Here is a 112,284-nt window from a genome sequence, read left to right as displayed (position 1 = left end):
GTAAAGAAGAGCTAAGTATATCACAAAATCACAAAATATATCTGGTTGGAAGAGACCTACAAGATCATCCAGTCCAACCTTTGACCCAGCACTGAGGGGTCAACACTAAACTACGTCCCTTAGTGCCAGGTCCACACACTGCTTATACACCTCCAGCGATGGTGACTCCACCACTTCCCTGGGCAGACCATTCCAATGTTTGATAACCCTTTCAGTGAAGAAGTATTTCTTAATATCCTAAACCTCTCCTGGTGCTGCTTGTAACCATTTTCTCTAGCCTTGTCACTTGAAATCAAGGAGAAGAAGCTGGCCCCTTCCTCCCTCCAACCTCCTTTCAGGTAGTTGTAGATGTAGTATAGATATATTAGAGCCTGTTTGTGCAGGTGTGGGATAGAGTGTCTCACAAGTGATAAGCAAATGTTATGGCTTATTAAGGAGGAGTGAAATAATTGTGTGTGACCTGACACATGAAATTCAGGGAGCATGGAATCCATACATCCAGCCAGCTGGCCCCCCACTCAGCTGTAATACTTTCCTGTTATTGCTGCTGCTCTACTAGAATATTGTACTGCTAGACTGCTAGAATAGTGTACTACTAGAATACTGTATTACTAGAATTCTGTACTACTAGAATAGGTGGTGTTGCTTTCTTCATTCCTGGAACAACATGCATGTACCATGTGGAGCGAGCACAAGAGTAAATAAGCTGAACTTCCCCTGCCCTTCAGAGAATTGGTAGGACCTGGGGTGAATAATAAGTAGCCCAGAAAATACAGGTGATTTATCAAAGTAAAAGGACTACACAGACAAGTACTCTCATTTTACACAAAGAAAATAAAATACCTAGACACTCTAATCCTTCTCTTCCCAGTCACCCACCAGACTGAGGGGGTTTTTTGGAGATGTTTTATGATGAAGAAGTGGAAGATCTTGAGAGCCTGGAGCAGCCTGGACTTTGAAAACTGATGAAGGACTAATGTGTGTGCTGTTGGGAGTAACTAGCTTTGAGGAATCATCTTGGATTGATGTTGATGTATTTGTCATGTTCATTTGACTGCATATTTGTTTTGCAGATAGGAAGAAGCTAGTTTGAAAGAAACAAGTCATGATGACCAGTGGAAGCTATTCTGCAGCTGTTTTCAGCTGCTTTCTGGAGTAAATCATGAGCATTGCTGAGTTGCTGTCTTTCACCCAGTCCTCCAGTGGCAGCAGTATCTCCATAAGTCCCTACCTATAATATATTTTATTTTGTTCCATTTTAGTGTTCTTCCTTTTAGATTCTCCTTGAGCTCTTAGCTACCCTTAGCTAAGAATCACACATCTGTAATGTTCCCTTCCTTCATTTTGCTCGCACTATCTCACAGCTTTTGTAACCACCTATCGATTCTCTCTACGTTATGAGCCAAGGTTATGTGGCTAGGCCATATAGGATTACATCCTTGGGATGGGCAGCTGAACTTCTGGGTGTTGACAGAGGTAACCAAGAGAAGGCTGAAAAAAATGCATTGGATAGGAGGTTACAAGATGCATTAGCTCTGTCTGGATCCAAGCTCAGATGGTGCTAAGTGAGTACTGGTTGCAGAGATGCTGGGAATAGTATGGCTTTCAGTATGGGGACAATATGGTTTCTTTCAGCAGTGCATCATATTACCCTTTTAGAAAACAATCTTAAATTCAAACAAATTAATAGAAATCTTTGTGTAAATGTCAGACAGTGCCTGTTACAAACTGACTTACAATATTTCACTGCTTCTCTTATGGCAGTGTGTCAATTTCTTCCCAATAATACACTCGCAGCTGGGGTATAATAGGGGCTTTACTGGTTTCCAATGGGCAGTGAGCAGAGTTACAACATGGTTACTGGCCCACTTTTGTCTGAAACAAACAACCTTCTCTCTCCTCCCCTGCAGACAATAAGATTGTTAGATCCAAGACCAAATTAATGCTGTTGTGAACAGCTGCAAATCTGCTGATGTCAGCAGAGCTGTAACCACTTAGTAAAATATTGAGTCCAGCTCCCGGTGTTTGGGGTTTTTTTGATGAATTTCAGTGGAATGATTGTATTCAATCTATCTGAAATGCTCCTGAGTTTTTCTTTAGATTGATGTGTTTTTCCCTGTCCTGTGTAGTACTGAAGCACTCTGTCAAGCAGTTGCTTTTCTGATATAAGTGATTTTTGCACCTTACAAAGCAGATTAGAGTCTGCGTGGGTGAACTAGCCACATCATGGAAATGTATGAGATTGCAAAAGGAGATATAAAGCTTTGTATCTCAAAGGCCAAATAAACATAATATCCTACAATGGAGTAGAGAGCTGTAGGCCAGCTTAGGAGTAGTCACTGCTGATTCCAAGGATTATTTTGTTTTTCTCCTGAGAAGAATGGAAACTCTAAATTGGAATTGAGAAGGTGGTGGGAGGGCAAAATGATCTCCAGTGCCTTTAGCACCACCTTCCACACCGAAGCTGCTGTGCCCAAAGCACGGTGGAGCAGGTTGCTTGACTTTCTGGCACAAGAAATTGCTTCCAATAGTTGTGTCTGCATTAGGTTAGATTGTGCTGACCCTATTCCCTGATCAGGGCAGCTGAATAGGACTTGCATTCCAGTTCATCCCCTTTGAGTTGTGCCTGTCTCAGGAGTTTGCATTCTTTGTGTTGAAATGGTGGATCAGTAAATGGGATCTTTCGGGGGGGTGGGGGGGGGCGGGAAGGAAAGAAAGGGGGAAAAAAGTATTGCTTCTTTAATTTAGTCAAAACAAATTTCTGTCTGGACCTTTGTATAAGTAAGAAATTCTTACAGTGGAAGAAAGTTCACCCTTCCAATATTCATTTAAATTATACAATAAAGTATTTACAGATTACTGAGGTGGGCTCTCTAGGGCTGACATGAGCATAATATATCAGCAGTCAGCATCTACTGATTTGTGCAGAGTGATGTTCAGGCAGCGTGAACACAGCGTGATTGATTCAAGCATTGTGAATGACAGTGGTTTGGGATGCTTACAATGGGCAGCTCACAGAAATGAGGAGATGTAACAAAATTTGTAGCACTGAGATGCAACAATCTGATGAAGGATACATGTCTGAATCATCAAGGGAAAACTCTACTTACAGGATGAATTCTGAGTGTCCTCTCTTCATCTTGCTTAGCCTGAGGCTGTGGAAGAGCAAAGAATAGGTAATTGTTCCCACACAAGAACAGACAAGTCTACATTGAAAAGATTATGAGTGAAACTAGCAGCATTCAGGGACATTTCATTCAGTGTCCAAGGAGAAAAAAACTTTAGCCTGAGACCTTGAAGATCAAAAGGAGTTATAACACTTATAAAACCTTTTGAGAAGACACAGGAGGGGAAGAACACCTTTCAGAAGCTCCCTGTGGAGACAAACTGACAGACACAAAAGGAGAGAGATTGTGAAGGGAATTTAAGTACATCAGCCTTCCTAGACAGCAGGATGGCAAGCCTAACAGTTGTATGTGTAGACAGTTACACCATGTTAGAGAGATCTTAATGCAAGTAACAGATAACAGGATTTAAGCTGGCCATTCCTTACCTCTGTCATTGATACTAGAAAGAATGGAAGTACAGTCAGAGAATGCCAGATTGGAAGGGACCCCAAGGATCATCTGGTCCAGACTTTCTAGGTGATAGTGTAGTTTAAATGAGATGGCCCAGAATCCTGTCAAGCTGAGTCTTCAACCAGACCTATGTAGGGGAAACCACTACTTCTCCTGGGAGAGCATTCCAATGTCTAACTGTTATCACGGTGAAACATTTTCTTCTTCTTGGAATCTCCCCAGCAGTATCTTGTACCCCTTGCCCCTTGTCTTTTCCATATGACTCCTTGTAAAAAGAGAGTTTCCATTGTCCTGGTAGCCACTCTTTATGTACTGGTATGTGCTAATAAGGTCTCTGCTAAGCCTTTCTTCTCAAGTCTGAACAAACCCAGTTCTCTCAGCCTTTCTTCAAAAGGCAGTTCTTCCAGTCTTTTGTACAACAGAGGCCAAAACTGCATCAGTACTCTAGGTGCAGTCTGCCAAGTGCTGAGTGGGGCAATGACTTCTTTACCTCTCCTGGTAATGCCCTTGTTAGTAGCATTAGTAGCATTTAGCACCATCTCTGTGGGTGATGACTGTCAAAGAAAAGGCATTAGTGTTCCTAAAAGTATGATTTAATGTACTGTTGGCTAGGTGGAATTGCTTGAAGGAGCCCTGTGGAAAATCCTTTTGAAGCACCTTTTTTTCTTTTTAACAGACATGCATTATTTACTGTGAACATGGTGGTTTCTCTCAGCCATGGGACTAGTACCTTTCAGCACATTTCTAGGCTGCCAAGCACTGACAGCACGTTTCTAGTCAGCGGGCCCTAACACCTTGGGCAGTGCTTTTAGCATCAGTCATCTGCTGCCCTGTAACTTTGCCAATCCTCTTCCGAGTTTTAGACAGCCTTGAAATCAGGACAAGTGTGCTCAGAAAGTCTGACAAAGCACACATCAGGCTTCCTATCTATTCACAGACTGAGCAACTGCTTAGCACATCATACATTTTGCTCTTCCTTGCTGGCCTCCCAGGCACAGACTTTCCTTCTTTCCAGTTTGTCCTGCATTATCTCCCACTGCTGTCAGCAGCATGAGCTGCTTTTCCAGTGTGAATCCTTCAGTGAATCTTTTCCTGTTGCCAAGTTTAACATCCAAGGCTTTGCTGTCAAGGCTGCCTGTGATACCCATACTAGTCTTACTTCCTCTCCACTTGATTTCTACTGCATTTCTCTCATCACTGATGACAACTGCAACAATCCCTTCACATTATTCTTCTGTCCTTAACCTCTCTTCATTATTTCAGTGAATTTCTTTCATGTGGCAAAATTTCCTGACTTTGTATATTGTGATTTTCCTGAAGAATTTGTTAATTTTGGAGCACCTGCTCATTTGTTATTGTTTTGCTTCCTGCATGAGATAGAAAGGGAGGCAAACAACCTTCTTTTGTTAAATTAAAGCCTTTTTGGGTTGGGGTTCTTTTGTTGGTTGGTTGGATTTGTGTGTGGGGGGGAGGGGTGGGGGTTGTGGTTTGTTTTTTGTTTGCTGTTTTCTTTTGTTTTGTTTTTCCTGGTGACTCTGATTTTGTGCAGCGCTAGTTTGGTTTGGGTTTGTGGCAAAATCTGTCCCAGTGTGCACTTCTTTCATGGGAAATTCTTCTGTAAACTTACTCAGAAGCAACAGCCAGGATCTGCTCACATCCGACCCATCCCAGACACAGGCTGAAGCTGCAGATATCCCCTGCTAGCACACAACATTTGCCCCACATTGCTATTCTATGCTCCTCTCCATTGAAATGAACAGAACAGCAACAACAGATAGATTGGTCCTTAGGCTGGGAGGAGGCTACCAAGTTGTGGCAGGAAGAGACCTCAGAGATCATCCAGTCCAACCCTTGACCCAGTACTGAGGGGTCAACACTAAACCATGTCACTAAATGCCAGGTCCACATAGCACTTGAACACCTCCAAGGACAGTGACTCAACCACTGCCCTGGGCGGACCATTCCAATGTTTGATAACCCTTTCACTGAAGAAATATTTCCTAATACTCAGCTTAAACCTCCCTTGGCTCAGCTTGTGGCCATTTCCTCTAGTCCTGTCACTTGCCATCAAGGAGAAGAGGCTGCCCTCTCCTTGCTCCAACCTTGCTTTGGGTAGTGGTAGAGAGTGATGAGGTCTCCCCTCAGCCTATTCCAGACTGAACAATCCCAGCTTCATCAGGTGCTCCTCATAGGTTATGTGTTCCAGGCCCTTCATGAGCCTCATTACCATTCTCTGGGCATGTCCCAGCACCTCAATGTCCTTCCTGTAGCAAGGGGCCCAGAACTGCACACAATATGTGAGCTGTGACCTCACCAGTGCTGAGTACAGGGGGATGATCACCTCCTGGTTGCTGCTAGCCTCAGTGTTTCTGATGCAAGCCAGGATGTTATTGGCTTTCTTGGCCACACTGGCACACTGCTGACTCTCTTCAGTCATCTGTCAACCAATATCCCCAAATCCCTCTTCAAGTTGCAGCTTTCCAATCACATGTCCCCAAGTCTGCAGCTACCATGGGGTTGTTGTGACCCAGGTGGAGGACCTGATACTTAGCTTCATTGAACAATTAGCCTTACAATTAGCCTCGGCCTATCTCAAATGGTTGAAGACTCCAGTTTCATTTGAACAAATAGCAGAAACTCATTTCCAGCAAAAGAAGTTAGATCTGATGCTTCAGTAAACATATTCATTATCAATTCTTCTTTTCAGTTGTTGTGAAGATCTATTTATATTTCTGAATACAAAGAGAAAATGTAGCAAGAAGAGATACTTTTTTTTTTTTCCATGTAAAAGTATGGTATAGTGGAGAAAAAAATCTCACATGTAAAGCACTTCATGTCTTTGTTTTCAATTTCTACTGTTTTTCAAATCTAATGTCTAGCATCTTGCTTGTGTTAACAAATCTATGTTTCAGATTTTCATATGCTTGGAGTGCCACAGTAGTACACATTCTTCTGTAAAGTGAATAAAGTGAGTAAAGTGAATACTTGCTTGTATTTTTCAAAAGATATTTCACAGGCTTATTTCATCTTCATGCAATCATTTAAAATTATCTCTCCAGGCCATTCATGAGGTTTGCACAATTTCTTCTAATCCTTTTACATTGTATGTCTCTTGATGGGGTTGCAAACTGAAGTGTCTAGAACACTGACATTGTTTTGTTGCTTTCAATGCTGTAGTAGTTCTCAGTGTGTGGATTTGAACCAACTCTGCTGATGTTAGAAGCTTCATTTAACACATAGGCAGAGAACTCTGTGTTCAACCATATCCCCTCCAGTAGATGTCATCATGACAATTGAGAATACTGCTGGGGATACTGGTGATGAGGCCTCCTGTGCCAAGGGAGGAGAAGAGCTTTGCTGTAGTAGACTTTGTCAAAACAAGGTAGTTCTGTTAATGCATAGCATTTATAGAGAGCTTTTAATTTCTATAATGCTTTGAAAAAACATGGCAACTATTAAAACACAGTTCCAGTCAGGTCAAACAGGACTGTGGTCCATGGCAGTGGTGTCTATAATCTCTGAAAGTGGCCATAAATGCAGATGTATATGGGCAAACATGCACGTGCAACACTCAACTTGTCAACTGCTGTCACATCTACTAAAGAAACTGAAAAACATCCTGAGAATATTGTCTGACTTTTGTTAAATAGCTGATCTGGTCATGAAGTCCTGCCTTAGAAAAGACACCATCAGACATCTTTTCCCACCTTGGGAGTCCCAACAGTTTTGACATAATATGTGGTATGGATCTAGTGTGTGCCGTCCCCTCTCATTTCAGCCAGCGCTACAGCTGTGGTGTTCATGACAGAATGATCATATGCAAGATGTCACCAGAGCACAAGCTGAGCCAAGCGAAGCAAGAAAGCTACTGAGCTGAAATGTGACTTTGTAAAAATCATCAGGGTGCAGCTACATCAAATAATAACTCCATAATTTGAATGTTCTCTTTTGTCTAGATAATAGCCCTATGAATAATAAGGTTTTCTTCTTTGAAATGTCAGGCTTTGGAGAAGCACATAGCAAGAAAGCAGAGCACTAACGGCCTGAATAACTTAAGAGTCTGCTTCTCCTTCTTGGTTCATTCTTCAAGGCTGAGGGAAGTCTCTGTGATCAACATCACAAATCTGAGGGAAATGATTAGACCAAATTTGTGACCACCCATAAAAAAAAAAAAAGAGGAAAGCAAGTCTTGCTGGCAAGGTTTTTTTCATTGTTCACATTTTTATATAAAAAAGGACAGTGGATGGAATTTTGTCCTTGACCAAGTGGAAAGGCTCTCTGCTGGCAGGAAAACAAAATATTTAATCAAAACAAAGCAGCAGATGCTCTTCACAGATCAAGAACAGGCATTTGTCTGGCTGTTCTGAGGAAGCAAAACACTCTCAGATAAAACATCAGAAAAGCTCCCTAAAAGTCTAAAATAAAATAAATGGGGTAATGAGAGTGGTACAAAGAATGCATTTGCTTTAAAAAGAAGTAATCATCTTATTTGGGAACTGCCAACTTAGTATAGAACTGCAGGGAAAGCACAGGTCTTTATCCTCAGGATATTTAGAGTGTTTTATTTTTGAAGTTAATAATGAAAACAGAGTGAAAAAGATCCCATAGCAACATTTTAAGCACTGGGAAGATGTAGTTATCAACTATAAAAGCAGGAGACAAATTTAGTTGTAATCTACTAGAAAAGGTAACAAAGGTAACTACCAGCATCGTGTTCGCTTTGGATTTTGCTTCGAACACGTGAGGGGTTTGTAACACATATATGCCTATTTAATAATACTTATGTTCCCATTAACAGTGTTCCCATACTTATTCTCAAAGCATTTCATAACATTGTAATTTAGCACCCTGAGTTTCACTTAAGTCTTAAAATATTCAGTCTGTAACCCATTACTTTGAGAGGAGAAACTAAGCATGGCTGATAAAAGCCCAGAGATAAAAGACCAGAAAATAATCATGAAGAGATATAGCTCAGTTGTCTGCATCTGTCTTAAAGCAGGGTCAAATATATCTAAACTGTTCTTAAAAAAATGAGCTGATATAATTCCACATTTTTTCCCCAGTGATTTGCTCCAGTTGCAACGCTATCTGTACAGTTAGAGCAGGGCTTCCTCATGCTGACCCTCTGTTCCCCTTGCAGCTTAGCCCTGTAATTTATCACCTTACCTGTTTCAAAATAAACATCATCCATTCCAAGGGTCATGAAACTTAATGATGTAGCTGGAGCCTTAACTTTTCCTGGGGAAGCTGCTTGAAACGTGGAATCTTCAGACAAGAACTAGTTCTTGTACCCTGGAAGGGCTACAGCTGGCAGGAAGGTGGGTCCATGGCAGTTGTGTTGGGCCAGACCAAAGTGTTGTTGCTGTACAGACACACTTATGCTGCTTTTTAGGGCTGCTTCCACCAGTTCTGTATGCAACCAACCAAAGTACACGTACTAAGGGCTTACTAAGAGAGGCCGAGTGTTAGGGTGCCCAAGCACCCTGGGCTAGAAGACACACGCACTTTGTAGACTTGGGTCTAGCACCCTGACTTTTGGGGCTAATGTGATTACATCAGAAGAGAGAGCTTCATTTATTTTTTTTAAGTGTATGCATGTGCTTCTAGCTCTTGTGATTCAAAGGAAAAGCTGACAAGTGTGACCCAAGGCTAAGCAGTAATGAAATGTCAGCTGGTGGCTCTGAGCCCAGCTGCACCCTGTGTTCATCACATAACCACAGGCGGAGGGAGGAAGCGGTGAGCACAGCTGGGTCGACCTCATGTATGCTGAGCACCAGCTGGGCTGCAGAGCAGCTCTGCCCTGGTCCTGGATGCTGCCCCAGGGGGAGTGGGACAAGGCTTGGTTTGCTCACTGGGAGATAAATCATGACTGTAAGCATCTCCTGAAAAGAAGATGCAAGACTTGAGCTGATTGAGGTCTCTGACAGCCTTTGTTAAAAACCGTTAATATTCTGTAGTCCAGCAGCAAGGCCATAAACACACACATGCAAAATACGGTCAACATATCCAGGCATGTGTAGGCCAGGAAAGGAATTTTCTGTAGGAATAATAATTTTTGAGCATCTGCAGAACCACAGAAATACAAAAAATCCTTGCAGTGCCTTGAATAATTTTTTTCCTCATCTTTCTCCCTTTTACTTTCACGCCATGCCCACCAGCCCTTCCTGCTCCTCCTTGTTTACACAGTGTGAAGGAGTCCCAGTGAGGCATCACAAACACATGTGGTTAGGGAGAGGAAATGCAGCTCAGCTGTGATAATTAAAAGAGCTGTGATACTTTAACTGAACTGCTAATACCAATGTAGGGATATTGCATAAAAGGCCTAGTGGCTAGGAGTGTTTCTTTTGCTACTTGATTGAGGGGGGAGGACTGTAGTGCTGCAGGGGGACTGTGTGGCTGGACTCATAGGAGATACTCTGCTATGGTAGATCCTTGCCATCTCCTACCAGCTTTCCCCTCTCAAGAACAGCCTTTCCTGCTTTCATTTCTATTGTGGTGCCTGGTTGTAGTTCTTAAGAGAACACACAGAGAACCTTTTCCCCTTCCTTACCTCAATGGCTTGTTTCTAGGATTCTGGACAACATGGGCTTTGATGTAATCTTTTTGTCTTTCTACTCAAACAATTAATCTTGTAAACTGCTGCACTTACAAACCTACATATGTGCTTTTAACCTCTGCTTTTGAAGTGCGAGGAAGAAAAAGTAATGGCTTTCCTAGCTCCTGTGTAGTAAGGATAGTTTATGTATTATTCATGATTATTATAATTTGATTGCCATGTTTTTAAGTCTTTGCCTTACATTAGTGGTACAGTAAGAAGAAGCTTTATCTGTTATTAAATCCTCATACTAGCTTCTCCTTAAAATTTAATCAAAATCTAGAGCTATTACATTTTATTTGCTAGTGTTGTAAGCTTTATCCCACGGTGCAAAATCCTAACCTGGCACATATTGTTTAGAGAACTGGCCTTCCACAGCAAGCCAGACTTGGTTTTAGATTTGAATGATGTGAATTTAAACTTTTGGAAAGCTTTCAAATAACAGAATAAATGAACCTGTTTTTTTTTTATCTTCTTTCTTTTTTAGAATAGAATAAACCAGGTTGGAAGAGACCTTCAAGATCATCGTGTCCAACCCATCATCCAACACCATCTAATCAACTAAACCAGGCAACCAAGCACCCCATCAAGTCTCCTCCTAAACACCTCCAGTGATGAAAAACTGTTGCCCACAAGAACCCAGCCCCTGAGGAATCTGCTTGGAGATGGTCAGCACAGGGATGAGGACCAGCATCCAGTGAGGAACAGGGCATAAGAGGCAGACTCCTGCTTCAACCCCACCCCAGCTCCTGCCTGCAGCCTCCTAAAGGATGAAGCCTTCGCCTGAACAGGGGCTTGAACCCTGGACCCTCAGATTAAAAGTCTGATGCTCTCCCAACTGAGCTATCCAGGCTCATAAATGAAGTTCAATAGAATAGTAATTTAATTTAATAATAATTTAAATTAATAATAATTAAATACCTTTAATTTATTTCCATTGTAGTCTTTTTGTGATAAACATTTCTTTGCAATATTAGCAGATCAAGGCATTGTAGCATTACATTGCAAATTTTGCCAAGTAAGACTAAATAAGGAGACCTAAGGAGAGTTCCAGGTTGCCAGGAGAACTCCAGGTCAGTAAAAAGCATAAGAAAAAAAAGCTATTTTTAACTAACTCATAGATCCTGAAAGGGATTTTATTTAATGTTTAATTTTTTTTAACATTTTGAAGTTCTATTGAAAGGACTGAATTCCACCAACTGACCCACATAGTCGTTATAGAGGCCTTCATTCTTGATCATTTTCCTTTAAAGTGCTTTATGATAATGTGAGAAATCTGAGCCTGTGAGATCTTCAGCGTTTCAGACTCAAACAGATGTTAGTGATTTTTCCCCTTTCCTGGAAAATCTGTTAAAGAACTTTCTGCTAGAGCAGTTTGCTGTCAAAATATGGATTTGATAAAATGTAACTTCCTGTAGGAAGGTACCAGTTCGATTTATGTTTTCAAGAGGAAGCTATCTAAATATTTCATTTATGGTTGAAACTAGAATATTAAGAGGAAAACTGCAAGTCAAAACTAAACGACCGACACTGTCAAAATATTTTGTCAGTCGTTGCAGAGCTCCCAAAATACAAGGATTGCAGAATTTGTGTTTTTGCAGAAAGTGCTGACCTCTTTCTCTTTGAAAGGAACTTTTAGAATATCTGGGGTTTATTCCTAGGTCAGCATGATTTTTGTACTTTTCTTGTTTTTTTCCCCACTGACATTTTACATGCTTTGCTTACTTGAAACTCTTTCATGGAGGATGTCGGACCAGGAGTCTCCAGAGCCCTCTGCGTTTGAAACAAAGCTCTTGGAACTCTGCTGACTTGAACCACTTGACACTTCCTTGTAGTCCCAATTAGCAGAGCTATCAAAGGCTCTGTAGGAGAGCAATGTGAATTCTGGGCAACTTTGAAAATGTTAGCTGAATTTCTAATTGAGACTACAGCCCGCTCTTAATTCTGCAGCAAGCGTTACTCCATCCCAACTGAAACAGAAGGGCAGCTCCACAATGGTGCTGCTGTGTGTCTAGCAGCGTGTGCAGTTGTTATGGTCACAACCAGCCTGGCCGAGGCTGGCACTGGGACAGAGGACCAACAAAATGTCACTGCTGGAGTTCTGTTTCTCCCCCTGAACAGTGCCCTTCTTGGTGTCTTACAGGCTACAGATTTGCTGTGAGATCAGATGACTGGAAATAACTGCTATTTTTTTCCCAGGGTCCAGATGTACTGTCTTTTAAAAATGGACTGCGTTCAACTGAGCTTTAAGAACGTGGTCATATGACAGAGATTACATATGACACAGAGTTATGTATTTATCAAGGATTTCTATTTTTAAAGAAGCTTACAACTCCTGTATAGTCTGCAATCTAAATACAACAACTTATCATTAAAAGGTGCCAGACAAAAATAATGAAGGAGGCAGAACTGTAGGTTGCAGATTATGTTCCTGAGCAATGAGAATGTTTTATGAAATCCGAAGGAAAAGTTCTCCCTGGAAATACTGTTTCTGAAACAACACTGAGCAGCCCTGAGTGCTGGGAGAATGGAACAAAAGGTCTGATTCTTTGTAGCCCTCTTTTTAGAGAACAATGTGAAATGGAATGCTAATGGCAAAAAAACTGCCATAAACACAAGGCTAAAAGCGAGTAAATGATGTGCACATCTATGCATAGAAATATAAACACAGTAACAAGAATGTGTTGCATATTGTTTTGTGCATTGAGAATGTAAAGGCTGATGTGGTAAGAATGCCTGAAACAATAAAAGAATTTAGGAGTTACTGACACCTGTGGAAGTAATATAAAGTGAACTATTTTCTTTCGATAATGTGACCTTAGATTGCAAGAACTATTACTGAATGTCATATGTGGCTTGTGAAGAATTTGCATGCCTTTCCTTTGTGCATGACTCATTACTTTTACTAATCATACTAGTCATAACACATCAATAGCAGTAAAATTAATAACTAACAGCAGTATGATCTCAGTGTATTTTTTTGCACTTATCGGGGTCGCTTAGTGCACCATCTGTGACACAAGCCATATCAGTACCCAGCCCTGGGTCTGAGGGTGCAGAACAAACTCCTCCTGCACTGCTGTACTTTCCTTCCAGGAACAGAATGCCAGGTTGGATGGGACCCCAAGGATCATCAGGTGCAACCTTTTGCTCCTATTGCTTGTTCTTTGGTGTATGCTGCTCTCAGCTGCAGGAATGAAGAGTAAACCAGTTCAGGGAATAAAACTGTGTTTTAAAAAACTTGGGGTTTTTTTCTACTTAGTTCTCTTTAAACCAAATTAATTTGGTATTTTGTGTAACTGTTGGGTCACCAAACACAGAAAGGTCTTGGGAACCAGGTACAAGCAGCAGGTGGTAAAGACTATGATAGGAGTTGGCACTGTTGTTGGTATAAATAGTGGTGGAAATGCAGAGAAATTTGGATAAAGAGCTTAAAACACCCCACCCCAAATGATTAAGTATTCTGGCTGTGATTCAGATGTGGGTTTTTTCTAAGGCAGAAATTTATTATTGCACTCAAAGTTCCATTTGATTGTTCCTAAGATGATGGCATTTAATTGTCTCTCTTAGTAAAATAATAAAGCTCTTTACACATTCACAGGAACCAATATTATCTGTCTTTTCAGGAAAACAGGCCTGATTTATCCAGTGCTATACAAATGAATGTAGACCATGGTACAGTGGGAGTAATCTAAAGACAAATGGCTTAGTAAGAAAGACATATTCCAACAGCAGTTTTTATGCATTATGATTTATGAAAGATCCTTGAAAATAATGCATACATTTTATTTTCAATAAATGATATACTAGATGCCTATGGAAATCAATGGTGCAATAACACCAGTCTAGATACATCTTAGACAGAAAGATCCTGGCATCACCAGGACATCCAGGAAATCTTGAGGAAATGCATTGAATTTGCCATTTTCTCACATTCCAGGGATACCAATAACCTTTTTTGTGTGTGAAGACATTATCTACCTGTACAGAGTAAGACTAGTGAGGCTTGGTTTTTAAATGAGTAATTGCATGGGACAATGCTTTGTGACAGTAAGTGTTGGTGGAGCTAATTTGGGCTCTGTCGTTACATGGTATTTGACCAAATCACAACTGCTTTGCTTTGGTTTCACCACAGCAATTAGATTAATGATTAATTAAGTCTTTATTAATCCTGAAGATTACCATATGCATGTGCTTCTGAGGATTAAAATTTAAGCCTCAAAGCATACTGGCAAAGAAACTCTGGTTGTAACAAAAATGACAACTGAACTTTTAATTAAAAGTAGCTAATTATTCTATAATCAATAATATTTTATACTCTTCAGAGCAATCAAAGGATGAGGTCATTAGAAAAACCTATTTGAAAAAACAACAACCCACAACAAAAAACAACCAACAAACCTTGTAATTTAAAAAAAGGCCTTAGAGTGCTATGGAATGAGACCTGCCCACAACTGCTCCACTTTGGGAAGGCTGGTAAGAATCTGGCATCTAATAATAAAGGCACGCCTGACAAAAACTAAGAGGTATTCATTTACGAGGGGTTCTCAATGAGGTGCCTGGACACATCCCTCGTGGAGCTGTCAGCCATTGTGATGGTCTTTTTCGTTAGGGCTGAGGAAGTTGCGGACTTTGTTTTGCGGTCTACATTAGCCAGCCTCTCGGCAGCTCCACTTGCATGTCGGAGGGATAGCAGCCGGAGGGATGCGTTCGGCCGGGTTAAAACATGCCTCTGATGCCGACTGCCTCGAACCCATCCCAAGCGCTGCCGCTGCGGTTTCTGTTCTGTGGGACAGCTCCCACCAGCGCTCGCACGGCGCTTCCGAGCGCGGGTGCTTCCTCTGCCCCACAGGGAGCATCTCTCCACGGGGCACGACCTCGGGCTCCGCCTCAGCTTCCCCTGCGACGGAGCTGGCTGCTGCCCGGCTCTGGATCACGTTCCCGGTTCAGCCCCGGCGAGGAAACAATGACTCGCGTTCCCCGCGGGGCTGCCGCCGCCTTTCACGCTTCCGGGCCTACAGCGGTGCCTGCCTTGCGGGGCGCCCCCACAGACTGTCGGCCCCCGCCCGCCCAGCCCCTCCGCCACCCGCCCGCGGAGCGGGGCAACACCGCCCATTGGGGGAGAGGAGGGCGCGGGCACCCGCACGGTCCGCTCTGCCACCCTATTGGGTGACGTGACCGCGCTTAACGCTTTCATTGGCTGCAGCCACTGCCAGGCAGCGCTGGGGCCGGGCGGTGTCAGCTCGCCGTTGCCCGCCCTCGCCGCTGTCGCTCCTGGCGGGCGAGTAAGTCCACGAGCTGCGGTGGTAGCCGAGGCGCCTCCGGGCGGGAGGGGTGAGTTTGAGCAGAAGCTACTTCCGCGGAGCCAACTTTTCGTGTACGGGGCTGGGGCAGCGCTCTGTTGCCGGCGGGACGGTTTGCGGTCGTTGGGCAACTATCGACTGACTGAAAGGAGCTCCTCTAGCTCCGAGCCCCGAGCTCTCCCATCTCGCCCCGGGGCAACCGTCGGTGCTCGGCTGGAGCTACTGTTACCCTTAACGGCGCAGGGAGGGAGCGGGCGGGCGGTGGAGTTGCTGTCGCTGGGCGAGGAGAAGGGGCTGGTACCCAGGGGCGGTGGAGGGGCAAGGCGGGGGGGCGTGACGGGTTCAGCGGGCCTCACTCTTGTATTGGCAGGGGGAGCCTTTCTGTGTCCCCCGGGGCGGGGCGGGGTGAGCGAGGCCCAGGGGCGGTGCTCGGGGGACCGACTTCAAGCCTCCCCGTGTCTCGCAGATCGCTCCGGAGCGCTGCTGGCATCCCGGCCGCGTCTGGCCGCCTTCTGGGCTCCTCCCGCGCCCAGTCTGTCGCTCAGCTCCCGGGCGGAGATCACGGGGGGGTGGAGGGGGGAAGCGGCGGCCTCGCTGGGGCAGCTGGGGGCTGGCGGGGCAGCGGTTACTTGTGTCGCCTGGAGCTGGGAGTGCAGGCAGCCGGCTGCGGGCGAGACAAAGAAGCTGCTCCCGCTGGTCTCCCCGGAGCAAGGAGCAGGCGGCGTTGTGCCCGGCTGGAGACCTCCCGCGCCTGGTGCCGGGCGCGTCTGCCGGCTCGTGGAAAGATGCGGGTCGTTGTTTAGTAGCGTGCTATGAAATAACTGCATTCGCGCCCCTATCTTCTCTGTGTTTATTTTCTTGATGCGCTTAGTTCGGTGTCCGCGGCAGGGATGCGAAAGGTGGCAGCAACAGTTACGTTTGCTGAGAGTTTGCGGTTGAGGTTCCCAAGTAGGAAGTGCCGCAGACTAGCAGGCTTCGCTATTTAACTTAAGGCACGTTAAACTGAAGGAACTTTACTTGTCCTTTCTGTTTTCAAGGTAATGGTAAAAGCAGAGATAGAGCCTGTGGACTTCTCTTGTTCCCTGTATTCCCGAAAGCTATCACATTTGTTTCCCGTCCGATTGAGTTCTAACTGTCCTGAAAAGCTCCTGAAGTAAATTCACAAGGAAGAGAGTTCTGTCCTCGAGGATTAAGTCACGTTAGCATTGATCTTCCGTGATTTTTACTATACGTCACTAGTATGTGGGAGGAGGACTATAGAAGCCCATGAAAGTTTCTGTCAAGTGATTTCTGTTAGGATTTTTAGTTGCCAATACAGATTCGGTGATTAGATATTTTCTTTTCAGAGGCAACTTGAGCAAATGATAAGGCAAAGAAGCAAGAAGTCGTCTTGCATGCCGAAGTGTAGGGTGACATTGGTGATGGTTCCTCATTGCACCTAAAGGGCTTTGCTGCATTTTTTTCTTCCAGTAATGCAGCTGGATGCTATAGCATCTTTAGAAGTTTGTGCTTCTTTTGTCTCCTGCACCCTCCAACAAGTTCTTTTATGTTGTGAAAAGTAATTAGTGTTGTAAAGCTTGGTCAAATTAACCTGCAATCTATATTACTTTCATCAGTGAAATACTTTTGGTACTTTGAAGCTGAGTTTTAGATCCATCTAGCACTGTTCTTGGATGCATCTTTTCCTCCAGGATAAGACGACAACATTCAAACATTGCTTCTGAATTGTGAAACTCAACTGCTTCTCTTCTGTGATAATTTCTTGTGAGTCAAGGTGCTTTTAGCAGGTCTTGTGCCAGAGGGGTTGACAATTTTGAGGAAGTTCAGCATTGATTGGGATGCTTTATTAACTAGCAATTCACTTCCTTTCAGTGTTGAGATGTTTAAAAGGTACAGGTTAAATTTATTCAGAATGCTTCTTACAAGGAAAAAGGCTTTCACAGGCAGAATCATGCTGACGACCTGCCATAATCTCCTGAATGGAAGGGTTTTCTTTCACTTGAGAGAGTCCATAGTAGACATGTTCACAGGCATAGCTGGGTAGTGAAGTCACTGGGGTTCTAATTTTGCAAGAACTTGCATGGCAAACAAGCATGTGCGTGAGATATTCGAAGGCTAGGTTCTACAAATGGTATGTGTCATCTATATTTTACTTAGCACAATGGGTCTGGCTCCAAGCTGGGAGGAGAGTCTGTTCACTGATGCATGTTACGACTACATCAAACCTAATAGTAAGTTGCTGAGTGAAAGTCTAGTTCTTAGTACATGTTAGTATAAACCCCCAATTATCCTGACCCTTCTCTGTTCATGTCAGGAAATAGACTTTCATTAAATCCTGTCTTCTCTCTTAACCTGTCACTGACCTGAACACATGCAAGGTGAAAATCACCCCGTTCACTTCTGTGGACTTGTATTGTTAGGTACCAAACTTTGGCTAGTGTCTGCCTACTTTAACTAGAAAACAAGTGTGCATTTTCTGGCAATATGACACTGGCTTCTTTCAGGTTGTGTGAAAGATACATAGTTTGAGAAATCTGCCTGATTTGTAAGAGACAAGTCAATTCCCAGGCTTTGCTTTGGAACTAAGAGCCTGTGGAGTACTCTGTACTGGAGGTTTTCAAGTGAAACTGACATGAGGCTTAAATGTTGATGTCGATGAGAATATGAAAATGCAGTAGCACTTGAGCGCTTAACATGGGCACTCTGCACACATACAAAGCCTATATCAGGAACAGCTTAGACTTCAATCCCTTCAGTGGATCACCTGGTCAGGCTTTATTCCCCAGCCTTCACTTAGGCAAATACGCTCTCTGCTTAACCTGGCATGTTTCCTCTCTCAGAAGTGCAGCATTGGGTACAAAGCTGATACTTGAGTCTGCCATAGCGTTTGTGTGGGTAGTTTTGCTAGCATAAATGGAGATTACACGTATGAATCACTGCACTTGTCTATTTACAATGTTCCCAGTTACCAAGCAGTCTTGCAGGAGCAATGTGCATGAGGTTTAAGCAGGAGATGCTATCGTGCTGCATAGGAGATGAGATGCCTGATGATGTGACCTTCAATGTGTCTGTGCTCTGTCATCTTTGAAGCGGGGAGGACTGGAGTTTGAATCTCTTGTGCTTTAGAAAAACTGAAGATTGCAAATTTGTATTGATCTCCTGAGGTGTAGTAGCTTGTTGACTGGAGTGACTGTGTAATCCTTACAACTTCTTCTATAGCATTATGAAAATACAATCTGTGCCTAAGCCCTGTGTTTTATATGCAGCATTTTTCACACTTGTGATTTGCACTTGATAGGATGCACTTGAAAGTCTTTGTTGTTTTACTGCAATCTGATAGTTTTTCTGCTCAACCAAATGACAACTTCTGATTAATGATGTTCTGTTTAATTATGCAAGTATATTAAAAAAAAACCCCTCACATCTTAATTAGGATTGTAGGCATGATATATTTTTCTTTAACTACATAGTTTCCTTTCCAGAAAAATTGATCTTTTTGGCAGTTTGCTGTCCTCAGTTGCCAGAATTGAAAGGGTGGCATATTGGATGGATATTTGGAAGTGGAGAATGTGTTGCAATTAAAGTGTTGGGGTTTTTTTATTTACTTTTAAATAAAAAAATTATTATTAGCATCAGTTAAATATGAACTTTAAGATGAGGCTGCATGAGGCTCTGGCCAGCCTGATCTAATGTGAGGTGTCCTTGCCCATGGCAGGAGGGTTGGAACTGGATGATCCTTGTGGTCCCTTCCAACCCTGACTGGTTCTGTGATTCTAACTTAAACTGCTTTAATTTGTGTGAAATATTTCTGGAAAGAATTTTGGAAGGCAATAGCAAAGCCGTGTCAGGATAAGGACTAAAGCTGTGTCAGGTCAGTGTTGGAATACAAAGCACTAAAACCTGAAACTGTTTTCCATGAGTAGCAACAGCATATTGCTGCAAGGCTAGGCTTAACGTTTCTAGGCTGCCCAAGCTCTTTGTGCCATTAAAATGTCATATTAGTTCCTACCTCAACCAGAAACTTCCTTATGCTCTGTAAATGTGTAAGTGTACACACACTTTTAAGATGACGTACTTCTGCATGCTCTCAAGATTTCCTTTATAAATAAATGACACTTAAATTATTTGAAGACATTGGTGAAATTTAATTAATTAATCTTTCTTTCCCTGTAAAACTGAGGGGTGAAATGCCCCTGCATGTGTTCTTATTGTAAGTCATTAGATTTCTGTCAGAATTTGTGCTGGGACTTTGTTAGCATGAAAATTCAAATACTCCTGGATTAGGGGTGGAGGGGGAAGCCCAAACCACCATCTGAAAAGTCCAGCAAGTATAATAGTTTCCAATTTGTGGCACATCTAGAATAACGCAGGATATGAAGTGCTCTCTTGTACTTCTGGTGAAACTGCTGTGAAGCCTTTGTCCTAATTAGGGCCATGTTCAAGAGCTGCAGAACAAAAATAGAATGTTGGCTTAGTCTGTGAGGGGCACTGTTGTTTACAGCGATGCCTTCAGACAAATCCCCACACGCCACTTACATGTTTTGGTAACAACGTGGAAAGATTGTGAATGAAAGCAGCGTAACTTACAGCCCAAGTGAGTACTGAAATTGTCTGGATGTGACCCTTTCTTGTCCTTGCGGTGTCAGAAATAGGAGGATGTTGGTGTATTTGTTGCAGTGTGAATTGAGGGCTCTGTTTGTAAGGCTTCTGTAGGTTCAATAAACAGTTGTTCTAGGACTATTGTTTTATTAGAACAGGAATAAATGAAACGTGGAATTTGCACAGATAGTTAATCATCATCGTGCTTTTGTGTGGAGAATGCCTTGAACAGTGAAGGTGTGCATGAAAACATCTCTGACTTTATTTTAAAGGGCCAGCATTGCTGAAGAATCATCTGATTGTTGAGAAGACTGGTGGAAAGTGGTTATCTCTCCAAAACAGATGTGTGTTGTGCATTCTTTCATCTCTAACTTCTGATGGTATGAAATGCTGTGTAGCAATCAAAGCATAACAGAGAAATTTGGGTAAAAGCAGTACTGGCTGAGCAGTAAAACATGCCTGTTTTGCAGATGCAAAAGTCACTAAGTATTTATATTCCCTCCTGATTGGCATAAGAGCTCTCATTCTAAACTTAGTGACAGAAACTGTATGTTTTGGGCACTTCTGATAGCTGTTGCAGACAGCTCTCTTGGGCAGGACATAAGCTATACTTTACATTTTGTTGCTTTTTTTTTCTTTTCTTTTTTGTTCTTTTTAATTTGAGAGCTAACCTTTAATTAAAAATAGCATAGTACACTCTGAAACTGCACTGTATACTAATTAACTCACTTCAGTGCTTAAAGCCATGCTGTCTCCTAAGGTTTCCTGCTGTTTGCACTGGATAAATATTTATGCTCCAGCAAGGCATTAACTTCAACCTGATGAATAGTGCTTACAAGTTTAATATTTTTCTTAATACTAAACAGTGTGATTCAGTACTGGTACTACAGTTAATTGCAATTCTTCCTTAGAAAGAGGGGAAAGAAGCTATTGCACTTAAAATATGCGATAGAGCGTTGGGTAATAATGAGGCTGTCTTGTACAGAAGCTAGGGCTAGATGATAAAAAGTTGTTCAGGAGTGTCTGGCTAATGACAGGGCTGCACTGTATCATTGTGGTTGGTTTTCAGGAACCAGAATCCTGTTGTCAAATGTAAAGGCAATTGTTTTGTGTGTTTGTTTTTAATCCCACAGTATTTGCTCTATTAAAGGAAATGACTGGGGTATGTGTAAAAGCAGTAAGCTGACTTAAAAAAATCTTAAACTGTATGCAAGAGGTTTCTAATACCAGCCACATCTCTGAAAATTGGGATGCTGTGAATATTTTCAGCTTATCATCGAAGAGGTGCTGGGTATGCTATAGTGACAGCTGTGTCTGAGGAAGCAGGCTGTAGGAACTTCATGTACCAAAATGAACACTTCTCTTCCTCAGCGTTACTGACTGGCTGAGGGAAATTGTGATACTCTTCCAGAGTTCAGGTAGGCTTCAAAATCAAATGACAAGCTGCCCAGGCGGCCAGGAAGGCCAATGGCATCCTGGCCTGCATTAGGAATAGTGTGGCCAGCAGGAGCAGGGAGGTCATTGTGCCCCTGTACTCTGCATTGGTTAGGCCACACCTTGAGTCCTGTGTCCGGTTCTGGGCCCCTCAGTTTAGGAAGGACATCGAGACACTTGAATGTGTCCAGAGAAGGGCAACAAGGCTGGGGAGAGGCCTTGAGCACAGCCCTATGAGGAGAGGCTGAGGGAGCTGGGATTGTTCAGCCTGGAGAAGAGGAGGCTCAGGGGTGACCTCATTGCTCTGTACAACTACCTGAAAGGTGGTTGTAGCCAGGAAGGGGTTGGTCTCTTCTCCCAGGCAACCAGCACCAGAACAAGGGGACACAGTCTCAAGCTGTGCCAGGGGAAGTTTAGGCTTGAGGTGAGGAGAAAGTTCTTCACTGAGCGAGTCATTCGTCATTGGAATGGGCTGCCCACGGAGGTGGTGGAGTCGCCGTCCCTGGAGGTGTTCAAGGGGAGATTGGACGTGGCACTTGGTGCCATGGTCTAGCCATGAGGTCTGTGGTGACAGGTTGGATTTGATGATCTTTGAGGTCCCTTCCAACCTTGGTGATACTGTGATACAACCTCATGTATTCTTTTGCTATGCTTATGAATACAATTTTTTGAAAGCACAGGGAATTGGTACTTAGTGCTAAAGCAATTTTGTTTTTTCTTTTAGTAACTTTGCACTGGATTTTGTCAGTGAGATTCTGAGTATTCTACAGTTTGTAGTTAGTAGCACATTTAGCTGCACGAATTACTGTCTGCTCGGTTAAAATGATACCTTTCTTACTGATTTGCTTTAGGTTGTGCCAAAACACCTGCTTCAAGTGCTGTGGACATGCTGCTGCTTTTACACAGAGCTCTTAGGCTCAATAAATTGAGGTCTTTCTGCTGGCATCTCTCATGCTTCTAATTATATTGACTCCCTGTGTCAGATCTAGAAAGGCTAATAGGCTCCTGCATTGTATTTTTTTCCCCTGCTTTGCACTAAATTCCCAGTGCAGCAGCTGGAGGAGCGGGTGAGAGGCTTTCAACAGTAATTCTGCACATCCATTTACATGTGCATCCTGCAGCTTTACCAGTGCTGCCACAGTGTTTACCAATTCCAGCCTGTCTTGAGAGAATGTGATTTACATTTTATTGTTAAACTGAGGGGGGAAAAAAATAATCAAGTTTCATTCCTCCCCTCCCTGTTTTGTAAGCAGCATTTTGTGTCAGTACAGTAAATGGCATATCTTTTCACCACAGTGGTGGTGTGATGAGACACTGCACATCAGACAGTCACATTTGTCCTGTTACTCAGTGACACACAACAAAGGGAACATCTGCTTTGTGGAATTCTTAATGACACTGCTACAAGTATCAGGATTCTGTTGTTTCAGCTAGAATTGGTCGTAGATTTGGTGAGAGAGCAGCCCCGTGGAGAAGGACCTGGGAGTCCTGTTGGAGAAGTAGTTATCCATGGGACAGCAATGTGCCCTTGTGGCCAAGAAGGCCAGTGGGATCCTGGGTGCATTAAGAAGAGGGTGTCCAGCAGATCGAGGGAGGTTCTCCTCCCCCTCTACTCTGCCCTGGTGAGACCCCACCTGGGATATTGCATCCAGTTCTGGGCTCCCCAGTTCAGGAGGGACGTGGATCTACTTGAGAGAGTCCTACAGACAGAGGGCTGCTAGGATGATTAAGGGACTGGAGCTGAAAGACCTGGGGCTGTTTAGTCTGGAGAGGAGAAGACTGAGAAGGGACCTAATAAATGTATAGAAATGTGAGGGCTGAGAGTCAAGAAGGGATGGACAGCTTCTGCTCATGTGTGCCCTGAGATAGGACAAGGAGCAATGGATGTAAACTACAGCACGGGAAGTTCCACCTCAGCATGAGAAAGAACTTCTTTACTGTAAGGGTCACAGAGCACTGGAACAGGCTCCCCAGCGAGGTTGTGGAGTCTCCTCTGGAGACTTTCAAGACCTGTCTGGATGCGTTCCTGTGTGACCTGTACTAGATGCTATGGTTCTGCTCTGGCAGGGGGGTTGGACCTGAAGATCTCCAGAGGTCCCTTCCAACCCCTAATATCCTGTGATGCTGTGAATTTTCAGTGCTGTGTGAAAATACATCAGAGCTACTCTTCTGGCACTTCAGCATCACATTAGAGATTGGCTGAGTAGATTCGCAGTCTGCTACTTTTAATTTTTGCTGCCTTAGTACCTTCTGTTTGGTGTATGTATTATCAATATTGTTCTTTTAGTCTTGGCTAGCATTTAAGAGTGCCTGAAGCACGTGCATTTGCACAGGTTACCAAGAGCTCTTGTTAGAGTGTGATGGTTATTTGTGCAGTGCTGTTTCGTGCCAAATAGTTGTAACTGGCAAGCTGTGGCTCTACAGGTAAAACTGATAAATTTTTTTCCACCTGAAACTTAACATAATCAGAGATCTCTAAACTGTGCAGTTCCTTTGAATACATAATGAGTGTGTTCATTCATGCCTTAACAAAGTAATGAAAATCTTTTGTTTAAAATACCAGTGACAGAGGAATAGTGTCTCCTAATTCTGGGAAAGAAATGGACATAGTTCATCCGTGTTGACAGAGTTGCAGCAATCCAGTGAAGCAGGGGGAAAGACTAAGTCACTTAACCATTTACAACTACTTTTCAGTGTGGTACAATAAAAGTCTTGTTTGAATTCAGTAGCAGCAGTAGAATGTAGATACACTGGATGCCAAGGGAAGAAGGAACACCTGAAAGGAGGTCTCTGCTTGTGCAGTAAACAGGAACCGACAAAAACTTGAATAGCAGTTAATTGAATTGTGATGGATCATTTTAATTCCCTAACTTAACAGGGAGCAATCATCAACCATTCAAAGCAGACTAAATGCTAAGGTTGTTTCCAGTATTGGTGTGCCCATCCTCTGAAAAATGCACCTTTGGTTTTTGTTTGCTTTGTTCTGTTTGTTTTATTCTACAGTCAAAATGAGCTAATAAAACATATCAGGGGACTGTCATAAAGCTCTCTGCTATGAATTCTGGGGTGTATGTCTAACAGCAAAGTTCCTGCTTTCCTCTTGTCTTTGGGGAGATGGTAGAATGGTGTACTGGAGATGATGATACATTGGTAGAGTTAGGGTGATGGGATGTATCATAGCACTCCTTTAAAATAAATGCTCTGGAGTAAAAGTACAGTTAACCCCGTTGCAGTCATACTTGATAATTTATGAGGTTATTACTACACTATTGTAGTTCTACCCTGGGTAAGCACCATATAATGGTTGTTCTTGTGGTGTACTAAGTTTTTCAAAGGCTGCTTCTGGGAAGTCCAGAGCATTGACCTCTGCAGGATTTATGCCAAAAGCATGGTTTGTTCTCACTTCAAATACAGCCTGTTGAACTTCCTCAGCTGCAAGTGAAAGGATAGTTCATATTTGTAGGTACCTGAAATCGTATAAATGCTTATTGAGTAACTCCTGTTAAAGGTATATACTGTGTAAGCACTGAAGTTTGTGGAGGCCAGGAACTAGATGTCACAGCATTACTGCCAAAATAATGCTCTGTGCTCTTGAAAAGACCATTGATTCAAGACATTTATGCAGCACTGAAATGAGAGCTGCAGTGTGTTTTGTCTAGGTAGTTTGTTCTATTTCACTGTTTTGAATTTGTCTTTGGGTGTCAGGGAAACTTCCTGACTTCATAGGGATGTAGCATAGGTTAGGCTTAGGGAAAGTAGGGTGCATGAGAACGTTAAGCTTATTTTGGGGCTCTGTAGAGAATGTTTCTTGTAAGTGCTTATTTCTGTGATGAATGCTAGTGTTGGTGTATTGCAGATGATAGGAAAGCTAATCCTTGAGGATACAATGCAAATGATAAAGCTTGAAAGAGAGTAGGGCTTCTGCAAGCTGAAGAATGGGATGTAACTGGAGTAACAAACTTCCTAGTTCCACCTCAACATGAGGAGAAAGTTCTTTACTGTGAGGGTGACAGTGCACTGCAGTGGGCTGCCCAGAGAGGTTGTGGAGTGTCCTTTCTCCAGAGACTTTCAAGACCTGTCTGGGAATGTTCCCCTATGGCTTGCCCTGGGTGATCCTGCTTCGCAGGGGATTGGGCTTGATCTCTGGCGGTCCTTTCCGACCCCTACTGTTCTACAGTTCTAAGTTCACTTAAGAGATAGCCAGTTTTGACTGACTGTGGTTATCTTTGTGGCAGTTGTACTTACCACGTGCATTTGTGCAGAAGGCAGCAAGGAAGAAATAGAAAGGTAGGATGAAAAAAGAAATTGTAATTGAACTGTAGAACTTAATTCATCTTAATCCACTTTGGCACTGTATTGCTAGGGCTGCTTTTGTACTGCTTTAACAATAGAAATCTGGCTTACTACGACTTGTGTAAATTCAGGTGAATATATCACTGTGTAATCTGCTATCTCTTGGTGAGTTGTTTAGCTGGCATGAGTCATTTAGCTGTCTTGAAAGAGGTATTTCCTTGCTGATAAAGGGCAGGTTAGTTGCATACAAAAGGTGGCCCGTAGTTGTTTGCTAATCTTAAATTGAGCAAATGTTATCCCCAGGAGTCAAAGGTCAAAATGAAAACCTTCAAAAGGTTAGAAGGATCCCACCTCCTGCTTAAGACTTTTTAGAAATCTCTTCTCATCGGTCTTTTGGGTCATGTGTGCCCACATGACTGTTTGCCAGCAGTGTAAATGGCATTATTATCTCAACTGTAGGTGGAGGGGGTGTGTGCCTGTTGGGCTTTTTCCAACTTACCGAATTGAAACATTCTAGAAGGCTGAGTTACAGTTAGATATGCCAAGTATTTGTGTGTAGGTTTCTGGGCTGCAAAGCACCAGTGTTCTGTAGTGCTGGATGCTTTGCACAAGAAATAACTGTTTATGACAGTCATTTAGAGTTTCTCTGTGGCCCAGTTAATGTCTGCTGGCTTTCTTTAAAATAACTACTTTGTTTTCCTTATTTGTGGTCTTCAGGAGGAATTTTTTTCATTGGTCATTATGTATCACTCTGTCATATTCCAAGTGTAAACTGTTCGTGAGTGCATAAGGTCAGGAGAACTTACTTATATCTCTGTAATGGAAAAGTCTATTGCACCCTGACCCTTCAAGGCTCTAAAGTGTAAGCTGAAAATGAGATGGTTGCTTCTAGCACTGATGGGAGGGGTGGGTGGGGGAAGCAGCAGAACTGAAATACCCAATTCAAATTTGCTGCAGTTTCAGTTCCTAGAGCTCAGTAACCTTCAGAAACCACTGGGAGCAAAGATGTTCAAACCAGTTACCTTTGTGGAGAAAACAGCAGTAATGACCACACTGAATCAGAGTTTCACAGTATAACTAAGGTTGGAAGAGACCCCAAGGATCATCAAGTCCAACCTGTCCCAACAGACCTCACAACTAGATCATGGCACCAAGTGCCACGTCCAATCTCCCCTTGAACACCTCCAGGGATGGCGACTCCACCACCTCCCTGGGCAGCCCATTTCTGAAACCTTGTCTAACGGTGGCTGTTAACAGAGGCCTCTAAAAGGAACTGATAGGGGCAGGTGGAAGAGTGTTCTCAGGGAGCAACTTCTGACTTCAGCTTTCTGAACTGGAAGGAGTACTTTTATATTTAACAGCTGTGGGTGGATTCTTCCATGAATGTTGCCCTGTCCATTTGTGTAAAGTTCATGTCCTTGAGACTCGGCCCATGCTTCCTTTGCGTTGCTTTTAGGAAGTCCTTCTGTTTGTTTTGAGCCTGTCACCTATGGTTTCAAGTAGTGCCTGTTAGAAGCACTGAATTTTTGTTTGTTTTGGGTTTTGGTTGGAAGGCACTGAACAGCCATCTCTTGTAATTTCAGGAATTTGCTTGAGCCTGAGTCAGTGATGCTTGGTGCTCCGTAACCATCTTGTTGACATGTCTGATTTTACACTGAAGATAGCAATTACCAAAGAATATTTGGTACTGAGTCTTTTGAGCAGCGCTGTGTTATGTATCTGAAAAGAGCATGTGACTGTTTCAGCCTGAGCACAGTGAGGGGATGTTTCCCAAACTTGCACTAAGAAACCAGCAAGAAGTCAGACCTGTTCTTTGTCAGAGTGGTTTTTAGAGTCCACAGCAGCATTGGTTTCTTGTCTCAAGAGACTTTGAATGATTTGCTAGCGCTTACTGCATCTACATATTCACTATGTCACTAGAATGTTATGCATGAACATCAGGAGAGTACATTGGCAATTTATTCAAGAATACAACTGCCTTCAGTTTACCAAGGATTTGTCTCTGAAACAGGCTGGGAGAGAAGGGGTTTGACAATGTGAATTTTAAGTGTAAACTATAGGCTTTAAGTAATCTTGAAATATGATGTACAGCTGGTTTAATTTTTTTAAATCCTATTTATACCACTTCAAAGGGCAAGAGAACCCAAATCTTGTTTTCATACACTTAAGTCTCTGCTTCTCTATACAAGCCAGTTTAGCATATGAGATTAATGTGTACCAAGGACTCAGTCTCTTATGGGTGTGGTACCTCCTAACAGAATGCTCTTAAGTTTACTTTGTTCCTCTTCTGGGATGAGTTGACAGATTTGGCTGAAGGTTCTGCTCCATTTTCCCCTGAGGCTTAAAGAAAAAAATCTTAGCAAATAGTACAACTTCTAAGCAGATACTTTTCAGATTGGGTAAGGATGCTGTATGTGCTTTCCCTTCTATTCCAGCAATTCCCAGAGGATGGGACTTGAGCAGTTTTTGGCTCTTGGTTTTGTTTTTTCCAACTCTATGACTTCCACTGGCAAATTCCTAATACTGTGGTTCCAGAAGGTCAGTTCTGCAGAACTGGAATTCATTCTCCATCCAATCCCAGCCTCCTTGTGCGTAATCCACATTTAATTTACACACGTGTACTCTGGATAAATTCTACAGAAGCTGGGTAGCTTTAAAGGATTGAAAAGCCCCATGTTACCAGAATTTCCTTTTAAAGAACAACCTGTGCACATGTTGTCTGTGATTCCATTCAGAACTATGATTTGTTATTATTGTATTGAATGCTTGAGTGACAGGTGTGAAAAGCTGAAACCATTTAAGCAGATGAATCCATTGGTAATTTTGCCAGAGAATACGTTTTAATTCATCTTGGCACCTTCAGCACTAGCTCATAGCAACTTTTTTCTTCCACCTCTATTAAAAATGTTAAGTTTGGTAAGTTCCTGATCCATTTGTGCAGAAATGGACAAAGGAGTGGTCTTTGTAGAAGTCTCTTCCAAACAGGACTCAGTGGTGTCAGATAAACTTGCTTGGTGTCTTCTTCCCGTTGTACTACTCATCTTGAAACAAAGCAAAAATTGGTATCTCCCATGTAAGGAGAGTTACATCACAGTATTAGAACAGAGCAGGATCAATTTACAGCTCTCAGGCTGCTTATTTCTTGGGAACAGATCCAGTCTTACCTCAAGTTATGTCAAAATGGATTGCAGGCTTTGACTGGAATGTTAAGTTAAACTTGCTCTCTTCTTGTTGATAGTAGAGCTCAAGTTGCATATGTCCTAGGGTTCCAGTGTCAGAGATAGGATGGGTTGTATGGCTTTGTGCATAAACCATAACACATGCCTACTTTAAACAGATGTTCTACAAGGAAAGCTCAGTTGGTAATTATTCTTTAGAATATGTCATGTTTCTTGCTGCTAATCTAAGCTGAGGGCCTTGTTGAAAACACTCCAGAGTGCTTTTAACTCGCAAGGCATGAGCACACAGATTAATTTGCCATGTGTGAACTGGGCTGCAGTAGCTATGTGTAATTTTATCATGTGGCAAATGTGAAGTAATATGATAGGACCAGCAGTGAAAGTGTCACCTAAAGTTGCTTTACTTCATTTATGATATAGGCTAAGAATATATGTGTCTAATAAAAGTTCAACAGAGATGTATCTCAGTACATTAGAGGTTGGAAGGGACCTCAAGAGATCATTGAGTCCAACCCTGCTGCCAAAGCAGGGTCAGTTAGGGTACTCCACATAGGAATGCATCCAGGTGGGTTTTGAAAGTCTCCAGAGAAGGAAATTCCACAACCTCTCTGGGCAGCCTGTTCCAGTGCCCTATCACTCTCACTGTAAAGAAGTTTCTTGTCATGCTGAGGTGAAATCTTCTGTGTTCAAGCTTGTACCTGTTGTTCCTTGTCTTATTGTTGCACACCACCAAAAAGAGCCTGGCCGCCTCCACTTGACACACATGCCTCAGATATTTATAGACATTGATGAGATTCCCCTCTCAGTGTTCTCTTCTCAAGACTAAATAGCCCCAGGGATCTCAGTCTCTCTTCACAGGGGAGATGCTCAAGTCCCCTAATCATCCTTGTGGCGCTCTGTTGGATTCTCTTCAGCAGGTCTCTCTCTCTTGAACTGGGGAGCCCAACACTGGATGCAGTAACTGGTGAAACCTGACTCTTACTGAGATCCCCATCAATACTTTTTTGAATATTTGAGATGCCTCCTTCTTTCCTGAAACTGTCTTCCACGAGGAAATCCAATTGACTCGGGCTCATAACCTCTTGGAGTGAGGAGCATAGGGACATTCAAAAGTGTCTTGTCAGTTTTAGTCAAAGTACTGTTTGATTTGTGAGGACAAAGGCAATTTGGTTTTAAAGATATTCTCAAACTCCAGGTAAAAAAGTTCAGTGCTTGCTGTATTCCTTGAATTTTCACTACAGTTTTGATATTTATAGAGTACATTCTCAACATAATTTTGCAGCTCTTTCTGAAGTAGCATGTATTCACTTTATCCACTTTGTTGCTGTAGTTCTGTAGTGGCTGGGGCATCTAATGCTTACAGTGGCCTATATCTTGCAGTTGAATCCACTCAAAGAGAGCTGTAATTAAAGCATGGGTTTTTTTTAATCCTTTAGGGCTTATTTTTTTTCTGTAAAAGCTTAACAGATGCTATAAATTAGGCCTTACTTTGGCCTACTTTGTGTTGAAAATTCTTTTTTAGAGTTGCTTTCTATGGGCTGCAGAAAACATTGCTAGCTGATTTTTTTTTTTTTAATCCTTCCCTTAAGACTGTCTTGGATGTACCAGCTCCTAGAGTACACCACTGCAGTCCAACTTACCTGCTATTTAACTAGCACAGAATGTGACAGTCCTCAGCAGAACAGCAGGTTGTCTGCTTGTTTTGATAGCTCACACCCCCCTGGTGTGTGGAATGGAGGCTTTTTCCAATCTAAGGAGACATCAGTGTAACAGATAATCTTTATCTCCAGGGGAAATAATTACAAAGTTAGGCATCTTACTTGTGACACTCAAATGTGTATTGTCGTGGATGGGCATGTCCTTTTGCTGTGCATTTCTCCTCACAACCACACCCCATGTATTGAAAGCTTTTGGTCACTTTCTCTTTAAGTAAAGCTGTACTTGAGTATTTATACTTCCCCTTGCTTTGGAGGGTTATAGTGAGCTCTCACTATTATCCTATCTGGCTCTTCTCCCATTAGGCTTCTTAAGATTCTCTGGATATGTTCCATTGCAGTCTGGATTACAGAACAAAATATTTGTGTTATACAAGGCAATTCTTCCTTTCCCCTCTTTTCCTTGTCATGCATCAACAAGCTGATACTGGGTGTCAGTACTTCATAACTGATTTTAAACTGACAAAGCAAAACGTGATGGGATGTCTCACATGACTGAGCATTTTGCCAAGTAACTGTTGTATTTTGTCTTCAGATGAGCATTTAATTCTGTTTGAAATCCATGGTCACAATTTGGATAGCTAACATGTACTGTTGAATGGTTTACCTGGGCCTAGGGTCTCTCCCACAGCATGCTCATGTAATAGTTTAGTATCTTGATGGTATGTTGCTCTTTTGTTCAAAATCAGCCACTCCAAAGGACAGTTGTTTTTCTTTTCTCAAAGGGCAAGAAAAACAATCTTCCAAAGCCACTCAGCATCTTCTGTGTTCAAGTCTTACTTAAAGATTGTGCAGGCTGTTGCATGGAGGGTCCATCTTAGGCTGCATGCTGAGGCAGCAGGCTTCTTGTCTGCAGTTGCCATGGTAGGGGAGGATTGAAAGGTTTTCCATTAGTCTTTATTGACCTTTTCCAAGTTAGGAATAGCAGTTGACTAGGAAAAACTGAGAGAGTCATATCTCTTCAGTAAATCTGTACAGTTTTCTCTCAAGTTCTGTAAGCTGAAAAATAAATTGAAATGAAGAATGTAATATTTTCTGTTTTCAAAATGCCATTTCTGCAAATTTTTGATTATTGAGCTGCCCACACAGTTCATATTTGGAATTTACTAAGCTGCTGAATGTGAAGACTCCCATGCTTATACTCCCAGCAGCTTCTGTAAATGAAGTAGACTAAAAATTCAAACTAATGCCAGCATGTGGAATGTGAACAAGTGAAAACATAGTAAGATTTAAAAAAATATTCACAGGGACTTAACCTTTCCATCATTCACAAACTGTGTTTGCTTACACTTTCAGGCTGAAGGTTTTAGAACAGATGTTGGAAGATGTTAGCTGTGGATACTGGGATTGTGGAGGAGTGGTTATCGGAGTTCAAGGTAATATAATCTCAGATATCTACCTAGTAGTGTCTGAATCGGTGCTCCAGCAGCACCCAAGAGTGCTTTGATTGTTGCTTAAGGTGAAGAAGAGTAACAACCTTGGGTTTTGCTGAGATAATATCATATATGCACATAGCTGCTTCCCCCTGCCCCGTCCTCTTTGGGGTTACATACTTCCTGATACAGAGCAGTGAAAATGTGTGTAACAGATGAATGGTCTGGTTGATTTGAGAACAGACTAGACTTAAGACTGCTGCTAGTCTGCTTAGATGTACTAGGAATGTATTTTCCCATCTGTATAACGGAGTGTGGTCTCCTTTGAAGGACTGCAGATAAGTACTGTAAGAGCTGGGAACAGTAAATTTAAATGTATGGCTTGTAAAGAGCTGTTAAAAAGAGAGGATTTTTACTGTCTTTAGTACTGGCAGAAAGTCTTTGTAGTGTTAGAGAAGTGCTGCTCGGATAAACTGGAATTTGTGTTCTTTCAGAGCGATACTTTATCCTGTAATGATGTTCACTAGCTGTGTACATCGAATCTTTAGAAAACTTACTGAAGCATGCAACTCTTGGGTTTTTTATCTTTTCCCCATCCTCATTATCTTTTATATGAAACTGTCTGCAAAATGATAAAATACATTGTGTCTTCTAGCAATTTGGTTGTCCTGAGAACACAAGTGATTTCTACAGGAAGGATATTTTGGTGAAACAAACTTTAGTTTATAGTAAACTCTGATAAATAGCAACTTGTAATTGAGTGTTATTCTTGAAGCAGTTGTATTTCAGTGATTAAAAACTAGTGGGTTTTTTTTGTTGTTGTTGTTACAATATTTTCATTTCAGACGCTGCCAGAATCCTCCATATCCAGCTATGCCACAAGCTTGAAAGACAAGAATGCTTTGATTTCATCTCTTTACAAAGTAATTCAGGACCCACACAGTGAAGTGAGTATTTTTGATCTCTCCCACAAAATGACAACAGGAACAGAATACAGCAAGACCTTGTGTGCTACTTAACTATGTCTGAATAACAGAACCGCACTAAGAGCCTCAGTCAAAATGTTTGTTGTTGATGAAACGTTCCCATGGCAGTAATTCATGAACGTGTAGATCACGCCTGTGGGCTTCAGGATTTGGGTATAGAATTCAGCAATTTGTTAAGGAATGGAAAAGATGTTTGACAGAATTCTTTCTGTACTTCAGTATGACTTGAATGTGAAGCTATAGCTATCAGAAGCATGTCTGTTACAACCCAAAAGAACAATGTTAGATAGGTTTGCAGTTCTTTTAAGTTGCTGCTTAGGTTTTAGGTCTTGTGTTACTGTTTTCAATGTATACATTAATATGGGATAATGTACCTTTGCTGAAATGATGGAGAGGGGGGAAACAAAACATTTGGAGGGAATTGGACAGGTTTGCTCTCTACCTGTTTGAAGAACGGCTCCATACCCCATGACTGCACTTGTTTTCAAGTGTCCCAGTGAATTCAGAATGTGCCAAGCTAGTTTTAGTTGTGTCTTGTTAACTGTTTTGTCTCATGTGCTACCATCCAGCAAACCTCTGTGCATTATTTCAAAATAGCTGTAAGTCCTCCATTCCTTTCCTGAAAAGAACCTGTCCAAAATTGGAGATGATGGCAGTAATGGTCAGAGGTCAAAGTGCTTTAAATATATATATATATATATATATACATTTTTAGTGAGAATACTGGTAAAGAAACTCCCAGATTGTCCAGCAAAAGAGAAGTGTAATTTTACTTTGCTGCTCAGAAAGGCATTCTGAGTCATTCCCAACTACTGAGTCAAGCCTGTCTGGGCTTCAGAATTTGTGTCAACATGTAAATTAATCTGATGAGTCTCCCTGCTGATAACCAAAATGATACTGTTGTGTGTTCTTTAATTTCTTACTTCTTAACGGCTTCACTAGGTTTCTTGGGGATCCTAGCAGAGGCTGGTCAATGCCCTGCAAATTGTGCTCAAAAAAGGTTTGGAATGATTCAATGGCAAGGGATCAAAGATTTTCTTGTTAAGGAGATTTTTTTGAGTCAAAAGAGAGAGCCAGTGGTGACATGGAGTGTTGTGCTGCCTTGGGAGAACAGCTTTGACATCTTTATTCGGGCTATTTTCTGAGTATCTTTCACCTTATGGAAGGGAGGGCTACTTGGAGCTTTCCACAAGCAATTCTTTCAGCTTGTTGTTTTTGTTTGGTTGGGTTGGGTTATTTTGAGATCTATTTAGTTGTGTTGTGCAATGACAACTTGCTTTGCAGTCTGTCCTTTGTCTCATTTGTGTAATGCAAAGGGGAAGGATTAATGCATGAACACTACAAATACTGCTGAGATTAAAAGCAGACAAACAAGTCCATCTGTATCCCTTTTGAATTTATGTACTTCTAATAATTATCTGTACCTTGAAATTGTGATTAGTCTTGTTTTGGGGGATGGATGTATTCCTGTATTTGAAAAGTAGCCATGTATTTGTACCTGTGACTGCATTTTCCTGCTGGTTCACACTTGGTTTTCATGTTTTATTTTGGTTTTATTTGTTTGCTTTTCCAAAACTATTTATAATTGATTTGTGTGATCAATGAAGTACTACTACTTTGCTGTAGCAAAGAAAGACTCTCAAGTTACTTTTGAGGTTCCTGGGCCACTGATAAGAGTAGGCCACTGGTACTCAACACGAGGAGACTCTTCTCTAGATGTAAAGATTGGAAGAACTTTTAATTAACTCCGGAGTCCCAACAGTAAAAATCAAAAATTAAAACATTTCTGAGGTTTGTTTCTTCAGAAGTTCAAGGTTTTTTGCTTTCTACCAAAACAACTGTAGCTGTCCTTTTAGATAGCAGCCGTGCAGGCATTCGCATTAGGAAAGTGTTTGGAGTCTCTTAATACATTTGGATGAAGCTTAAAAGGAAGAGAGATGAAATTGGACAGTCTTCTGTTCCAACATTTTTTTACTTTTTTCCATTGCAATGTCTTTTGGAGCTGTTCTGGTGTAAACCAGCCACAATCATTAGTGTGCTTTGATATTAGGTTGCAGCATGTGGTGGCATTTTGAGGAAGAAAATCCGGTTTTGTACTGATTATGCATCCCAATGTGCTGATGGAAAGCTGTCTCAGGGGAGATAACAACGTGATCCTGGATACCTGTTGTAGCTGTTTGTGTGCCTTTTAAAGTTCAAGCACATCACTGTGCACTGCTGCTTCATGAAAGGGAGCATCCAAATTGTAATTTGAAGCTGGAAAGCACTTGTGCTGGCAAACTTTTCTAGAAGTGTCTTTGATTTTTTGCTCTCAAAACTTGTTGACTGGTTTGGCTTGGCATGATTCTTTAGCCTTTGATGTAGATTTTCCAGAGATGGTATTTCCAAGGAGAAGAGAGATCTGCCAGAAGCTAAAAGTTCCTGATCAGATTGCCCCAATCTGTTCTCTTTTTATAAAGAACCAAAACCTGCTAAGATCATTCTAAGATCCTTTGCACTCGGAAGTAACTTTGGGTGGTAAGAAACGTTGACTCAACTCTTTGTAGTTGATAGAAGCAGCTTAGAAAGACAAGCAGGTTTGTGGTTCTGTTTTTTTCCCTAGTACGATGTTCTGGTGATATTGCCTCCTGTGCTGCAATATAAAGGAAGGAACATAGAGAAGAATGGATTTCTCACCATTTTTTTCTATGGAGCAATCATTCAAAACAGAAGGTGTGATCTAGACAGGCAGCAGGAGAACTGAGTGTTGCAATTAAAATAAAATGTGATCTGCATATTGCTACCAGTACAGCACAGGTCGATACTCCAGGTTCAAGGATTTTCAGAGAGGTGTTGTGTAAGTCATACTTTGCTGTCTGAACTCAAGTGCAGTGGCAGTTCTAATGATGATGGCATTTTGTCTCAGTGCACTCTGTAAAATACTCTGAAATGCATGGCTGGCTTGAATGTCATCATTTTCATGTTGAAGCTTTGGAGGTTTTGTTCAGGAATACATAGAATTATCATAGAATAGCTTAGGTTGGAAGTGACCTCAGGGATCAGCTACTCCAACCTTCCTGCCTTGGGCAGGGTTGCCTCTCAACTAGACTCGGCTGCTCAAGGCCTCATCCAACTGGCCTTGAACACCCCCACAGGGGAAGCATCCACAACCTCCCTGGGCAGCCTGTTCCAGAGACTCACCACCCTTGTACTGAAGAACTTCTTCCTAAGGTTCAGTCTGAACCTACTCTGTCTCTCAGCTTGAAACCATTCCCTCTTGTCCTATTGCTAGACATTCTTATGAAGAGTCCCTCTCCAGCCTTCCTGTAGGATTAGGTACTGGAAGGCAGCTAGCTATAAGGTCCCCCAGGAGACTTCTCTCCAGTGAAGGTCTGTTACTAGTCTGAACATTTCTGGTTTTGAAATGAATTTGGAGTCTCTTTCTGTGAGTCTCCTGTGAACTGGTAAGTTGTAAGGTTAGAAACCAAGTAGCAAAAATAGTCCTTTAGTTATGTTACCTTAGGATCCTGTTTTTCAGGGATTTGCAGTTGAAGAATGGCACACTTTATGTAACGTTTTGTTTTTATATACTAGCTGGAGCTGAGAAGATGAATACTAAATAGCTGGAACCTCAGATTTAGTTTTGTGAAGTTTGATAAATGCATCATCTTTCTAGATTATTTTGTTAAAGGAGAGCAGTTTCTTGCATGATAAAGCACTCCTCTACTCTTACTTAGAAATAAAGTATTTAGAACATTTAATGAAAAATCCTCTTTTTCCCTTTCCTATGCCACTTCCCCCTGCCCTCCCCTCCAAAAGATCTTTTACAGTTCCAAACTGTGAAGTTCTGTATTGGGTGACAGAAAGCACATTTTAGCAACTGCTTTGGAGTTTCTGCTTGAGAGTTCAGTGTCCAGTTCAGCTGGTGTTGAAAGTGCCTACTGGTTTTGACTCTGTTTTTCATTTGGGTTAGGATATTTCCTATCAAGGTGGCAAAATAAAAATACAGCTTACTTGCATGATGGTTTAACACTGTTTTGTCCTGTAGCAAACTTGATGGTAGCACAAGAGTGCCCATTAAATCCTGACACACAGGGCAAGCTGGTTGCTTAATTATTTTGAAGCCTTTTTAAAACTTGTAGCTTAATACATTACTTGCAGCTCAGTGTAATACTTTCAGTTACATTAGCTAAATGAATTTGATTGCATAATTACTCTTTAGGCTTCCCATTTCTGTCTCAAACTCGGAAACGTCAGTGTGTTTGTGGAAGATTTTAATGAGTAGAAAAGTGAACTAATTCTGCTGTATACTGAATTATTGTAATACTTTGAATTTGAATCTTATGCAGCTCTCTTTACACGGTGAGTAAAAGCTTCTATCAAATTGTCTGCACACTCTTGGAGCTCTAGAATAGCAAGAGGAGGAAGTTCTTCACCATGAGAGTGGCAAAGCCCTGGAATGGGTTGTCCAGGGAGGTGGTTGGGGCACCGTCCCTGGAGGTGTTTAAGAGCAAGCTGGATGAGGCTCTGGCCAGCCTGATCTAGTGTGGGGTGTCCCTGCCCATGGCAGGGGGGTTGGAACTAGATGGTCCTTGTGGTCCCTTCCAACCCTGACTGATACTATGATACTACTAAGACCTTTTGTGCAGATACTGTTCCTGTGTATTAGAGATGTTGAGAGCATGGTGATGAGGTATGATGACAGTAAGTAGTTGTATAGGCAGTTACTTCATCAGCTACTCCCTAACAGCTAAAATACAACATTTGTTTCAGTTTTCTCCACACAAAAGTTGCCATTTCCTGTAGTATTTAATTCCTTCACAATTGTCACTTACATTTCAGCTCCTGGAGCCAGTTTGCCATCAGCTTTTTGAGTTCTATCGCAGTGGGGAGAAGCAATTGCTACGATTTACCCTGCAGTTTCTGCCGGAGTTGATGTGGTGCTACCTTGCTGTCTCAGCCAGCAGAGATTTGCAGAGCAGTGGATGCATAGAGGCTCTTCTCCTAGGAGTTTACAACTTGGTTTGTATTCACAAATCTTAATTGCTCAGGCCTAAAAATATTAGTGTGCTTTTTGGGGGATGCTATAGAGTATGTTACTGGGAAACAATTAACAATTTTGTTTCAGAGTGGAAGTGAAGTGATTGAGTAGCTCAATTTTGAGTCTTCCAATTAGTGTCCTTGTCAGAAATCTGCAAAATGAACTTCTAGTCTTTTATTCTGGTGAATATTTTCTCTGCTGTTTTTGTGGTTCCTGGAAAGTGTTAACATAAGAATGTCTGAAGAACCCACAAAAGTCCTTATTGGTATTTTTTTGTTGTTACTTGATTCTTGGTATGGTGATGAAACTTCCATTCTGTTGGGAGACGCTGAAGTCTGCCAGCATACTGCTGTGGACCACCACAGGAGGAAGGTAGCTTGTCTAAAGCTTTGCATCATCCGGGCCTGTATCAGGAATAGTGTGGCCAGCAGGAGTAGGGAGGTCATTCTGCCCCTGTACTCAGCACTGGTTAGGCCACACCTTGAGTCCTGTTTTCAGAAACAAAGCAATGCGCCGTGATGGAGAACAAATTCAGAGATCATTTTTAAGTTTGATGGGTTACAGAATCCATAACTGCCATGATAATTTCTTAGCTGTCTTTTTATCTATTTATCTCCACCCAGCATTTAAATTGACTCTGTGGGTTTCATAGTACAGTGTAACTGTCAGTGTCTTCTGTCTTCTTCAGGAAATAGTTGACGAAGAGGGACACAGTAAAGTGCTGAGTTTCACAATTCCATCTTTGTCCAAACCTTCAGTCTATCATGAAGTAAGTGCTACGAAGTTGTTACTGATCAAGAAAGGCAGCATGCTTTGGGGGCCCTTTGCTCTTTGTTAGGAGTAAAAGTGAAAAGAAGTTTTGAAGTGCTGCATGGTGATGTAGGAACATAACTGCTTGAAAGAGCCACAAAGATGATTAAAGGAGTGGAACATCTGCCTTATGAGGAAAGGCTGAAGGAGCTGGGTTTCTAGCTTGGAGAGGAGGAGATTGAGACGTGAACTCATTAATGTTTATAAATATATGTAGGGTGAGTGTCAGGATGATGAAGCCAGGCTCTTGTTGATGTCCAATGATAGGACAAGGGGTAATGGGTGCTAGCTGAAGCATAGGTGGTTCTATGTGAATGGAAGGAAGAACTTTGACAGAGCCTGGGAGCAGGCTCTCCAGAGAGGTTGTGCAGTCTCCTTCACTGGAGACATTCAAAACCTGCCTGGATGCATTCCTATGTGACCTGCTGTAGGTCATCCTGCTCTTGCAGGGGGGTTGGACTGGATGATCTTTCCATTTCCCTTCCAACCCCTGTCTGGTCTTAGCAGCCTCTTCAAAGCTGAGTAGTCATAACTTTGTTAATCCATGCACTAACTATGGATTTGGGTGTTTGTTTTTTCCTTCTCTATTCTAAAGCCATATGTCTTACGTAGAGTAAAATAAATTCTCAAATCTGAGACAGCTGGTTGTCAGAGAACCTTCAGCACATTGAAAATTTATGTACAAGTATGCTGATCATTGTCTGTTTTCACTTGCATTGGTGGTAGCAAGACTTCAGGTGGACTTCTTTTGAATGCTTGTTTTTCCTTTAGCCTTCCAGCATTGGCTCCATGGCTCTCACTGAAGGAGCTTTATCGCAGCATGGTTTGTCCAGAGTCGTGTACAGTGGACCACATCCTCAGAGGGAGATGCTGACAGCACAGAACAGGTGAAATGCTCTGATAGGATTCTGCTTGAGAATCACTAATGGATCTTAACTTTTGGTAATTTTTACTGTATATGCTGAAGGCAGGTAGGTGCACACTGCATTTTGTGGTGCTTTGGTAGTTTTTAAAGATGAGTGAGTGTAGATGCAGAAAGACTGGCAGTGCTCATTACTACATGAAGAGGAAAAGATTACAGAACAAAACTGCTCACTTGTCAGTTTTCTTGAACCAGAACACCAGGTCTGTTCAAATAACTCTTGCAAATTTCTGCATAAACTTGTTGCTCCTTTTTGTTTGTTTGTTTGTTTTCCTCAAAAATAAAACTGGTAATGCAATTCTAATGTTTTTTTTAAACCCCAGGTTTGAAGTGCTGACTTTCCTTCTGCTCTGTTACAACGCTGCCTTAACCTACATGCCTGCGGTTTCTCTTCAGTCCTTGTGTCAGATTTGTTCAAGGTAATTTCTGTAGGTTGAGGACAATCAATGGCATTTTCAACTTGAAATGCAATCAGTTTGAACTAAAAAAAAAAACCCACACAACCAAAAAAACCCTTCATGTTCCCATAAGGTGTGTTGGGTGGGAGGTGTTTAAGTGAAATCACAGTATTGCCAAGGTTGGAAGAGAGCTCGAGGATCATCGAGTCCAACTGTCACCACAAACCTCATGACTAGACCATGGCACCAAGTGCCACGTCCAATCTCCTCTTGAAATCAAAGCATTTATAGCTGAATTCTTTGCTTTTAAAGTATTTCTTCTGTAACTTTGGACAGAGATCTCAAAACAGGGAAGCAATGATTTGGCATATATGCAGTGCTGTTGAGTGGAGAAGTGAGATCCAGGGTACTTGATTTTTTAATCAAAGTAGTTGGTTAGGTGTGTTAACTAAATGAAATTGGAAGTGTCTTCTAAAAATCTTGGTAAATTTTGCATTTGCAAATATATTTGGATCTTGTGCAAGTCGAAACCTTCTTGAAACTATAGTGGATGTTGAAACTAAAGACACATCCATTCTTTCAACTCTCTGTCTGTCTTCATATGAGAGGTTCTCCAGCACTCTTAATAGTTGTCAAGCTGCTTTATTTCCTTCAATATCATGAACTTGTTTTGTTATTTGATTATTTTTTGTTGTTGTTGTCTGTTCTGCAGCAAGTGTGTGGCTTCAGAAAGGCTTTTACTGGCAGTTTTCTTTCATGTTGCAACTGTAGCATAAATATACCAGGAGTGTCTGGGACGTCTCTGTCTTGAAGGATTTGAACTGCCGGTAGAGGGCACAACCTGCTTCCACAAGGAGATAGTCTTTGCTTCAGCACAGGAGTGTTGATGGATACCCTGCTGTGGGGGCTGTTGTGGTTAAGCTGCATGCTAACCACCCAGCTTTGTGAAAGGTGGTTCTGCATTACTTGCTAATGCCAAATGCATCATTTCTTTAGGATTTGTGTCTGTGGATATCCCCGCCAACAAGTGAGAAAGTACAAGGGAGTTAACAGCAGGATTCCAGTGTCATCTGAATTCATGGTACAAATGCTAACAGGGATTTATTATGCCTTGTAAGTTCTGATTGTTGTTGTTGTTGTTGTTTTTAATGTGCATCCAAACCAAAAAATGTCAGCTTAATGTCTACACTCATTTAGGGATGCTGTCTTTAAAGCATTTTATCTTCTAACAGACAAATAGCATGTTTGGCAATAAGGCCATCAGGAAGAAGACATAGCTTTCCAAACAACCAAACTACCTCTTGCTGGGGAAAGAGGGCTAGAGCAGCACTTGCTAGGTATGACTGCTGATGTGAAAAAACCCTTTTGGAAAAAGAGCCCAGCCCCTTTTCAGTTGTCTGCTGTCTGTATTTTTGCATGCTTAGTTTTGATATCAAAATTAAGTCTAGTTAAGGAATAAAGGTCTTATTTTTGACTCTGAAATGCTGGTGTCATCTACCCTTTGATACTCACGTTGATGTGTGAAGCTTTAAGTGTAATGAATAGAGACCAGTAGCACAGGGGTACTCAAAAGGTGGAGTAATATTAAAGCAGCCCTGCTAAAATGTCAGACTATTTCATGGCTAGCTAATCAATAACCAGTTATATCACTTCTGAACTCCTCAGGGTGGCCAATGAAAGCTGTGTCCTACTTCAGAACAAATTCTCTAAACAGCAGCCTTGCCAGTAATGAAGACAGGTAGTTTAGCTCCTCTAAACTGAGATCTCAAGGAACACTTAAGTCTGTGCCCAAGAAGGTTAATTTGTTGTTATAGATAACTTATTTATATATTTACCTTTGTAGTTATAATGGAGAATGGGATCTGGCTCGTAAAGCTATGGATGACATTTTGTATAGAGCACAGCTGGAGCTATATCCAGAACCTCTGCTGGTAGGTACTGCATTTCAACATTTTTAAAGTAGAATTTTTAGTCTAGGAAATCCTTCCTGTGAACACACATGATGCAGCGTCACACCAGGAACCTAAAGCCCATGAGGTCTTATGTGGCTCTGCACATGTGAATAGCTGGATGTGTAAGTATGTGCAGAAAGGTACAGGTATTTTCAGTATACTTAGGTAGTTTGTTATCTTCCCTAGGGAATAAACTACTTTCAGTAGAAAGATGGAGAGCAGTGACCAGTGGTGTCCCTCAGGGATCCATACTGGGACCTGTGCTGTTTAATATCTTTATCAATGCTGTAGACAGTGGGTTGAGTGCACCATCAGCAAGTTTGCAGGTGACACCAAGCTGAGTGGTGCTGTGGAGAGACCTAAGGGACAGGATGGCATCCAGAGGGACCTGGAGAGGTGGGCCCAGGTGAAACTCATGAGGTACAACAAGAGCAAGTGCAGGGTTCTGCACCTGGGCCAGAACAATTCTTGCTATTGATACAGACTGGGGGATGAGGTGATAGAAAGCAGCCCTGTGGAAAAGGACTTGGGGGTGCTGATGGATGAGAAGCTGGGCATGACCAGGCAGTGTGAGCTTGCAGCCCAGAAGGCCAATGGCATCCTGGGCTGCACTGAAAGAAGCATGGCCAGCAGGCCCAGAGAGGTGATTCTGCCACTTTGCTCTGCTGAGACCTCACCTGGAGTACTGCATCCAGGTCTGGAGCTCTCAATACAAGAAGGGCATGGACCTGATGGAGCAAGTCCAGAGGAGGGCCATGAAAATGATCAGGGGGTTGGAGCACCTCTGTTATAAGGACAAGCTGAGGGAGCTGAGGTTGTCCAGCCTGGAGAAGGCTCTGGGGACACCTAATAATGATCTTCTGGTACCTGAAGAGGGCCTACAAGAAGGATGGAGAGAGACTGTTTAAGAAGGCCTGTGGTGATAGGACAAGGGGCAATGGTTTCAAACTAAAGAAGAGCAGATTTAGTTTGAATGTTAGGAACAAGTTCTTTACCATGAGAGTAGTGGAACCCTGGAACAGGTTGCCCAGAGAGATGGTTGGGACCCCATCTCTGGAGATGTTCAGGGTGAGGCTCCACAGGGCTCTGGGCAGCCTGATCTAGTTGAAGATGTCCCTGCATACTGCAGAGGGGGTTGGACTACACGGCCTTTGGAGGTCCCTTCCAACCCAGACTATTCTGTGATTCTAAGTCTTGAAAGTTTAGGTGGTAGTGCAGAAGCACTCTGAAGTAATAGCCACAACTCTAAGCAAGAAACTTAGTTTTAAAAAAAATGGCAAGTGTTAGTTCTGGGAGGTGATTGCAACCAGCATTCTTTATAACCTCTGCAGAAAGCTAGGGTGCTTTTTGACCTTCCACTGAAATTGTACATAGTGTTCTCCTTGGAGTAACAAAAATCCCCTGGCAGGATTCTTCTGAAATTTTGATCTTCGTGCTTAGAACCTAACTACACTTTTTCTGTTGTAGGTTGCTAATGCAATAAAAGCTTCACTGCCTCAGGGTGCCATGAAATCTAGCAAAGAAGGTACAAGGTGCATTCAGGTTGAAATTACACCCACTTCATCCAGAATATCAAGAAATGCTGTGACTAGCATGTCTATCCGAGGGCACAGATGGAAAAGGCATGGTAAGAAACACGCATTTAGCAGTGAATTCTCAACTTATGCACATGTCAAAATTGATATTGAGGGTCTTGGTATCGCACATCTTCACTGCCAGTAAGCAAACAACAGTCTGGAGTTCATTTTCTTGACCAGTGAAGGGAGTCTCAGTGCAGTTCAGATGAGGTATCTTTTTGATTTCCATAATCATAGTCATGGAATGGTTTAGAAGAGACTTTAAAGATAATCTAGTTACAATCCCCCTCCTGTGGGCAGGGACTCCTTCCACTAAACCAGGTTGTGGCCTTGAACACTTCCAGGGAGAGGACAGCCATAGCTTCTCTAGGCAGCCTGTCCCAGTGCCTCACCAGCTTGACAGTGAGGAACTTCTTCGTTGCGTCTAGTCTAAATCTACACTCAGCTTAAAACTTTCACCCCTTGGACTTTCACTGCACTCCTGTGTAAAAAGTCCTCCTTCAGCTGTCTGATATGCTCCCATTAGGTACTGGAAGGCTGTAGTAAGGTCTCCGAGGAGCTTCCTCTTCCTCAGGCTGAACACCACCAATTCTCTCAGCCTGTTGAAAGAGTTTAACAAAAAACAACCAAGAAAACACCACACAAACCCTCTTTTGTTACAAGGGAGCTGTGCAAAGTTACTGATTCCTTAAAGAGAATGATGTTCCTGTTTTCTTCTGAAAAGTAGTTTATAGTACCTGAAGCAAAGCAAGCTCTTAACAACTTTATCACAAACCCTTATCTGTCTTTAATTTCCTAAATAAAATTTGGATTTAAGGGTAGAGAAATGACTGTGCTTTGGTTTGTGGCTTAACCCCAGCTGGTAAGTAAGAACCACACAGTCACTCACTTCCTAATGGTGGGATAGGGGAGAGGATTGGATAAGTAAAAGTACAAGAAAACCTCTGGGTTGAGATAAAACAGTTTCATAGGTAAGGCAAAAGCTGCCCATGCCAGGAATTAATTCACTACTCCCCATGGGGCAGGCAGGCTTGGGGCTTCATTGTGTGTAAGAGTTATTTGGGAAGACTAACACCATGACTCTGAATGTCCTCCTTTCCTCCTCCTTCCCACAGCTTTATGTGCTAAGCAAGATATCAAATGGTATGGAATATCCTTGTGGTTAGTTGGGGCCAGCTGTCCTGGCTGTGTCCCTTCCCAGCTTGTGTATCTCTGCCTACTGGCTAGAGGGGCAGTGTGAGAAGCAGAAAAGGTCTTGGCTCTCTGTAAGCAAAATAATTAAGCCCCCCTGTGCTATCGACACTGTTTTCAGTACAAATCCAGAGCATAGCCCCTATAAAGAAAATTAACTCTATCTCAGCCAAACCCAGCACATTTGGACAAATTAATATATAAAGACTTCCATAAAGCAGAACACAGATCTGGGCTGAGAGGTAATAAAAATGGTGCTGAATCCAGTGCAAAAGGAGAAACATTTTATTCCATTTCTTCTATTGCCTTCAGATCAGGAAAGAGCCACTGGACCAGCAAGGAAAACTGGCAATGACTTGCTCTGCTGGACTTACAGTCCTGATGACAGGCTAAGCCAGTGACTGTAGATGAGGATGCTCTTTCAATAGGTTCAATAAAGATTGTGAAGCAGTGTTGTGAAGATGTCTGTATGATGTGTACTGTTTGAGCTTTTGTAGTATGTGGACAGTTCGGTTAGAAAAACATTGCCACTTTACTTGTCACAAAGGACCAAGAGGTAATTCAGGTGAGTATGGAGAAAATTATTTATCAATATGCTAGTAGAAGATGGTTTTAAAATAAAAATAGACCTTTCTGAGCTGTCACAGTACACATTGGTGGTAGCAGTACTAACAGTAAGCTGCTAGAGGGGCACGAGGGGCAGAAAAAAAGGTAAAATAACCAAGCTGCTTTTCCATTGGTAGAAAACTGATTACAATTGTCAGATAAAGGTGAGGAGCAAATTATTGGTGTCTTTAACCTGAGTGAGGTCCAGTCACATGTCATTGCTGGACTTGGGGATGCAAGTGCAGCAGTTTTCAATCACTAGCTATTTGTGTCAAAGTAATTACTGACAGTTACATTTCCAGCTAAGATGTCTGGGCTTTATGTGTTAAAACAAAAAAATCTGTTTACTGTAAAAGTTTTTCAGATATTAGATCTTGCTGGGCTTTGCTAGGACTCTAGTTTAAGCTTTCAAAAAAGGTCAGTCTAACATTTAATCTTCTTGTGATACTCAACCCTCTGACTTGTCCATTAGAGCTGTTACTTAGAGTTTTAAAAATCAGATTACAGTTGTGTATTTGGACCTGTAAGGTACTTTATAGACACTAAAGGTGAAGGTTATTTGCAAAATGCACCCATCTAGGCATAAATGGATAGTATTTATAGAGTCAGTTGATACTAGGTACCACTTATAAGCACATTATTTAGTGCTATTGAATTGGACTGCCTATAAATCACGTAGCTTAAAAAAGAGAAGCATTAGCTCCTCTATCTAGCATTAATTTTGTGTGTGTAGTGTTCATGTTATAAAAACAAGCCTGAAGTGGCATCTCCATTTCCACTCACAAGTAGAGGAAAACCCCAAAAACCCATAGTGTGTGTAAGGGACATAAACACCTAAAGGAATGGTTATCTGTAGAAGTTAGGGAAAAAATTAAACCCTAACAATGCTTTCCTCACTAATCTAAAGTCTGCCCTTCAAAAGGGTTACTGGGGAAAAACTCCTGCCTGTAGAGGTGGTGCATGGAAGAGAAACGGAGTAGATTGAGTAAGAGCTAGGCAGATGTTGGCAAGTATCACAGTAACAAAGATGTCAACTAGAGAAGCATGACAGAGTATATTTCTTTTCCCCATTGCAGAAACTGACTTTAGTGTAGTACAGAAGGTTTGAAATGCTAACATTGTTGTGCAGGAAATGCAGCTGGAGCTTGTGGTTAAAATGGAATTACAATTCCAAGGGGCAGTTTGCCTGTGCAATCTGAGGTAAATGATGTGGGCAGCCATAATTACAAGGCAGGAGATGATTGAAATGTACCTTGAATTAATTCTTAGCTGCTAGTAATTATGGAAGTATATTTATCAAGGTTGGTGGCACTACTCAAAGCAGTCAGAAATGTGACTTCAAATGTATTTTCCTTCATCTGCAATGGGCATATTTGTATTAACTTTGAAACTGATATTATTACTCAGTTTTGCCTCTACACTATTTAGCAGTGTCCCTTGTTTTCTCCTTTGCTGCTTTGACCTATGCTCTGAGTATTAATACCTTTTTCAAAGGGTAGATCCTGAAAGCTGACAGTCTTGAAGCAGTATTATCTTTACTACAAAGCTGAAGGTTTGTTTCAGGTGTTCTTAAAAGCTCTTGAAGACAATGGTGTCCACCTCTGCCAGAATAACCTTCTATCTCTGAACAGCCCAGGGCTGTAGCCCACATGACCTGGAAGTACACTCTACCTGCACAAGAGCCCTCAGTGCTGGGACAGGGGAAGGAGAGGATCTTCTACAGCTAAAAAACTTTAGAGCTGCTGCTGTGAAAAGTCACCTCAGCATAAATTCCTGGTTTTCGACTTCATACTGTCAGTTAAACATCTGTACTGCCAACTTCTGTCATGTGCAGTAGCAAACTGGCAGTGTGGTCTGGGTGGTACATAATTTCGGGTCTGAAAGAGTTGAGTTATGGGTAAAAAACACATGGATTCAGTTGAGCTTTATTCCAAGTTGTGCATTTTTGGTCTTGGGGAGGTGTGGCTGGAAAGCTGTCTGGGAGTTCTAATTGACAAGCAGCTGAATGTGAACAAGCAGTGTGGCCAAGAAAGCCAATGGCATCCTGGCTTGGGTTAGAAATGCTGTGTGCAGCAGGAGTAGGGAGGTGATTGTCCCCTTGTACTCAGCTCTGGTGAGGCCACACCTTGAGTATTGTGTCCAGTTTTGGGCACCTCAATGCAAGAGAGAGATGTGGACGTGCTGGAGCCAGTGCAGATGAGGCAACAAAGCTGGGGAAGGGCCTGGACAATAAATCTTATGAGGAGCAACTGAAGGAGCTGGGGCTGTTCAGTTGGAAAAAAGAGGTGGCTGAGGGTAGACCTCATCACTCTCTACAACTACCTGAAAGGATGTTGTGGAGAGGCTGGTGCTGGTCTTTTCTCACAATTAGTGATAGAACAAGAGGGAATGGCCTCAAGCTGCAGTGGGGTAGGTTTAGACTGGACACTGGGGAAAAATTTTTTCAGGGAAAGAGTGGTCAGGCATTGAATGTGCTGCCCGGGGGGGTGGTTGAGTCCCCAAGCCTGGATGTTCAAACGTTTGGATGTGGTGCTTGGGGATATGGTTTAGTGGTGAAATTGGACTTGGTGATCCTGAGGGTCTTTTCCAACCTGCATGTTTCTCTGATTCTGTGATGCTCAAGATTGTAGCCATAGTGTTTGCATATAGTTTACCTATATAACAGGTAGAATACAGAACTGTATAGCCAATAGTGCAGTCCTTGCTGCTCTTTGCTTGTGTTTCCATGGTGTACATCTTCATGCACCATGTGCTGTGACTGTCTGTAACTGATGGCTTCTCTTGGTTTGTTTTTGCTTCTTCAGGTCATCTAAATGCAGTTTTGTGGTTGTAGAGCTAGTGCTGATAAAGCAATTCTGAATACTTTTGAAAAGGCCTTCAGAAGCTGAGAATGTGGAGCTGAGATGTTGCCAGGATTGTATTTGTTACTTGCATATGCTTGGAATTTCTGTGAAGTTCCAAGTACCATTTTTATTTTCACTAATTTTCCTTTCAGGAGTTCATCCCTCTCAAACTTGTCTTTCTCTAATGTAGATGGGAATCTTTTGAGTTGGGATTAGTTTTACCAGGACCTTGTAGGAACTGTTGCATTCCAAGCACTAAATTTCATTACTAAATCTCTTGTGCTTGCACACTATCATTATTCTCACACTCTGAAGTAGCAGTAGAGTTTTCTGTTTGCTTGGGGATTTCTGGCTACATCTGCAGGAATCTTTGGCTGTTGATAACTTACCCAAATGAAAAGTAGTAATCTTAGAACCTAGCTGGATTGGGTTTTGCCTTATGTTTTTTTTTCCCTTTTTCCCTAGTGCTGCAGGAGGTTGTGGTGCTTTCCCTCCCCCCAGCTTAATCCCTATTTTCTCTACTTAGTAACTTGACAATTTAGTGACTTGTGTGACGCAGATAAGTTTACTGCAAACTAATTTAGTTGTAAGCTCATGTAAGAAGCTTAAAAAGCCTGAGGAGATCAACATTTATGTAACAGTAGGTGGCAAAAACTGCAGTAAACCTCAACAGGCTTTATCTGAAGAAATTGATTTTAGTAATGGGAGAATTTCCTACTTGTAAATATCTTTCTGCTTGGAAATAGTTGGTTTTTTTGAGATGAAAATGGCAAATAGAAGTCAAAGTGTGCTTGAGTTGGCTTAATTGTTTCACTTAGTTTTCAGGCTGAGCACTGTGGAGCATCATGACATTGCATGTGTAGAAGTTGTGATCTTACATGATGAAGTTCAACTGCCATTTCATTGTGAAAATGAGCTTCGCTTTAGCATGGTGAATATAGCCATATGTATGGAGAAGGCAGTCATCAAGTTACAGAGAGTCTTTTGATTTCTGATAAGCTCCAAATGTTTATTTCATGATACTCAGAAATTTCCCTGTTGAGAGATCACACACAAGGCATCCCAATCTGTGGGTGCAGGTCAATAATTGAAGATAGAAGCCTGTAATTTAGAAATAAAGTAAAATTCCATAGTTGCTAATGCTGCTAATTAACAAGAGGTTAATATGTGAACATCTGCATTAATTTGTAATGCTTTTAGTCATCTGTATCTATTGGCTTTTGTTTCATGTTTTGTTTCAGACATGTTTTTTTTGTTTGTTTTTTTTCCCCTTATCCATCTTTAATTCTAGAACAACCAGAGAATGGTAATGATGCTACTGACATGGGCAACTTTATCATACCTGAGATTAGTGTCACAAGTGTGGCTGGAGAGAGGACCGGGAATGGGGAAAAGAGCAGAGCACTAGCAGAGAATGATGTACAGCATTTACAGGCAGTACAGGAAACAGCTGCAGATCCTAGAACTGACAGCAAAGGCATGCCAGAAATCAGGAGGCAAAAATCTGTAAGAAAAATGATGGAGGATGGAATAAACTCATCTGGCAGAGTGCAGTTTTAGCAGAGCACTTGTAGCTGCACTCTAAGGTACCACTGTTGATTGAAAGGGTCACTGCTGCATGTTTGGAGAATTAAAGTATGCAGTTAATTTGCATGTGTAATAACTCAAATGCATGTGTTGCACACAGCTGCGTCTGTGCCACAGACAAGGGTGACAATGCAAGTAGATTGATTTAATTTGGAGAGAAAACACTGTGAGACTCAACAAACCTTTGAGCTTATTAACCATAATTGCTTGGTATACAAAGTCCAGTGATCAATGGTATGAAGAATCCATCCAAATGGATTTGAAAAGTATCTTGCTGTGAAGCTCAGATATCCCAAATTCCACCTTCCACGGGATACTGGAGATGTCATGTTATGCTTGAGTTTCCAGCACATACCACCAAAGCTGTGATGCAGAAGGTGACCTTTCAGTCCTAAAGCATTCTTGGGTTGCTAAACCTGCAGGTGCCATATTGGGTGTCCTGGGGCATTGATCACACACCTTTATAATTAACAAGCTTTGCAAAAATCATGTGTCAGAGCACTTGCTCAGAATAAGATTTACACTTCTTGTGTTCTGTGTGGTATCTTCTAACCTGTAAGTTTCTAATCTCCTGCATGAATTAACAAAACTGCATTTAAAAACATCCATTTCTTTGTTTCAAAATCACTTCAAATGAGATTGTGGGCATGCTTTTTGATCTGGTTAATGCAGCATTATTTGCTGTGACTTCATACTCCTAATCAACCTTAATTCCAAAATGTAATGGAATAGGTAAGTGTTTTGTCTTCTGTTCTCTCTTCTGTTGCTGTATGGCTTCATGCTTGTAAATATCAAAAATCTAGCAGTACATAAAATCAGTAAGTGTGAGAAAGTCAATTGCTGATTCTTTCTTTTCTCTTTCTTTTCTCTCCCATACAGGGAATTCTGAATTAGCAATTCAAGAAGAGCTGATGGAAGTATCTGAAACCGATGAAGGGTTTTACTCTAGGGCTACTTCTAGTACAAGTCAGTCTGCTCTATGTAACAGCAGCAATGTGAGCAGTAAGAACCTTTTAGGGAAGAGCCAACGGAGGTCTGGAGGAAGCAAAGCTGGAGGAAAAGAAAAAGAAGGAGAAACCTGCAGGGAACACTTGTCAAGGAAACAAACTCAGAGAGCCATGAGTGAGAACCTAGAGCTTGTCTCTCTGAAGAGACTGACACTGACAACCAGCCAGTCCCTGCCTAAGCCTAGCGGCCATGGTCTGGCCAGAACAACCACCACTGTGTTTAGTAAATCCTTTGAACAGGTCAGCGGTGTCACAGCTCCAAATAATCGTGGTGGTGTGTCTGGCACAGAGTCCAACAGGTTTTCAGCTTGCAGTCTTCAGGAGGAAAAACTGATATATGGAACAGAAAGAACAGATCTACCTGTTTTAAGCAAACAGCCAAACCAGCAGCGACCTCCTAGTATTAGCATAACCTTGTCAACAGATTGATAGTAAATTGGCAAGTATGTGAAAAACAAAATACTAAAGGTTTATACTTATATTGGTACATTGGGACATTAAGCTCCTAAACATGCTATACATTATTTCCTTAAACCTCAAGCCCATAAATTCTTATTTGGGTCATAGTGAGTAGACAACAGCTGTAACTATTTTGCATCAGCTTCTAATAGCTCGGAAAGTTCCTCCTTGACTTAGTGTGCTTATACAGGTGATTGCTGACAGCTTCAGGGGAAGCTTACAGCTTCACCAGTTTAACAAGCATTGATCAGTTGCTTAGCCACTGACCAAGGTGTGTGGGTTTTACAAGTGCACAGTATGGGATCAAACAGAACCTCTTCCCAGATCCTGCTTTTTCACTGCCAATGTGGCATAGGCAAAACTGCAAGCACTTGTGTTATTGAAGAGGAGTCTCACGGTATGGGCATGAACTTTTGGAACAGCATCGGAAGAACAAAGATTCTCTCCTGTTAGCCAGGAGAAAGCTGTGCTTATGTGTAAGGTTAAATCTAGAAGCATCAGTTAACTGTTTGATGTTATGGCAGTTTTTGTAATGGTAGTTAGTCCATGTTGCAATGTTGATACTTCTTCAAGCCTGTATGAGTCTGAATTATAGATGTATCTCAGTTTTTCTGTGTCTTTGAAACAGGGCCAAAAGCCATACATGAGCAGTACTTGTGAATGGGAGTTCCTGTCACTTGCTCTAGGAATCCCTCTTCAGACTTACAGATTGTGTGGCAGACTGGTTTTTGCTCAGATTCTTATGCACCAGGCACAAAGCTACTCATTGGAAAGTCCCTGTCATCAGTGGTTCTATTTGTGGAAAAGAGATGTGCTTATGTCACAGAGTTGTGTGGGAAAGAAGAGACGAGCCCTTTGCACTGACTCAAGCAAATCATGAGTGTAAACCTTTTCAGCATAAACCTCTTACTTGAGACTAAGAGAATGCTACCAAAGGATGTGTACTTTCAGCAACTTGCAAGCACAAAGGGAAATGACAATGTAAATATAACTAGCACTGAGATTCCTAGTCTTTTATACCTATTATTTTTCTAGGTTGGAATTCTAAACCAGCAGTCTGTTCAAGGTTGCCTAACCTTTAACCTTCAGGTAGTTGGGTGACCTGGTATGATACCAACTTTTATAATGTTAAGATTTTTAATTAAAAAAAAAAAAAGAGAGATGAGAAATTCTAATGCAGAAATCTGGAGAGGCTGACAAAACCACTCCAGTGGTTAGCTGATAAGCAGACACAATAACAGTGAATGGAGAAATAGGATAAAGATCTGAGGTGCTCCCAGTCATTCCCAACTGTCCACAGTTTTCTGCAGCCAGTGATTGTCAAGAACCTTGTAACAAAAACACTAAAATTCTGGCAGGCTTTGCCCAAGTTCTCAAAATGCAGGTATCTCTTTTTGACTTCAAACTGAAGCACAAGGAACCTTTAAGCAGCTAACGTGATTCAGGTTCGAGCTGGTTGGTTAATGAAAAGAGATGAGGCGACGTAGTTGATGTTGTGTTAATTCTCCTTGTTAGACTGCAGACTAGCTGTGTGCATTTCTGAATGCTCCCCAGGGCACGTGGAACAGCTGCACCAGTCAACAAATGATTGTCTTCTCCTGAGAGCCTGAGTTGAAATGAAAAGTGCCACACTTTCTCGCCTCCTTCAGTTTGTGGTGTGACACTGTTCTAGTCTCGTAATGCAGTATTTCACTCTTTTTTACAGTGAGGTGTTTTCTTAATTGTTCATGGAAACTTAACATTCCTAATGTATAAACTACAAGTTGGTCCTGTTTAATATGTTGGCCAGGGAAATAAACTGGTTCTTTGAAGTTGTGTGGTTTTTGTAAGTACTTTGTACAGCAGAACATTTTGGCCTCCTTTTTACTAGTTTTTCTGCAATACACAGGCGGTGTTTCAGATTGACTCAATATGTATGGCTGCCAGAGAGGGCACAGCCACAAGCAGTAGAAGGGTTTTAGGCAGCTGATGGCAGACATGAGCTAGCACTACACAGATGTTGGTCAGTTAGAGGGCAGAAGGGCTCTGCAGAGGGACTTCGACCGACTGGACAGATGGGTGGAATCCAACGGGATGGCATTCAGCAAGTCCCAGTGCCAGGAGCTCACTTTGGCCATGGCAACCCCATGCAGAGCTATAGGCTGGGGTCAGAGTGGCTGGAGAGCTGCCAAACAGAGAGGGACCTGGGGGTGCTGATTGACAGCTGCCTAAACATGAGCCAGCAGTGTGCCCAGGTTGCCAAGAGGGCCAATGGCATCCTGGCCTGTATTAGGAACAGTGTGGCCAGCAGGAGCTGGGAAGTCATTGTGCCCCTGTACTCTGCATTGGTTAGGCCACACCTTGAGTCCTGTGTCCAGTTCTGGGCCCCTCAGTTTAAGAAGGACATCGAGACACTTGAATGTGTCCAGAGAAGGGCAACAAGGCTGGGGAGAGGCCTTGAGCACAGCCCTATGAGGAGAGGCTGAGGGAGCTGGGATTGTTTAGCCTGGAGAAGAGGCGGCTCGGGGGTGACCTCATTGCCCTCTACAACTACCTGAAAGGTGATTGTGGCCAGGAAGGGGTTGGTCTCTTCTCCCAGGCAACCAGCAGCAGAACAAGGGGACACAGTCTCAAGCTGTGCCAGGGGAAGTTTAGACTTCAGGTGAGGAGAAAGTTCTTCACTGAGAGAATCATTCATCATTGGAATGTGCTGCCCAGGGAGGTGGTGGAGTCACTGTCCCTGGAGGTGCTCAAGATGAGATTGGACGTGGCACTTGGTGCCGTGGTCTAGTCAGGAGGTCTGTGGAGACAGGTTGGACTCAATGATCTTTGAGGTCTTTTCCAACCTTGGTGATACTGAACGTAGAGCTCTTCTTTCCCTTGAAATTTGTTCTAGATATTAAGCTGCAGAACTTGCAGCTGCCTCCTGATCTGCCTTTGCAGGGCCTCATTTAAGAATACTTTGGAAACATTTTGCAATAACTGAAGTCAAAACAAGAAGAGGCTGGATAACAAACACTTGTCAATTGCAGTTTTGCTTGTGACAGTGGTAGTTGTGAGTTAGTGTTAAGGGACTAGAATTTTAAATTCTACTTGGTAGGGGGAGAGGGGGTGGAGGACAGGGTGGAAGTAGGGCTGAAAGCTAATATATTATTGCACCATTTCTGAGTGTTGACCTCTTGGATTTCAAGAACTGCCTGATCACTTTATAGTGATGAGCATATTAAAGTGGAGGCCTTCTAACCTTAAGGAAAACCTGTTAAGCCATCCCATACTTTTGTCTGCCTGGGAATTGGGTAATTCTGATGAATATACTCCAGTCATCATCCGTGGATGCACCAATATGCAGGTAAAATGTTATGCAGGAGAAATCATCTCAGATTCTGAGAACTTGTTTTAATGCTGACATTGATCTAGAACAGTGAGCTAAGTTATAAAAGGGTGGTGTTTCCTGTTAATGGTTTTGAACAGCTACCCTTAAACTCTGAGTCTGAGAATAATCATTTTTCATGTGAGAACAGGTAACATCATTGCAAAAAGCCTGTGGCTTCTAACCACTTGCTGTAGAGCTGCAATGACTTTTCTGAGGGGAGTGAAAGATCCTTAAATTGTCTGGAATACCTGGCAGATAAGAAAGGGACAGAACTGTAGATATGTTTTAGATGCACTCCAAGGAGAGCTCTTCTGATTTCTAGTCTAGACATTTTTACCCTAATTCTTACGTCTGATACCTTTGTGCCACTGTTGGGGGCTCACAGTGATGCATAGAGATGTGTAATGTATTGCCATTTGTATACTTGTGAGACTAGATGTTTATGTTTTTCAGTAGTCACCAAAGTCTGGAATAGCTCTGTCAGTCCTCAGGTGTCTGCCTTCACCTGGGAACTTGGCTTTAAATGATTGTGCCACACCTCCTCCTAGTCTTCAGTCTGTTGTGTGACTCTCTTGTTTTGCTAACACAGCATTTCACCTTTTTTACTGTGAGGTGTTCTCTTAATTGTGCAGGGAACCCTACATTCTGAATGTATCCACTACCAGGTTCTCTTGTCAGTGTTTAGTAATTTGGGCAGCAAAATAAACTATTGTTGGTTGCTTCCCCCCCCACTTGTATGCTTTTGTAAATACTTTGTACAGCAGAAAAATTTGCTTCTTTATTTACAGGCTTTGAAATACACATTAGGTAGTAATGTATTTGTTCACTTTTCATTATGCACATCTAGAATGCACAGGAAGGTGGCCTGCATTACTTAAATGAGCTGAATGCCCATTTTACAGAGCGTAGGCTCTGCGAGTGCAATCTTACCAAGTAGGACACCACACCGAAACCACTTGACTGAGAAATACTGACAGGGGAAAGGTGAGTTCAAGCAGATGAGTTGTAAAGTGGTTGAAGGCAGCAGGAGGTCTTTGTCCTGCCAGTAATGTAGCACTACCTGGGCAACTTGGTAGTTGTTTCATATAACAGTGGTTTGGTAAAGACACTACCAGCCTTCATTGTGTTTCTGTGACCTTCTGGTGGTGTTCTGTTGCCTGCAAGGGTGCATGTGGCTGACTGGTGCTCCCCTTGTTTATGTGGACCTCCCAGGGGGTTTTCTGCAAAGCTACTTTCCAGCTGTTTGGCCTTTATGCTCTGGTGCCTGGGGTGGCTTGTGTCCAGGAGCAGGACTTGGTGTTGCCTTTTAAGCTTCATGGGGTTTGAATGCTGGCTCGCATCTCCTGCCTGTTGATGTCAGCATGCCTCTGGGGTACCAGGGTCTTCTCCTGGCTTTGTGTTGACTGCAAATATCCTGAGGGTGAGCTGTGTCCCATTGCCTGAGTCATTAATGAAGGTGTTAAACTGTTCTGGCCCTGATGCCAACCCTTAGTGTGCACTAATAAGGCCAGGCCTCCAGCTGAGCTTTGTGTTGCTGGTTACTGCCTCTAGAGCCTGGCACCTAGGGCAATTTTCTGTACTCTGAAGGCTGTTCTTGCTGGTAAGGACAGAAGCACAGGTGGCAGTGAGTGCTTTGGCCTTTTCCATATCTCCTGCCAGCAGGTTCTCTTGCCTGCTCAGCTGTGGGGCCCATTTTTTCTCTAGTCTTTCTGTTGATGGTGTCTCTGCTAGAGCTTTTGTTGTGGCCTTGTCTCCCTTGCCAGATTCCACTTAATTTGCACTTAGCTTTTCTAACCCTTTCTATGCATGCTTGAATAGTGTAACCATAATCTTCCTAGGCCCCCTGCTCCTGCTTGCACCTCCTGTATGCCTTTCTTTCACATCTAAGTTTAGTCAAGAGCTCCTTGTTCATTTATCCAGGCCTCCTGCCACTACTACTGGATTTTCTTTGTGTTGTGATGGACCATTCCTGAGCCTGGAGGAGATGGTTCTTGAACATAACCAGGTTTCCTGCATCCTTGTTCTCTCTAGGATGGTCTCCCATAGGCATCTACTGAGCAGAGTCCCTGCTCAAGGGGAGTTCTGTTCTTCTGTAGGTCACACCTTTCTTTCCCAAAAGGTACAAATTAATGCTGTGGTTGTCCTGGAATGTGTAAGATTTGCTATTTCAGTTATAGTGGGTGAAAGATAGAAAGGGTTCTTTAATGGTTTCTGGTGGGAATAGTTATTGCTTAGGGAACGACAGTGTGAATGGAGACAGACTGAGAGAGTTGGGGCTATTCAATCTGGAGAAGAGAAGGCTCTGAGGAGACCTAATTGTGGCCTTCCAGTATCTGAAGGGGCCCTACAGGAAATCTGGTGAGGGACTTTTTAGGGTGCCAGGTAGTGATAGGGCTAGGGGGAATGAAGCAAAACTAGAAGTGGGTAGATTCAGATTGGATGTCAGGAAGAACTTCCCCATGAGGCTGGTGAGACACTGGAACAGGTTGCCCAGGGAGGTGATAGAAGTCTCATCCCTGGAGGTTTTTAATGCCAGGCTGGATGGGGCTCTGAGCAACCTGATCTGGTGTGAGGTGTCCCTGCCCATGGCAGGGGGGTTGGAATGTGATGATCCTTGAGGCCCCTTCTAACCCTAACAATTCTATGATTAATTGGAATACCTCCTCTCTTCCCACAATGTGGGAGAGAGCGCAAAAGAAAGCAATGGCACTCCAAAATACAACCCTTAATGGAAGATGAAACTACCTGGTGGCCTGGTGGACACCTCACAGTGAGGGGATATTTGGAGGTAATGCAGGCAGTTATTAATCAGTTAAATTACATTTGTTTCTACAGACTTCACAGCTAGTTGCCTGTATTGAGCTTGTGAGAATTGTTTGTTCATGTGTTGTGTTAATCTAGCTCGGTATTCAAGCTGACTTTGGTATGGGAGTTTTCTCCCAACCCACGGCTGCCAGGTAATAAATACATTTGCTAATTCAGGTTGATTGGAAACATGTCACTGTGACTCCAGAAGCCTTTGTGAAACAAGCCTTTACACTTGCACAGTCCTCGCTTCATTAACTTGGTTCCTAAAATGAGGCTGTGTTTAATCATCTGTTCCTCCAAATGTGCTGGGACAATACTGAAATGTAATGGTGTGGAAAGGAGTGGAAGTTGGTCTGAGTCACGCTGTGCTTCTGACAAGCCATCTTCTTCTTGTGCTTGTCATTAATGCTGAATGATACTTGGCAGCCCTCTCTGCAGGATGTCATGGTCTAGGCTACAGTGGTAGGTTTTTCTAGTGTAAGAGGGAAAGATTTCAGAGCAGGTGAGAAGAAATTCCAGCCTTTACCTCCATAACACACAATGAAGTAAATGAAAGGGTGTCAGCACAGGAAGTTCTCAGTGTGGGTATGGTACTCTGATGTGTTCTGTGGTACAAGTAGTGAACCAAAATAATGAACACTCAGTGCTTTCTCTGAAAAGATGCTTTGCTCATGCCTGGAACTGTAATACCATCACTGATTCCTATCAAAACAGGAACAGAGCAGTGACTCATTTAAAATGTACCTATAAAAACGTGTCTGGTGTGTGTGTTTGTATATATATGGCTTCCTCTTCAGCGCTGTAGTTGAAGGGCTGAAGGTTGTGGAACTGTTGGGAGACTGTTGGAGCTGGCAAAAACTTGGACTAGCTCTGATGCCAGTGACTTGTGATATCTAAAATGTAGCTAGGCACAAAAAAGTTGTGCTTTCACTGCTGTAGTTTCTTTGTGATTATTATCTGCCAGTAGCAAGTGGGTTTGAATATAAATGGTCAAGAATCTTGCACTTATTCCTCAAATACATATATTTATTTTATTTTATTTTTAATGCAAGCATATGTTTTCATTTTTGGTGTGAAAATGCATTGCAGTTTCATTACTGCTAATAACCTGCAGTTCAGATTTTGCTAGTAATTGATTATTTGGATTGAGTAATTGAACTGGGATGACATTGGAGTCAAGTCTGAGCCTAACGCCTGTCCAAACATCAGCTTACAGGAGACCGTCCTGCCCCCCAAACGGTGGTGTTTGAGAGACCTGCTGAAATGAATCACAAAATGGAAAGACTTCTAGAAGTAACAGCATTGATATTCCTCAGAGTGTTTATTTGTTAGTTCATTGGGATTTACATTTCTCATTTCAGCCCTTAAAGCAAACCAATTTCACTGCTGTTCAGTTAAGTCACTAGTTTCATCTCTCCCTGTATTGACTGGAGAAAGGTAACAGGCACTGTCAAACTGATGCAGTATGTCCTGCAATAGAGAGCTCCTCTCTGACACCTGAGAAGTGTTTATCCCATTTTGACCAACTGGCATAGCACTGCTGCCTTGTTAGTGCTTCCCCTACTGCACTGAATCCCTACATCCCCTTCTTGCTGCATGAAGCCAAAATGAGCTTTAGCACGGCATCAATCACTTCAGCATAGCTCCAAATGTCAGCAGCTGTCCTATTTTTACTAAAGGCCTTACAAGGAGGCAGATGTCTAGGAAGAGTAGATCTGGTTTAGTAGTTCTGCTAGCCAGGATGTGAAGATCGGCTTGAAATCGTGTGGACGTGTGATGGGAGTTAGGATTCAAATGGCATGGATCCAGATTATTTGAGTAATCATGAAGTAGTGGCATTTCTAAATGTCTAAAGTGGGGAAGCAGCAAAGAACTGGAGCACAACAAATCTCTCTCCTGTTTTGCTTTGGGAGCTCACTTACAAACTTCACCAGTTTAAAGGCAGCACAGCAGCAGGGCTGTTAAAGCTTTCTTACAGCCGAATGGTACCTGCTCACTTCTAGATGAATCCTCTCACAAATCTGAGGCTTGGTTCATAACTGTCCACCCTGGGAAAGAGCTTCTTGACTGCCTCATTTGACTTCAGGCTTTGGTTATCCATGAGAGCCATTTCCTGCTGCCATCACAGGAAGCCATGCTGCAAGAGCATTGCCTGTGAATCTAGCATGAGTCTGAACATGTTTCAGGTGTCCAAGTCTTCCTTGGCTCACTGAAGGCCTAAGGACAGATTTTAATCACGTCTTCAGCCTTTGCCTAAGACAGGTTTCCTGACTGTCAGATGTGTTCTAATGCTGCCAGCCTTGTATTGAGGCATTCCTAGGGCAGCCAGTTCTGCACACAGCCACAGGAGTCAGGACAGAGGTCAGTGCAGTCACCAGCTGCAGAGCTTTGCCAGTACTCAGCCTCTTCATGGGCTGACCTCTGTGGTGTGGAGGAGCAGGAGGCTGGATGCACCTCCTAAATGACTGGCTGGAGAGGCATTTTCAGAAGGCTCAAACTGGACACACTGTTGAGCCCAAGAAGAGCTTCAGCTGCTGATCTCCTGAAACACTGCAGTGCATTTTCTAAATGGATGTGTTCACTGCTTTGGCATCATCCCCTGTAATCAAATATTCTTATGGACAAATAACTTGAAGAAAAATTTTCTGAGTGAGGGATTTCTCCTTTTGCCCACACACCTTTTTTGTAAAGCCTGGCATGCATGATACCTGCTGGAGCACAGTAGGTGTTTTGTACCTTAGGAGCAGCACTGGACAAAACCCTCTGATGCTTGCAAGCATGAGGAGCTTTGATGTATTCTGGTAATGGTCAGATGAGTAACTTAAATATGCCAGCAGAACTAGTTACTTGGAAGGTGCAGTTCTAAGGTATTTGATACCATAATTTAATTTCAGGCAGAAAAGCAGCACCTTGGAAGGATCTTTATTGAATCTTGATCTGGAGAGCAGCTTTAATAAGCCTTGACATTCAGTACCACATACATAATCCCTGTAATTATTCCTTCCTGCTCTAATAAGAGCAGGCACTGTACTCCACAAGTGCTGAGTTTTGTTTCGTGCTTGAAAGGAGGAACATGTTGTATGAGGCACACTCTGTACTGAGCTGTGGGAAAAGAGGTGAATGGGAGGCTAACCCAGAAGCTTTAAAAGCAGTTCAGGCTCTAGTACACTTCTGCCCTGCCTGTCTCTCCAAGAAGATTTGGATGAATGAAGAAGCTGCAAAAAATAAGAGGCATAAAGCTGAGAGCTTACTGGAGTGGGGAGAACTTCTGGAGGAAATCTCCCACGGCTCCCATCTGGGAGCCTGCAAGGGCAGGTATCTTCTCATCAGGCTTGTGTGATGGTGTTCTGCCCCTTCTCTCCCTCTGCCTAGAACTTGTGCCCCTGTCTCCCTCTTGGAGAGGAACCTGAGTGCTGGTAACTGCCATGGTACCAAATAGAAGAAATTAATGTGAACTAGGAGGATATTTTGCAGGCAGTCCTGGTGGCTGCACTCCGCTATGTAAGTTTAAGCACTGATGATTGTCTTGTCATGCTTCGTCATGCTGGGCAGTGGCTTCCTGAAACTGGGAAGAGAAGTAGATCAGCCCTTGGTGGGAGCTCTGCTGGTGAGCATGCCATGAAACACCTCATTCAGAGGGGGCTCCGGTACTTCTACAGAAGACTTCATAGCACCACTATGAAAGTTTTATAGTGAAGTAAGATGGAAATACAGAAAATAACTTAGTTGCTGCTTTAGACAAATGACAGACCTGAAATGGAAAGATGTTTTATTTCAGAAGGGTGAACGCTGGGAAATGAAGAAGCTGGACAGCAAAGCTTATTGACCTGAGACAAAGCAAATAAAACCCCAAACCTCAAAGGTTCAAATAGTCAAAGGACAGAGTCTCTAGCATTTGCACCTTAAGAAGAGGAGAAATCTTGATTGGAAAGCGGGCACTGAAATATAAGTCACTTTAAAAGTATACTTGAGCACCTCTAAGGAGCTGAATGAAGGGGGAGCAGGAAAAAGTGTACACTTTAGTGGGATCAGGAAGTCTTTGCAATGGACCGAGCTCCCAGAAGATAAAACTGAACTTAACTTTTGCAAAGGAAGTTAAAATACATGCACAGGCTGCTGAACTGCAAAAACAGAGGAAGGGGAAAAGCACAGAGGAGGAGGAGCACGAACAGGAGCTCGGACCAGCAAGTTTAAGAAAACGTTTTCGGGGTTGACATTGCCACCCCCTGGCCGATCAGTACAAGGACACAGCAATACACATCCAAAAGGCTAAAGCAAAACGCATGGTAAGATCACGTTCCTACAGTCAGTGTCACAACTGCTTCTCCTAATTGACAGTGAAAGGTCAAATGTCCTGGGTAGTGCACAACCTGAGCTGTTCATCATCCCCACCGCAGACACCAGCATAATCCCCACAGGTTCATTTACGTGCCACGGTCTGTGGTCTGAATAGAGTGGACTCCTCGGTGCCTCACCAGGGCAAGTGGCTGATCTCCTTTAAGCTTCTATTTATCACAGCGGATTTACATTTCCTTGAGGCTTCAAGCAAATGCAATAGAAACCTCCATGTGGTTTATTGTGCTGTGCTTTATGGAAAGACTTTAATATTACACTTTCTCTTTGCAGCTTTCATTAACTGGACAGGTGCTGTGAAGCACAGGAGGATTGCAGTCCTGAAGTCCTGCTGTAGGTGTTTCTAGGAGTCAGAAGGAAGATGTCCCACAGTGATCTGACTTGACCACATTTAGCCAAATCTCTCAGTACCTACCTAGTGGGAAAATTATTATCTAGTATAAACTCCCCTAACCTTGCAAATTGCCTTTTCTGAAGTCCATGCTTCTGACAGACAAATCAAAATGTGAGGTCAAATGAAACACTGCACACCTCTGACAGCAAGCTGTCACATGGAAAACAGAAGAAAGTCAACCAGGAGGTTCAGGGTGCTCAGAATCACAGAATGTTAGGGGTTGGAAGGGACCTCAAAAGATCACCTAGTCCAACCCCCCTGCCAGAGCAGGATCACCTTGAGCAGATCACACAGGAGCACACCCAGGTAGGTTTTGAATATCTCCAGAGGAGGAGACTCCACAACCTCTCTGGTCAGCCTGTTCTAGTGCTCTGTCCCCCTCACAGTGAAAAATTTTTTCCTCCTGTTTCCATGGAACTTCCTATGCCTCAACTTCCACCCGTTGCCCCTTGTGCTGCATCACTTAGCAGAGACAGGCTCCATCCTCATGGCTCTCACCTTTTATGTAACATTAATGAGGTCACTCCTTATTCTCCGCCTTTCCAAACTAAAGAGACCCAGCTCCCTCACTCTCTCCTCATAAGGAACATGTTCCACTCCCTCTCAGGCAGCCTTTTTCATACAGACTAGCACCCAGTAAGTACTCTCAGAAACAGCATGACAGAAAATACTCTCATTCAACAGCAACCATGGAGCACCTGTATCAGTTTTTACTATACCTCTTCAGCATGCTTGTGACTCATCAGCTGAACTCATCCTGTTTCACAGTTCTTGGGAAAACATTACTTTTCTGTAGAGTCATATAGAAGGTGAACGAATGATCTGAAAAGACTACATGGAACCATATGAGCATGTATGATGAAAGAGAATTGCTGGTTAGCTGCTTAATAAGACTGATAAATCCCAATTTTTTTATAACCTGCTGCATTGTATAGATGAAATGAGAGTTTTGCTGTCATAGCTGATCTGTGCTAATTACAGCAATTTTAATGCTTGTGGGGAAGGAAATTGCAGGAAGTGTATGAAGTGCTCAGCCCTCAGCTGCCTGTCAGCTGAAAGGAAGGCAAGTTAATGGAATGTAACAGCCTATCCTATTTCTGTTGTAAATCAGTGGTTAATTATAAGGTGCACTACACGGCCGTGTGTGACTTGTTCTGACATAACAGTAATGTGTCACGCTATTGATCACTGCACTGCTGCAGCTCCAAGATGCGCTACCCTTGTGCACCGCACTGCTGCAGCTCCAAGATGCTCTACCCTTGTGCACCGCACTGCTGCAGCTCCAAGATGCGCTACCCTTGTGCACCGCACTGCTGCAGCTCCAAGATGCGCTACCCTTGTGCACCGCACTGCTGCAGCTCCAAGATGCGCTACCCTTGTGCACCGCACTGTTGCAGCTCCAAGATGCTCTACCCTTGTGCACCGCACTGTTGCAGCTCCAAGATGCTCTACCCTTGTGCACCGCACTGCTGCAGCTCCAAGATGCTCTACCCTTGTGCACCGCACTGTTGCAGCTCCAAGATGTTCTACCCTTGTGCACCGCACTGTTGCAGCTCCAAGATGCTCTACCCTTGTGCACCGCACTGCTGCAGCTCCAAGATGCTCTACCCTTGTGCACCGCACTGCTGCAGCTCCAAGATGCGCTACCCTTGTGCACCGCACTGCTGCAGCTCCAAGATGCTCTACCCTTGTGCACCGCACTGCTGCAGCTCCAAGATGCGCTACCCTTGTGCACCGCACTGCTGCAGCTCCAAGATGCGCTACCCTTGTGCACCGCACTGCTGCAGCTCCAAGATGCTCTACCCTTGTGCACCGCACTGCTGCAGCTCCAAGATGCGCTACCCTTGTGCACCGCACTGCTGCAGCTCCAAGATGCGCTACCCTTGTGCGCCGCACTGCTGCAGCTCCAAGATGCGCTACCCTTGTGCACTGCACTGCTGCAGCTCCAAGATGCTCTACCCTTGTGCACCGCACTGCTGCAGCTCCAAGATGCTCTACCCTTGTGCACCGCACTGCTGCAGCTCCAAGATGCTCTACCCTTGTGCACCGCACTGCTGCAGCTCCAAGATGCTCTACCCTTGTGCACCGCACTGCTGCAGCTCCAAGATGCGCTACCCTTGTGCGCCGCACTGCTGCAGCTCCAAGATGCGCTACCCTTGTGCACTGCACTGCTGCAGCTCCAAGATGCTCTACCCTTGTGCACCGCACTGCTGCAGCTCCAAGATGCTCTACCCTTGTGCGCCGCACTGCTGCAGCTCCAAGATGCTCTACCCTTGTGCGCCGCACTGCTGCAGCTCCAAGATGCTCTACCCTTGTGCACCGCACTGCTGCAGCTCCAAGATGCTCTACCCTTGTGCACCGCACTGCTGCAGCTCCAAGATGCTCTACCCTTGTGCACCGCACTGCTGCAGCTCCAAGATGCGCTACCCTTGTGCACCGCACTGCTGCAGCTCCAAGATGCGCTACCCTTGTGCACCGCACTGCTGCAGCTCCAAGATGCGCTACCCTTAGAATACATAGAATACATAGAATAAACCAGGTTGGAAGAGACCTTCAAGATCATCACGTCCAACCCATCAACCAATCCAACACCACCCAAACAACTAACCCATGGCACCAAGCACCCCATCAAGTCTTCTCCTGAAAACCTCCAGTGATGGCGACTCCACCACCTCCCCAGGCAGCCCATTCCAATCGGCAATCACTCTTTCTGTATAGAACTTTTTCCTAACATCTAGCCTGAACCTCCCCTGGCGCAGCCTGAGACTGTGTCCTCTTGTTCTGGTACTGGTCGCCTGGGAGAAGAGACCAACATCCGTCTGTCTACAACCTCCCTTCAGGTAGTCGTAGAGAGTAATAAGGTCACCCCTGAGTCTCCTCTTCTCCAGGCTAAGCAACCCCAGCTCCCTCAGCCTCTCCTCGTAGGGCTTATGTTCCAAACCCCTCACCAACTTTGTTGCTCTTCTCTGGACTCGTTCCAGCAAGTCAACATCCTTCCTAAACTGAGGGGCCCATGCAGAAATCAGAGTGGTTTCAATGTTGCATAAAACCAATCTTTGTTTGAAGTGTAGCAATTAAAACTAGGCCAAAAGTCCTGCCAGACTTCAGCATGCATTTAGTGTGCTGTATTATTGTGGGAAAGGTAATAAAAAAAAAATAATTACTGCTACTTATTTTAAGGTAGTCTTAAAAGCAGAAGAAAATAGGAGAAGCAGTAGACATGTTCCCTAGGAGCAGGCACAGAATTACTGGGGGGAAAGAGCTGTCGCCAGTGCAATTTTCCTGTGGACTTCTTGGAATTAAGCAGAGCTGTCCCTAACAGCTTTGACATTTGCAGGTATGTGGAAGCTGGCTGCTTGTAATCTGTAGCAGGCTTGGCTGCTCGAGGAACAAAAATAGAGCGGTCTGCAGGACTGATTTTTCTCAGATGCTTGTTTTGGATTTCATACCGTACTTGTGCCTCTCTTAAAACGCTGTTTAGAAACAAAGCATGGTTTCCAAATTGGTGTCCCACAGAAACAATTCCTCTACCTCACCTCTCCTGATTGATTTTGGTTTTTTTCAGGCCAGAGGACTGGTCTGTGCAGATACCAGAAATGAAGGTGGGAATGAAGGCAAAACCTTAAATGCGAGAGGCTGGTTGGTTGGTGCAACAGGGCTCAGAGCTGCAGCCACTGGGAACTGGAGATCATGGCGTAGTTACTGGAATAGTTAAGAAGAACAGTAAAGAACACTGAAGGGAATTGAGTCCATCAGCAGTAAGTTTGCAATGACACCAAGTTGGGAGCAGGTGTCAATCTGTTAGAGGGTAGGAGGGCTCTGCAGAGGGACCTTGACAGCCTGGACAGATGGGCAGGGTCCAATGGCATGAGATTGAACATATCTAAGCGCTGGGTTCTACACTTTGGCCAAAACACCCCCATGTAGTGCTACAGGCTGGCATCAGAGTAGCTGGAGAGCAGCCAGGCAGAGAGGGACCTGGGGTTTATGGTTGACAGCCAGTTGAACATGAGCCAGCAGTGTGCCCAGGTAGCCAAGAAGGCCATTGGCATCCTGGCCTACATCAGAAATAGTGGACCAGGGAACTCATTCTGTCCCCGTATTCAGCACTGGTTAGGCCACACTTTGAGTACTGTGTCCAGTTCTGGGCCCCTCAGTTTAAGAAAGATGTTGAGATGCTGGAATGTGTCCAGAGAAGGGCAGCAAAGCTGGTGAGGGGTTTGGAGCACAGTCCTATGAGTAGCAGCTGAGGGAGCTGGGGTTGTTTAGCCTGCAGAGGAGGCTGCTCAGGGGAGACCTTATTGCTGTCTACAACTACCTGAAGGGAGGTTGTAGCCAGGTGGGAGTTGGTCTCTTCTCCCAGGCAACCAGCAAGAGAACAAGAAGACACAATCTCAAGCTGTACAGGGGGGAAGTTTAGGCTTGATCTTAGAAAGAAGCTCTTCACAGAGAGATTGACCATTGGAATGGGTTGCCCAGGTCAACGTCGGGTAGGACTAGATGACCTTTGGAAGTCCCTTCCAACCCAGACCATTCTGTGATTCTGTTTCTAATTCCTGTGAAGGGAGGAAATTCAGTGCACCAAATGAGGAGGCTAAAACCCAAACCAAGACAGAACAGCACTAATACCAGTGAGAGCCTACACAGACACCACAGTCTTATGACTGGAGATAAAAGGGATTTATTTCTTGTTGCGTGATGGACTGCATGCTTTCAGATAACACAGACTCTTACCTAACTTCTTGTTTTCCTTTTGTTAATAGAAAGTCAGTTGCCCTGAGGTGAGTGAGAGCAAACCACAGTTTCTGACTGCAGTGCAAACCTGGTTCTGGAGGAAAGGAACCAATTCCACCAGTTAAAGGTATTTTATAGTTACAGTATGAAGACATTGAATCCATAATTGTAGTTCCTTCTCACTGGCCTGGCCAGGAAAAAAGGCTGTTGGTGCTGAGCAGTGCTGTGTTGGGGTTTTTTCCCTGATGTTTTGTATTTCACTTGCCAGACTTAATCATGACCTTACAATCTGAGAAACACCATCTGTCCAGGGCTGGGTGGGAAACTGCTGCAGTGGAGAAATGGGTGTGAGAAAGTTCAGTGTGAGATCTTATAAAAGGGGAAGGGGGTATTTATTCACAGAATCTTTAAACAAGTTGATTTTGTCGACTTACTCTCATTCTCTTATAGATTTAATTCATTCTCACTGTGACACACATACCCTGTGTGTTTGATACAAAAGAGCAGGGAATGCCAGCTCCCAGGCTATAGCTCCAAGGCTCCCCTTGACTGGGGATGGTTTCTGGATATGTCTTTCATTTCCCTTAAGAGGCATAAACTGGTGACCTTTTACCTCAGAATCCTGATTACTTTTTTCTCTGTAAATCATAGGTCAGGTTGCTGCCCTTTGACTATTTCCCCCTTGTTTTCAGCATGTGTGTTCTCCTGGTGGGCTAACAGGAAGGGCAAGGTGTAGCTGATGCCGCAGCATTGTTCCTGCCCTCCTGGGGTCAGGATGCCAGGTCTTTTGCTGACTGATCATCTGTGTTGGGTCTGTTTGCAGAGTGCAGGTGGCCTTGACATAAGCAGAGCAGTCCCTTTTCTTTCTGCTGGGCATGTTTTTCTGTGTTAACAAAGCAGCCTGGTTTTTATAGCCCTCTGTTCTGCTGTTCCTGCTGGTGCTTGCACACATTCCCATTCATACTTCATTCACGCTTGCCATCATTTTTCTGTTACAAAGCTCTTCAGCTGCTGTAGGTATTCCTGATACCCTTTTACCAGGATTTATTGTCTCTCTATCCTGTCATGCCACACACAGTGTTTGACAGCGCACAGACAAATGCTCTCTTGAAATATAAACAAAGCTTGTAAATGTTACCCTATCATACTCGGTGAAAGAAGACTGAAAACCTGGAGGGGAAGAGGGGGTGTGTGTCCCTTCCCTGTGTCTGCTGAAGTACAGACTTATTAACATGATGAAGTGCATGTGAACTAATGAAAACACTGAGGTGGCCAATATAAAGAGTTTGGAAAATAACAACGTTGTAAATGGAAACCTGACAGTGTGTATTTCCTGCGGGGTGTGCTGGAGGAGCTGAACACACTGCTCTCACCACTGTCATGAAGTTAACTGCTCTGCCTTTACTGTTAGTGGGAGAAGAGCAAAGCATTAATGGTTTAACGTTGTCCTGCTTGTGCCCAGTGATAGAAGCTACACCTTATTGCTGACAGCAGGCGAAATCCTGGCTTCGCCTTCGATCTTGAAGCTGAGGTTTGCTAGTCCTAATTAGTGCTGGGTATGGGCTCAAGAGGGGTGACCTCATTTAGCACCCAGTGATCCAGCATGCTACTGCATGATAGCATTAGGCATTTTGAAATACAGGATAGCACACAAAAGTCACCAATTAAGTCTTTTGCACCTAGTTATTAAAACCCAATATTGCTCAACTGCAAGCTGACCAGTAGGAGCTTGCACACTCCTGGCTTTTGGCCCTATTTTAGCTACTCACTCTTACCTAGAAGCAGAATCTTAAAATCTCTTCTCTCAGTAACCCTGTTCCTCTGTCTGCAGCTGTGTTAGTTTGTGACATTGGGGCTAAGATCTGCTTCCTATGTCAGTCACTTGTGACACAGATGCAGTTAAGCAGAATAGCCTGAAAACCTCCAGCTGCCTTCAGGGGAGGAAAAAAGTTGCAAATGCAGGATGCAAGACTTTAAAGAGAACACAACATCACTGATCTAACAGTTTTTTCCATGAGTTCTCATGCAGAGTAACGTGTTATTGGGACTGGTATTTGTACACCCAAGGACTGGAAGCTGCAAGGCTGGATGTATTCAAGTTAGAGTTAAACCAATTTTTGCACAAGCTGGATTGTTGTTGGGGTTTTTTCGTCTCTGTTTCTGGGCCTGTTTTTTTGTGTGGTGCTGGTGGTGTTTTGGGGTGGGTTTTTGTTGTTGTTGGTTGGTTGGTTGGTTGGTTTGGTTCTTTTCCTGTTTTGTTTGCTTTTCTGCTGTTGAGGTCTAATTTAAAATGGAAGTTCAACGCAGTTAAGATCCCACAGAAGAAAGTAGTAAGAGATGCCACACACACTGTCCTACGTCCAATCTTAATGTGGCATCTTTGCACTCGACCCAGCATGCAACCACAGAGCTTGTCCATCTAAGCATAGCCCTTGATTATTTTTGTCATCACACACACTTTCTGGCTTTTTCAAGGCTTGCACTGGGCTCTGGCACAGCATTCACCACAAGGGCTTAGTGTGTGAACATTTATTTAAAAAGAAAATGTTGTGGAAACTAGAATCAGAGAATCCAGGAGAACTCTCTCTGCCTTTACTACAGAACTCCTACCAACCTTATCACTCCAGTGAAAACATTCCTTATTTTCTAATGTCAAATATTTGCATATGTGGTCCTAGGTAGCTGAAATATCGAGTACTTACAAGCTGCAGCTGAGGTCTGCTGTATGTGTATATAGGTATCTACACATATAAACATAGATATATATACACTTGGTGATGGTGCTGCTATTGGTATCCAGACTCATCTTAAATTAGTTCTGATAAGCCTGCAGTTCTATACTGTAAAGGTACACTTAGGGTGGATTTAGACTGGATATTAGGAAGAAATTCTTTACAGTGAGGGTGGTGAGACACTGGAACAGGCTGCCCTGGGAAGCTGTGGATGCCCCCTCCCTGGAAGCGTTCGAGGTCAGGCTGAAAGAAGTTTTGAGCAACCTGGTCCAGTGGGAGGTGTCTCTGCCTATAGCAGGGCAGTTGGAACTAGATGATCTTAAAGTCCCTTCCAACCCATTCTGTGATTTATGTACACCTAATGCATGCCTGTCTGTATACATACATGTGTGTGAGCTGCAGGCTCTAGACAACTTAAGACATGCTAGTTTAGATGCCAGCGTTGTTCCTGTGGAAAGCAGAGTCTTTCCCGTGAGTTACAAACTAGTTTCTACTTGAAAGGTGGTTGTAGCCAGGAAGGGGTTGGTCTCTTCTCCCAGGCAACCAGCACCAGAACAAGGGGACACAGTCTCAAGTTGTGCCAGGGGAGGTTTAGACTTGAGGTGAGGAGAAAGTTCTTCACCGAGCGAGTCATTTGTCATTGGAATGGGCTGCCCAGGGAGGTGGTGGAGTCACCATCCCTGGAGGTGTTCAAGAGGGGATTGGATGTGGCACTTGGTGCCATGGTCTAGTCGTGAGGTCTGTGGAGACAGGTTGGACTCAATGATCCTCGAGGTCTCTTCCAACCTTAGTTATACTGTGATACTGTGATTTCAGGGCCATTGCAACTTGCCAGGCAGCTGGTGAAAAATGTTTGTGCCTCAGTATTTTTTCAGCCTTTAGAGTGCTGGTTACTCTGCAAATGCTGACACCGTCCTCTATGAACTGGGCCTTATGCCCTACTGAGCAGGAAGAATACAACTTTATCAGAAAGCTGATTAATGTGCTAATGCTTAGGACTGCTATGTTACAGTGAGATCCCCATAAAATGGTCATGAAGAAATGGGTTTAGTCAGTACACTTACAGTGAAACAAACAGTAATTTAGAAAATTAATGGTAACTACTGGTTTGTGATACAGCAAATTCCACAAGGACTTACAACCGGACTCTTGTAATGTATTCTTACAAACCTTCACGTGGTACTTGGAAAATCTTGAACATAGAGTTCAAAAGTCAGTTACAAGGTTGTCTGAAAGCCCTCCCTGCAGATCTCTGTCTCTGGACTTAATTCCTTGAAGGTTAATCTGAAAGTGATTGCTTGAACTTACAGTAAGAAGTTTTGGAGTAATTCCCACGTTGTTTTAATTTACTTTAAATCACTCCCACATATTTCTGACTCTACTTTAATGTGATTTGTCTAATAAATATACCAAAACTGAGTAACAGAGTAATAGGTCATACAGTATCTGACTCCAAACTGTAAATGCCCCCTCATTCACATTCTGATTGCCAGTGCAGTCATTTTCCTTGGAACCATACAACCCAGTGATTAATTCCCACCATAAACAGATGTCCCCTGCAAACCAGCAGTAAGAAAAAAAAGTGGGGTGGGAATAAAAAGGCATCGTGTGATGTGCTCATTCATTCTGCAAATGGAGTTGCACTGCAACATGCAGCACCAAATGTTTTGTGGTGTATCTTACAGGAGTCTTAGGCATGGCAAGATTTCTAAGGGCATGCCTCCAGTCTTTTCTGGAAAGCAAAAGAACAGTTTAAGGTTTATAGACTTAAAAAACAATCAGTGTATTTGTGAATAATTTAAAAAGCTATTACAAGGGGTAACAACCTCCTAAGCACATGAAGGAAGTGGAATAAATGTATTTAATCAAATAAAAACAGTGATTAGATTTAGCTATTTGATTTAGTGTCCACGACAAAGGGCTTTTAATGACAAACCTCAGTAAATCCATGAGCATTACTGAACACAGGTAGGGGACATATGGTGGGCTGGGTGAGGCTGCTGTCTCTCTCATAATCTGCATTCAGGGAAAAAGAATCTATTAGAATCTTAGTACTTCACCTGTGTGCAGACTGACTTTTTAACCATACATTTCCTACTACAGAGATTAGAATGGCTTTAAAGGTCTAAACGGAAAGGCAGTTGATTCCTCGGAAGGAGCACAACCTTACTTTGACAATAAAATACTACCTTTAACATGGATCTTTAGCTGATTGCCACTCATCTTCTTGAGAATATTCTTCTCAAGAGCTACAACCTGCCTGTCAGACTACCTGCCTATGCCATTAGTGTTTCAGCTTCAGAAACCTGGGTGCTAGCAATTGTATCCATAATATTTGCAAGAGACAGGCATGCCATAGTTGAGTTGTGCAAAAGATGTGCTTGAGCCTGGGACTAGATCTCACAGACCTGGTTTGCTAGGTCACCTAGACAGGCAATTTGCAAGGCTACCACTTTATTCCTCAGTTTCTTCACTTGTAAAATGGAGATGACACTATTCACTGGCTTCTGAAATCCATCTTAAGATCTACGTGGTTAATTATTAAGCATTGTGGATTCTCCCCAGTGAATAACACACAGCTGCTAATACACTTTCATAATAGCATCTTTAGTTAAACATTCACTATTCCTACTGTGACGTAGCAAAACACTCCTTTTCTCCAACAGCAATTGCAAAGAAGCTTTTACCTAGCACAAGTGTAATTAGAAGAGTAGTGAAGTCATGAGGCAGTCCCTGGAGCTCAAAGCAGGTGACGATCTGGCGTTTTAAATTCAAGTAACCAAAGCAGCAACAATGGTTTCCAATTCAAGTCTGCCCTCCACTGGCTTTAAGGAAATGGTGCTAATAAAGTCTGGATTAATAGTATCTTTTTGTAATGGAGTGGAGGAAGTAAATTAATAGAAGCTAATACAATTTATGAAGTGAGGCCCTTAGCCAATGTTTCTTTTCAAGTTTTTTAAGAGCAGTTAATTAATCTGTCAATTTCTTTTTAAAGTCCTGTTTAGGCTCCCTGGCAGAGCCTTGGGCTTCGGGTTTCAAAAGCTCACCAGCGTATCATTCATATCCAGGTTCCTGGAACTAATATACAACATGGGAAGCAACATTCTCTACATGGTTTTAAAGGCATTTAATAGAAGATCCAGAGAAAAGTACTTTGCTATGATACAATTAATGATTCCAATAGATGCCATACACACTGCTAATAGAGTGTTGTATGTACTACTCAAGTACTAATGTCCTAAAAGAGACCAGCATCAGCCTTAATCTAGTCCTCTTGTCACTAGAAGCAGTCTTCCTTCTATGACCTAAAAGGAAAGAAGAACAACTTTTATTGCTGTGTTTGTTTTAGAGAAACCTTTCCATCACAAATCCCACATGCAATTAACTCATCTCTTACCTCAGGAGGACTCCTTTTCTTTTCTATATTTAAAATAGCAACCTAACCAGTGGAAAACCCCACAAAGCTATCTTAGTTATGCTTACTCATATAGATTCATCTGGTATGATTTTAACTGCAAGATGACATTTGTGTCTGGAATGCACAATCTGTGCCATTATGCACTGGAAGATGTGATCAAGTTGAAAAGCCTCCAGAGCACTTAATTTCTCGTCTTCATAGCTTGCTGCACTTAACGGCACCTAATCTCCTGTAACTGCTACCTAAACCTAAAATAAAGGGAGTAAAATGTGGCTTCTTCAGAGATCTACCAAATTTACACTTGAAAAACAAAATAACTAAAAAAAGTAGGAGAGAAATGTCATTTTAATTGGGCCTTTCAAATGCTTGAAAATCAGGGTCAGATGCATAGCTTGTGCCAAGCATGCCTAGAAGACTTCATAAAGCAGAGAAATTTCTTTCATGTCCTCTGCACCTGCCACAATTCTTGTTGAAATGGCCATCACTTGAGAATAAAAACTTTAGAAGTCCATGCAGCATTGTGGAAGAAGCAATGAAAGGCACACAACTAATCTGTCCTTACTGTATTTGTTGTTGTTGTCTGGTTTTGCCATGCAAATAGCTACTGAAATCTCAGCAATCACTCCAGTATGTACTGTTACAACCCACCCTCTTGAACTGGGGTCCAAGGAAATGGTGTCTGAAGTGACTGGCATGCTGCATTTTGAGATCTTCAATAATTCTACCTGGAAAGCAGCAGCATTGTGACACTGAAACACTGCATACAGAGAAGGTAAACTTGTGTAGCTACTCGACAATACTTTTCAAACTAGTAAAATCTAAGAGTATTTGTCTGGGCTAAAGACAATTACGCTAAAATAGATTAAGTCTGGACAGAACTTCTGTATGAAAGGCAAAAGTGAGAGCAATTGGAGAGATTAAATTCTAATAGAGTAGTAAAAACTTCATTCATTAACCATGAGCTGTGCTTCATTTAATCCAGACTTGCAAAGGAAGAAATTTCCTTGATCACCTTCTGGTATCTGTGAAAAGCCTTAATTATTCCTCATTATAATACTAAATTACTGATTCTAATCTTCCACAAGCTGAAGATCTCAACAGAATTTTCAGCAGAATCTGAACTATTGAAATGTGAAAACCAGGCAGACAAATGCTGGTGCTTTTGTCAATACTGGTTCAATTTCAAGCTCTGAAAGGCAGTTCTTCCCGGAGTGTTACCTCAGAGGGAAGTTCATGCAACATGTTCTGATGGAGCTTTGTTAGTCATGGTTGGCCATGCTGAATGAGGAAGATGACAAAAGGTTTAACCATGTGTTTCTGAAGTTAATTCAGCCAAAGTGAACAATCAAGATAAATTAATACCTGTGTTCAGTTCATCTAATTTGTTCAACATTTAGGTTTCAGTTTACACACATTTATTTGTTGCCAGGGTAATCTTATTCAAGATCTTAAAAATACACACTGTAACCTTTCCTATTGTGCTCTGAACTCTGCAATCTGCATCCAAAACTGTTACAAACTCTTATGATGACTACCTTCAAAGTAAGAATTAAATTGTTTAAATTAAAGCTATGCTAAAACAAAACTTAATTTATAGCTAAAAAAGTTGTCATTCTTAATTTTAGCAAACACTGCTTTAGGGGCACCAAAGGAAAAAAGAATACTCTGGGATATACACAGTGCTGTTTTTCACAGTGATTTAAGACAAAAAACTAGAACAAACTCATATTCTGGAAGAATAGAATAGAATAAAACAGGTTGGAAGAGACCTTTGAGATCATCGAGTGCAACCTATCATCCAACACCACCTCATCAACTAAACCATGGCACTAAGTGCACCATCAAGTCTCCTTCTAATCACCTCCAGTGATGGCGACTCCACCGCCTCCCCAGGCAGCCCATTCCAATGGGCAATCACTCTCTCTATGAAGAATTTCTTCCTAACATCCAGCCTAAACATCCCCTGGTGCAGCTTGAGACTGACCTCTTGCTCTGGTGCTGGTTGCCTGGGAGAAGAGACCAACCCCCACCTGGCTACAACCTCCCTTCAGGTAGTTGTAGACAGCAACAAGGTCTCCCCTGAGCCTCCTCTTCTCCAGGCTAAGCAACCCCAGCTCCCTCAGCCTCTCCTCATAGGGCTTGTGCTCCAAACCCCTCACCAGCTTTGTTACCCTCATCTGGACACATTCCAGCAAGTCAGCATCTTTCCTAAACTGAGGGGCCCAGAACTGGACACAAAGCAATGCAGAGTCCATCGATAAGTACTGCTGTAAATCAGCAAAGCAAATGCTGTGCATCAGTCAGTTATGATTTTCAACCACCACATTACCAGAAACAGTTCTTTCAGCAGCATGCTTAGCTTTTGTAGATGGATGCTAAGAATGTCTATTACAACAAATACTCACTGAAGAGAGGAAGCAAAGAATGAGTAAATATGGATATTCGTTTTGGCCTCAGAAAATCCTTTAATCCATCAGATTTTTTGCGTATCACTGAAAGTATGCAAGGAATCAGATGGCTGTTCTCATCCTCGGCCAAGAACTGCAATCATACAACCATGCCTTTAAGAACTGCTGTGTTTTTAGGGGAACCACTCCTGGTAAAAGGTGCAGCAGCTTGAGTGTAACACTTCATTATTAAGTGAAGTTGGGGGGAATGGGAAAGTAAGCAGCAAAGTTCTGCGGCAGACAGTATTAAATTTTGAAGCACAATGGCAGTTCTCAAAGGTCTCTAAAAGCATTTCATGATGCTCTTCTGAATACTGTCTCACCTCAAGACTGCTGTTTCTCCTTCACTGGCTTCAGGAGCTGTAATGAAAAATAATGAAATCACTGCTGTGCTTGCAGTCAGCTCTCTATTACACCTCAGTTTTGTTGTATTTTTAAACAGCTGGTAGAGTTATTGTGCTGAATATACAAAATCAGTACACTTTGCTTTTTCACAGTATCACCAAGGTTGGAAGAGACTTCAAAGATCATCGAGTCCAACCTGTCACCACAGACCTCATGACTAAACCATGGCACCAAGTGCCACATCCAATACCCTCTTGAACCCCTCCATGGACAGTGACTCCACCACCTCCCAGGGCAGCCCATTCCAATGACAAATGACTCTCTCAGTGAAGAACTTTCTCCTCACCTCCAGCCTAAACTTCCCCTGGTGCAGCTTGAGACTGTGCCCTCTTGCTCTGGTGCTGGTTGCCTGAGAGAAGAGACCAACTCCCTTCTGGCTACAACCCTGCCTCAGGTAGTTGTAGACAGCAGTAAGGTCTCCCCTGAGCCTCTTCTTCTCCAGGCTAAACAATCCCAGCTCCCTCAGCCTCTCCTCACAGGGCTGTGCTCGAGGCCTCTCCCCAGCCTTGTTGCCCTTCTCTGGACACGTTCAAGTGTCTCAATGTCCTTCTTAAACTGGGGGGGCCCAGAACTGGACACAGTTCCTACCACTGACAATTGTTCTCATTTTCAAGGTAGGCACCTGACAACAGCATGTTTCCTACAAGGATCCTTTATCAGAGAGCGGATTGGTGCAGAGCCAACAAGTATCACACGGAAATTCACACGAAGGGTATGTTTTATATGCATCATTGCTCTGCATTTCCAAGTAGGTTTTGAAAACAGGCTAAGTGCAAAACCTCAAACATAGAATCACAGAATTATTGAGGCTGGAAAAGGCCTCTGAGATCATCAAGTCCAGGCTATGACCTAAGATCATGACATCAGCAATATATCCACTCCTAAGTAATCTAGGTCTTAGTAACACCCAGGTAAGGGATGTTTTTAGAGCCACATCATTTGCCACATGATGTAATGGGACAGCCTTATTCCTTTTTTCAGCCTGACTGTGCTTCCCATTTCTGTTCCTCTCTCTGTGAAGTGCCAAGGAACATTTCCCAGGCCAGCAGTGCTGCAGAATATCTGCAATTTATTAGACTTGGTGAATGGGAACACTGAAATGGAAGGGAGGAAAAGGCTCATCATTACTAGGGCACAATAAAAACATAGTTTGAGCATCATAATGAAGCAAAACAGCATGTCTAGTCACAGTATGCTGGGTTTACTGATCTCAGAAAGATTCAGCCCCTAATGGAAACGTGAAGTACTTCTTGCTTACGCCCTTGTAGTATTTACATTGATTTACACTGTAATGCTCAAATAAGAAAGATATACTGTAGTAAGCTCCTCCTAAACAAAGCCAAACTTTATTCTCAAGCAGGTGAATATTATGCAGGTTTTTGACAGCAAATTGTAGGGGAAATCTCAGAAGTGGAGTGATAAGTACATAATGGAGATCTACAGGGATTTTCTGTGTCATTTACAGTGATTTTTCACAAACTTCAGTGTGTCACTTGTCTCCTTCTTCTGCCTTCTGAGTTGCATATACTGTTGGATGGCTTTACTTTGTGGTGTGCTAACATCGTAGAATCACCATAGAATGGCTTCAGTTGGAAGGGACCTTGGAGATCCTCTACTCCAACCTCCCTGCCATGCGCAGGGACACCTCTCAAGGCCCCACCCAACCTGGTCTTGAACACCCCAAGGGAGGAGGCAACCACAACCTCCCCACGCAACCTATTCCATAGCGTCACCACCCTCATACTGAAGAACTTCCTAAGACCCAGTCTCAAAGAGCCCTCTTTAGAGGTCTAGAATTCTTTAACCTGAAATGTACTTTTTGCAATAAAACCCAAAGACAAGCTAAAACCATCAAACCAACTTGCGTTATTTCCCAGAACCAGAGACCGATGCTTGAAGAGATTTAGTCATGTCCGTAAGAATCTTAATTCTTTCCTTTACCCATGAAACCAGAAACACTTGGCTGGTTAACGAGGAGTGTTTAGTGGTATTTATTTGCTAGGAAAAGAGCACTTGTGGAATCACTGCTAATCAAGTTAATAAAACAACAGGATTCATATTCTTGTTTTCCGAGTCAAAACCTTTGCAATTTTATTCCTGGTTTTATTGCTGCTGATCACACAAGGCAGAAGAAATTCAAAGAGGTTGTTTTATAACCCCCCAACTTTCAACACATATGGTGTTACTAATTTTGTCACTCCAGCAGCTGGGGCTCTTATTTGTCTTACTTAATGGATACACCACTCCCAAGTGTTTTTGTCTTCATCAGCAGCCATAAGGAAAAAAAGGTATCAAGTAAAACCAATAACCTTCATAGTAGCACTACCTCAATATATTATAGACACCCAGAGCACAACATCCTATTTCTGTAACAGTATTCATTTCTCTGAGTATTACTAGCTAGCTGATTTGTTCCATCCTCAGTCAAAGGCATCTTTGGTTTTAGAGGCCAGTTTTCAATATTTCAACTGAGCTGTTCCCTTCCACTAGCTTGAACTCACAGGAAGGATGACTGATGTTCTTTTATACCCTTTGGCTGAGTCAATAGCTCACCAAAGAGCTCATAAACTCTTGGACCCTCTAACAGCCTATGTGCAACAGGAGTCAAATAAAGGCACAGGGAACTTCTGGAGTCAGTACAAACCTTTTCTGTTGGGATGCTCTGGGGTTTGTGTTGTTGGGGTTTTTTGTTTGTTGTTCTGTGTTTCTTTTTGTTGTGGGGTTTTGTTGGGTTATTTGTTGTTGATGGGTTTTATTAACTGCAAATATGATACTTTGGACAGTTCCAGACTCTGGATGTGTGTTGTGATAGAAGAAGTGCTGCTCTCCAGTCACTTCTCTTAGTTTGCAGAGACCCTTTCTCAGCATCAGTCTGTAATCCTCTGTTTTATTGGCATACAAAACACATGCACTTCTGCTCCCCTGGGCCACAGCAGTGATTTTGTTTCTAAGAGAGTAATAGCAAAGAAATATTAGCTTTCTTGCTGTTCATTTCCTAGTTTCCATGGTTAAATACAGGCATCAACCTACAAGCTTTAAGTCAAATGTTAGGATTAGCAGATACGAGAAACATGAGCTATCAAGGAAAGTTTTTTGTGCTCTGAAAATTACTCCTTGACTTGATGTGTGATGGAATGAAGCAGCTGGTACCCAAGACACAGTTTTGTGAGTATCCTTTCCCAAGAACATCCACAGTAAGAATGTCCTGTATCACGTGTAACACTGTTAAACCGTTTTATACCCAATGAAGCCTGAGCTGTTGAATCATTTGGGTCAGCTATTCAGCACCTTTGACCTTCTGACCCCCACTTACACTAAAACTACAAGAAGTTTATCTTTTGAATGTAATTCCAATACAGCAGCTCACACTTTACTGTAACAGATTATTAAGAAGATGTGTGCTGTAATGAACAGTTGGATTTGTATGCTTAGAAAGAGCATGCTGTAACAGTAATTATATGGTGGAAACACCTGATTTGGTCTCATCTACAAAGGAAAATCAACTTAATTTGTATTGTGCTGAAGAACAGGTTCCTGCAGCAACCGCTTCTCTTTCTTTGCAAGGGTCAGAAAAGGTGGTCCATTGGTTTGAGCTTTTTCTCTGTGCAGTGTGGCATGCCATTACTGACAAATTAATGTGCCTCTCACACTACACTTGTCTGGAAGAATAGCAAATTTTTCACTGTGAATGTTTATACAATTCTACCTAAAAGTAGATGTTTGAAAAGTTTGACAAGAGTAACATACAAAAAAGTTTGAAAGCTAATGCAAACCTATGGATAGAATGGCTTGATGACTCAAAATTTTTAAGGTAGAATTTCTAGCTTGAATGGAAGACTATCCCTGCAATAATTTAACAATTGTTATATAGTACTCAAGAGCAGAAATGCAGCAATCCTCTGCTGTACAGGTTCCAGGCCAGATATGACAAAGTAGGAATACGTGCCTTCGTTAGCAAGTACAGACTCACCTTTAAAACTGTTAAGAGCAGACTGGCTAGTCTGCTGTGGACTGCTACAGTTAAATACTAGACCCACCTTAGTAATACTAGGAACCTGAAGGCTTGGATCTGGTATTACTGCAAAAGGCAGCAGACTGCCTGAGAAAGAATAAAAACATAGCAGAGATGATGTAACTGAATCAGCGGCACTGATATCACACAGCAGGACACGGTGTACGTAGTGGTGTCAGACAATAGTTTGGGGGTTGGCACTGCAAGAGCTTCTTGCAGAGACTGTTCCTTTATTAGTTCTAAAAGAGATTACTGCAGTACCTATCCAGGCTCTGAGTTTTAAGCAGTCCTAAGCGCTGTATTGGCATTTGTTTCCCCCGCAGATATTAGGTCAAAAACCAGAACACCTCTCCCCATATTTCTAGTCAGTTGTTGCTCGCAGAACTCCGCATTTCCACAGACGGAATACATTGCAGTCTGGGATCAGAGACGGAGAGGCATTTCCAATTCCATCCAGACACATTTTTCTTATCGCTCCGTGTCTACTTTTCACTTACCACAAGGCACTACCTAGCCTCCAGAGGCGGCGTGCAAAGCGTGCGCATACCTGGGGAGCTCCGGGAAAAAAACACAAATACATAAATGCAGGACCTACAGGCCCGCGAAGCAGACCCTCAGCTTTGGTAACCCGATCACCCTCGAACAAGCGCCCCGGCTCCAGCGGGCTGCCCTTGGGCTGTCACCCTTGGCCCACGGGGCTGGGCTGGGCTGGACGGGCCGGGCCGCAGCCGGCGCCGCAGGCCTCAGCACCCTGCCGCGCCGCGCATGCCCGGCGGCGAGCCCAGCGGAATATAGCTGGCAGCGGGCATCTCCTCGCTCTTCCCAGGGCAGCCCAGCCCTCCGCCGCTGACGGGGTGTCTCCTCCCCGCAGCTCGGCGGCGCGATGCGGTCCCGCCCACCGCCGCTGGTGCAGCGTGACACGGTGCTCCTCCTCCTCCCTCTCCCTTCGCTGCCCTGCCGCCGCGATGCCGAGGCTTAGCAAGGAGGCCAAACAGCGCCTGCAGCAGCTCTTTAAGGGCGGCCAGTTCGCCATCCGCTGGGGCTTCATCCCAGTTGTGCTCTACCTAGGTCAGTGGCGGGGCGGGGGACCGGCTCGGGCGAGTGGGTGGCGTTGGGTGGCGGATAGGGCAGCTGAGGAGCCTGAGGCCGCTGCGGCCTGGCGGCCCGGGCCCGGTAGTGCCGGCCTGCAGCGCGCTCCGCCGGCGGCCGGGGCCTGCAGCCCTCACCGCGCCTGCGCTGAGCTCCCGGCAGCGGCCTGCAGCCCGCTGGGCCTGTGTGGGGGCCTGCGGGCCCGCGGTGGAGGGGTCAGGGCTCGCTATTAACAGAACTACGAGGTGCACCTTTTAAAAAACTACTTCTTATTTTTCCTCAAAGCTGTTCTGCCCTTTTCTTATCCTGGAGGCCGTTCCCGCGCTGGGAGCGAGGAGCTGAGCCAGTGCGCCCAGTGAGCGGGCGCCAGTGCGTTGAGAATGCAGTGGAGCGTTTTAGCAGCATACGAAACAGTGACTGACTGGTAGGCCAGGTGTTGTGTTTATTCCAGTAGGGAGTTGTCATGTGAGGAGAGAACTGCGGCCAGGAGCTCAGCTGCCTGGCACCGAGGGGGGTGCCGGCCCCTGAGGTTGAATTTGAGTCTAGGCAGAGGTTACAATTCCTCACTAGTTGGTGTGGTTCTAGTTTCTGAACTTTTGTGGAGCATTCGAGGAATGCCTTGATGTCATGCCTCGGTGGCCAGAATGCCTTTTGCTTCCTTCTGCTTTAGAGTTGGCTGAGCATCATTACTACATGGTAGTTCTGAGTTTGGGCTATGTGCTATCAGCGGTCCTTGTTAAAAACCCTGACCTACTTAAGATGTGCACGTGTGCAGTAGGCCTGCCTCTCTCCTTCTATGACAGGAGGTCCCAAGAGGCCTGATCTCTGTGGTTCATGTGGCTTGCTTTCCGCCCCAACTCTGCTGGTCCTTTAGGGAAAAGCACGTGAAGCTGGCAGGAGGGCTGGGAGCTTGATGTGCTCACAGTCAAAGCCGTTGGGTTGTTCTAATTAACTGAGAGGAATGCAGTGTCCAATTTGATTGTTTGCAGAACATGTAACAGTCAGGAAAAAGTTGGTGATAATTGCAGCGGTGTTTTGTGACCTAATTTTGCTCTTGGTGAAGTTTCATTTTGATTTTATTGTTATGACAGTATCTGTGAGTATGGGAAGGATGTCCTGTGAGGGACACCAAGAAAATTAATTAATTGATATAAATCCATCTTACTGTGTTTACAGTTGCACTAATATAAGGGTGCCTCTTACACTTCTGTGATACAGTGGTGTGAAACTCAGTTGCAGTAGATTAACTTAATACCTCCAGAAAAAGCATGCTGTGCATCTCTGTTGCTTTCTTACAAATTCATCTGGTCTAATTAGAGGACATTAAGGCAGATGGGGATATGCAGATCACCTTTACTTGCTTTGGAGGTAGCATGCACTCAAAAGTCAGTGGAGTTGGAAGAACCTTTCTGGTATTGGGATTACATTTGAACCTAGGCTAGACGGTGTGATGCAGCAGAAGAGACTGCACAGTTACTGATGTCAAGGTAAACTTTTGTATTGACTCCTGTGTATATGAAATACACACAGAGCTAAACTTGGGCAAGGAAACTCGAAATTTTGGAGCTTTTAACTTTCTCTGAAAAGCTTTCTACCTTAGGATGAGTTGCCTGGGGGGTGTAGAGGGGAGCTTGCTTTGTGAACGTACAATTAGAGGTCACAGGTTAGAGGTGTGTGTTTGCTTGCTTTGTTTTTTGTTTTAGACTCGCTTTGAGGTGGCTGCCCCCAGTTTAAGTAGGTAAATTAGACCAGTATGGCTTTGTTAAACCTGGCTTGCTTATTTCAAAGTATGGTGAGCAGAGGGAAAGCCGGAACAGTCATGCAGAGTGTGACTCCTGATACAACCTAATCAGTTTTAAAGCAATTTTGCTGGACAGCATGGCAGCCAAAGGAAGTGGATCAGGTTGTTGAACAGCCTCACATCACACGAGGTTCTCTTCAAAGGGCTAATCCAGTGCCTGTGAAGTTACTGGAAGTTTTTCTGCTCACCTTCACAGCCCATGTTCCAGGCAAACTGACATAAACTCTTTAATCTTTATGAAAGAGGGAAATTATGTGTTTTTCATATAACATCCATTTCTAGGTAGCAAATGTAGGAGAAAGACCATGTTGAACACTGTATGAACTGTATTAAATATTCTTCAAGACTTAATTTACAGTCCAGTGAGCAAATATTTAATACATTGAACCTTCAGTTCCTTCTCTAGCATACATTTGCTTCAGCAAACTGGTATTTGAGCCATAAGATGGGCATAAACTCCTTGTAATTAACTTTCTTTTCACTTTCCTGGTTGTCAGTAGATTGACAAACATCTTGTTTCTTTGCAAGCTTTACTACAAGGTGACTTTTCAAAAAGTAGATAGAAGATTTTGGTTTTAATTGATTTAACATTTAGAATTCTGTCCTCCTGAAGTGTGAACTGTTGTTGAAAGATTACTTCTAAGTTCCACGTCAGATGTCGGTGCCAAATGCTGCTTGTTAGGACTCGTGGTGCTCACCTATACCATTTGCAGGTGTCATCACCTCACAAAGTTGCATGATGAACAATATTTTAAACCTGTTAGTGTGTGTATAGCTACCTGTGTCTTGTTCTTCAGGGTGGATAACTCCCTCCATCTCACAAAGGTAGTTGTCCCTGAATTTTAAGTCAGGTAATGCTGCAGGTGTAGGAATGAAACTACAGAAAATACCCCCCAAAACCCCCAACAAAAGAACAACAAAACCCCTTAAACAAAACACAAAATCTCCACTTAAATCAAACTCTATACATTTATTTTTCTCTGCCCCCTGATAAGAATGTGCTGGTTTTGTTCAGATTGGTAAACAACTTGAGAGATCACAGTTCTCTGCTCCGTAGGTTTTCTTCCTTTATTGCAGTTTAATGGGCTGGAATAATTTGATAGTGATTTAACTATGTAGCGGTCTACACCCATTTTTGTGTTTCACTTCAGGTTTTAAGAGAGGTGCAGATCCTGGAATGCCTGAACCAACTATCTGGAGGTATGTATTGGTTCCAAATGTACCTGCAAACCCAGTGCAGATAGTCACTGTTTTGGGTGTTATCTCTGGACCTGTGAAAGTTGTTTTCATCTATTGCTCTTAACTATTTAGAGTTAAAAGCATAGCTAGTTGTGGTTCTTGTTTCATTGGAAAGCCAAATGGGAAGACAACAAAACCCAAGTTAATGGGAGGGCCTTTCTGTTAATCTTCCATGGCTTTTAATGTATGGGAGTTCCTGTACCTTTGCATGGAAGCTGCACGTCTAATCTGGTAGAACTAGAGCTAGTTTCTGAAAGCTCTGCACTGAGGAGCAACTTCTCAGCTTTGTGAATTTAAAGCAGCCCAGTCTCCTCCTGCCTTTGCAGGTAGGACAGTAGTGCTGTGTAAAAGCTGTGTGAGGGGAAGCGCTATATCCCTCAGGATTAGTCATTTGTCATGCAGCAGAGCACGTTTGCTCATGTTGCCGCTTCCTTGTGGGACTGTTTGTTAGTCATGCCGTTAGTAATACTTGAATTCTTGTGGTGTTTGAATTTAATTGGAGAGCTTCCGTGGGTCAAACAAAAGTATTGCAGAAAATGTGACTCTATTTTTTTTTCCCCTTGAAATACTCTTTTTGTGCAGAACCAGGTATTCCTGAAACGAGTTGCTGATGGACTGTATTGTTTGCAAAGTGGTATATTAACTCTTCTAGCTTTGCATAGAAACCCCGTTTTTAGGCTTCAACAATTCAAGGGAGCTACTTCTAACAGTAGAAAATAGGGGGGAAAAAACCCCAAACTTCAAGCTGTCAACATCATGTTACAACTTCAGTAACATCTCCTATTTTCTTAGGTCCTAACTTGGAGTTGTTTGTTTGCTGACAGTGTTTCTATGTTTAGCTTCGCTAGCAGTTTGAGACTTTTTCTCTTGGTCCATTCAGTGTCTCTGCACAGCATGAAGTATGTATTTCATACCAGAGTATATGTACAGAGAGATACCAGAAGCATGTGCTTGGTCTAATCTGAAGCTGACAGACACTCATTATTCTGAGCACATGTTCATGCTCTAAAGACTTTCATTTTAAAGGTGGCATTATTTTAGGGGCTGGCAGTTATTCTGCATATTTTTAAGGCTGTTCTCCAGACTTAATGTTCTGTATCCATTTGAAAAACAACTGTATACTGTAAATCTGACTTTTGTTTCCTCCCTCCTCCCCTTTTAGTCTACTTTGGGGATGAAGGATATGGTGGTCCTGTTCTAGATCCAGCCAATGGACAGAGAAGTGTCTGAAGATACATTCCAGAGGATGAGGTGGACACTTAACACCAGCTGGCTCAATCACCTTGCTAGTGGCATAGGTTGTACATACAACAAAATGGAGTTTCTATGGACCTAACTTATTTGCATTACAGTGTAATTAAATAAATACAATTTGAATGGCTACACATTGTTATGAAGTCTTTGCATAAAGGTGATGTGGTAATTTCTTGTGGAAAAGATAACTCACTCTGTGGGTTATTTGGGGTTTTTTTAATGTACACTGACATTCAGCTCCTATATTTATGCTTGTTATGATGGTCTTTAGAGTAAAGCTTCCTCTCTACTATCACAGTAACTGGAAAACTGAGCTTATGCTTTAAATGCATCAATATTTTTCAAAGGTTTCAGGTCTGAATGTTGGTAAGCAGCTGGTCACTGCACTGGCCTGGTGAGTTTAGTTTTTCTTTCTTCTTGGACTTGTTTATCTCTGGAGACAGTAAGGATTGAGGGGAGGTGTACACTTATTTCCTAGTATAGTCAGATAGTAAAAAGTGTGCTTTAGCAAAGTTTACCCTTAAACACTGTGTACATTTTCTCCAATTTGGGATGAGGTGGGAGGACATAAGTGCTCTGTGTGCTCTTGCTGTAAAAGGAAGATATTGATGTAGAACTGGAGGGGGGGGAAAACCAAACAAAACCACAACACAAGTACACTAGAGGTACGTGCTTTATCTTTACTCTAGCTCTTGCTCACTGGAATACTGTTGCTTTGGTTTCAGTTGGTTTTCTCCTTTATAACACATAAATTGAAGCACAGAAATGGCCACTGCTTGTGTTCTGGTGAATAGAAGCTGCTTTGGGTAGATGACTGTGTGCCCTTGAGAGCTGTGCAGGCTAGTTTGTGTATGTGCGGTGATTAAAAATGGCAGTGTGTGTTTGCTCCGAATTAATCATTGCAACAAAAGTATTCTAGGTTTCAGATGGGCTTTTTAAAAACATCATAGATTTTCAGGCAGTTCTTACATTTAACTAAGACCTTTAAGGAATAGGAGATTCTTCAGTTACTCATCTGCTACAGAAATACATGGTAAAATCTTGCTGTGTTCAAGAAGGACAGATGGGACTGGAAAGAAAATGAGAAATGTGCTCAGGGCGAGAAATTGAACGGGAAGAAGTGAGAAGAAAAATGCAATGTCCAGAACATTTATGAGAGCTGATGGAAAGCAACATGTTCTTTAAAATTCCATTAATCATTAAATAAAATGTCAGGAAGTAGTGGAATAGCTCATGATACTAGACCACTGTCAGGAGAGCAGAGCAAGGAAGGGGCACAGAACACTTCTTGTGACCCTGTGTCCTGTTGCTAGTGCAGCTGTTCTAATGCTAACCTGAAATGAATCTAACTGCTCAAATATCTTAAATTATGAAAGGAGTTCAAATTCTGATCCTTTTTCTTGACTGATCTTTACTATAGTAGTAATTAAATGATCTGATAGTAGCTCTAATCATAATCAGGAACATTTTGCTGCTGTTGAATCTAGTGGAATAACTTGAGATACTCAGGTTTGGGAGGTACAGACATCAGTGTAGAATTAACTTGGCTATTTCAAAACCACCATTTGCATTTCACAAGGGTACACAATGCCCAAAATCCAGTCTTGGGTGAATGGGCCCAAAACCCTGCAGAAGTGTATTTCGTAGGCTCTATTGCATGAGACATTTGGGGATGTGGTTTGTGGCTCTTAACTGCTACATGCTTGCTCTGGCTGCTTTCCAAGAATAATAGTATTTGGCAAGAGGTAGGGAAATAGGGAAGTGTTCTCTCTTTCATTAGAAGTTTTACATAAGCCTGGATGTGTCAAGCACAGGCCAGATTCTGTGACCTCACCATGCTGAAAATTTTCCTTTAAAGTAGTGGCAGTTCAGTTTTTGGAGACTTGGTGTTAGTGAATCAATACTGCTTATGCCATTTTTACTTTTATAAATTGCACTTCAGGCATGTGGAGTAGCAAATTTTTGGTTATTCACTGCTGTTGTAGAGAGAAGTGAAATTATTGTTTTCTTAAAAACAAGTATGTTTCAGGAAAGTCACTAGCATAGAACCACTGGGGTTTTGAATTGAGGGAAAAGAGTCCTTTATAGTATACTCAAGTCAAGCTGAATTGAGTTCTGGTATGTAGCACAATGTGTACAATCAATGTTTCATTCTGTATACCTTGCCCTAGCTGAAAGGTGAGTGAAACTCTTAAAGAAAAAGTGTTTATTTAATCCCCCTGAGATTTTTCAGGTTTTGAAATGGAGTCTTCAGTAGCAATATTTTGAAGTGACTTCACTCTTACTCATTTTCACGTTGCAGTTGTGCTCATTTTCCCACATTTCAGATGTGCTTGTAAGTGTTCTGTGTAGTTATGCATTAAACAGATTCCTACCAAAAAATAATCATAGTTCCCTGAAACAGCTTCAGCAAATATGATACTTTTAGCAAGGTGGGGTTTTTTTGTGGTGGTGCTAGGGAGGAGAGTGCAGGTCTCTGGACTAAAGTGTGGAGGTACTCTGGTTTTTATTGAAGCTCTAGGCTAGGGACTTAAAGTTAGGTGTCACTTGGTCCAGGTGTTTTAATCTTTAATTTTTGCTTTTCCACCTTTCTGCTAGCAAAACCTGAGGAAAAATTTGTTTTACTGCTGGATGTGAGACACTTAAAGAACAAACATCAGCTCCCCTACTTGACTGTATTGATCTCTGCCAAGTGAATTGCTGGCCTTTGCAGCCAAGTATGGATTCTGTCCTGGGGTGGGATTTATGATGCAGTCCTGTGAGACTGAGAGCTCTTAGTGCTGGAGTAAGGTCAATGAGTGCAACAAGGAGCAATATGCTAATCACAACAGCTGCTGGTGGGTTTACCATTCAGGAGCAATTTCTGGTTTCTATAATATCTTCAGTTACTACTGCATCATCATGGTGGGCAACAGCTCTTCAGCCCTCAATTGTCTCAGCCCCTTTAGCAAAGCATTACCTGCAGGATCATCTCCTGAGGGTCTGCCCTTGACTGTGGATACAGCAAACTGTGCAAAGGGGGACAAAGACATTGAGCTAAGAAACAGGATGGTATAGAGAAAGGTAGAGTCCTGAAAGTAATAAAGACAAGGAGGTTAGTAAAGAGTAGGAAAAACAAGCAAGGCTTTTGAAGAAGAAATTTAAGTTAAGAGCATGAAAAAGACATGCATGTCAGAGAAGGAGCCACAGAGCCCTGGGGTGCTTGGTGTGTGATGCTGAGAGAGTCTTGTGAGTTTGGTGGTTTTCTTGGTCATTGTGTATGGCCCTAGCCCTAAACCTAACCACTGTTTCTAATCCCTCACCCTAAACCTACGGCCAAAACCCTAAGGCCCTAACCCTAAACTTACCACTAAACCCTAATCTCTGTCTGTAACCCAAACATTAAACCTAACCCTCACCCAACCCAAAACCTAACCCTTCACCCTAACCTCTGACAATTAAAATTGATTTCTGTAAAATACTTTCTACTCAGCAAACTGGGGAAAGGATTGTAAGTTGTTTGCTTTGAGAGGCCCCATAATGTGCTCAGTAGTGTCTAGTTCTCTGACTTCCATGTGAATTTACCACTGCAGGTTTCCATGTGCCAAGCACCAATGAGTACATTTCAGCAAGTGGTGCTTCTCCTGGGGTAGTCCCTGAAGTTGGCACAGTGACAGCAGAAAAGTGGCCAGCAAGGCAGCTGCTGTACTGAAGTACCCTGAGAACTGTGAATGCCTGTGGAAGAGCCACAGATAGAACGATGGTAGCTCAGTGGTGTGCATCAGCACTGCCCTTCATTCTAGGAAGGTCTTGAAAGTTGACCTCCCCACCCAGCAAGTAATAATCTTTGCTCACTACATCCTAAATGTATTACCATTTACATCTTTACCAGAGCTGTGAACATCTTGGGGTGGTCACCAGCTGAAGGGTGCTGGTGGGAAGTGTGGATGCTTGTCTATCAATTGCACAAGATTTCAGTACCCTGTATCTTGGATGCATCTTGGCATTCAAGGAGGAAACTGGTGTGAGTTTGTTTAGCTGCAGTGTACATGGTAACTAATGGTGATCTCGGGCAGCTACCCACTCCTGGCAGATGTGAGACAAGGACTTGCCTTTCTTTTTGGGCTGTCTGTCTTCCTTTTTTTGCCCCTTTCTGTTCTCAGATAGTAATAATAAAGTCCTTAAAAGGTCCAATGTGACATCCACATATGGGTCTCGTAGCTATCGTGGACATGGTAAGGGCCAGAATGGTCCCTAACCAAATGATCACTGAGAAAGGCTTTGTGAAGGTAAGCTGTGGAAAGCCAAACCAGGCTTTCCTATGTCTCTTAGAGCACATACCAGAACAGCTGAGGCAGTGTTGTGTGAAAAACTCGTTTACCACAGACATCTTGACAGTAACCACCTTGAGGTCTCCTCATTCCTTCCTGAGATGTTGCACAACTCAAGGCATTGGTTTTACCATATTGGGCAAAGCTGTGGTTTGTTTTGTTTTGAGCCTCTGAGGTGCAGGCTTTGGGTGGACTGGTCATTGTTTTGGCATCCCCAGCTGCAGAATGTGTGTGTGGACAGTAAGATCGCTCAGAGGAAGAGAAGAGTTTACTGACATCCTTATCCACATTCCAGGGCTTGCCTTTCATCTCCTCATCTGCACTACTGTGCTGCAAGAAAGAGGGTAGTTAGTGTTCCACCACTTGTAGAGACAAATTTCAGGGGACTCCTGCTGCTTGCATCTCTTGTGTGTGCTGTGAGTTTGGGTAAAGGAGGGCACTGCACAGCCACAATGAAGCAGATAATAGAGCTAAGGAATGGTTTGGTGCTCAGGCTGAGCACCTGGATTGCATTCGTATGTATACATTGATGTTATGCACCCTGTCCATGCTAGTGGAATATAAATGACAAAAGACAAATGCAGGGAGGTCATTCTGCCCCTGTACACTACATTGGTTAGGCCACACCTTGAGTACTGTGTCAAATTCTGGGCCCCTCAGTTCAAGAAGGATGTTGACTTGCTGGAATGTGTCCAGAGACAGGCAACAAAGGGGGTGAGGCATTTGGAACACAAGCCCTATGAGAAGAGGCTGAGGGAGCTGGGGTTGCTTAGCCTGGAGAAGAAGAGGCTCAGGGGAGACCTTGTTGCTCTCTACAACTACCTGAAGGGAGGTTAAATCCAGATGGGGGTTGGTCTCTTCTCCCAGGTAACCAGCACCGGAACAAGAGGACACAGTCTCCAGCTGCACCAAATGGATGTTAGGAAGAAGTTCTTGATAGAGAGAGTGATTGCCCATTGGAATGGGCTGCCCGGGGAGGTGGTGGAGTCACCATTATTGGAGGTGTTTAGGAGGAGACTTGATGGTGCACTTAGTGCCATGGTTTAGTTGATGAGGTGGTGGTGTATGATAGGTTGGATGCGATGATCCTGAAGATCTCTTCCAACCTGGTTTATTCTGTTCTATCAGGTCATCAAGGGTCACTGACATCTCAGCAGCAATATGTTGATTTATGTCAGCGAAGGAAAGCACCTGAGATTTTAATTTTATTTCTTGGGGGAGTGGGGAGAGATGTTTAATCAAAGTTTGAACGTTCCCATGGACGACAACAATGAGTCTTATCAGGTGATGATAGTGTTCGTGTCAAAGCTGTTGATGTACCATTGGGGTTGTTTAAACAAGGTTACAGTTTTATGGAGTGTTCCTTATTAAACATAAGGGACTCATTGTTCATTTGTTTCTTGAGAGCAGTGATGCTTTAATGTATTCATTCTTAAATGTCATGCTCAGTGCCTCTCCTTCCCTATATCCCATTTGAAGAGTTACCTGTTGATCAAGCTGTCTGTGGGTGTATGTGCGCGCTACATGGGGGACCAACCCCCATCATGCAGATACAATTCAAACCCTTGAAAGTGGTCATTTTGATAACTGCAGGCATTAAAGATTGGCCATGTTAAGAGTTCCTGTGTCGTCTTTAAGGTTCAAGCAGGTTACACAGCAGGAGGTTTTGTTAAAAAACAAATCAGCTTTTATTTGTTTGAAAAAATATAAATAAGTCATAAATACCATCTCCAATAGTTTTAAAAGCATAAGTTATATATAAAAAATTCTGGCTTCTGAAAATACTGTAGGGTGTTTTTTTGGGGAGGGGGAGGGGGGATACATATTAAATAAATTTATATCCTAAAGAGTACCATTAGAAATGGAATAAAATACGCCCTTTGTTTAAATTACTTCTAAATGCCCACAGTATAAATAGGAAACGTCAGAAACGAATAAATACCTTTAAATACAATAAATAGGTTCCTGGAAGGGGATTGGAATGTATATAAATGCAAACCATTGTTACTATTTCTGGTTCTTAAAACAGAACAACACTGTCATCTGCCACCTGACAGACTTGTAACAAAGGATTGTGCCTGAACTAAAACATTCAGGCACTGAAACTCCCGGTGTTTCTCAGATAGCGAACGGCCCTCACAGTTTTCTCCATGAAGGAAGTAAAGTCTCGCAGGATGAGGTGGGTGGTTATTTTCTCTATCCAGCTCTTACTGGTCCTCAGCTTTGCACGGAGGGATTCCCGGGTAGCTGGGTCTGGAATCATCACTTCATCAGGATTGGTCACCTGTGAAAAACACAAATCGGGGTGCCCTGGTTAGCACCTTGTAGTTGAGCTTGTTGGGGAGCATCAGTTTACACACATAACGTGGTCCCAACCAGCTGCGTGTCTGCCCTTCCTGTGCGGTGGGTGACAGGCCTCCCAGGGACCTGCTTCTGTAGTGGGGCTTAAGGTACACTGCTGCTGTCATCAACAATTGCTGCAGAAGAATAGGAGGGTCTTGTCTGAGCGACACTGTTTTGGTTTGAATGCCACATCTGATGTGGTCCAACTCACTGCGCTGGATACACCTCTCCTGCTGGTTAATGGTGGAGATACTGATGGTGATTTGTCCTAACCTGTGCTGGCTGCTACACTGAGTCATAAGTTAATTAGATGCCATTGGACTACTCTCACATTTTGTAGTAGATTAATTTTTCAAAGATGTCAAACTTGTTTCACTGCTTGATTCTTACTTGCCAGGCCGTTAGGCATGTGGGAGGCTGTGTCACCAGCTTTCACTGCTGTGTGGGTTCCCCACTGCAAGATGAATAAAAGGAGTTCTGTACCTAATGCTGCCTGGCAGTGCCAGCATCCAGTACCCAAATGCCTTTTAAAAACTTGTCCTATGGAGCAGGTAGGTGACTTCGAAAATGAGAGTTAATCACCCTCGTCATGGAGCTGGTTTAGATGGTTTGACGTTAGATACTAACAAACTACCTGCATCATCTTGGTTGTAGGACCTTGCCTATCCTTTAACAAGTGACAAAAGCATGTGCATTTCCTTCTGGAGTATCTTCTCCTCTTTTTGTGTGTGGAATTCAGTAAGATGAATATTCTTTCTGTCCAGATTAACTGGGAGTGGATTCTGCTCATACACCTGGTTACTGACACATCCAGCTTCTTGTTACGCACTGTCAAAGTTTGTGTCTGAATACCTGAACAGGTATCATGCTGATGGATCTACCTGACCACAAGTGACAGATTCTGCCCTTGCTTTCCTTGCCTTAAATAGCAGATAGACTTCTCTCCTAAAGAAAAATGTCCACCTGAAGATCAAGACTCCACTCTTTCTCAAAACCTCTCTAGTTTCTACAAGGTGTAGTTCCAGCTGTTCAGCAAACCCTTGATCCTACTAGTTTTCCCCCTAAAAGTTAGTCTCCTCTCATTATGAAACAAACTTTCTGCAAACTAATATACCAAGTTGGAAACCAGGGGCTGTCTTATGATGGGACCATTATTCTTAGTTAGCAGAGTGTGGAAAAAAGCAGTTCTGCTCCCTTTCACTTAAAGAATGATGGACATAAATAAACACCTTGGGAAAGGTATGGCAAACACCATGGGCTTTTCAGATGCCAAAAAAACACTTCGAAGGAAATAATACTCTGGGATTTCTGCAGTCCTTACTCACCTTGGTGGTTCTTACTCAGGCAGATAGTTTCCCTGATGATGAAGGAAGTATTTATGTTAAGGGTTATTAACATGAGTAAGAACTGCAGGAATGAAGTGAATTTTTGAAGTGTGATGTTTCAGAGCTCTCCAAAACAGAGAGCAACTGTCACAAATTAGGTTGAGGATCAGGTATTTGTAAAGAATTAAGAGGGGGTTTTAATGATGATTGCAGGCTCTGCAATAGGCAGCACCTTCTATTTAGTCAAGTTATTAACTTGCATTCTGAATCTAATGATCTTCCTTGATTTGTTTTAGTTTTGTTTTAAGCCACTGCTATCTCATTACCCGACATTCCTTGGCTTAGAAGCTTGTTTGGGAGAGTTTTAAAGAGTAATAATATTGTAAAAATGCTTGGTTTGTTTCTGTGAGGATTTAAAACAAGCAAACAGAGAAACCAAATGACTTATTTCTACTTACAGGGTTGCAATACTAGAAGGCTAGGACTGAACTACAGTTCTATGAAGCTTTGGAAGTCCCTTCCACCCTGAACTATTCTATGGTTTGGAGCAAGCTCCCTGAGAAATCTTATTTAGCCAGGCAGTGTTAGTAGGTTTCCCTTAAAACAATGACACATTTAGTTGTTGGTTTGGAAGTTAGAAATAATGATAGATAGTAGAAAGAAGAGTTGTTTCTTTAAGGAAAGAAAACCATGGAACACTGGTATCTGAACACAAGGCCTCATCACCTGTTTCTGCTGAGAGAAATGAAGGTGGGAGATGTTCAGCTTCACAAAACCTCTATTTCTGTGAGCACACATCAGTGCTAAGTCACAGCAATTACTGGAGTGAATTTAAAGCCAACTCACCATCTGTCTTATGGTATGTGCCAGGTGCTCTGTGCTATAGCACAATGATTCAACATTTTGCTTTTCACTAGCAAAAGTTTCTTTTATGTATTCGAGGTATGTCTGGAATGTATAAAGCCCGCTGGAGATCTTCCTCAAGCATTTATCCTGAAATAGAGAGAAAGGTGAGAGAGTCAGGTACAGCTCAACAATGCCTCAGTTGTGATACTGTGTACATGGCACAGGTAAGTGCATGATGCTCATGCAGAACAGCTGTAGGTCAGCTTGCACAGTTCTTGGGGACCTCAGGTGTAAAGAGTAAGAGCAGAATGAGAGTGGTTCCTTGCCTCATCGAAGCCGGTGAGCAGACATCCATCTTCCTCTGTCACTTTTGGGAGGTTGAGGTCGTTCCGGAGGAGCATTTCCATGCTGTTCTCGCAGACGGTAAACTTCTCGCACATCTGGGGAGAAACACGGAGAGGTTTCGTCGCACCTTGTCCGGAGGCAGCAGAGCCCGGGACGGGAGGGAGCGTGTGCGAGCCGCCGGGTCGCCCCGTACCCACCTCCTGCTGCAGCTGGGTGGCCCGGTCGTGCAGCAGCCGGGCCAGCCGCACCGAATCTGGCAGCGCCGCTCTCCGCGCCGCCGCCTCCTCCAGTTCGGCCTCCCCCGAGGAGTCGGCGGCGGGCAGCGGGGCGGCGGCAGCCCGCGGCAGCAGCAAGAGCAGCAACAGCGGCGGCGGCAGGACGGCGGCGCGGAGGGCGGGCGGCCGGCGGCGGCCAGAGCGGTCACGGCCACAGTCATGATCACAGTCACAGCCCTGGGGAAACTTCATGGTGCGGCTTCTCTGCTCCGGCCCCGGCCCCTTCTCGTCGGTGAGGCTGGTGGGTTGAATGAGCTCCAGGCATCCCTGAACGTGTATTTATCGAGGGGGCTTCGAGATTATTCATGGCCCGGGAAAATCCGGCATGAGAACACGGGGGTGTGTGCGCGACCGAGCGCTTGCCCCGTCCGAATGCTGCGGGATTGTGAAACTGGCCCGGGGGGGCCGAGAGCGGCCGCGGTTAGCATGAAGTCATCATTCGCCGTAACTCCTTGAGGGCCGGGCTACCCTCGCCCCCTTCGCCGCCTGCTCACCTGGCCCGTCGGGGTCGGGGCTGAGGCCAGAGCCGCCCGGTCCCACCGCTGGCCTGAGCCTCGGCCACCTGCGGCTGCACGGAAAGTATCGGAAGCCACAGACATGTGCGTGCTTACATACTTTACATACTTTCATATACTTTCATATGTTGCAATGTTTTAACGTGGCGTAGTGTTCTATACGTTCTGCGTTGTGCACGTTTATCCATATTTTAGATATCTTTATTATTCATACACGTGTAGCTATGTATGTGTGTTTAGTTGCTGGATACGTCTAAGTCACCTCACTCCCTGTGAACTGCGTGTGGGGAAGGTGAAAGATAGTGCATTCATGTGCTTTAAGTGCACAGGGAATGGACAAATGCCAGCTCCTGCTCCTCCAACGGGATGATCACCGCAGGAAATGCCAGCAATTCCGTTATCTGCCGCCTTATCTCTTTCTGCCTACCTGGGAGGTGAGGTGGGGATTTTCACCTTCCACAGAGGGGCTCTTCACCCGGGGCAAGTGTACCCATTTGGCTCAGTCCTGCAAAGTGTGGACTGAGTCAAACTGTGTGAGGCACGCACTGAACTTTTGGAATCTCTTGAACTGATTTTGGCTAAGCTGACTTTTTAATTTATTTATTTTTTTTAACCCGAAGTTGGTGCTAGTTTCTTATGTAAGGAAGACCAGAGAAAGACTTGATTCTGCTAAAGAGTGAGTAGAAAAAAACATGGGGCATAAGAGAATTGAAAAAGAGAGCCAATATGGGAACTGACTTGGGTGTCCTCATTCAGGCTCCCTCTTTTTTAAACACCCCCACCCCCGCTAATTAATTTTTGAAGAGCAGTCTGCATAGGGAGCCTCAGGAAAGAATCGGGGTGTACTGTTTCTTTATTTAATGCCCTCATTTTGTCAGAGGTGGAAAGGCAGATGGAGTACTTTTGCCCAGTGGAGAGATACTAGCGTTGAAACTGAAGTAAGTGTGTGAGTGATGTTTCAACAGCAGCGTTTCATCTGTGCCCCCTTGCTGGTGTGCAGATGAGGGGAGCCATAGGAATAATCTGTAACATCAGCTCTCCCTTGCCAGGTCTGTGGCATTAGGTGTGAGTATAACACATATCACTAATGGTGTGTTTGACTAGTATCCAAAGATTCAACTGCACAGGATTAAAACCGCCAGACCAGATGGATTCGATGCTCCAAACAAGCCTGGTATTTGCCTTCTGATAACCACCAGGGGCAGATGCAGCAGGAACGGGAGATCCTGCCTTCCTCTCTCCACTTGTGAAAGCACATGGATGGACAGGTCTCGGTGAGGGATTTCTTCCCACTGCCAGACGTCTCATTGGCTCTTCCCTGCAGGCAGCCACGTTTTCCCGTTAACTAAATCACGTCCTGAAATCACCAAAACTTGCCAGAAGGCTACATTTCTGTAGTAATATCTTTTCAGCAGACGTTCTGTAAGTGAGTCTTGTTTGTAATTTGTTAACTTGTAGCCACATTTTATGAGCTGTCCTTTTCTTTTTGTCTCCCGAGAATGTCTGTTCTGTAGCAGTTTCCAGAGAACTTCTTTTGTGCTGATCACTGCTACACGAGGATCAGTTTTGCTGATGTGTGTAGTTATATCTTCAGTACAAAAATCACAACTTTCAGCTGTTCTTTCCCATCTAAAAGCTTCTAGGTCTTCAGTTACTATTGCCTCATTTTGCATTTTATTTGCTCTTTTATGTCATTGTCTGTGTGACTTTTCAGAAGCACAAAGTATGCTTACATGCTCCAGTGGAAGCTACTAATTAATGCCTTAGAAACTCAGGTTGATAATCTAGGACAAAATGTAGCATTCAAGGGAAGGAGGAACTCAAATTTGCACAATAGCATTAAAATACTTCTGCTATTGCTCTGGACAGTTTCTTATGGAAAAATCACATTTTTATAGTTGGTACTGCTCATAAAAGAACTAATTTGTGGTTCTATGATAATGGTCTGAGTTTGGGGAGGGCTCAAAGGGGGTTAATTAGTCCTCCCTGTACTACACTGAGTTACACTGATTCATCAGTAGGCACGTTGTTCAAAATGGAACAAGTACTTGCTCATGAGTTAGCTACAGTCAGGAGATTTCCCTGCTGGTACTTTAAAATGCATAAGTAGTATTACTGAGACTCTAAGGTATGACTTCCAGACACAAAGGAATTTCTTTCCTACGTAGCATCTTTGCAATACTGCAGATCACTGTTCTTGCATCCTTTTATTGCTGTCGTTCTTTGTGTCACTGCACAGGTTCTTGTTTTCTTGTCATTAAGCCAGACGGCTGCATCCTGACAGATGAAATCTTCCTAAAGGGGGATTTCAGAAATTCTCAGTGTTTATCCAACTTTTTCTTTAGTCTGAGTGATGTGCATTATACATTTTTGTGGGAGCAGACGGGCCTGTTCCAAACATTGTACAAAGTCTCTCCTCTCAGGCTGTCCACAGGTGAAAATTACTTGTGGTTACAGTGGAGGGTGAGCCAGGGGCCAATCCATAATCACCCCATTTGTCCAAGTCTGTTTTCTAGGATTCTATATGGCAACTCACAGACCCATTCCAGAAGAAGTTCTGTTTCTTCTAGGATTGCTTTGCCTGGGAGTAAGCACATGCCACTTTTGCTCCTAACACCCTGGGACATTTGTGGACAGGAGACTGTTTTCAGGAGAGGTAGGTGATGCCAGCATGGAAATGCTACTGCTGCTGAGAAGAATTCAACAGACTGCAGAGCTGTCATGGTCACACCTTGTCAGCCCTCTTCTGCCGGCCATTAAGTCTGCAAGGAGCACCACCATGAGGTAAAACACAGTGCTACCGGCAGCAGCAGGAGAACTGGCCTGCTGAATGTTGTGAATCAACTAAATAGATCTATAAATGGCATTCCCAGATGGAAAAATAAGGTCTGTTAATAAAGCAGGAGAAATACTAGGGGTGCAGCACATTCCACTCAATTTTGTTTGTGTGTTTGGTTTGGCTGATTTTTGATTTTGTTTTGTTTTAAATTTCTAATGGTCTCCACAATTCAACAGCAGCAATGCAAGCCACTAATGTTTATTTGGACATTATGACTTCAGATTGTACTGTTGATAATAAATGATGAAATACAACTGAAAATGTGGTGTTCTCCTGTGAAAATGTTTGTGTGTGGAAGAAAATGCCAGTTCTTGGCAGACAGTTCAAGTGGGATCATGATAATAATTAAGGAAATTGCTTTCAAGTGTCTTGAATGAGGTGGAAAGCTGATATCCACTTCTCCTGACATATTTATAGTTGTATCCCTCAAAGCCTGGAATAAGATATCTTGAATTTTTACAGGTCTTGTAAAAGTGGAGGTGAGTTCTCTGTAGTCCATCAAGATGTGAACCCTCCACCCATTCTAGAGCTCTTTTCTTTTGAGGATCCTTATGTTAGGCGTTCACTGACACTACCGAGTTTGTAAATGCTTACGAGTCTCTCTTCTAGATTTTCTGAGTTCTTGTGGTACAGAGCATCAGTAGAATCACCTCCAACAGTCTCCACCAAAAATCCGAAGTTTCAAAACCTGGAATTTTTATTTATTCCCTTTTGCCCATGTGTTTCACATTTCAAACCGCTGGCTCCACTGAGGGCTTGAATCTGAGAGTGTTACACCAGGCTGCCCCGTGCTGTACTTGAAGTGAACAGGTTAAACAGGTGATTAATATCCTGTGTTCGTGTTTCTCATAAGCAAATATTGCTTTGAGAAGCTTCATGTCACCAAAGAGCCCTGGTGTACTTGGCTAATGGCCTTTTGCTTTTGTGGCTTTGCAAGTTCCTTGGTTGTCTGTGGCTTGTTTGCCAGGGAACTGCATAGTTGTTTGGGGATTTTTGGGGTGAAAAGCTCTGGGGATTGTTCATTTTTCTTCCCTAATGGCAGACTTGCATAATTTTTAAACAGGACTGGGATGTGTAGTAATAGACTTCACTTTTTTTCCCCTTGAATGCATCATATGCAAATACCATTCATTTGCATGCCTTGAGGTAAATCTAACAGTTAAAGGAAAAACTCTTGGTTGGATTTAAATTATGTCCTGACTTTCACCTTCACCTACTTAATCTCAAGAAAAGCAGTCATGCCATCATCTTCTCAACTTCCAGGCTAGTAGCTATGCAGCCCTAGGTGAACAATGTCCTGGAGATAACTGTTGTTGGGGAATATCTGAATGCCACAGGTCAGTCTCATTCAAATCTAAATGAATGCAGGCATTGTAACTCTCAAATGGGAATATTGTAACAGCTGCCAGTGAACCTACAGTTGCACTAGGAGCGCTTTGCTGCTGTGGTTGCACGAATGCATGGCATCAGGAAGTGATTCTAACAAACTTTTCATGGGTGCCTAGTGCGGTGCTATCTCTTTGTAGGGCTGCATGAGGCACCAGAACAGAGAACCCGCAGAGTTAGAAATACCCCAGTGGCCTTTTGTCTTTCACAAGCGCAATACCTGCATGCATTTGGCTTGTTTGTGATCATTGTCCGTTATGACAGCACACTTTTGAGAAGGGTCCTGATTTATGAGTGTTTTAAATTACTGCTGGGCTGTGCTTCTGTAGAAAATACCTTTTTGCTTTTACAAATAAACTGACAGTAAATTTCACTTGTGTTTAAGGAACTTCTTGGTTCCCTCTGAGCTCTCTTTTAAGCATGGAAGATGAACATTCAAATAAGTTGCATGGCGAAGGAGAAGAGTGAGATTTTTCAGTCACTGGGGAAGGTGATGAAGCTGAGAAGAGAACCCAGTGAGGAATTTTCATGAGCCTTTGTGTATGGGAGGTAGTGAATGGTGTTTGCCAGTTTTAACACAGTGCATTAGGCATAGATTGTGCTTTACAAAGCACTCAAAAGGGAAGTTCTGTCTCTGAGGAGCTTGCTCAGTGCCAAAGGAAACTGAAGGGGTGTCAGTGTTTATCCCTGAAGTCATCATGCTTGTGGATGCATACCAAGTCCTGTTCAGCTCAGTAAGCATAGGATCTATTTCACTCTTACATAAAAGTTCCATGTGTTGCTCAGTGAGACATCTGTAGGTCTAAATGTGCTTTCCCTCATTCATGCCTTGTTTTTTGGTGCTTGTAATCTCTTTATCAGGCTATGGTCTCGCTCAATTTGACGTCTGGCCATGCATCCTTATTCTGCTTTTCCTGGTGATTGCCTTGCTGTGATGTTGCAAATTACTTACGCATAACCCAAGTCACTGAACAGTATTTTTGCATTTTTTTCCTGGACAGCAGCAGTTTCTTTCTTCACTGAGAACAGAAGTTGGGTGGTATTAGCAGTTATTTTTGCCACTGTGTGCAAGATGATGCAAGAGATAGTACTTCTCATGCTTCTGGGAGCTTTATTTCATCAGTACTTCGAATAGGGAAGTACAGCTGAATGTGGGTAGATGTCATTTACATCCCATCTGAGTCTAATGAGACATGCAGACTGTCCAGCTGGAGGGCTGTCTTTTACCTGTACAGCACAGCACTGCTTAGGCCACACCTTGAGTACTGTGTCCAGTTCTGGGCTTCTCAATTTTAAAAGGGCATTGAGACACTTGAACGTGTCCAGAGAAGGGCAACAAGGCTGGTGAGAGGCCTTGAGCACAGCCCTATGAGGAGAGGCTGAGGGAGCTGGGATTGTTTAGCCTGGAAAAGAGGAGGCTCAGGGGAGACCTCATTGCTCTCTACAGCTTCCTGAAAGGAAGTTATTGACAGGCAGGGGTTGGTCTCTTCTCCCAGGCAAACAGCAACAGAACAAGAGGACACAGTCTCAAGCTGTGCCAGGGGAAGTTTAGGCTCGAGGTGAGGAGAAAGTTCTTCACTGAGAGTAATTGGCCATTGGAATGGGGCTGCCCAGGGAGGTGGTGGAGCCACTGTTCCTGGAGGTGTTCAAAAAAGGATTGGATGTGGCACTTGAAGCCATGGTTTAGCTGTCATGAGGTATTAGGTAACAGGTTGGACTTGATGATCTCTGAGGTCTTTTCCAACCTAGCTGATTCTATGATAACAGGATAGTACTGCATAGCAGGGCCACTGATAAATATTGACTCCATTGATATAGCCAGATGTGTTCCTTTCAGGAGAAAGCATTTCATTAACAGTTTCTGTGTTGGAGTTGGTTTTTTTGTTTTGAAGGATGGGTAACTAGAAAACCAGAATGCATAATGCACCTGCAGTAACTGTTGTGCAGTTTCATGAAGTTTTCTAGCTGAAGGATCCTGCTGTGGAGTTTGCCACTTTAGTTGTGCGTTTGACCTTATGATCTTGTTGAGAAACCTGAATATCACTACTCGGGAAGTGCCTAACTCTGGGGGTTTTGAGGTCTTTCTTCCTTTCTGGGTGAGTTGTAGCAAACTTTTGTATTGCTCTAGGCTGAATTTGTGAAAGGGTTCCTACTTACTACAGCAGGAGCCCTTTGTAATTGCATGCCACCACACTATAATGGGAGTAATAGGTTGAGCTGGATTTGTAATTTTTCACTTTTCCCACACTGCTAATTGAAACAAAAGTATCCTAGTGACCAGGCTGGCTCTCAGGACTTAATACCATCACTAGGGGATTCAAGTAGTCTAGGTCAAACTAGATTTTTTCCTTCAAACAGACAATTAGATCGTCCGATCCTTTTTGTTTAGATTGCTCAACCAGGATGTGGGAGAAGTTGAATCATATCCCTTCCCTATCTGAGGGGATTATGAGCCCAGATTTGCTACTTTACAGGAAAGTCTCCTGACTCCTAAGAATAAACTTGGCCAAGATATTTTCTTCTCTTCTCTTAAAGTGAACCATTTTATGGCTAGCAAGAGATCAGGAGTCAGTGGGCTGCCTTGGTGGGCTGACCTGGATCCCAGGAGGTTTGCTCAAATGTGCAGTACAAAAAATTCAGCCCTTGGGCAGAAAACGAAAGTGATTCCTAGGGAAAGCTCTGACCTCAGAGTTGTTGGGTAAATCTGGGCAGGGGTGAGGGCCTTGCTTCCTTTGTGGGCTGCCTTTTGGGAGGAAGAGCTGGTCTGCATGGTGAAACCCATGAGGGTTGGGTGTCGGATCCTCCCTGGCAAAGGTTCAGGGCTGCCTGGGAGATGTGTGCTTACTAGGGAGGCAATCCTCTCCCCAGACTTTCATACAGGTTGATGCCAAAGGTCCTTAAGCGACAAACCATCTCTCAACTACCTCTTCCTTGACAGGGGCTCTGCCCATGCCTGGCAGGGAAATCCACAGCTCTGCCTGTCCCAGTCAGGTGCTATTCACTGTAAAGTCCCCTGATACCACTCATCCCAAATGCAGTGTGCTCGGTTTCCTACACTGATATTAAAAATAAGTGCGAAACCAAAAGTTAAAAATAAACCCCAGAAGCCGACTGGTTGAGCTGCTCTGACGAGGAAACCCCCCTGGCTCTTCCCTAAGCCTGAAGCTGCATGTGACAGTGGCAGTTCTGGTGTAGAGAGGGAACACATTTGGTATCTCCCTTTGTACTTGGCTCTTCATGCATCACGCGTCACTCCCTGCTGCTCTCACTTTGATCTTCTTCACTGTTGTCTCTAAATGCTCCTATCCTGGGATTTCTATGGACTACTTTGTTCTGCTGCTGCTTGTCTACACTTGTCAGGGTGAAGTTCTTAGACTTTCAAAGCATGCCTGTGTGGAGGCAGCAAAGTGTATTAGTGTGTTCTCTTTATTCCCTGTGAATACAGTAACCATTGGCAAACACGGACAGAGAGCAGAGGCTTTGGTCACAATTGCAGGCACTTGAAAAAAAGGATAAATTAAACTTTTGTGTTTCCTGTCACAGTATTTTTATTATGTGGCTTCAATAGTCAAAATTTTTCATGTGGAGTTGCATGTTTTATTAATTCTTTTTAAATGCCTCCTTTCTAGGATTTTATTTTCCACTATTTCTTTTTTTTTTCTTTTTTAATAAAAGGAATTTTCACAAACCCATACAGATGACATTCCTTGGAGATTACTATGTAGTTATCAGCTATGTGCTGTGCCCCCCATTTAGCCTGGGTGTCACATGCCTATTCAGTGAAATCTGCTGCTTTCTGCCTGACATTTATCATGTGGCTCCACAACCGTTACGAGCTGATATCAGTGCGAGAAAGATGTCGCCAAAAAAGTGTCACTGACTGTTTGTAGTCTGACTTCTGCCACGAGTCACTTTTTCTCACCACTTCCCATGTGTTTCAGCACTGGTATTTGAGCAGCTGTGTCAGATGGGGAGGAGACCTAGTTGGAAAGTAAGGGACCGAAGAGATGTAATGAAAACCAGTTTTCACTGGGATCCATTCTCTGATCTGAATCACCGTGTGTTTACCCGAATGCTTGTGTCAGTGGCAATGCCTGACTCCTAGGACTGTACCAGTAACAAATCATAGAGGTCACTGTGGCTTTGTGCTGTGTATGAAAATAATTTTTCCTCATGTCAGGATAACATTCACCTCACATCTCCAAAGCAGCACATACTCTTGAAACCAGCTGGTCGTACCTCGAGTACTGTGTCCAGTTCTGGGCCCCTCAGTTTAGGAAGGATGTTGACTTGCTGGAACGAGTCCAGAGAAGAGCAACAAAGTTGGTGAGGGGTTTGGAACACAAGCCCTACGAGGAGAGGCTGAGGGAGCTGGGGTTGCTTAGCCTGGAGAAGAGGAGACTCAGGGGTGACCTTATTACTCTCTACGACTACCTGAAGGGAGGTTGTAGACAGACGGATATTGGTCTCTTCTCCCAGGCAGCCAGTACCAGAACAGGAGGACACAGTCTCAGGCTGTGCCAGGGGACGTTCAGGCTGGATGTTAGGAAAATGTTCTATACAGAAAGAGTGATTGCCCATTGGAATGGGCTGCCTGGGGAGGTGGTGGAGTCGCCATCACTGGAGGTTTTCAGGAGAAGACTTGATGGGGTGCTTGGTGCCGTGGTTTAGTTGTTTAGGTGGGTTGGATTGGTTGATGGGTTGGACGCGATGATCTTGAAGGTCTCTTCCAACCTGGTTTATTCTATGTATTATTCTATGTATCTTTGAGGTCTCTTCCAACCTTGGTGATACTGTGGTAACAGAACAAAAAAAATAAAAAGAGGAAAAGAAAAGAGCAAGTTTAAAGACATTGATATATTCATCACTTTCTATGAGCAGACAAAGCTAGCAGCTAAATCCGGTTTTCATTCATGAGGACTTTCGTCTCCTCGGATGCTTTCAGCTCCAGCTTATCTTTTGGACATATTTGCTATTCCCTGAATGGGCTTTCTGGCCTGCCCTGTCCCTCCTGCCCATGTAAAGTCGTTGCACATGCTGTATGCTGTTGTCACTCCAGTGATTTTGACAGGACTCATTTTGCTTGATGAAGGAGAGTGAAACTGAGTAGTTTCATAGCCAGAGGCCTCTGTCGGTGCATGCTTTACCATCTGAATAGGTCTGCCCACAGGTGATAATTTTTTTTCTACTAAGCAGTGTGTTGGGATTGCAAGATCCTTTACACTGCAAATTTTGTGAACTCCTGGTCTTTGGAAAGAAAAGGTGGTGCAGTCAGGTCTCCTCATCTCAGTGCTTTAAGGTCTACTGAGAACCTCTGCAAAGGGTCAGCAGCACAAAGCTGGTGTTTGCTGGCTTCTTGCAATTATAGGAAGTGCATGGGAGTCTCCTTTAACTTCTCTAGGATTCCATTACTTTTTGTTTCATGTTTCATAGCTTCCTTATTGTGTCTGTATTGAGTAAATATTTGTATGTCGTTTCAGAAAACCAGTCACAGGGGTAATAAATGTAACTGCTTCTCAAAACAGAAAGGTCAGTGTCTCACAGACTGAAAGCTGCTTTAAAACTTTCCAAACTGTGTGGTAGAATTAGTGGAAGGGGGTAAACTCTATGGCAACGTTTCTATTGAACTCAGCATGAACCTGCCACTGTCTTCTATGTGAAAGGGAAGACAGCCCAATAAAGTGGGAAATGGCTTCTAGGATCCCTCCTCCTTTCTGTACAATTCGTCCACTCTCTTCTGAGCCTCAGCTCTTTCTCATCAAGCTACTTTTCTAAAAGTAGTACTATCAGAACAGTGTAAGACATACATCTATTTTTTTTTTTTTTTTCCCTGAGCTACCACAAGGGAAAAACCAAGTCAGATCATTTCAGAAAAGGAGGAACTACTGGTCCCAAGCATTAGACGACATCTGCTCAAAGTCCTTGGCTTGCCATTGACGCAAGACACTTCTTTGCCAGGGGACGAAGTCATCCTGCCGGTTCTGCCACTTCTTCCTTTGAGTAAGCCTCCAAAGCTCTAGTAATCTTGACATAGCCTGGAGTAACAAGAAGAGCATAATGACTGTCACAAAGTACCCGATGGGACTGTGCCATTTCATAAGTCTGAAATGAAGTTCCAGGTTCTCTGGAGCGACAAGCTTTTTGTTTTGAAATAAATTTTCGGTGACCACTTGCCAGGAGTGATACTTTTCTTTCCCCCCCCTCCCCTTCCCTGAGATTTTGAAATAAATAATTATTTCTAATTTGGGAAAAAAAAAAATTAAATGTTGAAACACTTTTAATTTGTTCCATCAGGGCCTTTTCCTGAGCAGTTCCTCCTGACATCCGTAGGAATCTGTAAGCCCACAGTGCAATGCCTCTTGATATTCCTGAGGTTTGCTGGTAATTCCTTACCAATATGTATGCTGCTTGTATCCTCAGAAAACCCCATGCTCTTAGGTTCTCTTTTACCAAACTGTCTTTTCCCCCAAATGAGCTTTAGCCTGGGATATTCCTTTGTGTGAATGTGGTAGGCTTCCTTTCAGAGTTAATACAGAATCGTGCTGTAAAGTATAGACAGTTTCAGGTAACCTCGACTTTGACCTGAACTGCAAAACCCAAGGGATGCCTTTTCCTCAGTGAATTTCTTTTCCCTGGTAAAGCACTGGCAAAGTCCTTTGGAGCAGCTTGTGCAGGTATTTATTCTACTTCTACTCTTCCTTAATTCTCTTTCTCTTTTCTGTTGCTTTATCTCTTCTAACCTGCCATTGCCAAGCAAAAGCTTTTCAGAAAGAATAAGGTCCCATGTAAGGACATCCTTATGTCACACTACCACAAGCCAAGGCTGCTCCTCAGCCTTATAAAGAAATATCAGTGACAGTTTTACATCACCTTAGTTTTCTTCCCTGCAGTAATCTGGCATAGTTTTAGTAATTCAGGAATTATTTACATGACATAAAAATGGTTTCTTTTTAGCTGGGAATGCTCTAAAAAAATCAGGAGTGGCTCCCGGCATCTCCAAATTGCAGGACAGCTGTGACAGGTGCTTAGCCCTCTTGTTTTGTCTAGGAAGTAAGTTAGGAAACTTTTGGTGTTTGTTTTTCTGTGGGTTTGGTTTTGTTTCCTTTTTGTTGTTGTTTGTTTGGGTTTTTGAAGAGGTGGCTATTTACAAACCTACTGTATATTAGATGACATGTAACTGATCATCACTGGGGACCACTGGCTCCTGATGTCCTGTGCTCTGGAGCTTGGTAGCATGCTGTATGGACAGTGTTACACCTCAAATGTAAATGCCCCAGGTTCCAGGGCCCTCTGGCATCAGGACCTACCTGTGTAATGGTGGCATCAGGGCTGCCTGTGTGGTGCTGCAGGGCCTCATCAGCACCCAGCACTGCCACAGAGCAAATAGAGGACAGACTTTGTCATCTGGAATGTGGTCCCCAGGGACATAGCTGACCTGATGCAGACAAGAATTGTAATTTCCTCAGCTATGGCCCATACCAGTACTATAAGGCTATAGTATAGTCAGCTGTATTATAGGCCAGCTCTACTAATAGTAGCAGGAGCAAGAGGAGCTGGACCTGGTTAGCCATCTGGGGTCATTCCCACATCTCAGGTTCAATGTGATGATTTGGCCTTTTTTCCCTTTTTTGTTTTTTAATGATGGTTTTGTAAGGAACTGTGGTGGGTTGAAATTCCCCCCAGCACTAAATTGCCAGACCAGCTCAGCTGAAAGCAAATGAAGCTCTATTTACAAGCAAAACTGCAATCTAGAAATAGGGTATGCAATGAATATGTACAAAATATGCAATATTTACATGTACTTACAATTTATAAACAACGCAAGAACCCCCCTGGACAAAACTAGGGGGCTACCAACAGCTTCCTCCTCTTCTCCTCCTCCTCCCCACCCCTTATCCCCTGTACATGGAACAAGAGAAAAAAGGAGAAAAGCAGAAGAGAATAGAATTAACCAGGCTGGGAAAGACCTTTGAGATCATCGAGTCCAACCTATCATCCAACACTATCTAATCAACTAAGCCATGGCACCAAGCACCCCATACAGTCTCTTCCTAAAACACCTCCAGTGATGGTGACTTCACCTCTCTGGGCAGCCCATTCCAATGGTCAATCACTCTTTCTATGAAGGACTTCTTCCTAACATCCAGCCTAAACCTCCCCTGGTGCAGCTTGAGACTGTGTCCTCTTGTTCTGATGCTGGTTGCTGGGAGAAGAGACCAACCCCATCCTGGCTACAACCTCCCTTCAGGTAGTTGTAGAGAGCAAGAAGGTCTCCCCTGAGCCTCCTCTTCTCCAGGCTAAGCAACCCCAGCTCCCTCAGCCTCTCCTCATAGGGCTTGTGCTCCAAACCCCTCACCAGTTTTATTGCCCATCAAGAATGCATTCAAGGTCAGCAAAGCCAGCAGAAGCCAGAGCTAGTATGTGCCAGAGTGAAGGAAGTAAAAGAAAAGAGAGAAAGTTAGTTTACACAACTAGCTTTATACATAGAATACATAGAATACATACATAGAATACATAGAATAAACCAGGTTGGAAGAGACCTTCAAGATCATCGCGTCCAACCCATCAACCAACCCATCAACCAATCCAACACCGCCCAAGCAACTAACCCACAGCACCAAGTACCCCGTCAAGTCTTCTCCTAAAAACCTCCAGTGATGGCGACTCCACCACCTCCCCAGGCAGCCCATTCCAATGTGCAATCACTCTTTCTGTATAGAACTTTTTTCTAACATCCAGCCTGAATCTCCCCTGGCGCAGCCTGAGACTGTGTCCTCTTGTTCTGGTACTGGCTGCCTGGGAGAAGAGACCAACATCCGTCTGTCTACAACCTCCCTTCAGGTAGTTGTAGAGAGTAATAAGGTCACCCCTGAGTCTCCTCTTCTCCAGGCTAAGCAACCCCAGCTCCCTCAGCCTGTTGGTAATCAGACCAAGGGGATTATTTTGACCTTAGAAATATTTTCCTTTTTACACCCAGCGGTAATTTATGTACATTCTATCACCTTCTGTTCAAGACCTGTGGAAAAATTTCTAGGCACAACCTTAAACTACCGCACGAACTGAGCAGATGAAAGAGTTAGGTCTGCCTGAAATTACTAGGAAGGAAGACATTTCCACAATTTCCACTTGACAGGCAGTAGGATGTTAGTGTTTTGAGCGGAGGATCAGGGATTTTATTCACAACTGTGTTTGAACTCAGAAGTTGAAACTCATTAAATGTGGAGTATCACACTGAAAATTGGTTTTAGAAACATGGGATTTTTGTGAATGGGTTTCTTAGAGATTGTAGGAGAAAAGGTTTTCTTGTACCAAGGAAGTGTTCAAGAAAGTTGGGAGGAGGCCAACGAAATCCCTCTTGCTGATATTCCCCGTATTGCAAAACTATTTTAGCTACGGGTACTACAATAGCAGTGCTGGTAACTTTTTTGCTGGGAATGCTGGCTGAAAAGGATAACACAGCTGGGGGTAAGCAGACATGCCTCAACAAAGGAAGGGATTAGAAGGATATTGAAATCTCAGCTTTTGATGGCTGATTCCTCGTCCATGATTTCACCTCTTCTCCTCACTGTTTTTCCAGCTAGAAACTCCAGAAGTGAAACTCAAGAGCTATGGCGGCATTTTAGGTCCCTATGACTGAACAGATAAGCTCTGACAATTGAGATATAGTTCAAGAAACTCCTGCCCCCACAACTGTGAACATCCTGCCAACTATTGCTCAGTTTGTCTCTTTTTTGCACACTTTTTGGGTGATCATAAGTCATGTTGGATCTGACGTCTGTCATCATTTTCCTGCCTTTTCTGCTGTTCAAGATGCAGTGAGCCTGGCATTTTTCCAGAAAACCCTTGGATTACTATGGGCAAAGGGTGGCTATGAATTTTGGAGTGACTGGTACATGGCAGCACAGCCCTGGTGGCAAGTGTTCTTAGTTTCAGACCTCTCAGATGAGGACAATTGCATGTGTATGAATAAAAGCAAACCCAAGCCCTTTAATGAAGGTGACCCAGGGGCTTTTATGTGGTTGACTGCAGTAGTTTGTGAAGCTCTTGAGAAAATTTTGAAAGAAGGGACAAACAGAGATTTGGAGGTGAACAGGGTAAAAGGAAGCGTGGCTTTGTAATAGAGTCTTTGAGAAGCTATTTCCTACACAAAGGAAATGTTAATTTCCTTCCTGGAAATTTCAGTGAAGCCTTTTCATGGAGTCTTGAGGGATGCAGTGATGAGGAAGCTGTGACAAAACGGGGGTAGATGTGCACAGAACTGCCTGAAAGGAGAAAGCACTGCTGACTATAAGTATATGGTTAGGAAGGAATTCATGACCACAGTGCTGTGACGGAAGCAAGTGTGCAGGGTAGAAATAACTGTGAAGGGAAGGGTGTGTATGGTGGCTGTGATGCTAATGTGATCTTAGAGTGGAATGGTGAGGAATACCCAGCAGAAAAGAGGGAACTTTACTGCTCTGATTCAAAGATGTTTGTGAAATTTCTTTTAACTTTTGCTCATGCTTCTGTGTTAATCAAAGATGGACTGGAATGAGACTTGAGAGCACCCAGAGTGGTCAGAGAGATGGAGAGCTTTGTGCTGGAAAGGAGCTGAGAAGTGAACATTGCATTTAGTCTAGGAAAACAAAGCACCAGAAGTGATGAACACTGCTTCCTATGAGCTGTGTAAATACCACAGAGGACACCTACAAACATATGGAACTAACCTAGCTGTGAATAGAAAGATGTGTTTCAAATGAAAAGATGCTTCCTAATCACAGATAAAAGTTTCCCAGTGGGATTGGTCAAGCACTGGTACAGATGCCCAGAGGCTGCTGAATCCCCTTCTCAGAGGTGTGCAAAGCTTGGCTGGATGAGACACTGAGCAACTTGATCCCACTTTGAACTGAATGTTTAAGGGGGTGGCCTGGATGACGTCCAGAGGTGCCTTCCATGTAGGTTGCAGCAGGAAAGAGACCTGGAGACCAGGGTGTTCTTTCCAGGCTGTGAGCCTTACAGGAAAGACATGCAGGGACAAGACAGAACATGTCTTGACATCTCCTTCAGTATCTGCACTTAGCTTAGCAAGAGCAATGTTGCCTTCACAGCATTTTTTTTATATGGAGGAGCTATTTACTAGTTGTCTTTATCACTCATTTCCTTGATAGAGTATAATGCAGGAAAGCTGAGAATAGACAGTGAACAAAATGAGGTGCTGAAACTTGGGGAAAATCTTATTTTTCCCATGAAAAAGGGTACAGCTGAGGGACAAGGAGGATATAAAAAAGGAGTGGGGGAAGAACACAATAATCAAAAGAGAGTGAAAGGGAAGAAAGAGCAGGCCAGGAGAAATCCAGATTTGCTAAAGAGATTATCAGGCAGGTCAAATGGCATAGCCTCTCCCAAATCATTTCGAAAGTGAAATAAGTGGGAGAACAAAATTGACCTGGCTTTTATTTTTAAATCATGGAACTACAGAGCTTGCAAAAGACAGGGCACTAGCCTGGGCAGTCAGCAACAGCAGTTTGACTCAACTCTCTCTCCCTAATTCCTCATCTTCCCCAGCGAGCCTAGAGGAGTTGGTAAGGCTATCTCTAACTGAAAGAGGCAACTGATTCATCAATTCATCATTCTCCATTCCTGAGACTAGCAAGAAAGATCTCTTTCTCGTTTTTAATTCAGCTCTCTACCAATGCCATTCCACTGAAGTAAAAACAGGCAATTTGGCTCTTAATCCAGTAGACCTGCTATTAACACAGGAACTGACGTTCTAGGACTGGGCTGACACTATTGAGCTCAATAGAAATACTATAATTGAATGCCCTGGAAAACATAGTTTTTTTGAAACCCCTGCTTGCAGTGGGGGTTGGAAGTGGCCTCTGGAGATCATCCAGTCCAACTGCCCTCCTAAAGCAGGGCACCCACAGCAGCTTGCCCAGGATCATGATGGCCAGGTGGGTTCGGAAGCTCTCCAGAGAAGGAGACTCCACAACCTCTCTGCGCAGCCTGCTCCAGGCTTCCTCACACCAAAGAAGTTTCTCCTCCTGTTCAGATGGAACCTCCTGCATTCCAGTTTGTGCCCACTGCCCCTTATCCTGTCCCTGGGCACCACTGATAAGAATCTTGCCCCATCTTCTTGCCCTCCACCCTTTAGCTCTTGCTGAGCTTTGATCAGATCCCTTCTCAGGCTGCTCCTCTCCAGGCTCAACAGCCCCAGGTTGAGAGCAAATATGACTTGTGGGCACTCAGTGACCTCCTGGCCTTGTTTGTGTAGCCTGGCAGCTTATAGTATCTGTTCTTTCCCATTGTAGATGATGAACAGAATATGGCAATTAGCCTGAAATAGGGTGATTGGTTTTTGTTTGTTTGGGGTTTTTTATTTGTCTGTTTTAGTGTGGGGTTTTTTAAATCTATTGAAGTAGCAGGCAAAAAATAAACATACAAGGGAAATCTTGAGTGATTTAAAAGAGGTTTTCATGTGAAAAGATATTTTATTCACTGGGGTTTTTTTGTGTGTTTGGTTTTTTTGTCTGTGTATCTGAAAGGAAAATTTTTATATGCTTTCAATAATCTTTAGTTCAAGCCACAACTGTTGTTTCTGAAGCAAGAGAGGTACACAATGAGGCTCAGCTTCTCAGTTTGTCTGAAGCTGTGTG

At 43.2% G+C, this 112,284-nt stretch overlaps 4 protein-coding genes, 1 long non-coding RNA gene and 2 other non-coding genes across 11 annotated transcripts; 3 read left to right on the top strand and 4 right to left on the bottom strand.

Annotated features, from left to right (window-relative positions):
• Window positions 1-10,953: 10,953 nt before the first annotated feature.
• TRNAK-UUU (transfer RNA lysine (anticodon UUU)) lies at window positions 10,954-11,026 on the bottom strand. Its single transcript has one exon. It is a non-coding gene; the product is annotated as a tRNA-Lys (tRNA).
• Window positions 11,027-15,400: 4,374 nt separating this feature from the next.
• Window positions 15,401-53,199, top strand: HYCC1 (hyccin PI4KA lipid kinase complex subunit 1). Of its 5 annotated transcripts, none has more exons than XM_054161180.1 (12): window positions 15,401-15,507; window positions 31,993-32,072; window positions 32,915-33,016; window positions 37,877-38,056; window positions 38,764-38,844; window positions 39,657-39,772; window positions 40,131-40,226; window positions 41,202-41,318; window positions 42,049-42,136; window positions 43,625-43,784; window positions 49,666-49,880; window positions 50,841-50,965. In XM_054161180.1, exons 2-12 carry the CDS (start codon window positions 32,022-32,024, stop codon window positions 50,853-50,855), a joined length of 1,221 nt encoding a protein of 406 aa, XP_054017155.1. In that variant the 5' UTR covers window positions 15,401-15,507; window positions 31,993-32,021; the 3' UTR covers window positions 50,856-50,965. The 5 variants fall into 5 exon arrangements, with proteins under 5 accessions (XP_054017155.1, XP_054017154.1, XP_054017151.1 ...); XM_054161179.1 differs by having other exon boundaries at window positions 49,666-49,960; window positions 50,841-50,950; XM_054161176.1 differs by lacking the exon at window positions 49,666-49,880 and having other exon boundaries at window positions 50,841-53,199.
• Window positions 53,200-63,543: 10,344 nt separating this feature from the next.
• Window positions 63,544-64,845, top strand: LOC128897199 (keratin-associated protein 5-5-like). The gene has a single exon (XM_054161282.1). It carries the CDS (start codon window positions 63,544-63,546, stop codon window positions 64,843-64,845), a length of 1,302 nt encoding a protein of 433 aa, XP_054017257.1.
• Window positions 64,846-73,673: 8,828 nt separating this feature from the next.
• LOC128897183 (uncharacterized) lies at window positions 73,674-80,770 on the bottom strand. Its single transcript, XR_008462231.1, has 3 exons — window positions 80,580-80,770; window positions 75,989-76,025; window positions 73,674-73,943 (listed from the first exon to the last, which is right to left on the bottom strand). It is a non-coding gene; the product is annotated as an uncharacterized LOC128897183 (long non-coding RNA).
• On the bottom strand, window positions 75,667-75,755 carry LOC128897221 (small nucleolar RNA SNORD93). The gene has a single exon (XR_008462240.1). It is a non-coding gene; the product is annotated as a small nucleolar RNA SNORD93 (small nucleolar RNA).
• A 227-nt stretch (window positions 80,771-80,997) lies between the features above and the next one.
• TOMM7 (translocase of outer mitochondrial membrane 7) lies at window positions 80,998-85,642 on the top strand. The gene is made up of 3 exons (XM_054161175.1): window positions 80,998-81,150; window positions 84,124-84,172; window positions 85,374-85,642. The coding sequence occupies exons 1-3, from the start codon at window positions 81,048-81,050 to the stop codon at window positions 85,387-85,389; spliced, it is 168 nt and encodes a 55-aa protein (XP_054017150.1). The 5' UTR covers window positions 80,998-81,047; the 3' UTR covers window positions 85,390-85,642.
• Window positions 85,643-91,867: 6,225 nt separating this feature from the next.
• IL6 (interleukin 6) lies at window positions 91,868-95,315 on the bottom strand. Its single transcript, XM_054161395.1, has 4 exons — window positions 94,832-95,315; window positions 94,616-94,729; window positions 94,290-94,436; window positions 91,868-92,059 (listed from the first exon to the last, which is right to left on the bottom strand). Exons 1-4 carry the CDS (start codon window positions 95,099-95,101, stop codon window positions 91,868-91,870), a joined length of 723 nt encoding a protein of 240 aa, XP_054017370.1. The 5' UTR covers window positions 95,102-95,315.
• Between the last annotated feature and the right edge of the window lie 16,969 nt (window positions 95,316-112,284).

Source organism: Dryobates pubescens, chromosome 4, assembly GCF_014839835.1.
Source record: "Dryobates pubescens isolate bDryPub1 chromosome 4, bDryPub1.pri, whole genome shotgun sequence".
NCBI classification, from domain to species: domain Eukaryota; kingdom Metazoa; phylum Chordata; class Aves; order Piciformes; family Picidae; genus Dryobates; species Dryobates pubescens.
Note: the sequence above shows the minus strand (reverse complement) of the source record. Positions and strands in the feature narration are given on the sequence as shown.

What these genes read in the sequence shown, in the direction of transcription:
- HYCC1 (XM_054161176.1), top strand. Translation starts at nt 32,022, where the DNA reads ATGTTAGCTGTGGATACTGGGATTGTGGAGGAGTGGTTATCGGAGTTC. An exon ending in ACAGGGATTTATTATGCCTT is followed by an intron (nt 41,319 to 42,048) that starts GTAAGTTCTGAT and finishes TTACCTTTGTAG; the next exon opens with TTATAATGGAGAATGGGATC. An exon ending in TATATCCAGAACCTCTGCTG is followed by an intron (nt 42,137 to 43,624) that starts GTAGGTACTGCA and finishes TTTCTGTTGTAG; the next exon opens with GTTGCTAATGCAATAAAAGC.
- LOC128897199 (XM_054161282.1), top strand. Translation starts at nt 63,544, where the DNA reads ATGCGCTACCCTTGTGCACCGCACTGCTGCAGCTCCAAGATGCTCTAC.
- TOMM7 (XM_054161175.1), top strand. Translation starts at nt 81,048, where the DNA reads ATGCCGAGGCTTAGCAAGGAGGCCAAACAGCGCCTGCAGCAGCTCTTT. An exon ending in CCCAGTTGTGCTCTACCTAG is followed by an intron (nt 81,151 to 84,123) that starts GTCAGTGGCGGG and finishes GTTTCACTTCAG; the next exon opens with GTTTTAAGAGAGGTGCAGAT.
- IL6 (XM_054161395.1), bottom strand. Translation starts at nt 95,101, where the DNA reads ATGAAGTTTCCCCAGGGCTGTGACTGTGATCATGACTGTGGCCGTGAC. An exon ending in CCACCCAGCTGCAGCAGGAG is followed by an intron (nt 94,730 to 94,831) that starts GTGGGTACGGGG and finishes GTTTCTCCCCAG; the next exon opens with ATGTGCGAGAAGTTTACCGT. An exon ending in TGCTCACCGGCTTCGATGAG is followed by an intron (nt 94,437 to 94,615) that starts GCAAGGAACCAC and finishes TCTCTATTTCAG; the next exon opens with GATAAATGCTTGAGGAAGAT.